The sequence below is a fragment of the Lygodium microphyllum genome, chromosome 10 (genome assembly GCF_053477565.2).
Source record: "Lygodium microphyllum isolate KBCC chromosome 10, Lygodium_microphyllum_v1.1.10, whole genome shotgun sequence".
Taxonomy (NCBI): Eukaryota; Viridiplantae; Streptophyta; class Polypodiopsida; order Schizaeales; family Lygodiaceae; genus Lygodium; species Lygodium microphyllum.
In genome coordinates, this window is record NC_141144.1 from 93,722,894 (window position 1) to 93,867,072 (window position 144,179).

General features: G+C 40.4%; 1 protein-coding gene and 1 pseudogene across 1 annotated transcript; both read left to right on the forward strand.

The window, feature by feature from the left end:
- The first annotated feature begins 16,070 nt into the window (after positions 1–16,070).
- Positions 16,071–113,990, forward strand: LOC148030291 (small ribosomal subunit protein uS2 pseudogene; annotated as a pseudogene).
- Positions 113,991–126,226: 12,236 nt separating this feature from the next.
- On the forward strand, positions 126,227–129,497 carry LOC148030292 (uncharacterized). Its single transcript, XM_087686575.1, has 3 exons — positions 126,227–126,511; positions 126,600–126,742; positions 129,164–129,497. Exons 1-3 carry the CDS (start codon positions 126,301–126,303, stop codon positions 129,401–129,403), a joined length of 594 nt encoding a protein of 197 aa, XP_087542701.1. The 5' UTR covers positions 126,227–126,300; the 3' UTR covers positions 129,404–129,497.
- The last annotated feature ends 14,682 nt before the right edge of the window (positions 129,498–144,179 follow it).

Genomic DNA, 144,179 nt, shown 5'->3' on the forward strand with positions numbered 1-144,179 from the left:
TGTCTCCAACAAGAATCCTATCCTCTCCAAACCTCCCACCTCCTCTAACGTTAGGCATGTGTCCTCAACAACATGACATAAACCAAGACCTTTGCATGAGTGATGCAATTACCCAAGTGGTGTTTATACTCCAAGAATGTGAAACAATAGAAGTAAAAAAAGCATATGAATCCCTCATAATCACCATCAAGGACACCGATAGATGTGAGATAGGTACATTGAACCCAAAAACAAGGTGCAGGTATCCCAACCTATAGTGGAGCACCCTCATGAATCAATATACCAGATCGCTATCTTGATTTCTTCAAAACTCCAAAACATATGACTTTTTATTTTTTTAATCTCCTTCCAATTTCCTACAAAGTATTAGTATCACTCTTTACTTAACAATGCTAATGAAGCTCTTGGCCCAACAACTACCCTTGTCATTTTCTCTTTGTTTGCTATCATTGTTACATACTCAAATTTGTGGCAATTATCATCTAGCACAATGCTAGGGGAAGAAAGCATGGACATTTATGCATGATAAACCTCTACTCTTGAATAGTCCTCTATCTGGCAATCCCAACTTCATTCATCCTACTATGGACCAAGTCAAGGAGCCAATTGGTTGAAGTTGATTTTTCATATTTTGAGAGAAAGTAATTTTTTATTTCTTGCAAGCCCAACCCACTTCTGGTATATCTACCACAAGTGTGCAATAGCATGTGAACTCTTTAATTAATCCATGATGAGGTTTTTTATACCCAATAGCTACTCTCATACTAGAGTGCTTTGTTATCACCATATTTGTTGGTGGGTGGAAGAAATGAACCATTCTCCTCCTAAGGTAAGGACCATGAACTCCCAACACATCAATCAAATCTCCTAACAAGAAAGTCATTTCTTGAGGATTGGCAATTCACTCTCAAATTGCATGATCTTTGCTCCACCATTGCTGCAAACTGTGCTTGCAATTCATCGCTACAACTTTTGAAGTTGCATCTCTCCATATTCTTGTACTCCTCATGAAAATATGGTCTCATATAAAGATTTGTGTTTCACCATGTTTTTCTCCCAATGGAAGGGGCAATATAGATCCTTTTGTGATTGAGTATTTCTATGAAAATAAACAAAACGCATGGCACTCCAATTTCCACTAGATTTGCCTTCCATGAAATCCCTAAACTCTAGTTTCTCACACCTATTATCTAAAAGTACAACTTTCAACATCTTGCAAAATTCTCTTTGAGGATTTTTGTCTTGAACCTTGAATTCACAAGTAATAATCATTAGTAGCTCTTGAACAAAGGGATTGTAAACATGAGCTCCCATTGTTGACCATCCTAGCACACAATACAAATGGTAAAAGTGGACCCAGATATCTTGTAAATTACCACCTGGCTACATTTGATTGACAAGATGCACACCATCACCTAGCCCTAATGTTGACATCTTAAAGACATGAATTTGCATGTTGGAGCTTAAGTGGCTAGGAAAGACAATAGTATGTATGAAAGGGTAACCAATCTAATCTACTACTCTCCAAACCCTACATCCTTTAAATGATATCCTCTCTTCAAAATATTAAACAACTCAGTTAACTATTTCTTTCTACATGATGTATCCTTTGAATGATGCCCTCTCTTCAACATATCAATCACCATCTCTTGGGTGATGGAAAGTTCAACTTAGTTAGGTGTTGATTATGGGCAGCCATAGCTTTTATTCTTCCTTCCATGACACTACCTCTACACATAAGGATGATCATGAAAGCCCATGTGTGTTATACATCTTCTATACCTCTCTTGATCTCTAAGAGCATAGTATTATATCACTAAAGGACATTTTTGGAAAATGATTTAGAGATTTTGATATGATTTAGAACATTGCTACACATGATTTAGAGGTTTGATATGATTTAGATATTTGACATGATTTTGATATGACTTTGATCATTGTTAGACAATATGCGAGCTAGTCCATATCAAACTAGGATTTGTGTACTACTATTGTAGTTGTCGGTTGATAGTGAAGTTGTACTTGGACCATAGTAGCTTGAACTTAGGCTATTGTAGCCTAAAATTGAGAGTGTTAGATCACTAGCTTGAAGTTGGTATTTAGATTGGTTTGGATGAGGATAGTAGAGACTATTGGTTTTCTTTAGAAAAGATAAGCACAATACAACTTTGAAGCCTAGGCTCTAGCAACTTACTTAAAAATAAATGCAAGATAAACATAAGATACATAACACAATGAATCACAAGTATAGAAGATAAATTATCAACTCGAGTAAAATCTAGTCAAAAGATGAAATAAGATAAGTTATAACATGTCCTCTTATCATATAAAGAACTTTAGCTCTTGCAAATATATGATTTCTTCTATCCAACATTAAGTCTGTATTACGATTCCATGAAATCAACCCTTAATTCTCACTTCAAGAAATAAAAATAGAAAGGTTAGGAAAGATTAGTAATAGAAGAGTTTGAGCGGTACATATTAGTGGATATCTTGGTTGTGATCCACCTCCTTGTGATGACAATTGCATGATTATGGCCCCCAATTCAATGTGATTAGAATGGCAATCCACTTTCATATGATCATAAGTGCCCCATAATGGCTATTAGTTTTTATAATGATGATCATGATGATTGTGATCCACCGTTGTGAGTAGCACTTGGTCCATGCCACGATTAGGAGTGACAATTTTACACTATGGCAACAACTAGCCTGGTTGATTTTAACACTTGGCAACATCCACATAAGGACTAAGAGTCCAATGATCATGATTATAGGAACCATCATAAACTCCTTTGATCATGTGGAGCCCATCAACATGATTATGAGAAACTTGAGCTATGCTTGCAAATATAATATTTAAAGCTAATTTAGTGCAATTTTCTCTAAAGTCATGGTCATAGGGTAGCTACTTTAGGGGTGTTCTTTTTTAAAACCATCAAGAGCAAGTTATGGAAATGCTATGTGTTGTCTTTATACCATGTGCTTGAATGGTAGTTCGATGTTTTGATGCTAGCAACCTCAACTTAAAATCTTGATCCAATTAGTAAATTACAAGGAGTACTTAAAAAAGCCTTACAACTAACCTTTTATTTTGAAATTTACCTTTAAAATATAATTAAGAGGTGAGGAAACCATCAAAATTTGAATGAAAATCCTTCAAGTATAGGCATTTGAAGGAAGGAGCATAAGCCTAGCGAGAGGTGGGGGGCCTTGTAACTCCCCTTCCCAAGAGGTCACCCATCCTAGTAGTATTCAGGCCAATGGATGCTTAACCAAAATTTTTCGATAATTGGGCCAGCCATCTAGCCCCCAAAACCTTGAGGTGATGGTGGATGATCTCTTCTATATCCAATTATAGAAATATTCCTCCATTTGGCCTAGGATTTAAACCTAGTCTCAACACATTGCCATCGCATCAATAGTGAGCTAGTTTTCTCTAGCAAGTGTGGATTGCATTTCCAATACCTCCTCTTAAGCCACACCGTGGTTGAGGTCTTAGTGCCACCCAAGCTCAACAACCTGAGCTTTGATACCAAGTTAGAAACTAGGTGGGGGCCCTTATACCTCCCCTTCCCAGGATGTCACCCATCCTAGTATTGTTCACACTAATGCACTCTTAACCAAAAGTTTCCCATAATTGGGCTAGCCATCTAATCCCCAAAACCTTAAGATTATGGATGACCTCTAGTCTATCAAATTATGGAAATATTCCTCCATTTGATCTAGCATTCAAACCTAGCCTCGACACATCACCACTGCACCAATAGTGAGCTAGTTTTCTTTAGCAAGTCTGGCTTGCATTTAAAATAAGTGTCACAATTTTTTATAAGATCATTGATTATGATGACCAATCACTCTAACTGTAGCACAATTACTTGTATTAAAGATACAAAAAACCCATAAATTAAACCCTTTAATAAGGAAAAAATAGTCATCAAGGTTGCCATTCAAAATCATAGAAAAGGAAAGAAAAGAGAATGAGACAGCCGCAAGAGATAAGGGATTCAACAATGAAGAGGAGAAATGCCATCTACTACATCAAGTAGCAATGTTGGCATATCAAGTGGTGCTGTTATTGTACCGACAATTCAAATACTAAAGATTTTTCCACCAACCTTCTGTAAATGAAAGTTAGATGGTATAAACTATACTTTGTGGAAGTTTGAAATTATCCTTTGGTGCTGGGGATTGACCTAGAACTACAATCCACTCCCAACCCATGGAATTCAAGCGTTATGATTTTTCTAAATATAGTTCTTCTATAGGCTTGGAAACAAAGGAATGTAGATGTGTTATGTACCTTAGTTACTAGCTATTCTCACAGTCTTTTGACCTTGATTTAGCATAGAAGCAAGGAATCAAAGGCTTGGAATATACTACTGAGTCAATATGAACTCAAATAAGGATTTAGAACTTGGAGAATCAACTAGTAGTAGATAGAAGTTTACTGAAGGAGAGATAGCTGAAGCATTCATCATTGGATCAAGAATATACTTGACCAGATGGCTAGCGCTTAGATACAAAATACCATTAAGGAGCTAGCTCAAAGGTCTCTTTATATTTGTCCACCAAAGTTTGTGGATCAGTAGTTTTCCTAAACACTCAAGTGAGACCCCAAGCTTTTACATTTGAGGAATTTTGTGTGCTACTAGTGGAGGAGGAGTTAGGACTTAAAGCTCAAGAAGGTAGTAGCAGTGGAGATGCTACATTTTTTTCCAATGTGAAAGGCAAAGGTGGTTTCTCTACTAATGGTGACAAAAAGAAGGGCGGTAAGAAATTTTTTTAAGTAGAGTGCTTCTACTGTGAGAAGAAAGGACATACAATTGTGTATTGCCATGTCAAGAAGGAAAATGAAAAAAATGGCATCGTGAAGATGAAAGGGAAGGAGACAACCAATATGACTAAAATAGAGTTGAAGTCATTCATGGTAACCATTGAGAGAAAATGTGTTTCTTAGTGTAATAAATATCTAACATGACTCATGGATATTTGATAGTGGTGCCTCCTATCACATGACCGACAACAAAGGTTTATATAGTTCTTTGAAGTCTTTGCAAGAATCTATCATTGTGTGACAGTTAAGAATGATGCAAAATGCCATGTTGAGGGCACATGCAATATTTTATTTGTTGTTGCAAATACCATATTAGAGAATTTAAAAATTTTCCAAGTTCCAATTTCAAACAAGTGATAAATATTTGACCACATTGCTAAATCTTGATCCATATTTGAAACTGGGATTTGGGAAGGTAGCTTATATAGTATTTAGGGTGCACTCTACCTTCAAGTTAAACAACAAGATTTGACCATGTGGTCAAATAATAAAGGTATTGAGGGTTCCCAAGGTACATGGAAATTTTCAAATTCCCTAATATAGTGTTTGAAAATTCTGAACTAAACATTTCTTTCAAATGTGATGTATGTTCTAGAGATTGAGAGAAATCCATTATCAATTGCTTTTATAACTTCTCCTTGCCATGAGGTGAGGTTCACCAAGACAGGTGCAAAAATTATCGCTAATGTTGGCAAACTTGTTGGAAAAGGGAAAAGAAGGAACAACCTATATAAGCTAAGTGCTCTTACAACCACCATTTGGTGTGGGCATAAGTAAACTTTGGTATGAAAGATTTGGTTATAATGGTTTTGCAATGTTAAAGGAGATGCATAAGCAAGATATGGTCACTCACCTACTTGTAGGAACTGAAATGAAGGAACCATATAAAGCTTGTATGATGGGCAAGTAATCAAGAAAGGCATTTTCAAAGAAAGCAAGAATAGAGTGAAAATTCCTCTAGAGTTGGTGTATACTAACTTGTGCGATAAAATGCATATACAAGCCTTCGGGAGATCTTCTTATTTTATGTTAATCATTAGGACTATAGTAAGAAGCTTTGGGTGTATTTTCTTCATGATAAGACTCAAGCTTTTGATAAGTTTAAAGGATGGATAAAACTTGTTGAGAATAAGACAAGGTAAAGTGTGAAGAAGTTTAGAACACATGCTGATGGTGAGTTTAACTTAAAGGAGTTTGAAGACTTGTGTAAGAGCAAAGGGATTAAGCATTAATTGATGACATCTTATCCATCTAAGTAGAATGACATTATTGAATACCAAAATTGCACCATTGTGGAAATGGCAAGGTGCATCCTTATTAAGGGCAAGGGATTGCCTAACCAATTTTGGGTAGAAGCTATTAATATTACAATCTACATTCTCAATTAGAGTTACACAAAAGGCTCTTAAGGGAAAAACTCCTCATGAGGCCTATATTGATAAGAAACCATCTATTTTGCACTTTAGAACTTTTGGATGTGAATGTTATGCAAAGTCACAAAGGATAAGAGAAACAAATTTAGTTAAAACTAGAAAGCACAATATGTATCTTCTTGGGTTATAGTGACGAGAGCAAAAGCCTTACAACTTGTATGACCAAGAAGTAAAGAAGATAATAGCAAGCTCTGATGTGGTGTTCAAGGAGCAACCGCATACAATGGAGGAGGAGAATACAAGTTCTTCCTCTTTATCATCTAGCAAAGTAGTCCACTATGAACCTATCCCAAGAGCTATCCTCAACCTCAAGAAGGAGGAAGCATAATCTTCAAATGATGAGGAAAAATTTCACCAAGCTGCAATCATACCATTAAAAAATCCATTGCCGTGATGATGGGTGAAACAGATATATGATTACAATAATCCTATACCAAAAATTGTTGAGGAAAATACAAATGGACCAAGGAGGTCTCAGAGAATAGAGAAGCAAAGAAACGCTTCTGATCACAAAGTCAATATGGCCTTGATGATGACTAAGATCATGAGAGAAGTAAAGGAACAGGTAGACTCAGAAGAAACACTTACTACTCTAGCATGCCAAGTAGCTATGCAAGTTGAGTATGACAACATAATGAAGAGTTACACTTGGGAGAGCTAGTGGATCAGCCAGGAAAGAGAAAGATTATTGGCATCAAGTGGGTCTAGAAGGTAAAGTATAAGGTTGATGGAAGATTACAAAAGTACAAAGCTAAATTATTTGCACAGGGATTTTCATAGATTGAAGGATTTTATTTTCAAAAATAATTCATTCCAACTACTAGAGTGACTACTATTTACATATTACTTGCAATGGCCACTCATAAGAAGTGGCCAACTTATCAAATGGATGTTACAATAACGAATATTTCCACATTGCTTTCTATGGTCACTCATAAGAAGTGGTTAGTTTACCAAGGTGATGTTAAATCAACATTCTTGAATGGTGACATCGAGAAAGAGGTATATGTGGCTCACATCTACTGGAGTTTGATGTCCCCCCATTTTGAGAATAAATTTTGTAAGCTAAATAAGGCATGATATGGACTAAAACAAGACCCTAGAGCATGGTATCAATAGATATATAAATTCTTTTTAGGCCTAAATTTTAAAAGATGTGCCTTAGATGATAACTTGTATATTTATAGGGATGGTGAAAAGTCTATAGTGATTGTCCTATATGTGAATGATCTTCTTATTATAGGTGACTATGAAGATATGATCCATCAGACTCAAAAAACTTTGAGCTCTGAGTTTGAAATGATGGACTTGGGGTTGTGACACTATTGTTTGTGGATTGAAGTCTAGCAAGGCTAGCAAAATCTTTATCTCTCAGAAGAAGTATACATGGAAGATCTTAAAAGCATTTGGCAATGACATGTGTAAGGAGATAGCCACACCTATGGAGGTCAATGTAAAGTTATCCATTGAGGATATATCAGCACCAGCATACATTGGGAGGTATAGGAGGTTGGCTGATAGCCTTATCTATTTGTGCAATACTAGGCTAAATATCCATTTTTTTGTTAGTGTTTTGAGCAGATTCTCAAATGTAATGTACTGTAGGAAACTAGCTTTTAGGGCATGATATTTGTGATTCATCAGGATTATATCCTAAGTGATGCCATCCAACACTCCTTGGAGTGACATGGGGTTGATCTCTTAGGTTCTCCTAAATCTGCACATCACAATGAAAGTGTTCTGGCCAATGAACCCACTAGGATTGACCTCAAATCTAGGCTCCTAAATCAACTAGGGGTTACCTAGAGACTCCCTAGCACCAATCTTTGAGTGTTTGCTTGGCAGAAGTTCACCCAAACCAAAGGGGACTCGTATTGCACTTGGTTCAATGAGAGTGACAAACAAGGGGGAGTTCAACACATTGACCTCTCTACCCATAAGGCATATTCTGTAAGGGAGAGCAGCATGCACTCCCTTCTGCCTATATAAAGGCATGCCCTCTACTCGATTTGGAGGGAGGCACAAGGAGATTCTAAGAGGCTTCTAGAGGGAGGTAGAGAGAGACAGGTAGAAGTATACCCCCCCTAAGTGGCTACGAGAGGGAGCTAGAGAGGGAGAGAGTTAGAGAGAGAGAGAGAGAGAGGGGAGAAGATCCCGAGAGGCTGCGAGAGAGGGAATTAGAGAGAGGGTTAGAGAGGAAAAGAATTAACTCAACCTCCCCTTGTCTCAGTCTTCAACTCGGCAATCTTGTCTCATGCTCTCCCATCCCAAATTCATTCCACCTTCTCTATCTCTCAAACCCACTTGTTTGCGAACGATGGCTCCAAAGCAATGAGGCAAAAAGACCATGATATCCACTGCAACTGGTCAAAGAAAAGGTATTTCCAAACATACGGGAGTGCCCAAGGTATGATGATAAATTGACCAACTAGTCGCTAGGTAGAACCAACTTACATTGTTTTAGGGGGCCGGAATGGGATTTTGCATTATGGGCAGGAGGGTTGATGTACTATACTCCCCTTCATCTCCCATTCTCTTTGAACCAAGTGCAATGGCAAGTCTGCCTCAGTTCGAGTAATCCTGTAGGAAATGGGAACTCAAAATTACTAACGCTAGTTGGCTGTTAGGAGACCCATGTATGATTTTAGGAATCCAAAAATTCAGGTCAATCCTAGTGGGTTCAGCTGGAACTCATTTATTGCGATGTAGACTCAGTAGGGTCTATGGGAAAAACCTCGTGATACTCCAAGGGAGTGCTAGGTGGCGTCATTTGGAAAACCTACTAATGGACTACAAAAAGGTGCACCTCTGAATGAGCCTAGCGGACACCTCACAGTTGGAATTAGAGCACTCGTTAGAATATAATACAATGTAATCTTAAGAAAAAAGAAATGGATTATAAATACAACCTAGGACATGTTTTCTTCTCTTCATTAATGTATGCTTTTGAATTATGGTAGAGTAACGAATCTTGGAAACGATTCTTGATCTTCAAAGTAATATTTATGTTAGCTATGCATTCATCTAGTCTTGCTGGGAGGAATCGGATGATGCAGATATTAGATCAATTGTACAACCCCTCACCTCTATATCATGAAAGATAGTGGATGATTAACAGAGGATACTGCTATATCGATGCAAAACTGTCTAGCTTATCTTCAAAATAATCTGAAAATGGTGAAATGGATGAAAGATCTTAAAGTTGTCAAGATCTATCTATTTTGTGAAGCTAGTGTAAACTCAACCTTGTATACTAGGGGCAAGAAGATCAAACTGAACCCGTATATCTATGGGGAAGTTATAAAGATCCTTCCAGCTGACAAAATAAAAGTCATAGGTCGCTCTAGCCATCGCAACTACAAAAAGGACGGATTTCTTGAACTACCTCAAAAGTATAGATTGCTAGATATCTATCTCCAAAATCCAAATTACTTCATATAGGCTGTATCAAAGTGTCATACTTAGATTGTAGTAGGGAATCCTTTTCTGAAAAAAAAATGAGATGAGCCTGTGAGCTATGTAAATAATGTATTTCTTCCCATTTGATTACCTTTTACATCCATTGTAATAAAGATTGATTGATACTTTATCAAATTAGAGAAATAATGAAACCTTACTTTCCCTTGGAACCTCTGAAATTGTAGTTTAACTTTAGCTATGGGAAAAGAGTTTTATTTGAAATTGTTTCAATAAATTAAGTGAGAAATAATTTGAGTATCAAACTCTAATATTAACACTATATAAATCTTGTAAAGTTTAACTTGGGAATTGTTGAAAATTTCGCAGAATCTCGCACCCACAATAATTCCCAACGAAGCCCAAGAGAAAAGGAATCTTTTGAAGCAAGTCAAACCTCCGAAATTTGACGAGAGATGAGAATGTGGAAGCTCATGCAAAAATTTGGATTGAATCCATGGAAGATTATTTTACTGCTGCTAGAATTGTCCCAACCAACCAAGCCATGATAGCTAAGCTAAAATTAATTGGCAAAGCAGCTCGACTCTGATAGAAGTAGTGGTTACAAGATCAAGGTGTCCTTGAAAATACCATTACTTAGGATTTGATGAAAGAAGCTGGAAAAGGAAGATATTTACCTCTATCTTATCGCACCCAAAAGATGAATGAGTTCTTTAATTTGAAGCAAATGGGATTGACCCTGAAGGCCTATTACTCCAAGTTTGTTTCACTTCTTAAATATGCACCCTCCATGGATACTGCTCAACAAGTGTCCAAGTTATGCAATGGGCTAAATTCTCCTCTAAACACTCGTTTGGAATCAATACACCCAACAAACCTCCAAGATGCTTTGATTCGAGCTGCTCCTATTGTGCGGGAAGTACAATCAAAGCCTAAAAATAATAAGTTCTAGAGCTACAATAACCAAAACAAAGGAGGATTCAAAGATCAAGCAAAAAGAACCCAAGGTCAATTTCACCAAGGTCAGAAGAAAAAGGTAAAATCCAATGCAATTGGAAATTTTGTTCCTACCCAAGGAAACAGGGATGGTCTTAGGTTCTTTCACTATAATGAGCTAGGGCATTTTAGGAGAGATTGTCCAAAGCTGGTGGAAACCATCCCCAAAGGCCAATCTCAAGGTCAAGGCAGAGCTACCCAAGGCTATGGTCAAATAGCTATGGCAAGAGGAAGAACATCAAATATTACCCTTAAAGAGATTAATAGGGAGGAAGACCCTACTATGGAAGAAGATATTGAAAAAGCAACTGTCCATGCTCCATTCCACAAGAAGAGTCCAAATCATCAATATTCGATAATACAGACACGAGCTAGTCACTAAGGTAAATCATTTAAAGTTTTGATTGATTGTGGAGGTACACACTCATTTATTTCACCCAAGTGTGCTAAGAAGTTAGGAATAGATATAGTAAATGCATCAAAACTACTTGGGGAATTAGCAAATGGAAAGGAAGTACTTTCTACACAGTAAACTGCCAAGGTAGAATTTAACCTAGAAGGAAACCTTTCAAGTATGAGGTTTAGAGTAATAAACTTAGGAGCTTATGAGTGTTTACTAGGAATGGATTGGTTGAATCCCAATGATGCTCATATCCATTGTGGAAAAGGTCAAGTCACATTTTAGGATTTGAACGTTGAAATAGCAACTACACAAGGTGAAACAGGGAAACCTAAGGTTCTATTAGCAAAAGCTTCTCAAATTGTGAAAGGCCTGAAGAAATGATTACATGTTTACCTGATCAAGCTTAACAAGGTAAATTAAGATAGTCAGATAGAAGAAGAACTAGTTAAAAGAATACGCTGACGTATTTCCTAAAGAGCTATCTAAGTTACCTCCGAAAAGAGAAGTCAATCATGAGATCAAACTTGTTCTAAGAGCCGCTCCAGTTGCAAAAAGACCATACAAAATGCTTATTTCTGAAGCCATCTAACTAAAATAGTAACTCAAATAACTGCTAGAACAAGGATATATTTGGCCAAGTAGTTCACCATGGGGAGCCCCAATATTATTCCAAAAGAATAAAGATAGAACTCTCCATCTTTGTATTGACTACTACTGAGGGCTAAACCAAGTAACAATGAAGAATAAGTACCCGATTTCAAGGATAGACGAGCTTCTTAATTGTCCTCAAGGAGCAAGGATCTTTTCTAAGATTTATCTTTGGTCAAGATATTATCAAATCAGAATCAAGAATGAAGATATTCCAGCTAGAGACGATGAGAACACACAAGTTGTATGCCAAGAAGAAGAAGTGTGCTTTCTTCAAAAGAATACACTTACACGAAATGATAGCTTTCATCTAGAGAGAGTATTAATATACGCATAAACTGTTAACTGTTACCTATGATTTGTAGTTAGATTAATCGAGATTATAATTCGTGGAATCATGATGGAAATAGTTGCAGGAGGATATTGCACAAAATGAGTAAAGGACTTTATGCGCACTCAAGATTAGTAAAATAACTCAATATATTTATTATCAAACACAACAATGGTTAAGTGTTGAGATTAAAGCATAAAAAGTGAAAGTCTATTTAGAGGTCTTGTAAATAATCTCGTTAAGTTATTCTCACAATATTTTTCTAAGTACCAACTAAAGGAAATTTGCTTATATTGGGTAAGCTAGCCCTAAATAAGAAATTCATGTTTTTCTTAACAAAATTGAAAGATTTGTACTCAACACTTCTTTATGGGGAGGAGAATCCTTGTTAGAATGTAAGGTTACCTTAGGTTAAGGATCTACCTTGGCTATGTGAAGTTGTGAGCTGCACAATGGTGTGATTGTCTTTGCATCATTGATATATGTTTGAAAGGATTGTTTGTGTTTGCTAGAAACTAGATCTCTAATTAAAAACATTGATAAACAGGATAAAAGGAAATATCGTGCTAGGCTACCCCCAAGCTAGATGCGAGATCCTACTCCAAGGGGGTCATGGTTATCACTTCGAGAGGCTTAGACCAGCTCCGTGCAGAAATGTCTGTAAAAGGAAATATTGTGCTAGGCTACCCCCAAGCTAGATGTGAGACCCTACTCCAAGGAGGTCATGGTTATCGCTTCGAGAGGCTTAGACCAGCTCCATGCGGAAATGTCTGTCCATAGGGATAGTCTCAAGCAGTAGGAAATGTGGATGCCAGGGGGGGCTCTGGCCATAAAATCCACATTACTCCTAGTATTTGACAAGCCCCTTCATGACCCATGATGGGATCCTGGAACCCTAATACTAGTTATACAAGGGAGGAATCTTGGTGTGGACAGAATACCCTCGTGGAATTTCATATATCTTCCACAGGATATGAAAGATGAAAATTGTAATAAAAATTTTAGTATAATAAAAGAATTTATTTTGCTCAAGGTTTGTTTGAATCGTATATATGTCCGTAAGATAAAATTACGTGAAGGAACCTGTGATTTAACAAACTAATTGAGGAAGTTGGTTGTATATGTTTCAATAAATGTGCTCTAGGTAATTTAAAAAACTAAAGATAATACTGTCATCAAAGGAAAGCGAGTGGGCATGACCCACGGCAGGTCCGAGTAGGGTGGTCCCGGTTAGCTCTAGGAGCTTTTCTAAATCGGCGATAGATATAGGAAGAATTGACCAACTAGTCACTAGGTAGAACTGACTTGCATTGTTTTAGGGGGCTAGAATGGGATTTTTCCTTATGGGCAGGAGGGTTGACATACCGCACTCCCTTTTATCTCCCATTCTCTTTAAACCAAGTGCAATGGCAAGTCTGCTTTAGTTCAAGTAATCTTGTAGAAAATGGAAACTCAAAATTACTGATGCTAGCTGGCTATTAGGAGACCCGTCTGATTTTAGGAACTCGAAAATTCAGGTCGATCCTAGTGGGTTCGATCGGAACTCTTCCGTTGCAATGTAGACTCAATAGGGTCTAAGTGACAAACCCCATGATACTCCAAGGGAGAGCCGGGCGGCATCATTTGGAAAACCTACTGATGGACTACAAAAAGATGGAGCCTGGAGGACACCTCACATAGTCTCACTCCAGTCCCCTAAAACAACTTGGAGTCGACGAGTCAACGTATCCGTCTAATTAGCATAATTCTTAAAAGAAGCTCCTAGCTAACTAGGACCACCCTACCATAGGACTGCTACCATACTCGTGGGGAGCCAACAAGCCCTCTTGCTTCCCTTGATGGTTATTTTTTGTTACCTTGTTACCTACTACAATTATCTTTGATGAATACTAAAAATCAGCTTCCTTAATTAGCCTTTTGTAAGATAGGGTTTGTTCACGTAACTTAGGGCATAATACAAAAATAAGATCAAACAATCATTGGCAAAAAACTCCTTTGTTACTAACCCAAATATTTGGCATCCTCTAAGATTCTACCCTACCAACTAGTATCAGGGCCCTAAAAAGACCATTTTGGGTCACAAAGGGGTTAGCAAGATGCTAAGAGGTAAGGAATTTACTAGCTAGAGCCCCATAGCACCCTTAGCTCCTTTCACCTAACTAGCGACCCATATAGTGACCTCTTGTAGCAAGATCGTCGGTCCAAGCTTCCCGAAGCAATGTTTCCAACCCCCTTGGAATAGGGTCCCTGCAACTAACCTTGGGGAAGGCCTAGTGCATCCTTCCTTTTATTAACTTGTTTCTAGTTAGATTCAATCAAAATCCTAGCTTTCAATGTTTCTTGATGCATTGGTAGATCATGGCATGCATAACCACAATCTAATTTACCATTTACTCAAAAACCGATTTACCCTAGAAGGAAATCTTTGAGCATCCTTGGGTTACTCTTCCCTTTGGGTTTTATTTGGATTTTCAACCACAAACTGCATCTAATGTACTTACCATTAAGTCACCAATCCTTTTAGGATGGTTGTTCAAATTCTAAGGTTGACTCTCCTAGGATAAATAGTCCATTCTATCATTGTAATAGCTATACATGATCAATTCTAAGTAGCAATCTACTTGAAATATTCAATTATAGTATACAACTTTTTAAACGAAGAAATAACCATAAACTATACATAACTTTTAGGACTTTCTTACATACATGAAGCATTCATCATAAGCAACTATAAGAACACTATCCTGAATATCATAGGTTATAAGTTCTCTAAATGAAAGAATAACCATCGATGGCATGTAATTTTTAGGACTTTCACTTAGATATAAAACATACATCATAATCAACTACATGAACACCCTATCCTAAATGTAACAGACCACAACTTTCCTAAATAAAGGAACATGTGCAAACAAAATGATATTTTCAAGATTAACACATAGATAGGTAGGATACTTTATGAATAAATACATGAGCACACTACTATACTCTAAATATTACAAGTTGCATATTACTTGAATGAAAAATTAGTACAATATGATACTAGATTTTCAAGACTATCACATGGACAAATATCATACATCATGATCAACTAACATGAACACACTATCCTAAATATATTAGGCCACATATTGCTTGAATGAAGACTCATGAACAAATGACATTAGATTATTAGGAAATAGAGTCAGTGTTTCAAGTTGAACCATAAACAACTTTGATAGTGCACTATCCTAAAGTATTTGCCATTTCTATGCGAGATAGATCCCAAATATGCATACTTATTGGGCTATCCATAACATAAGACTTACGATGAACCTAATAGATACACATTTCCTCTTCTTCACCTAAGACTACACATTGGCTACCAATTCTAGCACGCATTCAGTAAGATTATATTAGCTACCATCACTAACCCAATTTGGAACGCAAGCTAACTATCCCATTTGAACAATAGAACAATCTATGCTTTTGCAATTTATAGGGGTTAGAGGAACCTGAGTTTGCATGGTGGGAATTGGAAGATTATCTCCGCTTGTGTTAGCTCCCATAACTCCTTAGCTCCTATGGATTTTGTGACTCCTGAGCTTTTCCTTTTTGGAGCCATGGTGGATGCATGGCTTTTATGGCTTCGACGGACCTGATGAGATTAAACTGAAATGGGAAAAAATATTTTTCTTCTTTATATTTCTCTCTCTTTTCTCTTTGCATGTCTCTATATCTTTCTTTCTCTATCTCTCTCTCAGATCTCCTTATCTCTCTTTTCTTCTCTCTCTCTCTCTCTCTCTCTCTCTCTCTCAGATCTCCTTATCTCTCTTTTCTTCTCACTCACTCTCTCTCTCTCTTCACTATCTCTCTTTTGTTTGGAATAGCATATTAGTTCAGTGTCACCACCCTCTCTTTCTTTGTCCCAAATGTAGCCTTTTATGGCTAAGGGGCATAACCCACCCTCTCTCACTCCATTTCATCTCCCAAAAGTCTCCATTAGTAGGTTTATGGGGAGCTTTCATGGCCTCCATGCAAGGAAAAGAGGCCCATGTAGCCTTCCGTAATCATGATGACAATGATGGGGTTGACATGCAGAAAGAGGACGATGTGGAAGTGGCAACTTGGCAACAGGTAAGCTCTCCATTTTCTTTTTAAACATTAATTTTTTTTTCTAAATTTTAGATTTTTTCATCAAGGTTTAATTCTAGCCCTTTTCTTGTGTAGGGGTGAGGGGTGAAGGAGTTGAAAGTCCCATGGGTCCGTATAGGTCTCCTAGCTTCTAAGTTATCAATTCATGTGACAAGATCTAAAGCATAAACATGTAACGAAGAGAAAATTTGAATTTTTTAGGAGTCTTGATCGATATGTTTCTACGTTTGTATGCACGCATGCATGAGGCAAGCATAGACATGTAAGGGAAGAGAGAATTTGAGGTTTTAATGGGTCTCGATGGATGTGTGTGTGTGTGTGTGTGTGTGTGTGTGTGAGTGACAAGTGAGAAAATATTTTTACAAGTTGACACATTACATCATATTTTCCTTAAAGGAATTGAGATATTCTCATCTTAAAAGAAATTGGGGGTATTACTTAGATAGGACATCCTCATCAATCCAAGTGGCATCTTTCTCAGGATAATCCTTCCATAGGATGAGATATTCTCTAAGGGTTCAACTTCTCAATATCCTTTCTCTTACATCAAGCATATTGAGAGATAGGCATGTGAACCCTATGTATGCAAGGGTGGATAAGCATAGTTGGGTGTGAATGAACTGGAGGGTAGGGAAAAACCCTAATCCTAGCCATCTAGAGGCTATATAAACAACCTAAAGGTCACTCTCACATTAGAGGAGAGTGCACTAGTTGTATTTTTGAACAACTCACTAAGCAAGATCTTCTTCTTGTACTTGAGCTCTCTCTCTTTCCCTCTTGTGCACACTCTCATGCTTCCACTCTAATAGTTGGCCTCCAATTCTTTTGGTACTTTAGGGGTGGTAGGACATTTACTAGTAATGTGCCCTATCTTCTTACATTTGTTGCACTTCATTTGGTTGGGATATTTTTTCTAACAATTACTGACAAGATGTCCCTTCTTATTCCAAAAGGATCATTTGGTGGAGGCAATATGAACTAGAAATTGCTCATGGGTTATTGAGGTAGATCCTCGACTTCTTTTCTCCTCATCTAAACAAAACTGGATGGTGTTTTTCAAAGTTGGATTAGGGATATTGGTAAGAGTAATTACAAGGGTTGGAAAGACCTTCTTATAGCCTTCAAGAGAATTGCAATATCATCTTCATCATGAACTGTAGCTTGAATTGAGGCTAGTTGTGCCATAAGCCCCTTCATGTGAGAAACGAACTTACCTATATCTTCTCATTGTTTATAGTCCAAGCTAAAAAAATTGATTTAGGAAAATTTTGGAGTTCTTCCCTGTAGCACCATAAAGCTTTTGAAGCTCATCACATTTCTCCTTGGCAGTGGAGAGTTGGTCAATATGATGAATTAGGGACTCATCTAGATGAAGCATGATGATGGCTTTGGCTCTTTCATCATCTTCTACGTCAAGTGGGTTTGATGGATCAATAACCTTGGTCCCTAATGGAGGGCCAATAGCCCCGTTCCATCATTTTATACTTCACAAGGACCTGCCATGGATGAAAGTCTTTTCCATCACACTTACAAATTTAAGGCCTAACATCAGCATAAGCCGTGGCCATGATAGAAAGGTCTTACTAATTGGCCTAGGAAATGGCACTGCCTAGTCCTTTACATAATGGCCAATAAGTACGAACCAACTGATAGAAATGATCTATGTGTTTTTAAATGCCACATAGCCTTACACGTGTCTAGACTTAAAACTGCAAGGATGAAAAGGGTTGAAAATTATACATATGTAGTACCTCAAAATAAGATTTTGGTGGTCCTTTCCTTTGGACAACCCTTGGTTTAGGTTTGGTTATCTTCTTGGGCTTTAATAAAGTGAAATTTGATTGAACCTTTGGCTCCTCCCCACCTTGTGGTCTAGTGGATGAATATTTGGTTTTTCAAGGTCAATCGAGAACTTCGACACTTGGACAAGAGTTCGAGAAGATTTCAATTACATCCATGTTCTTGTTTCATCATAAGGCAGTACCAACTAATGACACTAAATACCTTTCAATGCTAAGAAGCACTCATCTCAAGATTAAGGTCTCTTGAGATGTTAAGTATTCATCTTGGAAAGCTTAGCGATGCCCACCAAATGAAGAATCATCATTGACATGAAGACTATAGGTCATTAACTGACTCTACATTCAATGATTTCGTGATTAAAATCATTGTTAATATCAGCAAAAAATGAAAAAAGCAAGAAAGAAAAGCTTTCAAGCTTGTGGCTACTATGGTTGCCACTGTGACCCATAGTTAGGGTTTTGATTGCAACAACAGTAGGAGAGGAATTAACTAAAAACCTTTTAGGGGGAGATGGCCCACTAGGGGGGCTAACAAAGCCCCATGGTAGCCAGGATGCCCAAAGCACCAGGCCACGCCATTGAGCTGAACTGGCCTCAATGAAATCTACGCCAGATTCACAAATTCTGGCAATGGCATCCTCCTAGCTACCCAATGTCTGCGTTTGATGTGCCGTGCTTGAGCATCTTGAGCTGGGGAGCAACTCTCTAGAAGAAAGCTAGGAAAAATATGCTCTCTTTTGTTCACCCCAAGTCCTCCACTGATAGGTGGTCAAGGCTGGCTATGGTAGAGAAGGAGTTAAATGAGAAAGAAAGAGATCTTCTTGTGCACTTAAATTAGGATGTAGCTAAAGGAAGCTTGTTGGATCAAAGATAGCTCTGATGCCATGTTGAAATATCAAAGTGGAAGCATGAGAGTCTGCACAAGAGGGAGAGAGAGAGCTCAAGTACAAGAAGAAAATCTTGCTTAGTGAGTTGTTCAGAAGTACAACCTGTGAGAGTGACCTTTAGGCTATTTATATAGCCTCTAGATGGCTAGGGTTAGGGTTTCCACCTGGCCTCCAGTTCATTCACACCTAACTACCCTTATCCACCCTTGCATACATAGGGTTCACATGCCTATCTCTCAACAAAGCACTCTATCAAGCTAGAACTCAAGGACTCCTTGGCTAGGCATTACAACTTGTTGATCATCAAGTATGATCAGGATTTGCTATGTAAGCTTTCAATAAGCTAACATGAAATAGATTATAAACCTTCAAGTTTTCACAGAGTTGTAGCTTGTTGTATGCATTTGGTCCTAGACACTTGAGAATCTTGTAGGGTCCATAATATCTTGGGGTTAGCTTTTTGAACTCTCCTAATGACAAGGAACTCTTCTTTGGACAAAAACAAATAAAAACCATGTCTCCTTCCTTGAAGTTTCATTCTTGTCCCCTTAAATCAACCTATGCCTTTTGCGCCAATCCTTGGCAACTTGAGTATCTTGCTTGATATCTTTGACTTGATCATCCATTTCTTCTAGGATCTTCCTAGAAGCTTCTACCTTTAGGGTAGGATAAATGAGAGTTGAACTTTAGAGCCGAATTCAAAGCGCAAAAGTGACCCAAGATCCATAAAAGAGGCATTTTTGGCAAAAAATGTGTCAATCACAGATCAAGGAGTTGGAGTTTTCCTAGGTGGATTTTGACATTGGGAATCTAAGGCAAGTTTTCGTTTATCGATCAAAGTCTATTTGACTCCCCATTTAATGGCCACAAGGTTTGGTGTTATGAAGCAGCTACCTAATCTAAAAGTCGAAAAGCAAGTGATAGAGGCTAGATAATAGTTTTTAATGCCACAAGAAGCTGCATGTCCAGTCGGATCATGAATCTGAGGTCATTTGCCCCTCCGTCCTGCCCAAAACCACTTGCGAGATAGTGTGAATGCGCTCGAGTGAACCAGCTTTGTTGTTGCATGTTATAAGCTATAGAAGATTAAAGAAGCATGAAACATAAAAAAACTTGACGAAGGGGAGTGAGGGTATTTTTTTCAATTCCTCTCAATTCCATTCAAGATTTGGATTTTGCACCTGTTGGAATCATGCCTCCCCCTCTTGAGGCTGGGATCTTGTAGTTCTTTGCTTCAAATCGCTCTAGACTGCGCGTGATTTGGTGCATCTTTGAAAAGTTTAGATTTCAGTCTTTCTCTCTCACCATAAATGCTGTTCATATGGGCTGAGAGAGGGGGAATGGGTACCAGATAGTGTGACAAGATGCAAGGAATGAAACAAGTAACTGCCAACAAAGGCATCAGTGAAGCGTCAATAGCTTCTTGTTTTCAAAATACAATGGGTTATGTATGTGAATTATAGTGTAAGTGCCTTTTATTGAATTTTATGATGAATCTTTCATTTTTATTATGAAAAATGATTAAAAATGGTCGAATATGCTTGAATATATCTAAAAATGTAAAATGATAAGGAATTTTTAGCAATTCACGTCATGGAAATCAAAATTGTAAAATCTGCAATGTGGGATTTAGTAGTAAATGATACATTCATGGATTCTTATGGTTCAAGTGGTGTTCCTATGGACTTATATTGAATGTAATGATAAATCACATTCCTCATAAGCTTCATAAATTTGAAAATCATAGGAAACTAGTAATTAATATTAAAATAAATGATAAAAATAATGAAAATAGATTTTTTGATTTAAAAATTGGTTTTCATGCGTATTACCATAAGTTAGGTATATGTGTGTAGATATATAGTGAAGGTAGGGCATGGAGACTTGTCTAAGCCTACCTCTATCTTTATGTAAAAGTGTATGTTTACCACTTTTCTACACGGAAAATTTGACATGAAACATCGTCTTAAACCAATTTATGATTGCAAAACCTAAATGGTAGGGGAAAATGAGTTGTGAAAAGTTAAGTATCAATTAAATTCTGATTTTCATACATATCATGACATATAGGACTTGCTTCATTTAAGTTTAAAGGGACAATAGTAGGAATTAGTTTGGTGTCATTTCTAAGCAACGGAGCACTTTGTTAAAAAGAAAATCATGGAAAGGCTATATTCACACAACACGTAGGAAATTGATTTGTGGTTAATTTGTTTGAGCATTGTATGGCATTACACCTTGCATTTGCATTCTTATATATGGTATCAAGAAAGAGAAAGTCTATTGGATGCATTGCAATTGTGGTTGTTAAAACTATTGATCAACGATGAGAGTGTGAGGATCTCAAAGCTGTGGCCTAGAATGATTTTCTTCAGGAACTCTTAAGTGAGGAAACAAAAATATTCTTGGAATGTGCAACTTGGAAAAAGAGTGGCCACTATTACGATTGTGTTCTATGTTTAGATGGTCCCCAATTCTTGTGGTGTAGGAGAGCGGTAGTAGGAGCCACAACAACGATCGGCAAGGGGGTGCTCTATATGTATGTGCAAGGTGTTAGTCACTTGTATATGTGGTATACTCCCTTTGTTGAAGAATCTTCTTTTTAGTTTACAAAGACTGGAAAAATACCCATGACCACGTTGAGAACTTGGAAAAGGGAAATCATAAGGTTTTGGGGTTACATCCCCGCACATACACTCAATCTAGTTCTATGGGAAGCATAATGAACAAGTTGTCTATAAGGGAGAGACTACCTAAGTTAGGGAGATGGTCACCACTTTGTTGACTATGCAAAAGACATGTGGAAAAAGCCACATTTATTGTAAAATTGACTGCAAAGAGGCTCTTTTGGGGATTTTGGGAACTTGAATGACTCGGTATGTGATTTGTGGAATGTAATTAGGGGTATTGCTATTCACCATATTTGGAGGTTTAGGAATTCTAGGATTTTTTATAAGAAAGGATTCTTTAATGTTAACTTTGCCCTTTGCAAAAGGCAAGAGATGTTAGGAGTCCTTAAGGAGTGGATAAGGAAGAGAGAGGCTAGCTTTAGAGTTTCTCATAAGTTTAAGAGAGCTAGCTTTAGAGTTTTTCATAAGTTTTTGAGCGTAGCCTAATAGATTATTCTCTTTGAATAACCATGCGAATTGGAGAGAACAGCCTTCCGCATCGATGGTGAGGAGGAGGAGGAGGAGTTGAAGAATGGCTGCCATTGCAAGCATTAATCATATCTTTGGGCACCATTAATCAGACCCTGAGAAAGGCCTATCACGTGGTAATTGCTTGAAACAATTCATTATGTTGGCTTGGGAATGTCTCAAACCAAAAACAAGTGTTAATGGCACTTGTTTCCTTGATGATAGACTTGGATTGAAAACTCAATCAAATTGATAAGCAATTACTCAAACCTAGTTTTCCCTAGCACTATAAGGGATTAGGCTCATAGATAGGTCGAACCTTTTGGCGTGTTCTCTTAGTTTTTTTAAAAACTTACAATTGTGACTATAGTCGTGATAAAAAGCCTATCGGAAGGGTTGCATCCAGAATCACACCATATAGACACGTTTTTTTATGACTTTATAAGCACGCTTTTACTGCAATGCAGGGGAAAAGAAACCACGAGCTTCTAGTTGTAGATTACACAAACACACAAACTCCAAAGTAGATAAGACTGCTTCATATTCCCTTTCCCACATCACGCTTCATTACCTAAAGTGTCAGATGAAGTGCTAATCTGATTTTAGCAACGTGGCCATTGTTCCCATGGACATTCCACATTATTTATACAAACCTAACCCACATTGTATTAAAATATACATGCAATATCATTACATGTCATAACAAAATGTTGAAGGACAAGAGATGGATGAAATTGTACCCTTGTTTGCATTATATTAATTGAAATATGAATAAAAATGCTAAGTTTGGCTTGCATATAATATTTGAAAATTGAAAGCTACTAGAGTTTTCAATAAGGTATCCTAACAAGTATGCCTTAGTGGTGCACATGGGGCTCACTCCTCAAGAAGTACTTCCTGTGGATGAGGATTCCAATCTCCTCATGATGATGTACCTATGGTACGTGAAGTGCAATGTTTTGCTCTTCAACATGTGCCTCCTCCTTCACTTATAATGCTTTATTGAATATGTAAGCCATTGCACAAAGTAATATTGCACCTATAATGTCATACACAAGCATATATGCCTCCATTTGTAAAACAATATCAAATAAAATGAAATTAAGTATACTAGATATTAGAATAAAGAGGTATGGATAAAAAACCCTAAACAATATAAAAAATCTGACTTGCATTGTTACATGCTTAATGACATGTTGTTATTGGTCCGCACAACAAAGAGAGTTGTTTTTACATAGAGGTAGTCAAAAAGTAGACCAAGTTCAAGGATCCATATAAAAATGTATTTGCCACATCCTATACTCATCCGCTCTCTTACATACTCATAGACTCACTATTTATCTGAAAAATATATTGAGCTATTTATATAGAAAAAAGGTCAAACATTGGACCATGTTCATAAATGTGTATAAACATGCATTTCTCTACATGTTTGCATATCTTATGTATATTTAGATGTGCAAGCACATGTGCTTCCTACTCCATGCCTCCACACAATCAATGCAAAGAGCTTTTCAAAGCTCATCTTAATTAAAAAAAAAGAACAAACACAAAGAAAACAAATCTAAACTTTGAGAGACTAAAGGAAAAGGCAAAGACGAATTTATCTCTATATGAACTTACCTTATTTGAAATTGAATCATGGAGCTTGCCTTGTCTCCCTTCAAATCAACCACAAGAAGAAAAATAAGAATAGAATGAAGAAGATGAAGAGGGGAAGGGGAAAAACAATAAAATGAACTCACCTTCATGTGTGTGGAGAAGAAAATGAGTGAGGAATCAAATGTCCTTTCCCCATGAAAGCTCTCAACCATGACATCTCCCACATGGGAGTCCATGGCTCTCATCTTGTGTCTTGTCTATCACAAAGTGCTTCATTTGTCCCTCTCTTGCCATGTGCATCTTAAAAGAAGGATTCAAATTTATTTGAAAAGAAGATGGTTTTTAAAAAAGGTTTTTAGGCGCATTTAACTGTGTGTTTTTGCACTCATTCTAATGATCATTTTACATGAATTTAAACACGTCCACATGCCATCATAGCTATATGTGCATTTGATTAGAATTCTAAGACTCAAGTAATACCACAATTTTAAATGAAATATTTCATGGGTTGTCGTAAAAGCATGTTAGGCTCTTGTGTCTCTTCTTCAATTATGTTATAATGTAACCTCTTTTCTCAATAGCTAGACAAGTGATCATATTCAAGCAGAAGCTTGTACAAGAAATAAATTGAGAGCAAGAGCTTGTTAACTATCTCTTAGGGCTATCAACTCTCATGTGGTGACCACTTCACCATCTTGACTGGATCACATGTTCAATTAGAATTAAGAGAGATAGCACATCATGGTCAAATCAATAGATTTCCATTCCACAATACCAAGCAAGTATCCTAGGTAGTATTGTTTGGACTAAATAATGACTTTTCATTGTATTTCACCCCATTATTTGGCATTTTTCTAAATAGTTGGCAAAAAACCAAATAAATCCTTTTGATCGAAAGCTTTTCATCAAACGCTTTTTTATAAAAAATGTTAAAAATCCACATGTATAAAAAGAGTTTTAGAAAGCTTTTCATTTCATTTTGAAAGCTTTTCAATTGTTGTCTTTCTCCACTACTCTTCTTACAAAGTGCCTTTCTCTTGTCTATGATAATTACTTTATAAGTAATATGATATTACTTATTTTAATATTTTAATTCTATTCATTATTTTTATATTTATTTCTTGTTTTTTAACCTCATACTTTGAAAGTATTTTTAAATTTCCTAATTTTATTTATTATTTATATATACTTTTTTTGTGTTGGAGGTTCATCTCACATTTTAAAAGTATATCTTAAACTTTTTTTGTATTAGAGGATTATCTTACACTTCAAAACTAATGTGTTATTTGATCACTCTTTTTGTGTATATTAAAGGCTTACCTCACTTTTCAAAATTGATATATTAGATTTAATTATTTCTATTGTATTGTGTTGGAGGCTTGTAATCATACTCAAAGCACAAACAAAACACTTGCTTGGATATTCTATTGCTAGTATTTGAGACTTATATTCACACTATAATAGTAAGTCCAAGAAATAAGTATTCATTTTTGCATGTGTAGAGGCTTTTCTCACACTCCAAAAATGAAGTTAGACTATGTTACTTGTAGTTGTGTAATATTAGTGTTTTGTACTTATACACATAATACAAATTATAGACTTTTGTATCTTTGTTTTGTGAGTAGACAATGGGGTCCCATCCTTCATGTGGAGATCCATCAACTATTTAAGCCAATACATCTGTGAAGCAGGGCTCTCCTTTGCATAAAGTTCTTGAATCTTTTCCCATAGATTCCATGCACTCTAATCTTCATCTTCAACAACATTATTATGGACCTCTTTAGAGAGTGTTAAAATGATAGTGGACTTGCATATTGCATCTAAATCAGCCCAGTCATCATCATCTATATTATTGGGTTTAATACATTTGTTTCTTAGTGGCTTAATATGCAATTTTTGTACAAAAAATTTCCATATTTGAGATTTTGAGTAGCCATAGTTAGTGCATGTTAACCTTAACACAAGAAGAAAGCAAAAAAAGTGGAAAAGCACAAGTTGGGACCTAAAAGAGGTGGCCCATAAGGAAATTAGACACAATGGAAGAAGTAGGGAGGGAAATGGCCGAAAGTGCAAGGGAGGCCTCAAAAGCTAAGTCAAAGGCAAAAGCGCATTTTTAAATGCAAGGCATCCTTATAACTTTTTGTAAAAGAGGGTCAGGCTCCCTCCTGTGCACATTGTAAAGGTAGATGGACGGTAGAAGGAAAAGCTAGGAAGATAGGAGGATGATGGAAAAGAGGGCCTAGGCCATGTAAAAAGGGGGATAAGGGGATGACCACCCAAAAGGGATTTAGGGTTTTGTATATAAAGTTGAAAAGTGAATGAGGAGCTCATTCTTTGGTGTATGGCTAAAGTGGTCTCTTTTTCTCCTCTTGCCTTCTCTTCTTCTTGCTTGCTTGTGCTTGTGGTTAAGAGAAGGAGTGTGGTCTCTTTTTCTCCTCTTGCCTTCTCTTCTTCTTGCTTGCTTGTGCTTGTGGTTAAGAGAAGGAGTGTGAGAGTGTGAGTGAGTGAGTGAGTGAGGGTGAGGGACCGTGGTGGAGAAGCTCTCTATCTTCTCTTCTCTTCTTCTCTTCTTCTCTTGTCTCATCTCGCGCGCGCGGCTATGGAGGATGGAGCAAGGTGGAGGATTGAGGATGCTTGAGCTTGCATCTCAAGTCATGGAGTTATCGAAGGGCTTGAGGGAGGAGGCTAATCCATCAAGAGGCTATTCCATTAAGCATCAAGGTAAGCTCACTACACTCGTAGGATCGAAGGCGCGTTGGCTAGGTAAGGGATAGCCATTTGTGCTTGCTTGAAACATTTGAAACAATAAGTAGTCTGTGGGTCTTGGAGGTTGAGTGTGAGCTCCCTCTACATTTTGGTTCTATTTTGGGACCAATGGATTCAAGTTTGAGCACTTGTGTGCCCCAAATCGAGCAAGGAAGTAAGGGTTTCATCCCTAAACCGGAGCTTGAGATAGGTAGGAAGTTTTGGGTTTTTAATCTTGGCAACAAGTAAGTATTTTGGTTTTTTGATGATTAGGCAAGTAGGAGGAAGCATTTTAGTTTTTAGTTTTTCATTTTTGTTGCATTTGGAGTAGGATAGGACCAAGAAATTGAAGGAAAAAGCTTTAGGGTTTTTGTTGTCATAACAGGGCAAGAGGGTTTGATTTGTTGCCAATTTGTATTTTGGAGTTTAGTTGCTACTCTAGGTATATACAATCCTTCATTAGGGTCAATTCTTACATTCTAGAAGTTTTTGCGATCCTACATAGCCAAAATCATTAGAATCAAGTTGATTTTTGTCATCCCTGGAAACTCGTCACACGGAATCGGCATGTCTGATTTCTAGAAGGACAATCGACCTGATCGATTGCCTTGGGAAAAAATGGGCCAGACTGATTTGGATGACTGAAAATCGGACAAGGAAATTGGACCATTCGATTGGTGAAATCAACCCACCAAAAATCAATCATCGACCGCCCAAGAGAATCGGCACGTCCGATTTGGCCGGTCCGATTTGAGAATCAGACGAAGATCAGAATCAAACAACCCAAAATCGCTAATAATTGGCCCATCCGATTCTAAGAATCAAACGATTGAGAATCGGCCAAGGCTATATCCCAAAAAAAAAAACAAAAAAAAAACCCACAACTAATTGACCCTGCCAATCAACACATAGATCATAGCCCAATCGAGTAGGATGACACAACAAAAATCCTAGCAGACCCTAGAGACAAGAGAAAACTGCCAAGAATCAAGCCTAGAGCCCCGTTAGGCCTCACTGATCTTAATCTGTGCTTGAACTTCTTAGCCACAACAGATATTCTTGATTGGCTCTTAGAGCCTTGGTTAACTCCTAATCATGCAAGCAACGAGATTGCCATTGTTTCATAGAGCAGTTCGAGCAGGTCTACAAGGCCAATGGTCTCACCGATCTTATTATGTCTTTCGATCTATGATTAGGAGATAAGGGTAGGACCTGGTACATGAGTCTAGACCATGTTGAGCTTGCTAACTTCAACAACCTCAAGAGTCTCTTCATCAAGAGATTCTCTGAGCTTGGGTACTCCGATAACCTTCTAGTGTGGCTAATGAACATCAAGGAGAAAGACAAGGAGGGCATAAGAGACTGCGTCACCCATGTGCGGAGTCTCTTCAAGAGGATCCCAACTAGCAAGTAACCCCCCAAAAGAGCGATCTCCATAGCCTTTATCAATGGGATAAGAAGTGAAGAACACTACAAGGCCTTGGCAGGCAATTCAAGCTTGAACAAGACGTGCTAGCTAGGGTCTTTGACGAGGCTATTAGAGTGAACGACTAGCTAAAAGAGAGAAGCTCCAAGAGCTCGACCTAGAGGAGAGTAATGCTAGAAACTATGAGAGAGTTTCAACACCAAGTGAAAGATAAGGCCCAAGTTCTCAGGATAAAGGAAAGGGCACGAACGCAAGTCAGGAGCTAACAAGGATGGAGGAGTTAGCCAAATTACAAAAAATGATGAGATGACTAACACGCTCTCACATCCAATACGTGTATTGTGGTGGAAATCACCTTCTAGACAAGTGTCAAGACTCCAGGTCCCGACCTTGCACCAATTGTGGTAGGTTCGACCACAATACCCTGCATTGTAGGCTATTGAGGAGACTTTCATATTCACAACCATACAAACAGTCTTACCTAGTGAATAGGCCCCAAAACTTCTTTGGAAGGGGAGCCCCATTGCTTCTCTTGGCACCTAATGATGCCAAACTGGCCATTCCTAGGATGAAGATAAACCCCATAGGCATACCTAGACCACCTGGACTCTACATAACCCATCCACTGAGTGATACTCTAGTCCACTATATGGAGAAGCTGAACGACGAAGAACCTTATGTGCATCTCTACGTGTCGTATGACAAAGAGAGCAATGCAATCCTTATAGATTACCAACCTATACTGATGATTGCATTAGGTAGAGGCAGAGGCAGAGGCTTTGGAGGGTAGACCCAAGAACCAATCTTGTGTTGGACTTGTGGACACTTAGGACATATCTCCTCACACTACCCCAAATGGAAGCATGCTAATTGGGAAAAGGCCGATCTTAGATGCCCAGAGTGTGGGATCAGTCACTTGTTTGCTGAATGCCTAAGACGAAGACCACCCTTTAGTGTGACAAACAAGCCATTTGCACCATTGGGACTGTTTGGAGTTGAGACATTTAACAGAGAGGACACACTCATCCCGTTACATATCATGACCCATGCGCAAACAAAGAATGTCGTTATACCATTGCCAGGGCCCAGCAACTTAGATGCAACCTCAATTGGAAAGAAAAGCCGTAGATCTAGAGGCCAGCTCTCATACTCAACTACTAAGACCCATTGATTGCTTATTGTTTCAAGCATTTCAAGTGAGCACCTATGGCTATCTCTCACCTAGATGACGTGCCTTCAATCCTACCACGGTGTAATGAGCTTACCTTGATGCCCCAATGAGTAGCCTCCTCCCTCGAGCACTCTGGTAGCTCCACGATTCGTGATACAAGCTCAAGCATCATCAAGTCTCTTCCTCCAAGCTCCATCCTCCATAGCCACATGCGAGATGAGATAAGAGAAGAGAGGAGAAGAAGAAGAGAAGAGACGATGGAAAGCTTCACCTCCAAGATCCCTCACCCTCACACACTCACTCTCTAGCTCACTCTCACTCCCTCCCTCAAGCACTCACTAACAAGAAAAGAGAAGAGAAGGAGAGAAGAAGAAGAGTCCACTTTGCTACACACCAAAGAATGAGCTTTTCATTCACTTTTCAACTTTATATACAAAAATCTAAATCCCTTTTGGGAAACCATCCTCTTTTTTACATGGCCGTGGCCGTAGCCTAGTCCCTCTTTCACATAATCCTCTTATCTTCCTAGCTTCCTTTCCACCTCCCATCTACCTTTACAATTTGCATAGGAGGGAACCTAGTGCTCTTTTACAAAAAAATTTAGGGGCATCTTGCGTTTAAGAATGCGCTTCTGCCTTTGACTTAGCTTGCGCTTTTTCACTTTTTTCACTTTCTTTTTGTGCTGAGGCTAACATTACCCCCCTCCTAGTTTAGTGCTAGTCCCATGGCATTGATGGATGGATAGTAGTTGGAAGGTGGGATGGGTGTAGCCAGATGGATTTTTTGAGTTTGTATACGAGCCCTTGCGGGGGATGGTGTCAGGTGGACCAGCCTTGAAATTGAAGATATAGTTGGTGCGGCTTCCCTGACACTGACCTGGAGTGGATTTGTCCCTTGAATATGGTGTTGGATGGATCCCCCTTCTCACCGGCCGAGGGCAATGACAAGAATAGAACCTGGCTTTTCATCCACATTCCCTTCAAGTTGCCTTATCTCTTCAGCTATGTCTGTTTAGAGCTCACCATTTGCACAAGAGGAAACTTGTATTCCTCATAAACTGAATTACATTGTGCCTTGCACTTTCCTTGTGAGGGCCTTCGAAGGTTCTCCTTCATTCTTGAGAGAGCCTTGCTAGAATATTTGGTGCTTACCGTCATCCTTGAGAGAGCATCCTTCATCATTGACAAGGCCTTCCCTATCTTTGAGAGGATCTCGTCAAAGTAGGTGGAGCTCCCTCTTTTTCTGAGCTTGCCTTGTCTCGCACTATTCCAAATGAGCTTCTTCATTCACTTTTTGACTGGGGCTGCTTGGTTTGTATCTATTGTGTTTTGTCTGCATGGTGACATGTCATATAAGATGATCCCCCTCCTAGATGAGTGCTAGTTCCAGGACACTTGTGGTTTGGAGTTGATGAAAGTTTGTTGATTTAAAAGGGTGGTCATGTGAGTCAATGATGATGGGGTATCGGGGCTATTGGTATTGGGAAGAAACTCATCAACTAGTTAAGGTGGTGGAGGCCGGGAGCGTATTGCATGGATGATGGGGCCTCTGACGTCGGTGGGTTGTAGCTTTTGTTTGTACCTGAAAAGAAAGAAGGTGCACTACTTAGGGGCGTGTCCACTTTGCCGTGTGGTGTATTGTGCTTATGCTAGTGGAACTGGAAGTTGGGCAAGCTTGGGTGTTGTCCCCCACTTGAGGAGCTAGTTTGTGCATAAGGGAGGTGCGATGCATGTAGCTTGGGGTGACAAGTCTAAACTATAGGCGAGTGTTACCTCCCTAGGTATGTCTTGCCCTTGATGTGCCCTAAGCGTGAAATGGAAAATCAAAATGAGGCTAGGGGATTAGGGATGGAGCTGGCCGACCAATGCCATCGAGTGCACCTAGCTTGAGAACCCTAGGTGCAATCATTATGGCCTATGTGGTGTAAATTGATGTTCGTGTTGTGATTTCTTTGCTTTTCATATTTGCTTTCTTTTTCTTTCTTTATTTCTTTCTCTTTCATGTTCCTTTTCTTTTTTTTTTCTTTTTTTTTAAATTACTTATGCAGGACGAGAGCTAAGCTTTGTTATCCAAGTGGGGTGGAGAAGGGGGCCTAAGAGACTTATTTAGAAATTGCCAACTCTATAAGTACCCTTTGAGGTTTAGGTGGACTTGCAGAGTGGTGGTAGAGAGAAATGGATGATTGCAACGCATAAAGCAGCTATCATTCATATCTTCTAGAAGGGATTTAAAAAATGAAGGGAAAAGAGTAGCGCACATTATCAGTCTAGCCATGGCACAGCTGTCTATTGTGTTGGGATCAAAGTAAAAGGGTGGAAAGTTGTGTTCTTGTGGAGTGGGATTTTTCCTAAGTAGTATTCTAAGTAGCCTAAGGTAATTACAGGTAGTAATGAATGCAAGGTCGGAGCACAAGGAGAATTCATCTACAAAATGGACTATAGAATCCCCCAGATTTTCCGGGGTGAAGATAAGAGCCTCCTCTGGCGTAGTACAATTTACATTGTAGATCATGGGGAAGTCATACCGGCCATGGACATTGGGTTCAAAATCCACTCCCATTCTTCGAGGGTATAGCATGAATATTGGGTTGTTGCATTTGAATGGGAGGGTGTTGCAGAAAGCCACCCAAGTGTCCATATTTATGTCACAGATGTGCCTTCTCCATGTAGGCTAGCACTCATAGCCAGATACTAATCTCGAGACCTCAAAAACCTTGTCTTGCCAAAATTCTGTATCCTCTGTGCTCCACAAAGAGGGGTTCTGTTCTCTCTTTGCCAACCATTTTTCCCCAAGCCTGCTTCCGATGTTGATTACTTCCTCCACCACCTTGATTGGTAAACCCTGTGCAAATTAGCAAGAAATTGGAAGTTCGGGTCAAAGGTGTTTCTGGAAGTCTCCTATTGTTCCCAAATCACCAAATTAGTGTGGAAGCTCACTGGGAAAGTATCCTGGCTTGGTGGAATAGGTGTAGGTAGCACTTGTATTGGTTTGGCATTCAACCTTCTCCTTACTTCCTCCACCATCTGTTTTCTTTTTTCCTTAAGTGCGGCCCTTCTTTCTTCAGAAGTGTCCACCTATTGTTGGTCTTCTTGCTGTGGTGGGGAAGGAGGCTATGGGGCTATCTCTTCTTCATGAGACCCCATCTCAAATCTTGGGCCAACCTCATCTCCTTTTTGGGCTTCCAATTGGACTCCTTCTGTGAACCCAATTGCATCTATTTCCTATGGAGTCAGATTTGCCAACAGTAGTAGGTATCTCCATTGCTCTTCCAAGGTCAAGGCCCTGCGTACAATCTCTGTAGCTTTTTCTTGATGGTTTCAACGGCCTCCCCTTCTCTGCTTAGCTTTTAGCTAGTACCTTATCTTTTTGAGCCTAAGCCAGATGGCACGCCAAGGCTTTGACTCATCTTTCATTATGCACTGCCTATTCATCAGCCCTTTTTGTCATCTCCTCGAGACTTTCTCCCTGCCTCTGAGCTAGCACTGCTAGCCTCTATTCTTGATCTTCCATTTCTCTTTTCATTCTCTACTACTCTTTCTCTGTTGAGGGCTACCTCTTGTGTCAATTTCTCAACTTCCTTTCATACCTGCATGTTCTTTCCTCCCTCGGTGCCTCTAGTTCCTCTGTGGCTTTAGTGATCTTTTCCATTTTGACTTGCAAATCCTTATAGAGCCCTATGATTTCTTTGTTGTGTCTTCGCAGGTGATTTATGGCTTTAGTTTCTTCGTCCAATCTCGCCCACCATTCGGCTTCCACTTTGTCTCTTTAGCCTAGAGCTGTTCTTTACGCTAATCGATCTCCCTTTGGGCTATGGCTATTTGGTAGGTCTTCTCTAGCTAAAATGTAGTAATGGCCTTCTTTTTTTCTTCTAGATTTTCCACCACTACCATTTGTTTCTCTTCCTTAGCTTTCTCTGGTCGAGAGAGAAGCTCCTTGACATATTCATCATACTCCACAGGCAGCCTCTCTGTTGCAGGGATGGAGGTTGTGGAGGTTGCCACCTTTTGCCCCTTCAAGTCTTGTCTAGACTCGGCATTTGCCTACTGCCGGTATTTTGGTTCCTACTAGAGGGGTCCCTTCTCCTGCTCCTTGGCTCATTTCCTTATTTACAAAGTATTGGACCCATGCCATTAGGTTGCTGGCATCCACCTGGGTCATAGAACTAGGTGTGGATATGGTGGTGGTAGTGGCGGGCACTAGGAGAGTAGAAATGGGAATGATTGGGGCCTTTCTCTTGCCTTCTTGCACTACAGGTGGCATGAGCACCTAGGTACTTGAGCTCAGCCGTTCATCTCTAAGCGGGCTCATGGGCTCAAGATCGTCATCCTGCCTCAATGGACCTACGCATTGCAAGGGCTATGTCTTCCTCCTCCTTTCTTCTCAACTCCTCCTCCTCCTCCTCTTCCTGCTTTATCTTTCTTTCCTCCTCGATTTTTTTGGAATCCCTACGAGCCTTTTGTAAGTGTGCTTTCTCTTTTTCCTCCTCTCCTCTTCTTGCTTTTCTTGTGCAATTTTCTTCTTCGTTTTCTTAGCCTCTCCCCAGATAGATTGCTCTTCATGTTCCCTATTTTCTTCATCCTCACTCAATGTCCTTTTGCTGGACTATGCCTCTTGTTCTTGGTGAGGTGGCGACCTTCTTGGTGTCTCATTTTTTAATGCTGAAATGACTAGATTTTTTGGTTGATTTTTGTTGTTTTTGAAGGTTGAATGGTTTGATTTTTTATTGATTTTGAGTGATGATTAGTTGTTTCGGAAGTGTTTGAGAGTGTTTTGGATGATATTGATTATTTTTTGGAAGCTCATGATGATTTTTAGTAGAAATATGAGGTTCTGTGATATTCTGATAGGTTCTGTTGAGGTTCTGATTGGTTTTAATACCTTTTGTTTAGCTTCTGTTTTGTTCTGATTTTCTTTTGTATGAAGCATGGATTGATGTTTGATGAAGGTTGAGGTGTTTTGAAAGCTTATTGAATAGTTTTTTATAGTTTGGAATGGTTTTAGTATGAGTTATGAGGTTCTGATGTTTTCTGTTGATCTTTTGTAACCCTATGTTGAGCTTCTGTTAAGCCTTTGTTCCTGCTCTATTTCTGTTCTATTCTGTTTTGTAGATATTCTATAAGTGTTCTATTGAATGTATGTGTGATTTTGGGAAAGTCTTCTAGCCTTGGAAAGAGGTGAATGTAAGTTCAAAAGAGCTCAAGGAAGTGAAAGAAGTAGCTGTTGGAGACTCAAAAGCAGACTAGAGTGAAGTGACAGTAGTGAGATATGAAGAGTCATCGTAGTGGCTCTATGACCTTTCATATCAGACACGCTTTTTGGAAGGGGCATCCACGACCTAAGAAGGATTATTATGAGTGATTATTGAGTGTTGTAGTGAGGAGATGATGTACTATTGATTGATTGATTGAGAGAGAGAGAGAGAGAGAGAGAGAGAGAGAGAGAGAGAGAGAGAGAGAGAGAGAGAGAGAGAGAGAGATAGCCAATTCTATGCAAAACAATGTATCTATCAATGAAAGATTGAGAGAGAGAAATTGATGAAGATAATGAAGATGAATCATATGCGATATTTTTCCATTCAAAGTGGTGTTTCTTTTGTGTTCTCTTTTTCTATCAATAAAAAATATGAAGAATATGAAGAGAATGATCAATTTTGTTGAAGACAAAACCGTGGGAGATATCTACTATGATGATGTGTAAAGATTTGGTCTTTTCCTTGTTGTGGTTCTCTAAAGAATGAAACAAAAGCTTGTTGATGTTACAAGATAGATCTTCTTGCAATAGAAACCTCTTTTCCTTGGTGTCTCTCTTGGGGCTCCATGTTTTTGGTGCGTAGTCGGGGAACTCTGTCATCAACAATCATCAGAAGAGGCTGAAAATGAAGGAAATGGCATTGCCAAGAAGAGAAGAATTCAATGGATGTTTGCAAAGTTCCTTTTTCCATTGAAGAATTGGAGATTCTTATTGTCAAAGCCACTTTCCACAATAAGTTCATTCCACAATGGGAGAAACATATTACCATCATGATGCAGGCTCTATGAGGTGGATTATTTCCTCTTTCAGTTGAAGCAACAGAGATGTGCATCTTGGTGACAAATTGTTTGGGAACAAACTGAAGTGCAAAAACAAAGAGAATGACAATCCATGGAAGATTTTTCATTCATCGAGAAGTTTCCAGACATCATCAAGTGGGAGATCATGAAGAAGCTTCAGGAGTCATGGTCAGTGGAGGTTCACGAAAACAAGAAAGAAAATAGTTGGAATTTGTTCGTGGATGCTCAACAGCAAGACAAACAATCTCTTGTTTGTCCAATTAGCAACCCACTGGAAGTTGGTGAATAGAGTATTCTTCACAACATACACTATTGAAACTATCAGAAGCTGGCATTATTATGATGATGGCACAACAACGGTCCTCAAAAGAATGAGTTTTGATACCTTCAGAACAGAATATCTCCCCCTCTGTAGTGGTTTGAAAGCTGAATTCAGAGACATAGAGAAGAAGGAAGTAGAAGAGATGTTGGCCAAAGATTCCTCCAGAGACTAATGCCCCCTTTGATTTTGTTATGTTGAGTACAAACCAACTGGTTGGAGCCAACCCCCTGATGAATGACGCAATCAAGAGGCAAGCACTAGACCGAGTCTAAAGGTACGTGAGAAGAGAGAAAGCAGAAATCAAAGCCAAGAATAAGCTTGCATCAGTAGAAGCTTCCTTTGACGACTTAAAAGCACTCTTTACAAAAGTCCCCATGGCGACTTAAGGTCCGCTTCCTAGTCAGATTCGTCCTGGAAATATTGATGGTAGGCCAGCAAATGTAGTCCCATTGCAAATTTTTAAGGGAGAGTACAATGAAGACCTTGATCTTCATGTAGCAGATTTTATGGTAGCATGTGTGGCTAACAATGCCAGAACCCCCGAGCATTGGTTAGCAATATTCCCCGCCACTTTCAAGGGTGCAACATTTCAGTGGTATGAAAGACAAGCAATAGGAACTTTTGGCACATGGGATGACTTGAAGTTAGCATTCCTCACTAAATTCAGGCGTGAAGGTTTTGAAGAGCGGATGCGAGAGGAGTTCATCCTCTGGAGAAAGAGTAGAAGCTTATGTCTCGCGAATGGAATCCATCTTGAAGAGATGGACCAATCATCATTTGGATAAAGGCATCCAAAAAGGAGTGTTTCTCAGAGGCCTACAGCTAGAAGTTCGCAAGTTCGTGGATTTGAGAAGACCAGTCAATTTGCAAGCTGCAATGGAAGGTGCAAGATTGTATGACAAAGTTGCAGCAAGATTGTCAATGACCCTAGGAAGAGGAGTCTTACCTCTTCCCATGCTGGGAATGGTATACCCACCAAATGTAGTTCCAGGAACAGTTCCCTACCCCTACCCCCAGATGTAAATAGTGCCGCAGTACAATGCACCTAATCCATAGTGGCCGCCGCAATCGATAGTGCCTCAAATGATGGTTCAACCACAACAATAGTGGCCTCAAAAAATTCCTCCAATGGTGACTCAACAATAGTGGAACCCTACCAAACTGGAATCAACAATCCCAAGTCTCAACATGACCTTTAAATTAGAACCAGAACAGAGGATCTCCTGGATCAACCCAACCCGTGTATGTAGTAATTACAAAAGCTTTCCAACACCCTACTACAAGTACTTCAAGAGGTGAAATTTTGAAGGACTACCTGTTCAATTCAGATGGCAAGTATCAAGAAAGAGCTTATGGATGTGATTACAGAGTAGCTACATATGATGAAAGTGAATACCACCAATATATCCACTCTTGTGGGAGATGGGAGAGATGTGATTTGTTCTAATGCATGGTGCAAAAAGTGCCATCAAGCAGGACATTTAGCCATTGAATGTACCCGAAAACCAACCATTCTTGGAGCCTTCTTTTCATACTGTTTGAGAAAGAACCATACAGAGGATATCTGCTCTCTAAAAGAGATGCACAAACAAAGAAAGAAAGATGAAGACACAAGATTCAACTTGTTGGAATCCAAAATGACAACGCAAGACATAGGGACCAAAGCCTAGGGAGTTTGGTCCTAATTTTGGTCCAAGGAGATTTCCCTCTCAAAGTTACAGAGGACAACAGTCTAGTGATGGTTAGAGATCAGAGAGGTGGAGTGTCACAAATGTGGAGAAAAGGGTCATATCTCACCAAATTGTCCAAATCCTAAAAGATCTATGGATTACAAGCCCTTATGTAATCAATGCAAAGGAGAAGGCCACATCGCAAATCCTAAAAGATCTATGGATTACAAGCCCTTATATAATCAATGCAAAGGAGAAGGCCACATTGCAAAAGATTGTCTAAGTCCAGCCCCTGTGAAATCTACTTCTGATACCCAAAAATAAACCAAAGAATCTACTTCCAATTTGGTAGAATTGGAAGTGGCCGCAATAATGCGAGCAAAGAAAGGAGAATTCGTAGTTCCAAAAGAGAGCGTTCCTTCTGCCAAGATTATGAAGTTCAACCTTCCTCAGGAAAATTTGAACAATGCAGTCTAGAAAAATGTATTATAGAGCACTACAGAGACAGTTGCAGAGACAGGACCAGAGGTCCAGGAAATAGAGGGTGTGGAAGTACCTCCTCATGAAGAAGAAGCACAGATGTTGCCATTCCTAGAAGAAAAGGGAAGATAAAAGTGGGCGTGGCCCCATTTCCCAACTGATTGGAAAAGCCTGTGGATCCTATCAAAGAGTATGATTTGTTCAAAGACCTAGACACTTTTAAACCAAATTCAACCTTCTGACAGTTGTTGATGTTGTCTCCCACTTGTCGAAAAACATTCAAAAGCATCTTAACAAGAAGAAGAGGCCTAAGAATTGTTTCCTCCGTGGTGACCAAGTCCAACAGAGCCTCGGATTCTGTAAAATAAGTAGATTATGGCTAACGCCTTCCTGGATCCTGGAACCCCAGAGATTGGCATGTGGATTGAAGGGTGCTTTATTACAGACGCATTGATTGATGGAGGCTCATCAGTAAACATAATGACAGATGTGACAATGAAAGATCTAGGTTTGCAACAAGGAATGCAACCTACACAATGGCTTACCAGATTGGCAGACCAAAGCAGAATCAAACTGTTGGGCATCCTCCCATACGTAAAAACAACCCTTGCAGGAAGAGACTATTGGCTAACATAATTGGTTGTCGAACCAAATTCTTTCGGGACCTCGTACCCTCTGATGTTGGGAAGACCTTGGCTTTTCGAAGCAAGAGCAAGGACGGATTGGTTCAAAGGAACCCTAATCCTCGATAGAGGACCCAATAAAGTGGTGTTGAAGTTGTATGGATCACAAAAAGGCAGTGAATCTATGTCAATCAAAGTCATAACAATAGACTCCTTCAATGAAGTAACAGATGGTACATCAAGAAACAAAGAGGCTATCAAACAGATATTTCCTAAGAAAATAGAGGCACAGTCCCTAATAATGGGCACTATAAGCCAACTATTGAAGGAAGCAAAGTCTTTGTCCATGGGAGAATACCTCCTGCGCCTAAACCCGAATTGACTTCTGAAATCACCTCTGATAGTGAAATAGAAGCATAGATGTATTGTTCTCCCTGTTACAATGGTAGTGGCAGAGTCAAAGACAAAGTTAGAGGCAGGGAGAGAAGCAGAGACAGAAGTAGAGACAGAGATAGAGGCAAAAGCAGAAGCAGAAGACAAAACAAAGAGATTGTTCTTCTCTTACAGAGCTCCCATAGAGATAGAAACAGAATCTAAAGAGGACGAAGGTGATAATGTAGAAGAAGATTATGAAAGTGAGCTAGAAGGATCTATCCTACTTACAAAAGGCAGAGATGAGGAAGAAGTTCATGATGTTCCTAAAGCCTCCGAAGAAGAAGATCCATTTTTGTTTGACAGAATGATTGTGGTACCCTTTCGACTGATCCATGAATCATGTCATACGTAAAGCCTCATACAAGAAATGGATTAAGAAGAATAGGCCTTCCTTCAGCAGTGGCTCTTGTCACCCAAAGTTACCCTTCCTCAAAAAATATGATGAGGATGCACCTTGCCAACAAACCCCAGTCTTGCAATTTAAACAGAACACAAAAGGTTCCTATTATGTGACATTCTTGGATGCATATTCAGAAGACGAGTCCTCGAGCCAAGAAATAATTTATCCCCAACCCAAATATGAAACCTAAATGATACCCTTTCAGCCTCCCAAAGAGCGAGCTAAGCCTCCATTACAAGACAACAGTAGTTCCATTACATCATCAGAAGATGAGATCACTCCCTTGAAGGAGTCGGATCTTTACCCAGAAGCAGTTCGTGGGACATTTATCCATGAAGTGGAAGGTGAAAGGCAATTGACATTCCTAGATGTTGACAGTATTGAACATCACCTCAAAGCGGGTCTAAATCTTCCAGAAGAGGAACTATTGGTCATGCGAGACCTAGTAAAGGAGAACTTAGACGTGTTTGCATGGTCTTATAAATATCTAAAGGGGATTGATCCCACAGTATGCCAACACCACATCGATCTAGAACCTGGTGCCCAACTTGTGAGGCAAAGATAGAGGCGTATGAATCCCAATTATTCGGCTCTAGTAAAGGCCGAATTATTGAAGCTCCTTGAAGCTGAGTTCATTTATCTCGTGGCTAACAATGAATGGATTTTTTCCAGTGTGGTCATACTCAAGAAGAATGGGAAACTTCAAATATGCTTGAACTTCCGAAAGCTGAACTCCAAGACGAAGAAGGATAATTTCCCTATCCCTTTCACCATAGACCAACTATTGGACACAGTGGTAGGCAATGAGATCTATACCCTCTTGGATGGATTCAATAGATATAGCCAAGTCCAAATCGCAAAAGAGGACCAATCCAAAACAACCTTCATAATAGAATGGGAAACCTATGCTTACAGAGTAATGCCGTTTGGGCTTTGTAATGCTCCTGCTACCTTCCAACAAGTAATGATGGTTGCCTTCTAGAACCATCTATATGATTTCATTGAGGTGTATCTCGATGACTTTTGTGTCTATAGCCTAATCCGTGAGCATTGGGGATACCTAGAGCAATGTTTTGATAGATGTCGAGAGTATGAGATTTCTCTCAAACTCGACAAATGTGTTTTTGGCATCTCGTCAAGAGTTCTTCTTGGCCACATTGTCTCTACACAAGGGATAGCAACAGATCTTGCTAAGATTGAGAAGATTGCCACCTTTATAGCCCCAACTAACCTTAAGCAATTGAGGGGATTCCTTGGCTATGTGGGCTATTACAGAAGGTTCATTGTACACTTTGTGACGAAGGCAGCCCCTTTGCATTAACTCCTACGAAAAGATGCTGAGTTTACATGGACCACTAATTGTGATGAGGCATTTAATACCTGAAGCAGTGTTTGATTGAAGCACCCATCCTCCAACCTCCTGATTGGACGAAGGAGTTTCATGTGCACACTTATGTATCAATTGAAGGCCTAGGTGCAGTCTTATGCCAAAAGGGTCCCTCTAAGTTAGATCAACCAATCTATTATGCAAGCCAGAAAGTAACCAATAGAGAACAAAACTACATAGTGACAGAGCTTGAGTGTCTAGCAATGGTGTTTGCTTTGGAGAAGTTTTGACATTATCTGTTGTCGACACATTTCAAATTCTACGTGGACCATGAAGCCCTTTCCTTCCTGATGAACAAGGCCGATGTGAAGGGAAGAACGATGAGATGGCTCCTTCTGTTTCAAGAGTTTGACTTTGAAGTGGTTACCAAACCCGATCGCTCTCATGTCCTGGCTGATTACCTTTCGTGAATCCCTCAAAGTGATGATGAAGAAAAGCAAGATGATCAAAACCTTCTTGATGCTTCCTTGTTTCTAGTTGAAACAGTTACCCCATGGTACCCAGTCATCGCTAACCTACTGGTAACCTAACAGTATCCTCCTGACATCTCTAGTCAAGAAAGGAAGAAGCTTCTATTAGAATCATCCCCCTACACCTTGTTAGGTGGCGCTTTGTACAAGAAAGGAAAGGACGAGGTCTTGCGAAGATGTGTTGCAGGAGAAGAAATCAGCATAGTATTGAAAGCATGCCATGACAAGCCATGTGGAGGCCACTTTGTAAGAGAAGCAACAACCAGAAAGGCCTTACTTGCAAGATATTGGTGGCCAACCCTTCATAAGAATGCCTATGATTATTGCAAATAGTATGATGCTTGTCAGTGAATGGGAAATCCTACCAAATCCAGTGCCATGCCCCTACAACTTGTTCTTTCCCTAAAGCCATTCGAGAAGTGGGGGATTGATTTCGTTGGCCCCATTGATTCACCAACTAGAAGGAAGCAGAATAGATACATCTTGGTCTGTACAGACTACCTAACAAAGTGGTGTGAAGCTAAAGCTCTGAAGCAGGACAATGGTAATAGCGTGGCCTTGTTTTGTATGCGAACATCATTACACATTTTCGCAATCCCCTAGAGCTCGTAAGTGACCAAGGTACGCACTTCCTTAACAAGATTATGGAAGAGTTGGCAGAATTGTATAAGATCTGCCCCATCACAAGTCCACTCCTTATTATCCCAGAGCCAACGGCCAAGTTGAAGCCACCAATCACATCCTTTGCTCGATCCCGACAAGGATGATTTTTGCACATCACCATGATTGGGATGATCGACTTACAGAGGCCCTCTAGGTGTACAGAACCTCCCATAAGGCAGTTACAAGACAAACACCCTTCCAGTTGGTGTATGGAATAGAAGCCGTCTTTCTTGTTGAACTCAAGCTACCCTCTCTGCGCGTGGCCATCAATGAACACTTGGGAGATGTCGAGTTCATGCAATGCTGTCTCTTGCACTTTGAGTGTATTGATGAGATCCGAAGGATGGCCCTACAGTGTATGGAAGCCACACAAGCTCGCAGAAAGGTCTATCATGACAGCTTCATCAAGCAAAAGGAGTTCAAGGAAGGTGACTTAGTTCTCGCTTATGATTCCCGATTTGGTAAGTTTTCAAGAAAGCTTCAACAATGATGGATGGGTCCTTATAAGGTACTTGTCATCAATCCGAATGGCTCAGTCCAAGTCCATATAGTTGATGCCTCTGATGATCACTTCCTGATCAATGGCTATCGCCTGGAAGAAGTACTTCCCTCCCTAGGGATCTTGACAATCACAGTTGATCCACCCTTTCCCTTTTGGGACTTGCACTATCCTTCTCCTTGTGCTACTGATTGCCATTACGCTCTTCTTTATGATGCAGCATCCTTCTACTAGCCCCTCCTAGACACCTCCCATCCTTACTATGTTTTCCTCTCATCTGATCCAGCAGTGGTGGTGAGGATGGTCCTGACACATGGTATTTCTACCATTCTCTTTATTAAAGAACAAAAAAAAGTAGGAAAAAAAGATATATCGGTCGTGGGAGAAAAGGACTTAGGTCCGTGTCATGCCGACCTATTCTTCGAGAAAAGAAGTAGGAAATAAGAGAAAATAAAAGAAAAAAAAACAAACAAACTACTATGGGAGAAAAGGAAGCAATTTCCTGTCATAGCAGGCATCGTTTCGAGAAAAGGTGGAAACACCTTAGACGAGAAGCTGGTTGTGGAAAAGGGTGGTAACACCCCATAGTTCAAGATAACTGACTCACCAGCAGACCTTCTTCAGACACAATTTCAAGCCACCTCCCTTGGTTCATTGTCTCTGCAATTTCATCAGTTCATCAGACACCTTCAACAGAAGATCTCTTTTCCAACCCAATCGAAGTACCACATGTGTTGACTGCCTTCCTGGGTACGACTCATCTTCAACACCCTAATGACAATAATAGACGAAGCGATCTTCATCGACAAACAATTGAGTGATGTGAGATTTCATCCTAACAGGATAGGGATGTGAGTATGGTCTGCCCTCTGTATCTATTAGTGAGTGTGATAGAGATTGCCTATCCTTGCCCTTTACATTTAATAGAGAGGTGCGATGTGTGAATGGAGTGTTGCACGCACGGGTTGGGCCTCTCAATGCACAAAGTACGATTTGTTCCTTTGCACTGCACTATAAGGCTCCCTGGCCTTCCTTCTCGCACTGTATGCCAACATAGAGTGGGATACACTGCTCCAGCACCATCAAATGCGCACAAGGCATACAACCTCTGTACAAGTGACTATGAGGATAACATCAATGGGTTTTAGGAATGGGCCACTCTCTTGTATCTATCAACAGAGTGTGAGATAGAGGGGGGGTTGAGTGTGACTGGTATTTCCTAAATCAATTATTGAGAGGTGAGTATTGAGGGACGTTACGACAATTGGACGTTACAATAATTGGAGTCACCTATGCACCCACGGGATTGGTCTCTGATATCACCACAGGACATGTCATCCTCTTCTGCACACTACACAATAAGGATCCCTAGCCTTCCTGCTTGCACCTATGCCAGATGGGATTGGACGCACTAATGCACCATCAATTGTGCACCCTGGCATACTCCCTCTGTACCATTCCCCCTATCGATTCCTAACGCGGGTGTGAGATTTGGGTTTCAATCATGATTCACTTGAGTGATGTCAGTACTGGGGCGAGTGATTGTTCTTTCATTCCATTTGAGTGACGGTGAGAGCTGAGTGCAATATTCTTTGCCATCGACGGTTTCCTGCGATTCCCTCAACAAAGCTGCCTCCCTCGGTATTGCTACTACGTGGTCCCTATCCCACTAGACGTGTACATGCTGCAAAGACACCTTGGTCTCTCTTGCATTCGACTACGGCACAATATGCGACATCGACAGTCAACCTCGATTCTTTCCAACATGGACCAAGTTTTTCTAACCCTACACATTTTGTTTATTAGTAATGGTCAGGTCTTAAATGTGGGACGTCATCAGTTGGTCTAATGTGTGGTTCTAGGTCCCTAATGTTCAGTTTACCCTTCCCGTTAAGATTTTAAGTGTGGGGATGCGTCCCTGCGCATCTATGATGCATACCCCCTTGCATATGCCTCAATTTGATCATGCATCTATATCATGACCTGCTTTTACCCTGATGGGGTCCCTTCCCCACCCACCCTTTCCCTGTCACTCCACTCCTAGGGTTGTTCCTTCTCTATTTTTCTTTATCCCTCGTTATGTAGTTTTTCATGTAAGCATATCCTATTTTCACCAGAACCCACATCCAAACTTCCAGCCCTATTTGTCCCTTTGAACTAACCAATTTTTCTTTTCCTGTTCTGCCAGACAGTTCTTGAGATATTAATTTTCGAACAATTTTTCGTCAATTGGACGTGTTTCCATGTGAACATATTCTTTTTGCTTTGGAACAACAATCTAACACGATATCCCTTCCCTACACCTTTCATCTACATTTTTTATTTTTACACCTTATCATTCCGATGCACGATTCATTGGTTATTAATTTTTGCGGGTTTTTGGGACATTTTCGTACGTATTTTTTACATTTTTTCATGTGCCCATGCCCTATTTTCACAGGATTTCCAATTGCGATTGACCACCGTAACCAGCTAAACTTTTCCCATAGTTTTCCTTTTTTCGCCACCCTATTTTTCCCGCTGGATTTTTAGTTATTACATTTTTAATGTGTTTTCGGGTGTCTTTTTTGTGTTTTTCACATGTCAACACCTCCTCATTCCCCCAAAAATGAGTTTTGATGTGACAGCCCTGTGTATCCCCTTCCCTTGGACATTTTTTCTTTTTACTACCCTTCGTTTCGATACTCTCTTATTCCCATATTAATTTTCGAGTCCATTTTCGAGTTTGTTTTTTGGGCTTTTCCCATGTGAATGCACCCTATCTCAGTGAGAATCGTGTTTTGACATGATAGGTTTGTCGGGCACATTATTTTGCATATTTTTCCTTCTTTTTGCGCCGCATTTTGGTGTGTGGATTTTATGATATTAATCCCCGTATGTATTTTTGGGCTCGATTTTTGCCTTTTTCCCATGTGAATGCCTGCATTCTCCCTCAACCCCGTATTGCATTTTTCCATTGTCGTCCCCTTGTCTTCCGGCATATTTTTTGTTTTTACAGCATTTCATTCCGATGCACGGTTTGGGTTTTAGTTGTTTTTTTTGTGTTTTTACATGTGTATGCACCTCCCGCGTTGCGCGTGAACATCTGCCCTCCCTACTAAGCCCCCCTTGCCCCTCCATAAAACCACCTCCCCCTAAGCCCCCCTTCCCACCTTTCCACCCTTCAACCCTGCACAATCCCCCTCTTTTCCCTAGCCCCCTTCCCTCTCTCCCCCCTAACTCGCTACCCATCTCGTACTCAACCCCCCTTTAACCCACATGCGGTTAAGGGTGTTCGTGACGTCGTGTACGCGCGTGGGAGTAGTCGTGCCGTGTCCGGGAGTTCCTTGTACCTGTTCACGCGTAGGGACATGCGTCTGATCTTGTCTGTGTGGTGGTGCATGCCCATCCGTTCACACGCAGCCCAAGTACCACCTTTTTTTATTATTTTCCAAAAACCCGTTAAAACCCGAGAAAACACCTAAAAACATTTCAAAAATTCATATAAATCCAATAAAAAACCTTAAAAATAGCTAAAATTTTCTTTCACAACTCAAAAAGTTTTTTGGATTATTTTTTTGGTTGTAATTGCAAAAAATTAATTGTAAAAATTTAACAATATTAAAAATTTATTAAAAATTAAATAAAATCATTTAAATTTTAGAAATAATTATAATTTTTAAAAGAAAATCCCAACAACTCATTTGAATATTTTTGGCATGTTCCATCCGTTGAAAATGCTGTTTCAAATAGACAAAATATTATTTTAAGGCCAAAATGATAAAATTTTTACCTAAATTCATAGAAATTTCATTTTACATTCCAAAAATAAGCTGAAAAAGTCCTCAATTGCTATTAGCTCAATGTGGAGCTAACAGAGTGGGGAAAGCATTTAAGTCTCTAGCATGCATCCATTGGGCCTCTTCAACAGGATGGTTTTTAAACTTGACCAAATATCTAGAATATCTACGGCCAGTTCTAGTGGTCATAAAGTCAGTATCTATGATAGCTTCAGGCTCAAGGATTTTAGTCTCTTCATCTAGCAAAGGTGGGTTTTCATAAACAGGGTGTACAGGTAATTGGCCTCTAAAGGGTCGTAATAAACTAATGTGAAAGGTGTTGTGAATTTTCCAATGTGGTGGTAATTCTAACTTAAATGCATTGTCATTGATTTTATGAATGATCTTGAATGGTCCATAGAATCTAGGTGCTAATTTCACAACTGGGTGTTTATCTACACTTTGTAATCTATGTTTTTTTATTTGTAACCAAACATATAAAAATACAGACACATTGTTGAAACCTAATGGTTCAATTCTCACTTGGGTTGATTGTAAAAGGCTTCTTATTAAATTTTTAATTAAAAACCCATAATAAATTAAAAAATAAAAAAATAAACAAAAAATAAACAATAATAATAATAATAATAACAACAACAACAACACCCAAACAATAATCACAACTAAATAAACTAAATAATACCACACTAATCGTACCTTGATATTTCATTTTTCTAAAATAAGGTGTGTCATTTTTTTCGAGTTAGTGGCTTTTACTTTTTTTTGGACTCATTGCATCTTGGGACTAATCCGTGCGCCCTCAATTTCTTGCATACACACCCTTGCTAGGTATTTATTTTTATATTTCTTGCTTTATTTATTTTTTCTCACTCCATAACCACGGTTAATTGTTAAAATGAACTTTAATCACCCACTTTTCCACACACACTCGCGCCAAACACACATTTTTCTAATAAAATTAAATAAACCATTCGTTCACTCAGCATGCACTTCGTACGCTACAGACACATCTAAGTTTATTTAAAAATAAGCCCACCGTCACAAGTGCACGCACTAAACAAAAAGTGCTAAACATACACTTAAATTTTTAATCAATGAATCTGCATTTAGAGACCTCAGTCTCGGTATTGAAGTCTGGGTTTCGTTTAAAGCACCGCTTTACCCTAATAATTTGTAATTAACATTTTAAGAAGGAGTCACCATTTTCTTTTTAAGATTTAACACCTAATAAAATTTCACCCATTTTTAAATAATTTCTTAAAACAAACCATTCATTTAAACTAATTCCCCTCACTACACTTTTTTCCCTTTTCAATAAATGTGCTTCGTGGAATGGGCACGTGCAGTCTTTCGAGTTGTACTTGCTTACCAAAGTTATGGTCATGTTATGATAGGGTTGTTATTGTATTATGGTTTAGTTGCTATGACACGATTATGGATACAGTCTGTAGTTTTTTTTTTGCTTGATATAGGGATTTAGGATATTTGTTTGTCTTACATTGCATGAAGCTTTCGGTCGCATATGTGTAGAGGTCATGCCAAATTTTTTCTAGGATGTGGATTGTTTGGGGTGGTTAGTCGGTCAGTCATGTCTATGTTTATTTATTTTGGTCGATCTCTTATTTATGGTTATTCTATTGTTTTGTAGGCATTCACTGTGATTGTTTGTGTGTGTGGTGTGTGTGTAATCTATGTGAATGGCGCCTTAAGCTCCTCCTCCAGTTTAGTACATACCCTTGGTATCTCACGATTATTTTTTATTGCTGGAGTCTCAACCTATTGGCAAAGCACGCTTAGCCAAGTTCATCGCACTCTCATTACCACTCATCCCAGATAATAGTGATACTTGTGATCAATTTCTAGCCTCTTATAGTAAGAGATCTGTTCCTGTCAGAGGAATAATTTTCCAATTTGATGCCTAAAAGTTTGGGCAAGGCTCTATCTTTACCCTATCGGGGAGACCCTTTCCCTACTACTAGACAATTGTTCTCGAATGAGGATATCCTTAAATTGTTGCAGAAGCAGACACAAGATGTGTTGGATCCCAAGAAGGTTCTTACCACTTCTAGCATCATTGTCTCCATGATCTTCAATCCTGTGTGGAAGCAACTTTGCCAGTTCCTTTAGGAAAGGTTTATGCTTGCCAAGACACCCTCTAATTACCTTTCAAAGGAGTTTTTTACAGCTTCTATGGTGTTGAAAGTCATAACGATTGATTGGAGTTCCTACCTTCTGTAAAAAATGGATCAACACTTTGTCAAAGCCACAAGGGGTAATGTAACTAATGTTACATTTGGTTTCTACCTTTCTATCTTTTTGGCATATGTTGCCCCTCTGAAGGAAGTTCCTACCTTGATAGTTGATCTACTAGAAGCTCCTTCCCCTACTGAACACTCTGATGTCATCATTGAGGATCTTGATCCTATCCCTCCTGTGGTAGTTCAGAGGAAACGCTTAAAACGAGTGACTGAATCAACCCCAACTCCTCTTGCAGTCTTCGTTCTTAATCAATCTAACAGTCACCTACCAGCTTTCCTCACAACGCCAAATCTTTTTAGAGCACATTGTGAGGGTACTCTGGATATTTTCATCCCTTCAATATAACACTTGGTAGCTGGAGATGCAATTCCCTTCCTATGTCAAGATGTTTAGCATTCTATTGAGCTCTCAGTGACTAGATATATCTAGCAGCTCTATTCCTCTTGCTATGACAAAGTCCAATAAACCAAAGAAGAGCTAACAAAAGCGATTGCAGAGCTAGCTTCTGCTCATGAATGCTTTTCTGATCTTTGAACCCAAATGGAGCAACAGACTAAGATCGTTGACACTCAAAAAATGGACATTTTTAGTTTGCATGCTCAGTTGGCTGACACTAAAACCCAAGTGGTTAATGTGATTGAGGAATGAGGTAGCTTATTGAAGGACTCTCTAGAGCTTCAGGATCTGCTAGCTGCCTAGACAAAGGAGCTTAAGATAGCAAATACTACCTTAGAACAGAGCAAAATCCAAATTCAACAACTTAACGAGCAACTGCTCCAGTCACGTTCTTCTAAACCGAGTCCTGAGCAACCAGTTTCCTCTTTGACCCCTACGAACTTAGCAATTCTGCAATGACAGGCCATGTTGTGTCCGTTGTTCCAAGCTAAAGTGGAAAGTCTGCAGTCCATAATGAACTTATTATGGTCTTCATTTGAGCAATTTCAGGATTATATTCCTCCCGACCATTCCTTTTTTGTCCACCACTATTAGCTGTAGAAGTTGGCCTTCTATATTAAGATCTCAACGATGAATCTACCTCTTCCAGAGGATGGTTGGAGTGGATCCTGGTCTTCTGATTTGCTGATAAAAGTAGTCCGTATGGTCTTTGAAGATTCTGTGACTTTGGATACAATGCTCCTGTCTTATATGTATTTACGAGGTGATCTGTTGATTCCTGAAGATGATGACCTAGCTTGGTATATAGGGGATGTGGTCTTACAAGCTGCCTTGTATGTCAAACATATGGAGTTGAGGATATATGAAATGTTCCAGTGCTATTCTTCTAAAGTGGCTGCTTGCCCTGACACTTTATGGCATACAATGATTGATTCTGTAGTCATGAACCAACGACAGAATAAAGCCTTTACTCATGTGTAGAACACTAACCAACTGAGGGTGTTGGATCTTTTAGCTTATATTTCCAAGAACCATCCCTTTGATTCATCCTTATTTAATGCCTACCATCGACAATCTGCTTTAGGTCCCTCCATTCCTAGCTTATTTTATTATCAACAAATGGCCCATCAATATGATGCTTATTTTTCCCTTTATCAATCCAACTCAGTAGCCATCTTACCTCTCCTTTTCCAACCTTAGGGTGCTCCTCAAATTCCAACCTTTACCTATTGTTCTTTCATTAAAGATCGAGTATTTTCCCCTTCTCCGCCTTGTCCTTCCCCATCTATCCATATTCCTTCCACTTTTCCTGCTTATCAATTAACACCTTTCTTAACTGATTCGCCTAAATTCTCAGCTAATCCTTCTTTAGCTTATTCCTCATTTTATGATTTTTCCTACCTATCTCTTCATCCTCTTTTACCCATTCCTTTTCAATCTCCTACCACTTCTATTTCTCAACCCCCTCAGTTGGTTACTAGGTATGAAGGATTTGATCAGAAGAGTCCAAGAAGAAGAGGATGGAGCTCAACTGATTCTCGTACGAGATCACAGATTAATTGGCCATTAATTCCAGGGGACTGGACAAATGCTAGTCAAGCGTATCAAAATTATCTCAATTTTGCCCAACAATATTCACAATCTCCAAATCCTTCAGTGAGATTGACAGCCAACTTTGCTTGGTATCTAGCATATATGCATAGGCATTTCCATAATGATCAAAAGGCCATTCCAAAGTTATGTATGAATGTCAATGTGAACATTGATTCCCAACAACTGGATGTCCTATATTTTCATGCCCTTTGTTGATCGAGCAAATACCTTGTTTTGCTAGAAAGAATGTGCTGCCTTCAATTCTTTCAGAATCCTCCAAAATCTTTTGTAGATGAATCATTATCCATGGATCGTTTTCGTAATTATCAAGCTTTCAAGAGGGATCATCTTCACTGATACCTCTCGATGTATATTCTATGCTTCTTAATGATATATTTCTCTTTTGGAGGTGCCATTCACATGGTTGTTTTGTGTTTGTGCTGTGCTTATTTCTATGTGATGAGTTCGTGGTGGTTGAATATTGGATTTGTTCGAGAGATATTTTTTTACTATTGACATTGATGGTGATGGTGGATGGAAAGCCTACAATGCAAAGCTGAAGAACCTCTTATATCGTGTATAAATTTGTCATGACTTTCTATTGTTTTTATAAGATGTGTTAATGGATAAAGGTGTTTTCCTTTAGTTGTATTCTTTCTTAGATACAGGTGATAAGTTGGGGTCGTGGTTGGGTGGATTATTAAAGATACTAAAGAAGATCAAGTTGAGCTTTTAATAATGAACTTGTATTACCTCTTTCTTAAGTCACGAGAATGCTTCCTTATTAAGTGTGGGGATATGTTGAATGTTGAAATGACTAGATTTTTTGTTGATTTTTGTTATTTTTGAAGATTGAATGGTTGATTTTTTATGGATTTTGAATGATGATTAGTTGTTTTGGAAGTGTTTAAGAGTGTTTTGGATGATATTGATTATGTTTTGGAAGCTCATGATGTTTTTTAGTAGAAATATGAGGTTCTGTGATGTTATGATAGGTTTTGTTGAGGTTCTGATTGGTTCTGATACCTTCTATTTTGTTCTGATTTTCTTTTGTGTATGAAGCATTGATTGACGATTGATGAAGATTGAGGTCTTTTGAAAGCTTATTGAATATTTTTTTCTAGTTTGTATGAAAGGTGAGAAGGCTCGAAGCTTGCTTGGAAGTGAGCTATGGCGAAGAGCAAGAGCAAGAAGAGAGGGAGACACAAATGGGAACTCCAACAGTCACAATGTGTGACCGGGCCTTCCTTTATTCAAACTGTCACTAAAAGAATAAAGAATAAAGTGACGGTGACGGGCATTCGCCACCTACAGTATGTAGTGGCAGGCACTATCAATGTAGTAATACACGGGCGGCTAAGCAGAGGCATCTTTACCCCCAACAACCTCCCACTTAAAGGTGAATCTACCCCAGTGAGGAGTGAAAATAAAAAGAAAAGATAGTACAATGTACACATGTACAGCAGGATGAGGAAAAATGTCATCTCCTCCAATGCCCATCAATCTTCTGAGGAAGGCAAAGTGCTCAGTAGTGAGGCTTTTCATGAGCAGATCTGCAGGATCTTCATCAATGGAGATCTTGACAAGGTCAACAGACTTGTCCTCCATGATCCCACATATGAAGTGATACCTCACCTCAATGTGTTTCATCTTCGCATGGAAGACCACATTCTTGGCTAGCTGAATAGCACTCATAGAATTCGAACGAAGCGCAGGTATAGTATCAATCCCAAGGTCATGAACCAAACGACCCAACCATATGGCCTCCTTGCAAGCCTTAGTGGCTGCAACATACTCGGCCTCAATGATAGAGAGAACCGTACACTTCTGAACCCTGGACATCCAAGAAACAGCATCGCCAGCATAGGTAACGACATAGCCAAAAGTGGGCTTTCTACTATCTGCATGTCTTGCATAATAGGAGTCTATTTAGCCCACAGCTCCTATATCCTGGATGCCATAGCAAATACACATATTTGTTGTGCCCTTCAGGTATTTCATGATACCCTTTACGACATCCCAATGCTTTTTGCCAGATGTAGCCATATAGCGTACCACAACACCAACTGCAAAGGCAATATCTAGACGAGGGGCTATCATGGCATACATCAAACTACCCACGGCTGATGCATAAGGGATCTTGACCATCTCGACCCTCCACTCATCTGTTTGTGGACAGTCGGCTTGTGAAACCATCACATAAGAAGGTAATGGATAGCCAATAGGCTTTATGTCCTACATGTCGAAATGCTCAAGGACTTTATGAATGTACTCCCTCTATGAGAGGTAGAGTAGTCCCTAATGCCTGTGCTTAATGTGTATACCAAGAATGTGAGAGGCCTATCCCAAATCCTTCATCTCAAAGCTCTTCTTAAGCTGAGATTTAAGAGCATCCAACTCATCATGAGCTTTCCCTACTATTAGCATATCATCCACATAAAGTGCCAAAATAAGCAATGAGCCATCATGGGCTTTCTTCATGTAAAGACACAGATCCATAGCACTTCTGTTGTAGCCCTGTGACTTCATAAAGGCATCAAACTTATGATACCACTCCCTAGGTGCATGCTTCAAGACATAAAGACTTTTCTTCAACTTGCACACTAGGTGCTCCCTGCCAGGTTCTGCAAAGCCCTTAGGCTGCTCTATGTATATCTCATCATGCAAATCCCCATGCAAGAATGTAGTCTTGACATCCATCTGGTACAATTCCAAGTCAAGCTGTGCAACTAAGGCCAAAACCAAGCTTAGGTTGGTCACCTTGACCATAGGAGAAAAGACTTCATCAAAGTCAACTCCATGCTCCTGTTTAAAACCCTTAGCGGCAAGTCTTTCCTTATAAGCCGGCTTGGGGTTTCCAGGGGTGCTTTTCAACTTGTACACCCATTTTCATGGTAAAGTCTTCTTGCCCTGAGGTAGTGCAACCAAATTCCAAGTCATATTCTTGTACAGGGAGTCTATCTCAGATTGCATATCCCTCTCCCAAGAGTGGATGTCACCCCTGCACATAGCCTCATCATAGGTGAGAGGATCTCTTGCATTTGTAACCAATACATAATGCATCGAGGGCTCAAATCTATCAGGTGGATATCTATCTCTAGTAGACTATCTCACGGCAGGCTCCGCGGTCGGTCCAACACCCTGGCCATGTGTACCAACTGCTGAAGTAGGTTGTCCAAATGGCAGTGTAGGAGCTTGTGGCTCCTCATGGAATATAACCCTGCGTATCTCTACCACCTTCTCAGGCTACCTATGCATCTTGTCTTCATGGAAGACTACATCATGGCTGCGGATGACTTTCCGTGCTTGTAGATCCCAGAGGTGGTAACCCATCTCGCCTGCATCCCCATAGCCAAGGAAAATGCATTTGACACTGTTAGGATCCAACTTAGTATGCTTGTCTTTGGGCACATGGTAGAATGCCTCACATCCAAAGACACATAGATGTGCATAAGATGGAGGTTTCCCAGTCCATACCTCCTCTACAACCTGGAAATCTAAACCACTAAAAGGTGATCTATTTATGACATGCATAGTTGTACTGATTGCCTCAGCCCAAAATCTCTGTGGTAAGCTTGCATGGCTAAGCATACTGCGTACACACTCCTGGATGGTTCTATTCATCCGCTCAGCTCTGCCAAACCATTCTGGGGTGGGGTATAGGGGGCGGTCCATTGTCGCTTAATACCCCTCTCGTCACATAGTTGCTCAAAATCACGTGACACATATTATCCCCCATTGTCAATCCTTAGGCATTTCTGCCTATGCCCAGTCTGGTATTCAACAAATGCAAGCCACCTCTGAAATACAGCCAAGACATCGAACTTAAGCTTAATGTGATAAGCCCAGACTTTATGCAAAAAATTATCAATGAACGTCACAAAATACTTTGCACCACCCATAGACTAACAGGGCATGGGCCCACAGACATCCGAATGTACCAATACTAGGGGCTCACTCATGCGTATCCTACTAGACTTCTTATGTGTATTCCTAGTCCGGCTGCCATAAAGACAATGCTTGCATGAATCAAAACATGCATAGTCGAGGGGCAGTAAGTACTGCAAACGAGAAAGCCTTTTCATTTCCTTTAAGGACATATGGCCCAAACGGGCATGCCAAAGAGATACATGTGGGATGGAACCCACTGACAAAACATGGTCAACAAAGGACCCATCAACTACAAGAGGATAGAGGCTGCCAGCTTTGGCACCTCTAACAAGCACAAGTTTGCCATGGGTGATCTTCTAGGCAGAGTCCCCAAAAGAAACATGAAACCCAACAACATCAAGCTACCCTCCTGTAGACATAAGACTGTGTGTAAGCGCAGGTACAAATCTTGTAACAAAAAAGTACTGCCAATAGAGAACTACAGTCGTACATCCCCAATGCCAACAATAGCAAGTGACCTATCATCACCCAAGTGAACTAAACTAGAGACAGTGTGGTAGGAGTGGAACCACTCACGGTATGGTGTAACATGAAATGAAGCACCAGAATTCAAAAGCCAACACTGCACAAACATAGAGTGAACATTGGTCAACGACGTAGCATCACAAGAACTAGTTGCAAGTATGTACTCCTCATCGAAGTCGTCAGTCTGCATGACATTTATCTCCTCGATTTTCACACTGGATTTCGCAAGCATAATGCTACGATTAGAGTAATTTTCATGTACTTTGTCTTTCCCCTTCTCTTTGCGCTTCTAATTGCGTAACTCATGACAGTGTGGGTATATATGACCCTTTTTGCCGCAATGATGACATGTCACATTAGCATTTCTCCCATGAGACTTGCTGCGTGACTTACTACGCGACTTAGACCTAGACTTCTGCGAGTCTCTACCACGGCCATTCCCATGGTCATTCTTGCCATTACAATCTCCGCCTCTAACAATCAAAGCATGCGACACACAAGAGGCATCCAAGTTCTTGTAGTTGATCTCTTCCTATGGAAGAGCACTCTCTATATCAAGCAAGTTCAAAATAGTAGCAGGAGCACATAAGTCAGTGCAGAATACATCCCATGACTCACTTAGAGTCCCAAGCAAAAACAATGGAGTAACCTCATCATTAAAGGTAATACCCTGCAAAGTCAAGTTCTTGAGAATAGCATGGAATTGGCTCAAATGAGCAGACATTGTCATATTCTCCTTCATGCACAGGTCCATAAGCTACTTCAGCCAATACATTTGACTTGCTGGACTTTTCTTGTCATAGAGGTTCTTAATTTTATCCCAAAGTTGCCAAGCACTCTGTGCTTCCTTAACCACATTGTAATGCACTTGTTCAGTGAGAGATAAGATGAGGGTGGACTTGCATAACTCATCAAGCTCATCCCATTCGTCATCAATCATAGTTTTAGGCTGCTCACCATGCATCCTTAGTGGCTTTATTTGCGATTTCTGCACCAATACTTGCCAAACTTGGCTCTTCCAATAGGCATAATTTGTACCATCAAGCTTAGTGATGTTGAAGATAGCATTGTCAGTGGAAAAAGAACCCATAATATAGTCCAAGACAGTATAGACAGTCCAAAAAGTTGATTGTTGTTTTCTGCTGTAAAGAACCAAAATACTACCAAAATCAAGGCAAAATGACCACGAACTGATAGCTAATGATGTTGCCCACCAAGTATCATCAAACGTACATAAAATTAGGATGATTCAGCATGAAAATTCCACATCAGTCCATACATAACTGCTTGCTGTAATAAATTACAGCCAAGTATAATGAGAGTAAATTGTAGGCAAAATCAATGCACCAAGTCAACCATGGACTGTCAAAGCATAACTAGCATCAAGCGGGCATAAATCAGTATATGACTGTCATATAGACATCGAGCAAACACCCAAGCATGTCAAACAAATCCGTCAGTAAGTCGGCACACCCCCTATGTAATAGGGCAAGAGGTGTATGTTCAGGGAGTGTGAAGCCCAAATCAGCCCAAGTACATGTATGCGGACCACGGCATATCAACTATGAAACATCCAAGTGAAGAAGATCCCAGTCTTAGAATACTCAAAGCTCAATAGCATAAACTGCCTACTCAATGTCTATCAAATATCCAACGATGCTCCCACTAGCACAAAAGCCATATGGAGCAAGCTAAGAAGCTCAAGAAGGGCATATGAGAGCACCAGTGAAGAAAGATCCAAGACCAGACATCATGAGCATATAGGCTCTGTAGCCTCCAAATAGAGCATCCATAGACATCAACTATATCCCAAATACAACTCTGGCAAGCCAAGAAATATCCCACGTAAGTTTTGGGAAGCCAGATGCAAGCCAATACAAGACACTAGTAGCAATCGGCTCCAAACAATGTAACTATCATGTAGTAGTGGCATAGGCCGAGCATGTCAAGACCGGTCAGACATAGGTAGCATACATTCCTATGAGGGCCGGGGAGAGGTGGGAGATGAAATCTTACCTCGGGGGAAGAAGCCATCGCTACCATTGAAGCTCCAAGCTCTAGGTCTTCAATCTAGGTTGAAGTAATGCCAAGCCAAGCTCCATGATCAAGCTCTAATCCAAAGATCTGATACCAGTTGAAAGGTGAGAAGGATCGAAGCTTGCTTAGAAGTGAGCTATGGCGGAGAGAAAGAGAAAGAAAAGAGAGAGACACAAATGGGAACTCCAACAGTCACAATGTGTGACCGGGCCTTCCTTTATTCAAGCTGTCACTAAAAGAATAAAGAATAAAGTGACTGTGACGGGCGCCCGCCACCTACAGTATGCAGTGGAGGGTACTGTCAGTGTAGTTATACATGGGTGGCTAGGTAGAGGTGCCTTTACCCCCAATATTGGAATGGTTTTAGTATGAGTTATGAGGTTATGATGTTTTCTGTTGACCTTCTGTAACCCTCAGCTGAGCTTTTGTAGAGCCTATGTTCGTGCTCTATTTTTGTTTTGTTCTGTTCAATAGATCTTCTATAAGTGTTTTGTGGAATGTATGTGTGATTTTGGGAAATTTTTCTAGCCTTGGAAAGAGGTGATGTAAGTTCAAAAGAGCTCAAGGAAGTAGAAGAAGTAGTTGGTGAAGACTCAAAAGAAGATTGGAGTGAAGTGACAGTAGTGAGCTGTGAAGAGTCACTGTAGTGGCTCTAGTGACCTTTCATATCAGACACACCACGACCTAAGAAGGATTATTATGAGTGATTATTGAGTATTGTAGTGAGGAGATGATATACTATTGATTGATTGAGAGAGAGAGAAAGAGAGAGAGAGAGAGAGAGAGAGAGAGAGAGTCAGAGATCGCTAATTCTATGCAAAACAATGTATCTATCAATGAAAGATTGAGAGAGAAAGAAAGAAAGAAAGAAAGTTATATTAACGTCTTCTAAAGACCAAAACTGGCCTATGAGACAAACTGTGATACAACTGATGAGGTCCAGCTATCCAAAAATAAAAGTGCTGAATGAAAAGCTAAAAACTGGAAACTAAAAATATGGTGCTGTGAGTGTGATAAGTGTCATGTATGTGTATGTGCGTATGTAGCTCTGGTACTCCAGATAATGGCTACAAAAGGGGAACAAATGTCGGCTGTGATAGGGGAACAACTATCGGCTGTGATAAAGTGGTGCGATGTGTATATGTAACAGATGTAGGGAGATATACTATCCTGGGATGTAGTAGCAGTTGTTGAAGTCGCTAATAGTAGGTGATCCCTCCTGGATGCAGGATGTGGTACATCGGCGGTGGAGAAAGAGCAAACTAGAGATCTGAGATCCAATGTGTCGAGTGTCGTCAAATCTCAGTCTGCTGTCGATGTAGATCAAGAATCCTCTGGATCTCCTGTCGGTGTGGCTGTGGGGTCCGAAACCCACGGATCCTCGTGCGGCGTCGGGTACGCTGGTCCTCAGCCTGCTGTAGTGTGAGCTCGGAGGTCTGGCTGGAGGCTGGTACAATAGCTCTCACTTTGTCTGTCTGAAAGAACTGTGTAATAGTCGTCTGGGTGGGCCCCTCTCTGACTGGGACCCGCTATGTGCTCTGCTCTCTGATGTGCCATGCCTCTCCCAGAAAACGGCCAAATGATCTCTGATCCATATCAGTCATACATCCCTGAAGTGAGTTGCTCAATGTGTATCTAGATCTCAACTCTGAGTACGCCGGGCATCTAAGAACAAAATGCTCCTCACTCTCCACCTCTGATCTGCAAAGGGGGCATATCCTCTCCTCCCGTGGGATGCCACTGGCTCTGCCACTCTCAATCATAAGCTGATGTGATGATACCCTGAGCTGTCCAATAAGAACTCTCAATCGATGTGGCATATAGATCTGCATATATCTCGGAATCTCTATGAATCCCTGCTCTGATATGCTCAAGAACTGTGTATAATAATGTGCCATCTTCGATGGCAGTGGCTGTGCAGGGCTGACCCATGTCCTTTGTATATAAATATGCCATATCTCCTGTCTGATGACTCTGTTCCTCTCAGAGAGAGAGAGGGTGTAAGTGGGAGCCTGAGTATCATATAGAAGAGGTGGGAGTCTATCAATGTCCAGCCCATGTCTGTCAAACCAAGCTCTAGTCTGTGCATACCATGATGTGGTATCCCCCGCTCAGGCCATCTCCTGAGATGCCATATATGCTTTGTATGCAATGCGATCTCTGTCCATATCCTGAAATCTGTGTAGGAAGCACACTGTCTGAAATAATGCCTCGACTAGCATGGGTGGTGTGGCAAGCTCTGCTTGCACAATGTCATGTGGAAATGAGGCCTTGCTGCGAATCAATCTAGATATCATGATCACTGAGGTCTCTCCATCAATGTCCATACATAATCGGCAAGGCCTAGCCCCCATATAGTTGCTCCATACATCAGTGCTGGAGTGACTAGAGTATCAAAGAGCCACCCCTTGGTGCGGGGCTCCTGGAAATGTGCCTGATGACACTGTCGCTCCATAAGAGCCAATGCTGAGCATCCTCTAGTGAGGCAGTCACGAGCTGCCTGTGTCATCGAGAAAGTCCCTGAAGCTGCTATAAAGGTGACTCCCAAATATACATATGATCCAGTGACCTCAGTACTCCCTCCTGCTGCCATGAAAATACTCTGTCTACGTATCTGAACTGATGTATGGAATATAAGAACCTTGGTTTTACCAAGGTTCACTGTCATGCCTCTCTGTATGCAAAAATCATCCAATGCTAATAAATGCTGCTGTAATCCCTGAGCTGAATCTGAGACCAACACAATGTCATCTGCATATAGTAAGATATGAACTGTGGCTCCACTGAGATCTATACCTCCACCGGCTCGCTGTTGAATAAACTCTGCTATCTCATCAATGTATAGCCCAAATAGAGTCGGTGAGAGTGGGCATCCTTTTTTCACACCAATGGTGCTCACAAGGGGATCTGATATACCTCCCGGACATCTGACTTTGCCCAGTAACCCGCTCATATAGTGCATAAATACCCCACATCATGTCATCATCCACCCCCAGATCAAGTAGGCGTCTGAAAAGCCTCTCTCTCAGAACCATGTCAAAGGCTTTGCGGAAATCCACAAAGCAATAATACAATCTCTGTTTCTTCACTCGTGTCTGGTCGATCAAACAACGGAGAGTGAAGATGTGGTCTATGGTAGAAAATGCATGTCTGTCCGGGTGTGCGCATGCACTCTCTCTCTGCCAGCGTGCTGAGAAAATGATGAAGACAATGAAGATGAATCATATGTGATATGTTTCCATTCAAAGTGGTGTTTCTTTTGTGTTTTCTTTGTCTATCAATGAAAAATATAAAGAATATGAAGAGAATGATCAATTTTGTTGAAGATAAAACCGTGGGAGATATCTACTATGATGTTGCTTGACAATTTGTTCTTTTCCTTGTTGTGGTTCTCTAAACAATGAAACAAAAGCTTGTTGATGTTACAAGATAGATTTTCTTGTAGTAGAAACCCCTTTTCCTTGGTGTCTCTCTTGGGGCTCCACTCATCAACTCTTTCTTCTGCATTCTGCGTGTCCTTTGCTGCTTCCTGGATGAGAGTGATCAAGATTCCCCCATACTCAATGAACGAGGCTTTGGATGATGGTTTCTTCCTCTTAGCTCCCTTTGATGCCAGGGATTCCCCACCCATTGGCTTGCTACCTAGGGCTATGCTTTTGCAGATTGATCAATGGTTTTTTGCACATAGCCATTCCAGTCTATCTCATTCAGCGTGCGAGCTCCCAAGCTCTCCAGCATAGGCACACTGATTATGTGCATAAGGGAGTTGTACCGTTGGCTGGAAAAGAGAGAGTGGATGACTTTTTCTTGCATTCTGATCTCTGGATCGGGGATGTCCTGAATGCTTATGCCGTCATTTGTCAGGACTTTCTCCTTCCTCATGTTCAGCAGCATGGCATATACATCCCGCTTCTATCTCCTTTCCACCTTGGGTTCTAGACCCAACACCTTCTCCATCAAGGTCTTATTAATCTGAATTTGAATTTGATTCACTCCTTCTCCCCTCCCCATAGTCATCGTCCCACATTCCCTATCAAGGTTTTAGGTCCTCAAATAGTCCACACATTTGGTGTGGTCGGGCTCCTATTCAAACTTCTCGATGTACTTGGCTAGGCCGCATTGCTCCACGACCCTTTTTGCAACCTCCTCCTTAGCCACCACCTCTGCAGTGTTATGGATGCTTCAGAACTTCAGCTGGTTTGTAAGCGCAATTTTTTAGGAAAAGGCCATACTTCAATCTTTCCTCCTATGTGAATGGAAGATGCTGGGCATGATCCTATTGTGCTACCATCTTTAGCTCCTGCCATAAGACCATGGTTCACCATTAGCATTTTTAAGACACTTTCTTGCTGGAAGATAAACAAGAGTTGATCATGCTTTTATGGAAAGAAGACATGCTTAAGCATAAAAAGAGAATTTTCCTTCGAGCATTTCTATTCATTTTCCAAAATTTTATGACACTCTTCCTTAATCACGAGTTAATTTTCATCTATTTTGGCATTGATTGAGACTTTAATTTTTCATTGCGTATTTCATTTTCCCTTACATGTTTAACTTCATCTCTTCATTCCATCTGTTGATTTCACCTTACTTTACCTTACTTCTACTTCACCTTTCCCCCTCGCGCCTTGGGAAAGAATGAGAAGAATCCTTCCTAGGATTTAGAGTTCGAGAGGTCAAGGGCCTTCAGTACTTGTGTTTCGAGCTTTTACTTCTGCATGAGTCAAGTATAAAAATTCCAATTGTATTCTAATGGAGCATAGTGATCCATGTCAAATGGATGGATGCTGACTTGAGTGATGTAGGTAAGAACATCTGTGAGGGAGTCACCGGAGTTTACTCAATGGGTGATGTGTAAGTCCTCCTCATTCAGAATTCGATCTAGATATGGGTGGTGTGTCAGGAGGTGCTCTTCTAGAGGTCAATTACAGATGGTGGTCAACACCCTATAGGAGATTGTAGCTACGTAAGTGGGGTCATACTCGGAGGTTTTGATGGCACATCATTGCTTAACATTAGTCATGATTTGGTAGCCCTCTAGCTCCCATTAAAGTTGGAGAGCATACCATTTCCTCTAGAAAGAGGAGTCTATGCTAGGGAGATGTTCTAACTCCTCTATTTCTCTATCTGTGGCAAGGACAGTGCTCTTGTGATAGGATGTGATAAGGCATTGGTTTCATGCGTGTTCTCTAGATATCTCAGTAGCAATTAGCTCATTCACTACTTTGGAAGCCTTAATGAATACAAATTCCGATTCTTCCCAAGAACAAGGGAGTGCACGCTAGGCTCATCTAAAAGACCTAAATCTAGCTTGTCGTAGCTTTTAGCAAGTGTCATAAACGTGGCATCCAGGCATCTAAGGAAAGCAACCAAATCATTCCTCGTGTTCTCAGTGAAGTCCATAGCTAAGGTTAGAATTTACCTCCATTCATAAGAGGGTCTAAGGCATGCAAGTGGCTGTGGGGCTTGACTGAACTAGAGAGTTCAATAGCTAATTGTTGTGGCTCTAGATGCTTATGTAGTTATGGCTTGGTCTTTTATTCAAAAGGTTGAGCTGTGGTTGCTAAGGGTGCTGTTGAGGTTTGAGGGGAACTAGTAGGCCCATGTTGAGACAGTTTGTTAGTAGTGGGCTGCGTGCCTGTTCCTCCTGGCTTCCCTTTTGCATCTTCCACATTGGTCCTATGCTTGGGCTTTTGATCACCTGACTATGTCTCCAGATCTTCTCCTACTGGTGGGTTCTTTCTTGGATTATTTCTGAGTGCATTCCTTGTTAATTATGAGAAATCCTCAATTTACAGTCATTCAGTGCATGTGTATACCCTTTTCCATGCACTATGTGCAATCAGGCTTTCGGATTTTCTTAGGTGTACTTCAAGTGCTAAAAAACAGTACAAGTGCAAAGGCAAAGTGACTACGCAACTCTCGCACTCTCTTTTTACAAATTTGGCCTGATAAGCTGTAAGCCTGATTTTTGGTCGTTCTTATTGGTCATAGATCAAGATCTGTTTGGGGATCTATGACTCAGTCTGGTACTACTGAGTGGCTTGGACTGGTAGCTAGTCGGCTAGAGTCACTTCTAAGTCCACGTTTCACTGATCTACCTATTTATCGTGTATAAATGTATTCTAAGCACATGTATGGACTTTGGGGGTTTGTATGGCAATGGTCTGGGTCAGCTAGGGTTTTCTAGCTCAAAAATTAAAAATTTCTAGGTTTGGCCCAGGAAGTCCGAATTGCAGGGGCCGAATGGTTGATTCGGCCCCCATCTAAGTAGACGGGGGCCGAATGAAGATGGGCTAAATGAAACTGGGCTGAATGTCCAATTCGGACCGTTCGAGTGGGTTGTCTAAGGGTTGAGTGTCAGAATGGCTAAGGGTAGAGCCTAGTGGGCCGAATGTCCAATTTAGACCATCCAAGTGGGTTGTCCTAGGATCGAGTGTCCGAATGGCCAAGGGTGGCCAAGGGTCGAGTCTAGTGGGCTGAATCCCAAGTTGGTCAAAATCGTCGATTCAGATGGGTTGATTCGAACGAGCCGAGGGCCGAATCAAGTGGGCCGAATGGCTAAATACAAGAGGATCAAGGGCTGATTCTAGGACTCAGCCCAGAATCGCCGTCACTCAGACGCGCTAAACACGGCGCAATTTTGATCACGCAACAATAAATGGATCAAATCCCACAATTTACCACATGACCCATAGCAAGCACCGCCAGATCAAAGCTATAGACAAGGGAGAAGAGTTGCGCATACCTGTAATGCGCTAAAAACGCCTGGGTGAGTCAATCAATCCAATGCGAGTAATAGGTCTCTCTCTCTCTCTCTCTGATGCAACAGTTGCAAATGAGCTCTTCCTTGGTCTCTTGGGTAATAAACCCTTCCCACGCTAAGGCTCGACCTCTCCATTTACTCTCTTGACAACATAAACCCCTTTCAACACTCCTTTTTTTCCTTTTTTCCTGATCTATGGTCTGTTTGGGCCTATTTCACAGTAGTAACCCTAAAGCTTTCCCGCTTTAATTTATCGATCCTACCTACTCTAAATGCAACAAAATCAAAAGTAGAGCACTAAAATGATTTCTACTACTTTCCTAATCATCAAAATCTCAAAATACTTGTTTTGAGATTAAACTTCCAAATCTCCTACCTACAAAGAGCACCGGTTTGAGGCGATGATCGATTTGAAGCACGAAAGAGCTCAAGCTTGAATCCATTGGTCCCGGTAATGGAACCAAAATGTGGAGGCGGAGCTCATGCTCAACTGCCAAGACCCATGGACCATTTATTGTTTCAAGCATTTCAAGTGAGCACCTATGGCTATCTCTCACCTAGCTGATGCACCTTCCATCCTATCGGGGTGTAGTGAGCTTACCTTGATGCCCCAATGAGTAGCCTCCTCCCTCGAGCACTCTAGTAGCTCCACGATTCGTGATGCAATCTCAAGCATCCTCAAGCCTCTTCCTCCAAGCTCCATCCTCCATAGCCATAAACAAGATGAGAGAAGAGAAAAGAGGATAAAAAGAACAGAAGAGACGATGGAGAGCTTCACCTCCAAGATCCCTCACCCTCACACACTCACTCCCTCGCTCACTCTCACTCCCTCCCTCAAGCACTCACTAACTAGCACAAAGATAAGAGAAGGAGAGAAGAAGAAGAGTCCACTTTGCCGCACACCAAAGAATGAGCTCTTCATTCACTTTTCAACTTTATATACAAAACCCTAATCCCTTTTGGGTGATCATCCTCCTTTTTACATGGTCGATGACCCTCTTTCCCATAGTCCTCCTATCTTCCTAGCTTCCTTTCCATCGCCCATCTACCTTTACAATTTGAATAGGAGGGAACCTCGCGCTCTTTTGCAAAAAGTTTTAGGGGCACCTTGCCTTTAAGAATGCGCTTCTGCCTTTGACTTAGCTTGCGCTTTTCGACTTTTTTCACTTTCTTTTTTGTACTGAGGTTAATAGTAGGCAAAGGAGAAAGAAAGCTAACACTAAGGATGCTAAAAATTAAGAGTGCTACGACACTACCTACTAGAAAAAGGGTGGCGGCCACAGAAGTAGAAATGTCAGCTCCAAAGATAACCGAGAAGGGGAATGCAAAGGTTGGGGAGTACCCCAACCCAAAGCACCAACTCGAGGCCATTAAAAAGGTCAAGGAGCAGGTAAAAGAAGAAGAGGAGTACCTAAAGGATGTTGAGCCCATATTGGAAGATGAGATCAATGATGTCTCAAGCGTAAGCACACCAGTCTAGCCTCCACAACCGAACTCGAGAGATGCAAATGTGCTACAAGTAGTGCTACTTAAATAGAGTCTACACGCTACGGGCCAGCAAACCAGTCAGGACCGTTGGCCAAGAAATGCATACTTAAGAGAGAGGCAAGCAACTAATGACCTCCTCACCACGTTGGTGGCCACCTCAGTGACTCTAAGCCTCGAAGATCTACTTAGGCAACATTCGACACTATAGCAAGAGCTAAAGCAGTGGGTTGAAGGACCAATGGAGGAAGGGGCAGCTGATCTACACAATCATGATGTGGTAACTTAGATAGCCTAGTGACACTGCACTCGGTGCCCAAGTCATTGCACATCAATGCTTTTTAGGAAGGCATTGAAAGGCATGCAATCTTACCAATCCTAGCCTTAGGAGACACCACAGAAAGGAAATTTTAGATACGAGAGCAGTAGTTAGTGTGTTGAGCCATCTAGTACTCCAGGACTAGGGTAACCTGGCTATTGAGAATGCTAGGTTCAATGTCACCCTAGCCAATGGAATGAAAGTGTGGCCATTTAGAGTGTTAAAGAACTGGCCCTTAAAGATCACAGGAATCTAATTCTCTTTCAACTTTATAGTCATGAAGGGAGTGGACTATGACATCCTGTTAGGCCACCCTAGATGCGCAATGCACAGGTCATAGAAGACTGGGGCAATGGTTTAATCTTCTTGGAAAATTGAACAAAAGCAGTAAGAGTAGAGATGGATACATGGAAGACCATACCAGTCGACTTGGATGCCATCTCCACCATGCTAAAGGGTGACACACAGATTAGAAACTCTTACGGGCCACTCATAAAGTATATCTCTTAACTAGGGGATGAGCGAGATTGGGTGCATATACTTGCTACAATCGATCTACCATTCTCAGATGAGGAAGAGGAGTACAAGCAAGCTGTGGAGAAAGAGAGAGTGCCCAAGAAGGAGCCTACAGTGACACTCTGCATGATGGCCAGAAGCCTTGCAGCCAATCCAAACCCATCACATTCCATGTCCCTAGCAATAGGCCAAAACTCCAAGAGGTCTTGGAGTACCTAACGGGCAAGTTAGCTAGCAACCCTGCTACTAACTTGAAACCTCTCAACAATCTCTTGGATGAACCCAAGTGGCGGTGGACTAAGGTGCACAATGTGAACTTAATATACAATCAGGTCTTAGTCATTGATAAAAAGGAAACACCACATCAAGACTTAGGAGATGAAGAGCAATCGGATGAGGATAGTTCTCAAGACAAATACAAGGACTGCTACTCTTTCAGTGACAAGAGTGAATATGAGGATCACTACTCCTTCAGCACTAAGGACTGCTACCCACTACACAAGCCTCCATTGCTAGAATCTCTTGTCAAGGTATGAGTGGCCACTATCATGGAAATTGAAGATGAAGATGAGGAAGCTGTAGCTCCGGCTTACCTACGCATGACTATCACTGCTAAGCAAACACACCAGCCCTAGTGCCTTCTCCACCAAGGCTTTACTCACTAGACCTACATGTGTTTGGCTCCTTCTCTTTTGATTGTCACAGTTGCAAAATTAAAGCTCCAGATGACCAATTCCTGCGGCCAATCAATGGGGTTGGGGTCCCTTCATAGCGGTACTGGCTCGTCAAAGAATTGTCTTGACAGTGACCGGGCTCTGCATTGTGCATCCTCTCCCAGCTCCTATCTCCTCCTTGTGGCTGCCACAATGCGCTTCGGCATGTGGGCATCTTCAGTCTCGTCTGGTAGGAAGTCTAGTAGAGGGGGACTGGGCGCTTTCCGTAGTTCTTTGTCGCCTCTTGGTCCGAATCCGGGCCTTCCTTGGTATCTTGTTCAGCCACGGCTGGGATTTTTTGCGGTGGTGGTGCGGGTGGCTCCTACTCTTCGAATCCCAAGTCCTTGAGCTCAACAGTGGAGAGACCGGCACTGCGCAAGTAGCTGAATTGTTGTTCCTTGGTGAGTCCCATGCTGGTGGGAAGCTCCCGTTCCTGAAGGCCGTACCTTAGCACCCGGGTAATCAATTCCAGTTTTCTTCTCACCCTTTTCACTGAATCATTGCCCTATGCTTGGGTGACATGTAGCACGGTGCTGAGGATTGCCTTTGTGCGTGGGTGCATACATTGGCTGCTTCAGCTCTAGATTTGGCAAGCACTCTCTCGCACACCCAAGCGCTCCGTTAATTGCCTAATTCTGTCAAAGTTATTTGCTTCCCAAGTGTTGGCCCTTTCATCCATCTTTTGTCTTTCCTCTTCCATCGCACTTGCCAGTGTGGTCATCATCTGTTGTTGTTCATTCATTAAAGCCTAGAGTTGATGCCACTCCCTAGACTTCCGAGCCAGCTGCACTTCGGCGATTTCCTTTGCTTGAGTGGAAATACTGAATTTATGCTTTGTCTCGTCAATTCATTTTGATCTCTCCTGTGCCAGCTACTCATGGCTCTGGATTTCTGCAAGGTGCAGTCTTTGTTGCATGAAGGCCATGGCCATGAGGGCCTCGGTGTTCTCCTTGGCAACTTCCAATGCCCCTTGCAGCCGTTGTACCTCCTATTGTTGTTCTTGCACTTCCATTGCGAGGGTTGTGGGGACCGGCCTTGTGCTAGGAATTCTATCTCTCTTTCTAGCCTATTTTGCTCCTCGAGCTCATACTGAAGCTTTGCCATGGCGTCCCCCTGCCCCTCGCCCGTGTCATTACCCCAGTCAATGTTAGAGTTACGATTTGATTCATTCCTAGCATATCCCAAGAAACAAAACATGTATGCTAGTTTACTGGGCAGATTTAAGGAGATGAAACTTTTTTTTAGAAATAATTAACAACCAACATATTTTCCTCCTTGCTTTCTTTCCTCTTTGAATTTAGTAGAGCGTTGTTAGCCTTCACACTTTTGTTACCTCACTCGGTCAATCCCTTGGTCGTCACTGGCTCTTCCCCCCTCTTTTCTAAGTGGCACGGGGGAGGGAAGGCTTGCATGGGCTGTGTGGGGTGGGCTACTTGGCCATAAGCCAGGTATACAGGTTAGGGTTGTATTCAAACTAGGCATGGCAATCAAGTTTGCCTGGTTGCAGGGAAGCTTGAGTGATGTAGGTTAAGACGTCATGGAATATGTCTCCCGAGTTGAGGCGACTAGCAATGTGCAACTCCTCCTCTGTGAGGAATTGGTTGATGTATGGGTGGGCCAATACCTGATCATCTAAGTGTAAGTTGCATGTAATGGCCAGAACTCTGAATGAAAGAGGTGCCACGTACGTAGGGTCGCATTCAAATGTTTTGATTGCCCTCCTTTGCTCAGCATTAGTCATGATCCGGCGGCCTTTTTTCTCCCATTGGAGTCATAAGGCGTACCATAGTTGCAGGAATGGAGAAGCAGAGCTGGCAAGCTGCACAAGCTCCTCCAATTCACGTTCTGGCATAGAGCAAGTGGGCTTGCGGTATGAGGTGACTAGTCATTTGAGAACAGCTTGTTCCTTCAAGATCTCTCCATTAGCGATTAGCTCAACCGCAATTTTGGGAAACTTTATGGTCATGAACTCGTAGTCCTCCCAAGTGCATGGCAATGAGCAAACATCGAAAGCGAGGGGTTCTTCAAGAAGCCCTAGGTCAAGTCTCTCATAGCTTCTAGCAAATGTAGTGAAGGTGTCGTCCAACTCCTTGATGCACGTCACTACATCATTCCGAGAGGTCTCAACGAGATCCTTGGCCGCTGACAGGAAGGATCGTCTTTCGTATACAAAGGTTTCAAACCCGCTGGTGGCGATGGAGCAATTGGGCTGGAGAGTAGTGACTCCCTTGCAGGGGTCGTTAATGGAATTGTGCACTTTGGATCATTTGGAAACGCTACAGTGGGCTCCCGTGCCCTAGGGAGCTTGCTGCAATTCATTTGAGCGGGCATGGGGATGTGCACCTCCTCTGACTTGGATGGTGCTGGATCATTCGGTTTGGGACACTGAAGGTGTTGGATGGCCTTAACCGTCACCGTTGTTGGTTTGACGTTCCATGCGACTTGTGCTTTGCCTATGCCGGTCTGTCCAGCTGGAGTGGGGCTGCTCAAAGTTGACTCTTTCGGGTGTCTGACCTTAGGCACCCATTTCCAGGGGTTGCCCTCATAGTATCCTTGCGCTCGCAGGAGATCTTTCGGCATCAATCGTGGTGTGGCGGTGCACCCATGTCGATGGCGCCTGGGCTGCCTCTTAGGCCGCGACTAATAATTTTTGCATTTAGGAGCATGTTGATGTGGTCTAGTAGGATGCGGCGCTTGCCGTTTCGGCACCCATATGTGCATGGGCTCCTTGGCCATGTGGACGGCTTGGGTGGGTTTGCCTCTGGCAGTTGGGGTATGGGGTAAGACATCCCTACCCTTTTCCTTAGGCTTGGCTACGAGGGTCTCCATTGGTGGCTCTGCAGTTGTAGAAGGCACAAGATGGCCCTTACTGAAAGTAGTTACTATACGCACACTGCCCATGGTCAGGTGAATGCAGTCTATGTTGTAGTCCACATTGCATCTTGTCTGCTTTTTGAAAGTGCACCCTAGTAGTGATTTATCACCGGCCCCTTTAGTGTTTGGTAACACATAAAAGATGACTGGGATACTCCTAGACTCGATGGAGACAGCCGCTTGGCATTTCCCTAAGAGATGGTAAGTGTTGCCCCCAAATGGGCTAAGTTTCGTGTTCGTGGGCTGTAATTTGGGCTGACCAATGCGTGCCCAATGGTCATGTGTCAAGACATTCCGGTCGGCCCCTTCGTCGATCAAAGCATCGAAAGAATATGTCCGCTCTGCGGTGACCGTGATTCGAAGGTAGGCGGGTGCCACTGCTTCTTCATCATGATCGGTTAGTTCGGTGATTGTGACCACGCAGACAGCGACGAGGGGTTTGCGCATCGGTGGTTCGTGTAGTGGATGGGAAGGGGGATAGTACTTTTTCATGCGACTGCCATTGAAGAAGCCTATTCCTTCCCCTTCGAGTGTCTCCAACTCGACATTGCCCGTTCTGCTAATTGCATGCACCCAGAAAGGCCCCAGCCCTCAAAAATTTCATTTTCTATTTGTGCCCTTTCATCGAGTAGAGTAATAAAAGGTCCCCATGATCAAAGTTGCGTTGGTTGACGTGCTTGTCATACCACAGCTTTCGTCGTGCCTTTTCACAAATTAGAGCGTGGGTGGCTAAAAGCCGAGTTTCTGTGAGACGCTCTAGTTCCTTTAAGCGGTTAGTCCAAGCCTCTCTCCCCTCCCAATGCTCCTGCGCTGCTATTCTCAATCTAGGGACAAAAAATTCTAGAGGTAGAATGGCCTCCGTCCCGTAGGTCAGCCTAAAGGGTGTTTGCCCAAAAATCATCTTATAAGCCATCTGATAAGCCCACAAGGCAGCCATCAGCTTATTATCCCAATCTCTTCGTGATGTGGATACTACCTTAGTGAGCATGTTGACCAGGATTTTATTTGTGGACTCCGCTTGTCCATTTGCCTTTGGGTAGTAGGGGAAAGACCTTCTATGAATGATTAAAAAGGTTGAGAGCAGGTGGGATATTACTTCGTTAACGAAGTGTGCACCTTGATCACTCACTAGTTCGATTGGACAACCAAACCGTGAAAAGACCTATTCCCACAGGAACTTCGCAGTGGTCCTAGCGTCGTTCTTTTTGGTGGCTCGCGCCTCCTCCCACTTCGTCAAGTAGTCTGTTGCCACAATGATGTAGCACGCCTGGGAGTATTGAGCCGCTGGACTAATAGATCCAATGAAGCCAATGGCCCATTTCTTGAAGGGCTGTCGAGCTATTATGGGGGTTAACTCCATCTTATCTTTGCGCATAGGTATCTTAGTCCTCTAGCATTCGTCGTAGTGTTTGACGAACTTAGCAGCGTCACAGAATAGGGTGGGCCACCAGAGTTGGGATTGTAATACCTTACGGGTAGTCATGTCCCCACTAAAGTGCCCGCCAGCTATCCCGCCGTGCGCCTCTCTCAATACATCGTGCATCTCGTGCTCACACACACATCTACGTAACAGCTTGTCCTGTCCCAACCTATAGAGTTGGCCAGCAATTAATTGGTATGGCTGGATTTTTAAGAGTTGGCCAGCAATTAATTGGTATGGCTGGATTTTTAAGATGAGTCTCCTTAGCCTGGCTTTCTCAATAGGTCTCTCTGGCAAGCCGTTTTCTAACACTTGGACAACATTGTCTGCCCCCAGTAGCGTGTCAAATCAGCTCTAAACAAGTCCCCTTCACTAGACAGGCCAAAGATGTACGCGTCTAGTAAATCGTCAGGGATGCCTTGGCTAGCAGCTTTCCTAGTGGGTATGCGGGACATGTGATCCGCCATGTAGTGCTGCTTTCCTTTATGCACAATCACTGAGAAATCAAACTCCAGCAAGAGAAGTAACCACCTTGCTATGCGGCCTGTGGCGCATGTCTTGTTTACGAGATACAGCAGGGCTTGATGGTCCACGTAAAAGATGAAGGGTGTGGCCAACAGGTAATGCCTAAATTTCTTCACAGCAAACACCATGGCTAGCCCTTCCCTTTCTGTAGTGGAGTAGTTCATTTCTGTTTCGGTGAGCTGCCTGCTAGAAAAGCTCATGGGGTAATCAAGACTATGTTCACCAGGCTGGCATAGAATGCTCCGATGGCAAATTTGGAGGCATCTATGTGTACATGGAATGCTACACTCCAGTCTGGGGCTCGCAAGATGGGTGCAGTGGTGAGAGCCTTCTTTAACTGTTCATACGTGCATTGGTATTCCTCAGTCCACTCGAATACAATCAGTAGCTTTTACAATGGTCTAGCAATCTAGTGCGTAGTTAGGTACAAAGCGTAGGTAGTATCCTGTGTGGCCTAAGAAACACTGGACGCCCTTGTAATTGGTGGGCGGTGGGAGGTCGATAATGGCCTTGACTTTTGAGAAGTCAGTGGCAATGCCATTCTGTGACACTACATGCCCTAGGATGCATCCGTGCTTCACCCAAAACTGGCACTTCAAGGGGTTCAGTGAGAGTTTGTATAGTCAGCATTGTTCGAAGACAGCTCCCAGCCTCTCTAAGTGTTCGGCCCAACTGGAGTGTACGCATAGGTCATCCACAAACACCTCCAGCTCGCGTGGTAGCATATCCTTGAAGATCGTGCACATTAATCGTTGGAAGGTTTCAGGAGCATTCATTAGCCCAAAGGGCATAACGATGTAGGCAAAGACACCCCACTCCATGGCGAAGGCAGTCTTGTGCATGTCGTCAAGATGCACTTGCACTTGATTGTAGCCTAAGAATCCATCTAGAAAGCTGTAAGCTTCTTTGCCTGCTACTCTCTCTAGCATGTGCTCGATATATGGCAAAGGGTAGTTGTCTCTCTTCGTAGAGGCATTCACCTTCTTGTAATTCACGCACACTCGAATCTTGCCGTTCTTTTTCATAACTATCACTATGGGTGATACCCAATCTGTGTGCTCAATCTCATGTATAAATCCCACCTTCATGAGCTTATCGATCTCTTCCTTCACTGTATGAGCGTGTTTGGGATTCATAGGATAAGGTCACTGCTTTGTTGGTACCGCTTCTGGGATCATGGGAATGTTATGGGTCACAACCCTAGGATTGACTCCTCTCAGTTCCTCCAAGGATCAGGCGAACACATCGACATACTCCTGCAGGAGAGAAACCAACCTAGCCTCCTCCTCCTTGGTCAAGTCATCAGCAATGAACATGGGTCGTGGTTTCTTGCCCTCCTCTGCCAGGTCGCCTTCCTTGACCCTAGCGGGTCCCTCAATTGGTTCCCTAGCTTGCCCTTGTCTCTTTGCTCCTAGCAGAACCACCACTCTATCACCCTTCTTAAACTTTGTGAAGCGTTTGGGTAGGTCCTATGGTTTCTTTTGCCTCTCTCCTTCTGAGTCTCTAGTTTGCTTCCTAGTCCCCTCCTTAATCCGCTTGTGCCTTAAGTGGACTGGCAAGTCTCCTTTAGTGCGTCTAACATTAGAGGGTTGGGGTATTTCGGGATCACTCTCTGTACTGACTTCAGACTCCAAGTTAAACTCGTATACCTTGCTTGAGAAAGGGGTTTCGCTCAGGGGTTGTAGTTCAGTAGGTGATTCCGTCTTCAGTATTGGGACTACCAGCGATTGTGCTACCCTTGCCTACTCATAATCCATAGCTCCCATCTGCTCCAGGAAAGTCCTATCGCATTCCATCCGCACGACTCCTTTTCCATCCCTTTCCCATTTTGGCCTAGATTCTACCTCAATCTGCTCGATTGCTCTCCCTTCAGTGTCATAATCTATCGTGTTAAACCCTTCCTCGCTCTCGTCCGTCTCAGAGCAATAGTGCTCATACTCCTTATCACTGGAATCTTGCCCCTCCAACTGCTGGTCATCCCCTAGGTTCTCCTCTTCGATCTCCTCTTCGTTGGTGATTAAAGCCTAGTTGTATGATAGGTTGAGATCGTGCACTTTGGTCCATTCCCATTCAAGCCGAGCCAAGAGATCGCTTAGGGGCTTTAGATTAGCCGCTTCGTTGCCTTTCAGTTTAGTGGTTAGGTACCCTACGATTCCCTGAAGCTCAATCTTGTTCGTGGGGGTGTGGAATGGGACTGGTCTCCCTGGATCCTGCGAATTCCCCATCATCATGCAAAGTGGCATAGTGAGCTTCTCTGATGGCATGCTCGGTGACTTAGCCACTTGCTTATACAACTCTTCCTCATCTGAGAATGGCAGGTCAATGGTTGCCAAGACATGCATCCAATCCCTCTCGTCCTCAGGGCAGGGAATATACTTGGTCAACATCCCATAGTGCTTGCGCACCTGGGTATTGCCTTTTAACATGGTTGAGATGGCATCAAGGTCGGTTGGGGTAGTCTTCCATGTGTCCATCTCAACCCTCACCACCTCCGTCCTATTCCCCAAGAATATGAGGTTGTTTCCCCAGTCTTCGACCACTTGTGCATTCCTCATCCATGGCCGGCCTAGCAGTATGTCGTAGTCCACCCCCTTCATGACAATGAAGTTTATGGAAAACTGCACTCCTGCCATCTTCACTGGCCAGTTTTTTAAGACCCCGAATGGTCTGACCTTCATTCCATTGGCCAATGTAACATTGAACCTAGCCACTTCCACAAGTGGGTTTCCCCAAGCCTGTAGAATTGAGTGGCTCAAGACACTGACCCCTGCGCCGGTGTCCACAATTCCTTTCCGTGTTGCGTCCCCTAAGGCTAGGACAGGTAGGACTGCAAGCATCTCCGAGCCTTCCCAGAAAGCTTTGATGTGCAGTGACCTTGGAGCCGAGTGCAGCGTTAGGCTTGGAACTTGTGTGATCCATCCTGCTCATGCAAGTCAGCTGCAGCATGCTCCCCCTTTCCCTCCACACAGTGCCTCAATTATCGCCACAATGGAGGGTGTTGCCGAAGCAGGTCTCCCAAATTACTGGTCACTGGGGTGGTTACTACGGTGGTGAGGAGATTGCTGGGTAGTTGGCTCTCTCCTCGGTCACCATTCTTCGGCCACATGTCGTGGCTAGCTTGTTGATAAGCTTCTTCCTGGTCTTGCCTTTGTGGCATCTCTCATGGTGTTAGCGCATTCCCCGATTGAGGTTGCGATGGTGAATCGGGTGTGCTTGCACTAAAAAGGTCCTCCATCGAATCCTCCAATATGGGTTCTACATCTTTAAGGTGTTCTTTGGGCATCCTTGACCCACTCCTTTACCTTGGCGATAGCCTCGAGTTGCCGCCTAGGATGAGGGTATTCCCCCACTCCTTTACCTTGGCGATAGCCTCGAGTTGCTGCCTAGGATGAGGGTATTCCCCCACCTTGGCACTACCTAGTTCTGCCATCTTGGGGGCGGAGGTCTCTACCTCGGCGTCTGTGACCCCTCTTCCTGCCACTAAGGTTGTATCTTCCTCAGTCTTAAGAGTGATCCTTGCATATGCTCTCTTTCTCCTTCTCCTCTGGCTTTTCTTTCCCAGCAAGGCTGCGTCTAGGTTACTTGGCCCAGGCAGCAGTGAGATGCCTGTTTGTCTTATTTGCGCTCACATCATGACATGCAGCGGGATGGGTGTATCCTCTCCGCCAAAGGTCTCTACGCCAAATAGGCCCAAGGGCACAGAGGGCACGTTGGCCAGATTGGCTGATGGTTTTCGCCTAGGGCAGTCAGGAAACAAGTGCGTGATCCCACATTCGACGCACCTAAGGTCAGCGTTGTCCTGATTTTCATGTTCCCTTTCTGGGCAACGTGATGATATATGGCCTGGATGACTGCAGGTCCAACATGAGATTGGGTCCTGTCTTGGTCCTCCAAAGCCTCTGCCTCTTCCTTTGCCCAGTGCCATCACTGACACCGGTCGATAGTCCATCAGGACTAGATTGCCTTTCTCGTCATAGGAGATGTATGGGTTTACATAGCTTTCTTCTTCACTAGGTTCCTCCACATAATGAACAGGAGCATCACTTGGTGGTTGGGTTACGCAGGGTTCTGGTGGACTGGGTATGCCTGTTGGGTTCATCTCTAGCCTAGGGATGACTGGTCTCATGTCATTTGGTGCTGGGAGTGCCAGCTGGGCTCCCCTGCCAAGGAAGTTAGATGGCATGTTGCCTAGGTAAGGAGGGTTGTATTGCTGCGCATACGAAAACCTCCTGGGCAATCTGCAGTGCAACGCATCATGTCCGAACCTACCACGGTTTGAACACGGTCTAGATCTAGGATCTTGACACTCAGCTGGGAGATGGTTTCCACCACAATGTAGACACTGCACGTGGGCTCGCATAGGCTTCCTTATTTGTTCTTGCAAATGTGCAAGCTCCATTCTCACCTCAGCTAGGTCTTGGCCTTGGTCGACTCCCTTTCCCTTATCCCGTGCACTAGAGCTCTCTCTCTCACCCAACATCGTTGACCGCTCTGAAGCCCTCTCGCCTACACCGTCCCGCAACTGGTGTTCCTCATGCTTCGCTCCCTCAGCTGGTCGTCTACCCTTATTGCTTCATCAAAAACCCTAGCTAGCATGTCTCTGTGTAGTGTGGAGTTGCTAGCCAAGGCCTTGTAGAGTTCCTTGCTATGGATTCCATTATTGAACACTGTAGACACAACCTTTTCGTTAGGTCGCTCATTGGCCGGGATCCTCTTGAAGAGGCTACGTACATGTGTGACGTAGTCTCTTATGTCCTCCTTTTCTCTCTGGCTGACATTCATCACGCGGACGATGAGGTTGTCGGAGTATCCTGCCTCAGAGAACCTCTTGATAAATTGGTCCTTAAGGTGGGCAAAGTTCCAATGCTCAGATGCATCCAGGCTGGTGTACCACACCCTCCCCTTGTCACCTAAGCATAGCCCAAAAGCTTGGGAGCATTGTGCAGGGTCTATGAGGCCGTTTTCTTCACAAACCTGTTCAAATTGCTCCACAAAGCTATATGGGTCGTTGCTAGGTTCATACTTTTCCTGTTGTTTCGCCACTATAGGGATCCTAGATTGCCCCTTGTGTGACCCCTAATCCTGAGAGTAAGGCTGTGGCTAAGGCTGTCGCACCCTGCTCAGTGGACGTGTTGTCCATGAGCTGCCTGGCTACAAGTTCACTTAATGACAAGTCAGCCTCCACTGCCCACTCTCTCTCCGCATGTGGTCCTGCCTTTGCTGCTCCAACCAGGGCCAGCACGCGCCGTGGGCCTCGTACATATCCATGTCTTGTTGGAGTTTCCTAGCCTTTTGCTCGTGGTTATAGGCAATCATGCTCTCTAGCGCCCTTCTGATTGCCTTTCATTCCTCTTCTAGGATCGCTACCACTTCCTCTACTAGCCTACCCTGAACTACCGTCATGGCCAGCAAGTCATACTCATTGACTAACTCCTACACCATGACTGGGAATTCTCCCAAGTCCCCAGTCTGTCCTCTCTTGGTCTGCCTTGGGATCCTGACATTGCTTCCGCTTCCCATTTCATTGGGTCGTCCATCAACTTGACTCGCTCTGGCGGCGTTCGATTCTCTATGTTGCAGTCCTTCGGATCTTCGTGTCCTCTCAGGGCCCTACAGATGGAGTTTCCTAGTAGCCCACTATGCCTTGGGATCCTCTCCTAGTAGTGGGTTCCTTGATATTATTATGTTTCCTGTTAAGCTCCTTATTACTAAAAACCATCGTTAATCTTATCCACAACTTGTGCTTAGTGCTTTCTAGTGCTCAATGTGGAAGCATGCTTTTCCTTTCCTTGTAGTGCTCCCTAGGTGATGAAATAAGAAGGTGAGGTGAGGATGCACTAAATGCCTGATGCAGGCTCCACCCCGCTGCCTACGGTTGTGGCCTGATGTGGCTTTTGGTGCAAGTCCTGGCCACTCTAAAGTCTTACAGAAAGACCCTGCTGGCCGAACGTTGCATCCAATCCCAATTATGTCCGCCCAGTGTCTAGCTATTTGGGGTGAATCTTCAGTCACCTTGTCTGGTATCCAACTTCCAAGATCAAACTGGGTTCCTTGGGGGGGTCAGAGACGTGACCAGGGCACCCAGGACTATGGCCTAGGTGAATCACCTTCTATTCAAGCTCCGGTGCTCTAGTTTGATTCTGGGAATCAGACGGGCTAGTTCAATTCTGGGAATCGGACGGGGCTGGTTCGATTCTGGGAATCGGACGGTCCTGGTCCGATTCTGGGAATCAGACGAGCGGGTCCAGTCTTACTTTGGTCGGGCTTCCCTTAGTTGCACGGGGGTGGTCCGACCACTGCAATGGGTCGAGTGGCTCACGTTTGGGACTCGGACACGTGGCCCGACTTGGTGGGCGATTCTGGGAATCAGATTCAATTGGTCCGATTTTCAACTGGTCTGATTATGAAAATCGAACAGCCCGACTCTCAAAATCAGACGGTCCAATTCTGGGAATCGGACAGGACTGGTCCGACAGCACGGCTGACGGCCTGCAAGTTGTGCACGGCACCTTTAGGTCAATGCCTACTCTATCAAGTCATGCTGCACTTTCCAAATCAATGCAAGCAATAGAGGGAAACATCTAGCATACCTCAAAGCGATGGGGCGCTTGATTGGTCAGCACTTCACGATCTCCCACAGCTCTCTCCCTCTCTCGCTCTCTCCTGGGCTCCCAATCTCACAGTCATCTCAGAAAACAGGGTGTCAAATGTGGGCACCCTAGTCTGCTGTGCCCCTTATTACCGCCCTCAGTCTGTTGTAGACTCAGAGACTAATCTCATACACTCTACCAGCCAGATGTCTGAATCTATGCCCCAACTTCCCTGTCTCCAGTAACAGGAGGACCCTTCTATTCCCTTCTTTTTCATGTCCTACCCTTAACCTATTGCAACAGAAAATAGAAACAGAAATAAAGACAGATGGTCCTACTCTATATTCAACAGCAAATCAAAATACTTACTTGCTCCAGGGATTAAAACCTCCTAATCCTCCTAACTATCTCGAGCACCGGTTCAGGCTGCAAACCCTACTGCCATGCTTGATACGATGTGCGTGACGCTCAAGGCTCGATTCCGTCAGTCCCGGCAATGGAACCAAAATGTAGGGGAGCTACGGAGCTCTACCCCGAGACCTACGGACAGCAAGCGTTTCAAGCCGAGAGGCCATGGCTACCTCTCACATAGCCGACACGCAATGCCTACCTTGTGGGTGTAGTGAGCTTACCTTGATGCTCGATCGAGTTCCCTCCTCTCTCTCTCACTCTGGTAGCTCCACGATCCTTGTGGCAAGCTCAAGAAACCTCAATCCCTCTCCGTCAAGCTACATCCTCCATAGCCGCGCGAGACGAGAGAAGAGAAGAAGGGAAGGAAAGATGAAGAGAGAATATGGGGAGCTTCTTCTCCACGATCCCTCACTCACACACACTCACTCCCTCACTCCCTCACACTCCCTCAATCCCTCACTCAAGCACGAGAAAGAAGGTAAGAAGCAAGAGAAGAGGAAGAAGAAGCTTTAGCCACACCCAAGAATGAACTTCTCATTCACTTTTGAACTTTATATACATGCCCTACTTTTTGGGCGGTCATCCCCACTTTTTACATAGCCGGCCATTAGCCTAGCCATTAGCCTAGGCTCTCTTTTCCTATTTCCCACCATTCTAACTTATCCCGTTCCCACTAATGCATACAATCGGCACAAGAGTGAGCCCGGCGCTCTTTTTACAAGGAGTCGGGAGCTCCTTCATATTTAATGGCGCGCTTTTACTCTTTTCTTTTCTCAAGGCAACACCGTCATTCAGATTTTTAGAGTCTGACCTCCATCCAGGATGCCTTTCCTTCCTTTGTCCTGTGCCTTCTTGGTTGTCTCCTTCTTCCATTTTTCCCGCACTTCTGCTCCATTTTTCGTTCCTCTGTGTTGCGGTAAACACTATCAAATGTAGGGTCAATACATGACCTTACAAACAACCATAGACACTCTGTCCTCAACATACATGTCATAGAATGCATTTCCTATTTGTAACAAGCCAAAACAATGTCAATGCATTTATTTTTAGCTCCAAACTTCAGCTTTCATGAGTATTCAATGCTCATCTTAGTCCTCCAAACATTCACAGCAGACATATGCCATGTCATATATTTGATAGAGTTAACCGATGTTATGTAATGCTTCAAGACCAATGATGCTTGATGTCCACAATTTTATGATAGTTTTTAGACTGTCATACACTCTCAAATCTGAGTGTTTTGTCCAAGAAATTGCAACTCAAATGCATAAGACACAATACATATGCTTCCAGGATGTATAGACACTTCAATGGATCCAAGAATGCATGTTAGATAGCTTCAATGCTTCAACCAAGATCCAATGTATACTGTATATTCACTATTTATAGAAGTTCATGCTCTGTTCCAGGTCTGTGTACCTATGCATAACCTTCAAACTAAGCTTCCATCAATGCATTGCCATGTCAAGACCTTCAAGTACCTTCCACAATGTATCTCCAAGCATTGGATAGCTAGGTTAGTGCTCAATGTCTTCAGTTGCAACAGAGGAGATCCAACAAGAAACAGGTGCAATCATGTGATGCAGTCTAGGGGGATCAGTAGCAGTCCTTCACACCAATGATGGCCAATGCCTTCTTCAAAGTGGTCAAAAAATCCTCCACAATGCTCCAGACAATCTCAGACAACCTCTCCTTCAAGCAAGATGAAATACTTTCAACATGTACCTTGTAAAACAACAATGTCAGGCAACTTGCTATTCACAGGAACCCTTGGCCTTCAGTCTTCAAGTCTTCTTCCAAAATGCTATCCATCACAGAGCCCATTCATGGCTCTAATACCATGTTAAGAGACAGAGAGAAGGGTTGGAGAAATAGAGAGGAGCAATGTGCTCTCATCTCATTTCCTTCATTTATTCCATAACGCATAACTGAAGTGAATACAACACACTAAATGTCTTACAGACCATTCAGACACAGCCTAAAGTCACCAACTTATTTAATGTCCCATACTTGTTGATATAGCTAGACATATGATAGGTGACAGAGTGTTGGTTACACACATAAGAGCTTGAAGTCTTAACAAATACATCCACTAGAAGTACTTGATCTATATCAAACTGCTTTACAAATGACTTGCCCAAATGAGTGCTAGCTGTAAACTGTATTACAGAGGTAAAATAATAGTTAGCTGAGCTCAATTTAGGCCCAAAATTAGCTCAAAAACATCCACTAGAAGTACTTGATCTATATCAAACTTCTTTACAAATGACTTATCCAAATGAGTGCTAGCTGTAAACTGTATTACAGAGGTAGAATAATAGTTAGTTGAGCTCAATTTAGGCCCAAAATTAGCTCAAAAACATCTCAAGACATCAACCCCAACATCCCAGCATCAAAACATGTCCACACGAGCAATAGTAGATGCGTAAAACTCATGCCAACATGCATTGAACCCTTTCATAGTCAATGCAGACAAGAAATCTATAGTAACCAATAGTGAAAAAGTGTGTAACAACTTAGGTATTCTTAGCTCAATAGCACTTTATAGCATCTCAAATATTTTCCATAATATCTGGGAGTCATAGCATATCCATATAAGCATCACTAATTTCATTTTCAACTGTGTATGAAAACAAGTCACTAGCTCACCAAACACATCTAGCCTGAGTTATTATTGTGGCACACAAGATGATGATAGGTAGCTACAGTTGTACAACTAAGTTAGTGTAGATACTGAGCTTGAATCTCAATAAGAGACATGCTACTCTAATCAATCAACATGATTTGGATAACTGCAAATATCAATTTAGCTTATTCCATATGATACAATAGAATTGGAATTGACAAAATGAGTAGGGAGACGATCTTACCACATAGTGACTCACTGTTGACTTACCTTTTACAATGGATTTTAATGTATTTTTGCTATGAATCAATGAATCATTAGCAAGAAATTTATTAGAGTAAGCAATTCAACCAATCAATTGGTTTTTCAACAAATAGGATTGAACGCAATGTTAAAAGACCAAGAATAAGCTTCTAATTCATTGTTTGAATCAAGATAACAATGTAATCTATGAATGGGATGGTTGAAATGTGGTGGGAACTTTTCAATTCTTAAATTTCTCAATCAAGTGAATGAAGCTCAACAAATGGATAGTTGAGAGAGATCAAGAATTGGTTGAGAGTACCTCTTGTTTAGCTTGATGAAGACTTGAATTCTCTGTGATGATTAAACTGTTGAGATTTCCAATCACATCCATGCTGCCTCTCTGTATGCAGCAAGTGGGCAGAGGATATGCACGCTATTTGAAACAACCCATAGGCATAAAGGGGACCACCCACCCTATTCTATATAACATTGTAATTGAATGTCACTTTCATATGTGATGAATGCAATGTCATTGTCTTTTTTTTCTTCAGCTTAATGTCCTTGATTTTATTGTGTTTGTACTTCCAGTCAAGTCTTGATTCTTGGGCAATGTCTAAGTACTCATGAATCTAGTGTTGCTCTATGAGCCACCATAGCTACCATGCTCTAGATCCATGTTTTTACATGGTATCAGAGCCCAGCTGACCATGGCTTAGCATGTTTTAGCTCACCTCTCTACTCCTACAGGTCTCCTCTCACTCCTCTCAGCTCATATCCAACTTGTCTTGAATGCATGAACTCATTTTACACCTCCATCTTCACTTTTCCCTCTTGTCTGCCATAGTTAGACACCACAGTACTCGGCTCACTTGGAGCTCCTGGATCTCTCCATCCAAGCAATATTTCACAAGCTCTCTTATATGGAAACTTTTTTCTACTCCTGGCGTAGCTCTCTGTTGCATCACAGCTTGACATTAGTGAGCCCTAGCTCTAGTATTTCAAAAATTCGTTGTTGCTGTCAAAACCTATGCTGTTGTTTATCATATGCTTTAATGTGGCCCACACAGTACATGGTTTACCCTATGAAGATAGGGCTTTTGAAGCTTACCACATGAGCCTTCTCCCCATCAAATATTGCGTGGAATGATCATGTCTGCACGTTTCCAAGTGGCTTGAAGTCATAGAGTGAACTCATGAAATCATAGAGATGTGTCAGTATCTTACACAAGATTGTGTTTATAAGTCCAAGCTTCCATCTTGGAACCTAATTCACTTATGTAACAATTGGCCTATTCATTGTCCATGTCACTATGAATCTGGTCTTCATCTTCCAACCTCAATACTACCTAAAATCAGGCAACATCAAGCCTGAAATCAAACTAATATCTCCTGATACTAACCTAGTGTTTCTTGGCACTTGTGTTTCTTGACACATCCAAGAACAATTCATTTGTTGGTTTTACTTCAATTCTTGCAATGACAAACATGAAGATTTTTAATGTGGAATGCCCAACTGTTAAATCTCTTGTAAGCTTCAATATCATTGTAAAAGGATAGACATTGCATGAGTACACTCGTGGTAAGACCTCCTTCAAAATGTGTGAACTTGAGAAAATAGCCAAGTTCAATGGAGAAGGCTTTCATGCCTGAAAGGAGAAGACTATGTACCAGCTTATGCAAAAGGACTTGTGGAACGCGTTTGAGGATGATGCAGATAGCAAGAAGGAAGATGATGAAGACGGGTTCATTGAAGAAGGCCAACTCAAGACAAAGGAGTGGAAAAAGATGAACAACAAGGCTCTAGGAATCATTGCTTGGGGACTAAGTGATGATGTGCTACATCATATCTCTAGCATCAGAGATGCTAGAACTGCTTGGGAGGAACTTGACAGGATGTTTGGTACCCAAGCAAAGAATTCAAAGGTAAAATTACTTATGTAGTTTTATAAACTGGATATAAAAGACAATGCTTCCATGACCATACACATTAACAAGTTCAAGAGTCTAGTTTGCAACTCTTAATAAGAATATTGATGAAGATGAAGCAATAGCCGTTGCAAGTGTAAATAAGGATCCATATGAGAATCTTGTGTCCACCCTGAGTAACATTCCAAGTTTCTCACTTAAAGTTATTGAGCACTCTCTTCTTGATGAAGAGAATAAATAGAAGAACATGAATGCAAAAGATGGTGTCCCGTCATCTAGGAAAAATCTCTTATACACCAAAGGAGTTCCTGGATCCAAAGGAAGAGGCTGAGGATTCAATTCTGACAAAGATCGAATGACATGCCATTATTGTTGAGAATCAGCAATCACACTCAAAACAGCCTCTTTGTATGGAGTCTCAGGGTCAAGGACATGCAGGCTAACTTATCCCATATGCACAATGGTGCTTACTACAGTTTCCTACTTTCCTATAAAGCATTGTACTTGCTTCCTTTCTTAATAAAATGATAGTACTCTTTTCATTTCAGTAAAGTGTCAATGTCATTGTCCACATACACAAGATTGTGTTTATGAGTCCAAGTCTCAATCTTGGAACCTAATTCACTTGTGTAACAAACAGTGTCCTTTCCATCATGAGTCTACACTTATTTCTTCATCCTCCATAGCTTCCGTTTTTTGCCATGCTCTAGATCCCGCATTTCTCACATGGTATCAGAGCCCAGTTGGGCATGGCATTGCTTGTCTAGCCTCTCTTGATTCTTTTCAACCTCAATCTAGCTCAATGTCAGCTCATGACTTCATCTCCCAACTCTACTCTCACTGAAGCTTCCATGGCAGCCATAGCCAGCAGCACCCTGTCAGATTGAACTGCTTATATCTCACTCCACAGGTCAAATCTCTTGGAGCTTCCTTCTGGAAAAGTATTCCCCAACTCATAAAGCTTCCTTGTATCACATCAATCCAGGACATTGGACCATCTGGAGCTCAGCATTGTGAAAATCCCCAATCTCTGCTCTGTGTCTGCCATAGCCAGACAGGACCTACCTTGCTTGGAGCTTCCATAACTCTTCAACCAGGCAGAATTTCAACACGATTTCTTCTGGAGAAATGTTCCTTGGCTCAGGGCGCAGCTTCCTGTCACTTTAAACACCAACATTGGTGATCTACAGCTCCAGCATTGCAGAAATTCGATGTCGCTGTCCAGATCTGCGCCGATTCTGTTCGCGGCTCCTGCGTGCTGCATACTGACCACGATGTTGATGATCATGATAGGGCTTTTGTAGCCCATGAAATCAGCTTCCTAGGCATATAAAAAGTTTTGAAAATGATCCACTGTAGCTCCTGCAATCAGCAAAAAACCAGGCCCCTGTCTCAGAAACCCTAATTCCACCATAGCCAAAAGCTTCAAAATCTTGACATTTTTCACTGTTTCTCTCACTGAAGTTATCAACAGTGATTTTAATCACTGAGCAATACTCTCTGAAGTTCGTTAAAGTACTGTCACTCAGATCTGAAGGCATCAGTATCAAATCAAGAAGGGGAAGATCACTAAGATCACTTGGATTTTAAAAGAGTAAAAGACTTTTGCAGATTTGGTATTAATTGACACTCAGTTAGTGTTTTTTTTTAACACTTGTGTCTCTCAATCAATTCTTCTGTTGCTCAAATCCAATAAGTCTGAAGTTGATTTGCTACTGTTCCCGTAAATCTAACATGGGAAAAGACTCTCCAAATGCTCGATTCAAAGGAGTCGGGTTCCACACTTGGCAAACCCGCATCAAGCTCATACTGATGAAGAAGGGTCTCTGGGCCATCACAAATGGCAAAGAGAAGAAACCTCGGGACGCGGACCTTGCAACTACTTGGCAAAAGAATGATGACAGAGCTCAGGCCATTATCAAACTGGAGCTAGACGACAGTTATATCCATCATGTGGATAACTGTGAGACCTCACAGGATACATGGAAAAGACTTGACACCCTGTTCGGTGCACAATCTAAATCATCAAAGTATGGTCTCCTGATTGAGTTCTTCAGGCTTGAAATGAAGTCCAGCACATCACTTGCCACACATCTCAATTACATGGAAGGACTCCTAACTCAACTTGCAGGAATCAACATTAAAATGAATGAAGATGTTTGCATCGGTGTTCTACTTAAGAGTTTGCCCCCTGAATATAATAATGTATCAACAACTTTAATCAACATGCCAAATCCTGAACTTGTTGATATCCAGGCATCACTGTTAGAAGAAGAAAAGAAGCTAAAAACTAAAGAAGAACCAAGTACCTCTAGAGATGAGCATGCATTATATGTTGGCAACAGGTACAAAGGCAAGAAAGATCAGCTCTTTTGTGACTTCTGCAAAAGGACCGGACACACCGAGAAGTTCTGCCACGCAAGAAAGAGATCCCAAAAGGCCTATCTAGTCGCAGTCAAAGAAGAAGAAGAAAATGGAGCAAAGGAAGAAGAAGATGAAGATGAAGACCACCAGGATCGGAAGGACAAGACTCATCAGTCCTTGTACTCTCATAATTCTGATAGACTCTCATAATGCTTCCTGCCATAAGCTTTGTAAACTCCTTATGTAACTTGGCATTACAGTCCCTGTACACTTTGTGAGGCCCCTGTTACAGCCTCTGGATGTCCACCATGTTTATGGTACCCACACTTAGCTTTTTCTGCGACAGCCTCTGGTGTTTTGCCATGTCTGTGGTATGCCCACACTTTGCAGGTGGTTCTCATTACAGCCTCTACACACTTTGTGCCTTTCCGAGTTGTGATTGAGGAGGGGTGTTGAGAATCAGCAATCACACTCAAAACAGCCTCTTTGTATGGAGTCTCAGGGTCAAGGACATGCAGGCTAACTTATCCCATATGCACAATGGTGCTTACTGCAGTTTCCTACTTTCCTATAAAGCATTGTACTTGCTTCCTTTCTTAATAAAATGATAGTACTCTTTTCATTTCAGTAAAGTGTCAATGTCATTGTCCACATACACAAGATTGTGTTTATGAGTCCAAGTCTCAATCTTGTAACCTAATTCACTTGTGTAACAAACAGTGTCCTTTCCATCATGAGTCTACACTTATTTCTTCATCCTCCATAGCTTCCGTTTTTTGCCATGCTCTAGATCCCGCATTTCTCACAATTATTGTGGTAAGACTGCCCATATAGACAATGATTGTTTCCACGGTAAAAGAGCACAACAAATGCAAAATGGTAACCACCAGAATTAGTTCATGAATGAAAGAGAAGAAGAAGAAGAAGATACTTTCACCACCATCAATAACAACTCTGACAAATTGTTTTGAATAAATTATATTTCCCATAGTGGATTTTTTGTTTCCCTTAGTGGATTTGCTTTTTGTAAAACAAAACCCTTACCAAAGATGTAAAGTTTCAAGCTTTAACTTGACTAGGCTGCCTATGAGCTAGTCTCCCAGGCCATGTTATCATGTAGGGGGGGCAAAAGCCAACAAGTGTAGGAACTCATCATTTGAGGGGGGGTGTTGAGAAATGGAAAATTATGTCTGCTCCAGGAAGAGATCTCTTGACTCTCATATGCATAGTGAGAAGAATGAAACAACCCAACTACTATAAAGCATTGTACTTGACTATCACTTTCAGGGTGAGTAATGCAATACCATGATGCTTTGTACTTTTATTTAGTGTCATTTTTATTTTCAGTCGCTTACACAAGATTGTGTTTATGATTCCAAGCTTGCATCTTGGAACCTATTTCTTACTATCCTCATAATACCAATGGCAAGGTGAATGCATTGTGAGTCATAGTCGACATTGCAATGTGCCTACTTCTTGAAAGTGCATCCTAGTAGTAAGTTCTTACCTACGGCCTTAGTGTTAGGTAGCACATAGAAAATCATGGGTGGTAAGCTTTCAATCTTGATAGAGACCGCTACTTTGCATTTTCTTAGAAAAGGGTAGGATTGTCCCCCAAATGGGTTGAACTTAGCATTCATGGGCTGCAATTGGGGTTGACCAATGAGAGTCCAATTCTCATGAGAGTAAGGATATTGAAGTCATCTCCCTCATGAATGAGTGCATCAAAAGTGCATGTCTTCTAAGTAACAATTGTTATTCATAGATAATCAAGTTCTATTGCATTCTCATCGATATCCTCAATTTCTGTGATGGTGACTACTCTCACATTGACAAGCGCATGTAGCATAGGTAGCTCGTGCAATCGATGGATTAGGCATAGTACTTCTTGAGGCAACTGCCATTAAAGAAGCATATGCCCTCTTCCTCTAAGGTTTCCAGCTCCACATTACCTTTTTGACTAATATTGCCGACTTTGAAAGGGCTTAATCCTTTGAATTTCATATTCTACTAATCATGGACCTTCACTGAGTATAGAAATACTAAGTTTCCTTACTCATCACAATGCTTTATGAATTTAGCAGCATCGCGGAATAGGGTGGGCCACCACAGTTGAGATTATAGCACCTTGCAAGGCATAGTATCTCTGCTAAAGTGTTTTCCAACAATTCCACCATGAGCTTCATTCAACACATCTCATGCATTCTTCATGCTCACATACATATCTTTGCAATAGGCCATCTTGCCCTAACCTATAGAGATGGCCGGCAATCCATTGATAGGGTTGAAACTTAAGGATAAGGTGCCTTAGCATAGCCTTCTCAATAGGTCTCTCTAGTAGTCAATGCTCTAGGATCTGGACTATGTCTTCAGCCCAATAAGGCATCAAGTCAGCTCAGGGAAACCCTAAGCAAGATGACAAAGGGACGCAAGTCCTTAACCCTAACATGGAAGGGGGACCTCTAAAACTCGTATAGGGAGTAAAGCTGACGCCAATAAGGGTAAAGAAGTACCAAGGAGAAAGGCAAAAGCTAAGAAGGAAGCACCAAAGCTAGTTCAATGACTAAAAGAGAGAATGGTCTAGTGAGAGAAGAGAGCTCTAGCGAATTATCACGAATTCAATTTGGCAAGCTCTCTTTGTGAAGTTAAACCAGACGTAAATCTCTTGTAGCTGATTAAGCTGTCTCCAACAGTGCGCAAGGAATTTAAAAAGATCCTGCATACTCGGTATATTGTGGAACCTTTGCGCATAGCATGAGTAGGAGATGATTGGTGGGAGCATGCTAAAAAACATTCCCCAAGGGTTGCAACCTACATTGATAGAATACTAGTGGATCATGCTATCGTAGATACAGGATCATTTGTTAACATCGTGAGTTCAGAATTGATGGAGAGGCTGGGTCTAGCAATCCAAAAAGATGCCTCCACAATTTTGCAAATGGCTGATGACAGTTTAAGGAAACCTGAAGGTTGTATTACCAAAGTCCTTGTGACCGTTGCTAGTGTGGAATGCATTGTGGACTTTAGGGTTATTAGGTTTGCAGCACATCCAAGCTATCAAGTATTGTTAGGAAGGCCATGGTGTCAAGATTGTGGGAGAGAAGGAAGGAGTCTCACTTGTAGCTTTCTTGCTTGCACAATGGGGGAATACACACAAAGGTGGAGGCTGAAAACAGTTTTCCTCTTCTTAGTTGTGTAAGCCAAAAGAACTCACTTACAAAGAAATAGGAGAACCCTATATATGGGTCTCAAACCAAACTCAACTAACTAAGGTGGCATACTAACTGAGCCACGAACTAGAGTAGATAAGGATAGCTATCATGTAGCTATTATTCATGGGCGGTGTACCAACCGCGTCTACAACTGACAAGTCGGTGACATAAATACATAACGGTCACCCTGGCGTATCATGAGTGGAGCTCGATATCTCAACACTCCCCCTCGAGCTCAATCCCAATTCCTGCACACCAAGCAGGTCTCTGAACTTGCGCAGCTTCTCTGCGCCCAATGCCCTTGTGAATATGTCAGCTACCTGATCCTCTGTGCTGACATAAACTAGATCAATAAGACCTAGTAAAACCCTCTCTCGCACATAGTGATAATGCACCTCAATGTGCTTTGTTCTAGCATGATAGACTGGGTTATTTGCCAAGTGTATACTACTCATGTTGTCACAATAAATGAAAACTGGCCCATCTGTAGACTGATGCATATCATAAAGTAGCTTATGCAACCAAGCTACCTCACATGCAGCCATTGCTGCACCCCTGTACTCAGCCTCTATGCTCGACAAGGCAACTGTAGGCTGTTTCTTGCTGCTCCAAGTGACTGCAGCACTCCCAAAAGAGAACACATATCCACTGGTAGATCGTCTATCAGAAATACTACCAGCCCAATCAGCATCAATGTATCCATGCAACTGTATCTGAACCCCAGTCTCATAAAATAGTCCATACTGCAATGTGGACTTCACATACCTGAGTATGCGTCTAGCCGCATCCAAATGTGGTTTCCTTGGAGCCTGCATAAACTGACTTACCAATCCAATAGCATAGCTCAAATCTGGCCTGGTAATAGTCATATAAATCAAACTTCCTACTATGCGTCTGTACATAGTAGGGTCTTCTAGAAGCCCACCTGCATCTGTGCTCAGCTTCATATTCTGCTCCAAAGGAACTGAAATAGGCTTACAGCCTGTCATCCCATATTTGGACAGCATGTCCAATCCATACTGCCTCTGCAAGAGCTGTATCCCACTTGGTGATCTAATCACCTCAATGCCCAAGAAATAACGCAGCTCTCCCAAATCCTTCATCTCAAACTTCTGCTTCAATAGCATTTTCACATAAAGGATATCTTCATCACTGTCACCTGTCATAATCAAATCATCAACATAAATGACAAGTAGCATAATACCTTTCTCTGTTTTTCTCACATAAAGTGAGAAATCTGCCTTGGAAATCTGAAAGCCAATAGTGACAAGATACTGTCCTATCTTGTCAGACCATGCTCTAGGTGCTTGCTTCAAGCCATACAAGGCTTTCTTCAACCTGCAAACAAACTCAGGATGAACAGCATGCACATAACCTGGTGGCTGCTCCATATAGACCTCTTCTTGCAAATCACCATGCAAGAAGGCATTCTTTACATCCATCTAATGTAGAGACCATCCCTTTGATGCAGCCATAGCAACGACTGCTCTTACGGTTGCCATCCTTGCAACCGGACTGAATGTTTCTTCATAGTCAATGCCATATGTTTGTGCATACCCCTTGACTACTAATCTTGCCTTGTATCTATTCACAGAATCATCTGCATTGTGCTTCACCTTATAAACCCACTTACAGCCAATTGCATTCTTACCTTTAGGCAAAGGTACCAATTCCCATGTAGCATTTGCTTCCAAGGCATCCATTTCTTCATCCATGGCTTTCTCCCATTTTTCTTTTCCCATGGCTTGCTCAAAAGAAGTGGGTTCTGGTTCTTGTATCACTTTGACTATATATGCATAGTGAATGGCTGTAAATCCATCATATTTCAGCCTATCCACAGGATACCTAGCTCTCGTAGACCTGTGCAAAATAGGTTCACTCCCAGGTGCTCTCAAAACATCCCTGGTCTTCCTTACTCCAGGTGTAACAATAGAAGGAATACCCAACTCATCATCAATGCTCTGTTCTGAGCCACTGGATTCACCATCCACATAAGAGTGACCTGCATTCACATCAAACATGGGCTAATCAACCTTCTCTTTTCCTTTTCATGATACCTACATACCACTATCTGCATTGCTTTGAGAAGATTCTCCTGATCTCAATCTGCCTATCCATGGCAAAGAATGTGAACCACTGCTAGAGGACGCTCCAGGTCCACTAATATTTTGTGACTGCTGCTGTGAATTCTGTGCAGCATTACCACTTTGTGCATCTACATCATCAATCACATTTACTGGTTTATACCAGCTACTCATCTCATCAAAAACAACATCTCTGCTCACTGTAAACTTACGAGTAGAAGGGTTATAGCATCTATACCCTTTTTGCTGCAGAGAGTAACCAATAAAGATGCACTTCTCAGCTTTTGGATCCAACTTGGATCTCAACTCATCTGGCACATGTACATAGGCAATGCAACCAAAAATTTTCAAATGAGAAATATCTGGTTTCCTACCAGTATACCTCTCCTCTGGAGTCATCCCATGTATTGCTGCAGTGGGAGTCCTGTTCATTATGTAGACTGCTGTAGCAACTGCTTCAGCCCAATAAAAATCTGGCATGTCTTTTTCATTGAGCATGGCACGAGATACCTCTCCAATATGCATGTTTTTCCTTTCTGCAATTCCATTTTGTTGTGGGGTATGACTGCATGAATATTGCTGCTTTATGCCATGCTCCTGCAGGAACCTTGCAAACTCATTTGAGAGGTACTCTCCCCCTCCATCTGACCTTAGGCATTTTATTTGTAGGCCTGTTTCTTTTTCAACCATAGCTTTAAGAGTTTTGAAATGCCCAAAAACTTCACTTTTCTTTTTCATAAAATACACCCAAACTTTTCTGCTATAGTCATCAATAAAAGTGACAAAATAATGACAGCCTCCAAGAGATGCAGCTTTAGTAGTCTACACATCAGAGTGGATTAATTCCAATGGCTTCTCACTCTCTTGAACATGTCTAGGAAATGGTTTCCTTGCCTGTTTTCCAAATTGGCAGGCTTCACATACCTTATGCATTTCTGCAACCTTGAATTTAGGCAATCCTGCAACAATATTTTGGGCATGCATTGATTTAAGTTGATGTACATTAACATGACCAATGCGTTTATGCCAGATATCAATATCTGCAACTACACCGGTCCCATGTGCAAACATTGCTGCACTCAATTCAGACATGTTTGCATCCAACGTAAACATTCTGCCCTTCTTCTTTCCTTTTGCTATCAAGCGACCTTTATTTTTCATTTCCTCAACAAAGCATCCATGAGGATTAAATCTGACCTGCAAGCCCTGCTCAACCATTTGACCAACAGAAACCAGATTCTTGGTGATATTTGGGACATGAAATACATCGGACAAGTATTTCTTTTTCCCATCCTGCATAGACAAAGGAATTTTTCCAATCTGCACAATAGGATGTGCAGTATCATCACCAGTCTCCACAAATCCTGGTTTTTCCATTTTCATTGCATCCTCCATCCATTCTGCATGACCTGTCATGTGGTTTGATGCACCCGAGTCAACATACCATACATCATTGCTTTCTTCTGCACTTGTCACAGAATTATTCATGTGCTGCACCATGAACAAATGCTCATTTCTGTCATCACCCTGTCTACTAGAAGATGCATAATTTCCTTGTTGCAGTTTTCCATTCATTATGTCATTCTGCTTTTTATAGCAGTCTTTAGCCATATGACCCATTTTACCACAGTAGTAGCATTCAACATTACTGTTTGCATTTTGGCCTCTTTGCCATTCACCACGACCTCTTTGGCTCCCCCTGCCTCTAGAGTTACCACGTCCTCCTCCATAGGAGTGGTTTTCTTGAGTTTGCTGCATATTCTGATTTCTACCACGGCCTCCAAATCGACCTCCTCTACCTCTGCCTCTACCTCTTCCAGCATTTGAGTAGAAGACAGCTTCTTTTGAAGTTCCACCTGAAGAAGATGCACCACCATTTCTCTGCTCCTTAGAAATTAGAAGAGCAATCAACTCCTCAAAATCAGGAAATCTTTCACGAACTGAAATGGATGTCCGAAACTGTGCATAATCCTTTCCTAGACCATTCAAGGTCACAGAAACTAAATCATCATCTTCCCCTGGCGACCCAATGGAAGCAAGGGCATCTGCAATCTTCTTCACCTTCATGTGGTAGTCATTGATCCTCATATTTTCTCTTTGCACATTATGCAACTCTTGCTTGAGCTGCATTTTCCTGGCTTGCGTATTTGTGCTATACATTTTTGACAGAGTATCCCATGCCTCCTTTGGCGTACTTGCATCCTGAATATGCACAATCAGAGAGTCTGAAATGCTGATAGACAGCCAGTACATAACTTTTCTGGCTCTCTCATGCCATGCTTTAAATGCCTGCATTTGCTGTTGATTGGGAACATCAGGAAGAACTGGTTCTTCTTCATTTCCTGCAACAAATTCCCAATATCCTTCTCCCATAAGGAAATTCGTCATTCTAAACTTCCATGCTTGGAAGTTGTTCTTGTCAAGCTTTTCAGTGACAATCTGTGAGAGAGAATCAGACGCCATTACAGAATACTGCAAAAAATTCTGTCACTGCAGAGAACACAGCTTCAGCCTCACAAAGGCAAATCTGCAAAACTGACGAAAGTGGTATTTGACCACACAGTCACTTCCTAGTGACGATTTTGCATATACAAGAACCAAGGATGATTCTGTAACTCCCAATGTCTCTGCACACGATGCAATATCTGTGGTAACTTTTCACCGACCTGTAGAACAGTGGTCGCACAGCATAAAACAGGGTTGTTTTCTGAGTGCGTGCAGAAAACTTCCGCCTCCGAAACAGGCCCCGAAATGGCCTCAAATCAAAAAAACAGGGTCGCCGAAGGCTAAAGCCCCTGCCCGCAGCATATACTGCCCTCTTGCTTCACCGCGAAGGGCGTCTCAACCTAAGACAATGCACTCTTGCAATTTCTGGCTGTGCTGCCTGCAGAGATCTGCTCCCAAAACAGAAAATGAAAGCAACACTGCTTCTCTTACCAGAACATCACAAGCTTGGCTTGCTTTCTTGAGCTCCTTACCACGAACAAGGCTCTGATACCATGTCAAGATTGTGGGAGAGAAGGAAGGAGTCTCACTTGTAGCTTTCTTGCTTGCACAATGGGGGAATACACACAAAGGTGGAGGCTGAAAACAGTTTTCCTCTTCTTAGTTGTGTAAGCCAAAAGAACTCACTTACAAAGAAATAGGAGAACCCTATATATGGGTCTCAAACCAAACTCAACTAACTAAGGTGGCATACTAACTGAGCCACGAACTAGAGTAGATAAGGATAGCTATCATGTAGCTATTATTCATGGGCGGTGTACCAACCGCGTCTACAACTGACAAGTCGGTGACATAAATACACAACGGTCACCCTGGCGTATCACGAGTGGAGCTCGATATCTCAACACATGGATCTTGTGATCGGACTGTCAAGTGGATATGCATGTTGGTCATTTGATTTTTGGTAGAGATGCCAATCATGTGGTAGTAGATGCATATCCTGAGTCTCCTCATAGCGAGAGAGCTCCTCTATCCTCTACGGAATTAGAGACATTAGAAGATGTATCTACTAGCGAGACGTCATCGAGTGATGAGTCCAAAGAAGGGTCCACTATAGAGGACATCTATAATATAACTCTGAATGAATTGATAGAGCCTCAAGATTGAATAAGAGATGCGGATGTCATTGAGTTGGATCTTGGTACACCAAATGATCGGCGGCCAACTCAATGTGGAAGAAAGGGAGGACTATGTGTCCCTTATCCAAGAGTTTTACGATATCTTTGCCTGGAGTTATGATGAACTGAGATGAATTCCTTCTAGTCTAGCTGCTCATACCATTCCTCTAAAGAAAGAAAGCCATCTTGTGCGTCAGAAAGTAAGGTGTATACCTTTCGAACTGAGGGACAAGTTGTTCGAGGAGTTATAGAAATTGTGACAAGATGGTTTGATCTTTCCTATTTAGCACATTGAATGGTGTTCACTTGTTGTTATCAGAAAGAAGAAAAATGATCAAATCCAGCTTTGCGTAGACTTTAGAGAACTGAATAAGCAGATAGTTAAGGACTACTACCCGTTGCCCTTTATTGACCAGATTTTGGACTAGTTAGTAGGTAGGGAAATATATTCGTTCATGGATTACTTTGCGGGATACAACCAGATGGCAATTACAAAAAAAGATAAGCTAAAAACAACTTTCATTACTGTCTTCTTGGTACCTTTGTGTACCATGTGATGGCCTTTGGTTTATGCAATGCACCTGGTTCATGGCAATGAACATGGTTCATGGCAATGAACAATAGATAAGTCCTTTGGTGACATATCCCTAGAGGAGTCGAAAGTGTTTATTGATGACTTGGGGGCAGCCACCATAAGAGAAAGGCAGTTGATTATTTTAAGGAAGTGTTTTGAGTGTTGTAGACAATTTTACATAGTTCTTAACCCACGGAAGTGCATCTTTGGGGGGTGCCTTATGGGCTATTGTTAGGCCATGTAGTCAGTTCAGTTAGGGATCGCGTCTGACCCTGAAAAGATTAAGGCCATACTCACCATGAGTCCGCCACGCACTTCAAAAGAAGTACACAGCTGTCTATCATCTGTAGGGTACTATCAGAGGTTCATAAATGCCCTAGTAGAAAGAACGTTGCCACTAACGAATCTATTATCTTTTAGCTGTCTATTTGAATGGAGTGACCCTTGTAAGGTAGCTTTTGATTATGTGAAACATGAGCTAGTAAAAGCACCTAAAAGGGGTGAAACATTCCACATATTTTCAGCAAACCACCATGCATAGTATCAGCTGCCGCTTATCCCAAATCTGGGAGAAAAAATGGTATCATCAAATTGCTTTTGCTAGTCGAAAGTTGGGCATATCAGAAATCAAATACACCTACATGGAGAAGTTGTGCCTTGCAATGGTATTTGCGACTAAAAAATTCAAGCACTACATCCTCTATGAGAAGGTAGTTTTCTATACGAAGGTAGAAGGACTTAGATTGCTGATGAACAAGCTATAACCGCCTGATCATTTAGCAAATTAGTTAATCACTTTGTTTGCAGAAATTTGATTGTGAGATCAGGAGTAAGCCACTGAAGCTACAGGGTATTGTGGAATGCCTTGTGGATTTCAGGGAGCCGAAAGAGACTTTAGTTGAAGGAAGTGATATTGAGAAAATGTTTAAAATTGATACGCCTTCAATCCCATCTTGGTATGCTTCTATCAAGCATTATCTATCAATAGGAGAGATGGGAGCCAGTTTATCAAAATCAGAAAAGAGGAAAATTAGACAGCATGCTTTGAAATTTTCCTTGATCCCATGAACACTATATCAGCAAGGGATTGATGATATCTATCGACGATGTGTGATGCCTGATGAGGTTCCATTCATTTTGGAAGAGTGCCATGACTCCGCTTGTGGAGGGCATTTTGTTGGACAACTGGTTGCACAAAAAGATTTAAGAGTCGGCTATTGGTGGCCATCCATTTTCCAAGATGCATTCAAGTATGTTAAGAGATGTGACACTTGTCAACGACATGACAATACAGAGAACCAGAAGTGACCACTTACTCCGATTATGGCTATACCTCCATTTGAGAAGTGGGGCATCGAATTTGTGGGTCCTATTACCCCGTCGTCTTCCATGTAGAAGAGATATATCATAGTAGCAATTGACTATTTTACAAAGTGGTCAAAAGCACAAGAGACGAGCAAGGATGACACAAAAGAGACTACCAATTTCCTAATAGAGCAAATTATATGCCGATTTGGTCCGCCAAAAGAATTAGTATCAGACCGTGGAACCCATTTCCTAAACAACATGATTAAAATCTTGACTGAAGCGTGGAAAATTAAGCACAATAAGAAAACCCCTTATAACCCACAGGTGAATGGGAAAGTTGAAAATACTAACAAGCAACTTGTGGGTATTTTATCGAAAATAGTGTCCGAAAAGAATCGAGATTGGGATAAGAAACTGTATGTGGCAGTGTGGGTGTATAACACGATATTTAAACGATCCACTAGCCACACCTGTTCAAGTTAGTCTATGGGGAGGAGTGTGTTTTGCCCTTAGAGATTGAGTTGCTAACTATAAGATTCGCAATCAATCATTCTTTGGGTGATGAGGATCATAAGAATAGGGAAAAATAAGTCCACAACATTACTGGCTAATCTTGAGGGAGTGGAGTTTAAAAATAAGGTTAATCTTAATAAGATTAAACCTTATTATCTCTAAATGCACTAATGACATAAATGCCTTGCAGCAAGTGAATGCTGGGCTGATTAGGAACCTGCAAGAGAAAATATTGGTTGATGGGATAGCTTATTCTTTATCTAGAACACCCATACTTGAAGCAGCAATATCATCAGGGATAGCTTATCTGGTGGAAAAGGATATAAAGTAATTGAGAAAGAAGACGAATCATTTGTCTGGGAAATCAAAGTCTTTTTTCATCATTGCTTATGAATATAACAAGCATCCCTGTTGTATTCAATGAAGAAGGTGGGAGGAGCCTTCAGTACATCCTCTAAATATGCTAAATTTTGATTATCATAATTATGAGTAGAGGTGACGATGGTTGGCTATGTGAACTCATTGTGGATGTACACAATGTACTTTGATGGAGCGTCCAAGGGTCCCAACAAGAAAGGGAGTATAAGGGTAGTTATTTGAGATCCTCGACGTAGAGTTGTGATGAAGTTAGTTGTTTATCTCAGGGATGGATTTACCAATAACATGGTGGAATACAAAGCTTTAATCATGGGCTTGAATATTGCTAAGAAGTGCGGTATCCGTCAATTGTTAGTAAAGAAAATTTCCCAATTAGTATTGAACCAACTCAATGGGACTTACACAGTATGAAACCCCATTCTTTCTATGTATTATTGCACTGCTATGACCATGCTCGACGGGTCTGAGAGAGAGTCTCTTCAGCTGGTTCCACGTTATTGGAATCAGTTTGTGAACTTGTTAGCAAACTTTGCTTATGAAGAAGACCTTTTCTTCGACTGTGGCCCTAGTTTGGATATCTCTATTAATGATGAGATGGAACCCGGTCGATTGTGGGAGATTTTATTAGAACATGCCCTATATGATAGGCGATGGTGGTTATTATGGGTGATGCAAAGAGTGGCCAAGTCCCATTTTCCTTTGTTATCTTGGACCCATAGTTTGGTCAGAGGACACATTATGCGTACACCTCTTGCTATTTATGCAGGAGGCATGGGTCACAATCTGATGCATTTAGTTTAGGGCAGAATCCCTACTTCCTCCTTGGGATGGAGCATTTTGTCGTATATTAGCAAGATTTCAAAAGAGGGCCTGTATATGAGCTGGTTTGTTTTATTTCATTAGGCCAAGAGGGCCAGTTCTTTTTAGGGTTTCAATGCTTAATTTCATTAGGCCAAGTGGGCCAGTTAGGTTGCAGCAAAATGTTCTATTTCATTAGGCCAAGAGGTGCAGGTATGTTTAATGGTTCTCTGTTTTAGTGATTGCATCACACAGGTTGGACGAAGTCACTAGAGGGAGCCTTTGCTACTGCGGAGGAGCTTCTTGTGGCCATTCCAAGTGGTATCATCCCCTTTCTAAATTTTTCCCTTAAGCAAATAATGTTCTATATGTATGTAGGGGTAAATTTATTTTCGTTTGTTGGGGACCGACAATCAAGGCATGAAGTCCTAGGGTTTGGTTAGGTATATCTGGGGGAGATTTGAGCAGCTATCTATCTCTTACTAGGACATTGTCAAGCGATAAGGACCTATGATACAGGGTAGTCCTAGTGACCCTGTTCTGTTGACCTGCTAGGCGGCTGTTCTAGGAGTCCCTAAGGCAGTTTTAGCGAAGCCTACCAAAATATCAAAAGAAGAGCAAGTTGTTCTGAATCTATCTAAAGAGGTGTGTAAAAAGGGGTTCTAACCCCTTAATAAGACGAGAAAAATGACAAAATTTCTTACAAGTAGTTGCTTATTGCCTTGCGGAGGCTTGGTTAGGTATATATGGGGGATATTTGAGCAGTTGTCTACCTCCTATTAGGACATTGTCAGGCGATAAGGACATGTGATAGAGGGTAGTCCTAGTGACCCTGTTTTGCTGACATGCTAGGTAGCCGTTCTAGGAGTCCTTGCTAGTGCGAGGCAGTTTTAGTGAAGCCTGGTAAAATATCAAAAGAAGGGAAAGTTCTGAATCTATCTAAATATACAAATTACAGAGGTGTGTAAAAAGGGGTTCTAACCCCTCAATAAGACAAGAAAAATGACAAAAATACCTACAATTAGTTGCTTATTGCCTTACGGAGGCTGATGCCTTGTCTTCCTAGGGGTAGCAACTAGCTGAAAAGAATAGAAAGGAAGGTTGGAGTGAACATAAAAGTGAGCATTAGAAAAGGATTAAGTGTTGCCTCACAAGAGCTTGGCAGGTTCTTGGGTACCGAGTCAGGACGACTTGAGACCGATGCCCTATTCTCCTTGGGTCACTCTACTTACAAGATGTTCTCATCTTACAAAAGAAAAAGAAGCTTACTTTGGAGAGAGATTCATAGAGAAAAAGGCTTTGAATAATAATTGAGAAGAGTCTCAAACCTCCACCATTGCGGATGTGGCCTTTGTTTTATGGAATCTTTTGTACACAAATATATAGTTCATTTAATAATAGGCTAGGGAAAGTGAGATGCATGAAAAGAGAAAAATATAAGAGAGAGAGAGAGAGAGAAAAGGGAATCAAATGTATCTACCACATGAAAAAGTTATGAGAATGACCATTTGAGTATTTTTTTAAGATACTCAAAGACATGCATTCCCTTGTCCTTATATTGAATTCCTTGTATGCTTGGCACCCTTTCCTTAAACATGAGGAGACTCTCATGCTAAGCTCCAAGGTCTTTTTAATGTTATATTACCTACCTCCAAGTCCATCCAAGCCCAATGATAGAATTATTTTAGATAAATATTTCCAAAGAGGATTACTTTTAGAAAGGAATTTCCTAAGGGAAAAATACGTCACTCTTATTGGTTAGAAGTGTCCAAGCCTTTACAAACATTGGTTCCTAATATAGGCTTAAATACACACTAAAGCTATGTACAACTTATGGGGCTCTAAGAGGAGGCTCAAATGGAAAAAATAAAAGGTTATGAAGTGCACCCATGAATGAGATACCTAAGATGGCTTGAACATGATGATAATGGATTGAACTTGATGGTTATTACTACATTTCAAGCTCCTTGCATCACTTGGTTCACAGACATGCGATCATATGGTTCACAAACATAATCATGAGCATCACATGCAGATAATCATGCCATAATAGTCATACACCTAAATTAATTGTTGCCCACATGATCATGAAGATAAGCTATGCATGCTTAACCTTCATCCCACACCGTTCAACAACAAAATGGTATCATCATCAATTGCTTGTGATTTGATACTAAAAACTTGAGGGCACAATCATTACAATCATGGAGATCATAGTAATATGGATGTCAATCATTGTTATCATAGCCATTGCAATGGAAAGTGGAATGATTTGGTGGAGGAGATGGTGTCCATCAAGGTTACGATGATGTGACAACCAAGATGGATGGCATTAGAGGCATCTATGCTTGCAATCGTGATGACCATGATTGTAGATGATAATCATGATCATGTTGAGTAATGAAACTCATTCTAATGGCATTGTTGCGCACTAGTGCAATGTGTGCTTAATCCTGATTTTGGAAGATACACTCCATAATCATAGGTAGGTTGTGGCTATGTGTTGCTTATCCAAAGTGCTCGTATTCATTATGATTGTAGTCACACTACTCGTACTCATGTTCTAGAGATACAAATTTGTGTGGGAGCCACAAGCATGTCGAGGATATAGTTGCACTCATGGATGCTACTCTTGCAATCATGGTGCTAAACTTGTATAGTGGATGGTTGCATACTCAAAATCGAGTGCTTTGGTGATGAGAGCTAGGTCAATTGTTAAGTCATGAGCATGTGTCCTTACTCATAGTAAGCATGATAGCTCTGCCTGGCTAATCACCCTTCTGGGTTGATTGACTTACTCACACTTGCAATCATGAGAGGACTATGCATGACTACTAAATAAATCTGTGATCATGCAATGAAAGGACTTTTACCTAAGTACACAAATTAATACGTTGTATGGTTCTAGGTGATGAGGCAGCCAAAGGTCCCATTGAACTCGCCAGGTAGCCAAAGGTCTCATTGAAATCCCCATCAAGTTTGGCTCTAAATAGATACCAAGAAAGTATATTTTCCTTTTAGCGAAATGGGCCTAGAAAAATTTGAAATTGACTTATTGTTGTGATGGATGATCTTGTAACATTTTGTTTAAATGTCATTTGTCATTAAGCCAAATGATCACTAGTTATACATAGTTTATCAATTGTAATTTATTTGAAAGGTATATGGATAGATTTTTGATATATGACATTAGCCTCTCATTTATCGTTGGAAGGTACACATCTCACTTTTTGACATTTTGTATTTAATCACTTGTTATGACCTTTATGAAAGGAAACTTCATAGTAATATAGCTTTTTTAAAAAGAATAATATTTCCAAGTATACAACATTTTTGTGTAAATATATCTTTTTTAAATTTACACATTATGATAGTAGGTATGCATAGCTTATGATAATTCAAATATGAAAATTGAGTGTGTGTGTGTGTATAGATTGTTTTGATACACTACTTACAATAATTTAAAAATGAAAAATAGGTGTAGATTCTAGATACTAGATTAGTAGCATAATTATAATTTTAACAATTGAAAAACATGAAGGGTATATGTTTTTAGGAAAAAAATGCAACATATGCTACTAGGAAAAATACACACCTTGCAAGAGTCAAGGACTAAACTGATGGCATTGGAAAGTTGGTTTCTAGCATCAACACTTAAGCTATGACAAATAATGTGGAAACATTTGAAATATGTATTTATAAAACTATATAATTAGCCTAAAACAATATGTCTGACATTTTCCATGCTAAAAATCCACATCTAGAGTTGGTTTTGCACTTGCACACGCCCATTCACTAGAAGACTAACATATTTCCTTGATATGTATTTGGAGCCATCAAGTCTACCCAAGGTTAAGTGTACTCATGATAGGTATGATCAAGACTTACTTTTTTTGGTGCTCCACAATAATATGTGATGTTGTCACAAAATGGTCAATTGGCTATCAAGTTTACAAGCTCCCAAATGGGAGCTCCTAGAGCAAGGATATTCCCAGATTTCAAGCTCTCTACCCCTACACTTGTAGTACCAGAAAACAAAATAGTCCAAATTAGTCTATGATGGAAAAGATCCATGGGGGAAAAGGTCCATGAGACTTTTCACATTTTACTAGCTTAATAGCTTTGACCTATCATTTTCTCCATGTCAAGTTAAGGTGGATCCCAAATTAGTCTATGACAAAGAAGTTCTATGCAAGTTTTCACATTTTATTAGCTCAACAATGGCCGTTATAACCTTGATGATGGTGGCCATTATTAAGCCTAGCCCTTCGACGATCCCATCACCTTTAATATGTAGACTATTCAAACTTCCACCACTTTTCTTTTTCTTCTTCTTCTTCATCTTTAACTTTTCTTTCATCATCATCATCATCATCATCATCATCATCATCATCATCATCATCATCATCATCTTCTTCTTCTTCTTCTTCTTCTTCTTCTTCTTCTTCTTCTTCTCACAAGCACCATAAGAAGCATGGTCAAAGCCAATAACAATAAAAATCATTTCTCCTAAAAAACTAGGCTATACCTTAGCACATTGCTAATTGGATGCTCTATGACTCATAAGCACAATATATATATGTATATGTATATCTATATATATATATATATATATATAAGGTGGCCACCAATGTAATCTAAACATTAGTGCCCATCTCATTCAAGGTTCTAGTGTCCCATCCAATGTGATCACTAACCAAGGTTCCAATGTGTTCAAAGCTAGGCCCATGTATATTACAATTGTGGTAAGCATCTTTGTGTGGATTACAATCAATGTTGTATAATAAAACCAATATTGACCTTATATTATTAAGCATACTAGCTTTAACCTTAGCCTTAACAAAATATATATGACAACCTTTAACTTTTTCCCTAACACTTCATACCATCTTATGACTGATTCTCCTACACCCACAAACCTAGATTGCTAGTTTTGAAAACCATGTATTTTCTAGCATTTGTAGAGGAGAAGTAGTAATTAAAGCAAATTCTTTGACAACACTGTTCCTAATGTGAACAAAATGGGAGGTTGAAGTTTTTTGTGGGGATTCTAACATGTTTACAGAATGTCTGAAGACTAGTTCTATATAGTTTGCAAGGCATCTCAAAATCTGATATGCAAGCCAATGATGATGTTGGGATGATGAGAAAGTGAATGGACCATGTGTCTCAAGAAGTAAAGGAGATGTGTGGTGAGATTGTCAAATCCTAGAGATCTTTTCTTGGTGCTTCTTGTAATTAGAACAATCCCACATAAATTCTACCTCGAGTCTAAAACCTTGAGTATAAAAGAATATCTTAAGGTCAAATATGTGCATCTTCAATCACACTTTCCGCCTTAAGTTTGATTGTATGTATCAAATAATGAGATTCAAGTCAAGTCTCAATGGTGATTGGTTTAAATATAAGTTTGAGTAGCTCTAGCACTAACTTAGATTGAAACATTATCTTCTAAGGCACACCTTAGACAAGGCTAGAGAGTAGTTAACTCAATTGGAAGGATTGTTATTTAATGATAGACAAGTGATCTTACACTTATAATTGAGCTTTTGTTAAATACCTCAAGCTAAGCATATAACACATCATGCCATTGATTCATTGCTTGGTGCATGAGCTCTCAAGGAAATATTGTACATCCTTACCTCAGTCCCTTATTTAGGCTTAACAAGTGACATTGGCTTAAGCATCCCTGTGCTCAAACCCCTTACAAGCAAAAGATTTCCTTAATTGATAATACATTGAGGTTATCCCAAATTACCTCTTTTTCTTACCTTAATGGATAATACCTTGAGGTTATCCAAAATTACTGAATGCAAGAACTATCATGAATTCACTTATTTGTTATATGCATAACCCTTATACTAAAGCTTCCATACTTTTACCATGACCAACTGGGCTAAAGCTTCCACCCTTTTAGCTTTCATATAGTGCAAAGACCTAGGGAAACATTAACGAGGCATAGAAAGCAATGAGCATGTTGTGTTTCATCCCTTGCATGATATTTAGGAATTTATATTTTGTATATTCCTTTCATGCCAAGCAATGTTTCTGATATTCACATACATGTATGTACATTCTATAATTATATATTGTACTGGCTTAGTTGCAATTGGATCATAGTCTCATGTTAATACATGGGTATTAGATTGATTTGATTATAATTGAGTCCTAACCATGAATAAGTTGTATTTGGACTCGTAAAGTCTCCAACCAATATGAAAATGTTGGGTTTTCATAGAAGTACATGTCATATAAAGTTTGCATAGACTAGCCTTGGATGGCTTGTGGTGGATTATTATATCGATATAAATACCCTTGACTTGGCATTACCCTATAGTGTGTTAGAATCTCACTTACTTGTTTCTTTCATGGCTAACAAGTTCACCAAAAAATCACACCCAAGTAGCTCAACTACCTTTTGTTTTCCCTTTGTGATACATTTTCTACACTTTGTTTACGTGCAACTTGCCACTCCATGGTCTTTCAATAGACCTTCTAGAAGAGGACTCTTTTGGGCCATTTAATATCTAACTATGGATCTATATTTTCAACAACCACCTTTTTATTTACATAATTTGTAATAGTCTATTTTCAATAGTAAACCAACTTCTCATCTCATCCAATCCCAAATCTTTACTCACCCATATCTTGTGTGCAACTAGATAATAACACCTATAACCCTTTTGCTGATAATAGCCAAAAGATACACACTTTTCAACTTTTAGATCCTACTTCTTTCTTAGCTCATTAGAAACATATACATATGCAATGGATCCAAATATGTTAACATGTGACAAATCTAAATTCCTTCTAGTAGCTTTCTCCTCTAATGTCACATCATGCAGTGCAACAATGGGAGTCTTGTTCATAATATACATAGATATAGAGATAGCTTCAATCCATTAATAATGAGACATGTATTTTCAATAATCACGACTCGTGAAATTTTTGTAATGTGTCTATTCTTCATTTTAACAATACCATTTTGTTATAGGGTATACCTGCATGTGAACTACCTTTTTGAATGCCATGTTGTTTCAAAAAAATACTAAATTCATTGGAGAGATACTCTCCCTGTCCATTTGACGCACATGTGTTTCTTTCTTCATTTTAACAATACCATTTTGTTATAGGGTATACCTGCATGTGAACTACCTTTTTGAATGCCATGTTGTTTCAAAAAATTACTAAATTCATTGGAGAGATACTCTCCCCGTCCATTTGACCTCAGGCACTTAATATGCACATGTTGTTTCAAAAAATTACTAAATTCATTAGAGAGATACTCTCCCCGTCCATTTGACTTCAGGCACTTAATATGCACATGTGTTTCTTTCTCAACGTGATTTTTAAAATCCTGAAAGTAAGAGAATACCTCACTTTTCTCCTTCATGAAATACACTTGTACCTTTCTTGTATGATCATCAATAAAGGTTGCATCTAGACATTGATGTACTATTTGTAGGAACCCACACATTGCAATAAAGAATATCAAGTAAATGTCTACTTATTATGAGAAAATGCATGACTTTCCTAGTTTCCAAATTGGCATACTTTACAAACTTTTTGCATATTAACCACTTTGAACTTAGATAAGCATGTCACAATTTCACATGACTACATATTTTTCAATCATTGTATATTTATATGGGCAATATGTTTATGCCAAATGTCAATATCAATCACAATTCCCACACCCTGTGCAAACATAGTAGCCTTCAACTCAGGTATATTTACATAGAAGGTAAGCCTTCTTCCCACATGCTTGCATGGACAACCAATTTACATCCATTCTTGAAATCTTTACAAAGCAACCATTTTGATTGAGATTTAGTTGCAATCCCTACTCAACCATTTTCCCTTAGAAACCATATTCTTTGTAATGTCAGGCACATACAACATATCAACCAAACACTTAATTTTTTCATCCTTGATAACAATGGAATACTCCTAACATAAACAATATGATGTGTTGTAGTGTCACCATTTTCCAAGAAACTAGACATTTTAGCATATTTTATTTTTCTAAACCATTATCCATGAGATGTCATATGATTAAAGGCACTTGAGTCTGTTGAGAAATAGACAAATGATGTATGCTCTAGGAAGAGATGTCTTGAATCCCATATGCACAGTGAGGAGAGTGGAACAACCCAACTCCTATAAAGAATTGTACTTCACTATCACTTTCATAATGATGAATGCAATATCATGATGCTTTCCTCTTTCAGTTAGTGTCATTGTCATTGTCAGTCCAATACAGAAGTTTGTCCTTATGAGTCTAAGCTTCCATCTTGGAACCTAATGCACTTGTGTAACTGTTGTCTACTCATTATCCATGTCAACATGAATTTAGTCTTCATCTTCCAACCTCCATAGCTCTTGCCATGCTCTAGATTTGACATCTTTACATGGTATTAGAGCTCAGCTGAGCATGGCATAACTTCCTTCTCTATTCTCTTAGTCCCTCTTAACCTCAGGTTAGGTCAAGTCGAGCTCATGGTTCCATTTCTAACTTCCATCTCCACTTGACCTTGTGTTTGCCATAGCCAAAACAACACCTAGTTGACTTTGAGATTTTGGATCTCTCAAACCAGAGCATATCTCAACTTGCTTCCTTTTAGGGATTCGTTCTTGACTTAGGGCACTACTCTGTATCACATAAAAGCTTGACATTGGCCACCCCAGAGTTCAACATTGTCATAATTCAAACTTGCTATCCAGAATTGCGCCATTTATTGTCCATACGACGATTTGCCCTTTGCACTGTGTGATTTGCCTTGCAACCATAGGGCTTTCAAAGACCCATACCTAAGCTCTCTCTAGCTTAGAGGGTTTTCCAAATGGCGATCTCTGTAAGTTGCAATAAGTAAAAAACCAGGCCCCTGTCCTGAAACCCTAAAAGGGCAGTCATAGCCAAGTTTCCTCAAGGTCATAAAACCTTTCGTTTTCTTACTCTTCTCAGTCCATTAAAGACTCTATCACTTTGGTCTTACTAAGCACTTAATTTCCAGCAAAGCGTCACACTAAATCAGCAAAAGCAAGAATAAGATCAAGCATCAACATCCGACATTGAGCTCCAAGATAGTATATTTTTAATACTCATGTAGTGTTGTTAAACACTAATCATCTTGTGTCTCTTGAAACATTGAAGTACAACTCCTTTGTTGGTTGATTTGTTGCTGATAAAAAATGGTAGAGCTTGAGAAAATAGCAAAGTTCAATGGAGAAGGCTTCCATGCCTGGAAGGAAAAGACCATGTATCATCATTGAGGAAAGACATCTGGGATCTCTTTGAAGATGATGAAGGTGATGCAAATGGCGGGAAAGAAGATTCAGAAAGCGGGATCCTTGCAGTAGCTCCACCAAAAACCAAAGAATGGAAGAAGACGAATAACAAGGCACTAGGCATCATTCCCTGGGGACTAAGTGATGATGTGCTACATCATATCTTTGGCATCAGAGATGCTAGAACTGATTGGGAGGAACTTGACATGATCTTTGGTACCCAAGCAAAGAATTCAAAGGTAAAATTACTAATGCAGTTTTATAAACTAGATATAAAATATCGTGCTTCCATGACCATACACATTAACAAGTTTAAGAGCCTAAAAACCCAGCTTGCAAATCTTAAGAATAATATTGATGAAGATGAAGCAATAGCCGTACTACTTGCAAGTGTAAATAAGGATCCATATGAGAATCTTGTGTCCACCCCAAGTAATGTTCCAAGTCTCTCACTTAAAGATATTGAGCACTCACTACTTGATGGAGAAAGAAAAGTTAAAAAAAGTAGGGATGCAAAGGAACGCACCACCAAAGAAAGTCTATTGTACACCAAGGGCACTTATGGAGAAAAAGACCATGGTCAATTACTTAACACCAACAACAACAAGGATTAGATTATATGTCATTACTGTGGCAAGACTAGTCATACAACTAGTGAATGTTTCCACAAGAAAAGAGCCCAACAGATGTAGAATGATCACCACCAGAACTAGTTCATGAATGAAGGAGAAGAAAAAGAAGATACTTCCACTACCATCAACAATTTTGACAAATTGTTATAAAGAATTTTCATTGTATCTTTCATATCTTTTTCCCATAGTGGATCTCTATTTTTTTCTTAGTCGATTTTCTTTGTAAAAACCCTTACCAAAGATGTAAAGTTTCAAGCTTTAATTTGACTAGGCTTGCCTATGAGTCCACAACAAAAGCCAGCAAATGTAGGGACTCGTCATTTGGGGGGGGTGTTGAGAAATAGACAAATGATGTATGCTTTAGGAATAGATGTCTTGAATCCCATATGCACAGTGAGGAGAGTGGAACAACCCAACTTCTATAAAGCATTGTACTTGACTATCAATTTCATAATGATGAATGCAATATCATGATGCTTTCCTCTTTTAGTTAGTGTCATTGTCATTGTCAGTCCAATATAGAAGATTGTCTTTATGAGTCCAAGCTTCCATCTTGGAACCTAAATCACTTGTGTAATAGTTGTCTACTCATTATCCATGTTAACATGAATTTAGTCTTCATCTTCCAACCTCCATAGCTCCTGTCATGCTCTAGATCCGACATTTTTACAAAATCCACATACCATTGATTATCACTCATTACTGATGCATCTGCATTCGCTACATTCAACATGTGTTGCATAATAAACAACTTCTCATTATCTACTTGATTAACTAATAGATACATCATTGTTATGATGTCGTCTCCCATTTCTAATGTTTTCATCTCTTCTCTTTTATAGACAATCATATGCAATATGACCTTTGTGACCATAAGCATAGCATTCTCTGTTATTATATGACTTGTGTTTTGTCTACCACATTCTCTATGGCTTCCCATGCCTCAAGACTGGCCTCTACCACCCATATGTAACTACTGCTATGAGTCATTATTTTTCACATAGAAACCAACACCATGGTCTCTACCAACACATAGAAACCAACACCATGGTCTCTACCACCACCATGACCTCTACCTCTACATTTGCTAGAGTAGAGCACATGTTCTAAACTATTCTTCATTTGTGACAAGGATGTAGCAAAACCAAAGTTTTTCTTTTCTAATATCAACATAGGTCCATTCGATTTGCAAAATCCAAAATCGTATCTCTTGTATTGATGGAGGTTCAAAGCTACTTGTACTCCTCACCCAAACCATTTAAACATGTAATTGGTATCATCATCATCAACCTACACTTCAATAGATCTAGGAGCTTCAAAAATGCTCTTAATCTTTGATGCATAGTCATTGATAAATACATTTTTACGCTTGACACTATTTAACTTATATTTTAACTATAACTTTCTTACTTTTTCATTTGTAACAAATAGCTTGACTAGATTATTTTATGTTTCTCTCCAAGATTGCCCACATCTCGTATATGCCCAATCATATTGTCTAAAACATTGATGGAAATCAATATATTACTTTTTGAGCACCTTGGTTCCTCTAAACCTCAGCATTATCTCCTTCGGTGTAGTCCCAATAATCTTTACCCATAAGAAAATGGTCAATGTGAACTTCCAAGCATAAAAGTTATGCTTGTCAAGCTTATCATTGACAATCGAATTAAACCCTTGAGACATTATGTAGCAACACCCAAAATATGTTGTTATCAGTAACATGCTAAGTTAGATAAACTATCACTTGTCCTAATCTCAATATACAAGCACACCTTGAGGAACACCTGTAATATCTAACAATTTATGAATATTGTATTCCATGCCTAATATCTACAACTTGTTTATGAAATGATAAGTTTTGCAGTGTTCTTGAATCTTACCAAATTGGCATATAAATAACATCTAACTCTTCAATGCAAAGGCTAAAATGCACCTAAAATATATGAATTATGACCACACAGGTTTAGACCAAAGATATTCTACACTCACTTAAGTACTCCATACTCACTAAGATGACTCATCAATTGGAGATCATATAAGAGATATCTCCATAGGTGTGCTCCACAACCAGACTTTCTTGTAGACTCTTATTCTTGGGCTTATACCATCTCACGCCTAGACATTTCTCTGATACCATGAAAAGAGATAGGGGAGAGGGAGGGAGCTTGAGCACTTGTAAGACACACAACAAACAGAGAATACACACAATATAGGAAGCTGAAAACTCTAACATTTCTTCATCTTCTCCACTACAAGAGTCTATTAATAATAATGAGAGAGTACAACATACATAGTATATAAGCAATCCATATTTCTAACATGCTAACTAAGAGGACTATATAGATATCTCATAACTCAAGTAGGTGGAGTTAAGTGATGTCCATCTATCAAGTATCATTGGAAGCATATGTCGATGTAGATACCAATCATGCTAGTGATAGGAATGTGAAAAGCTCATCTAGATATGTGAGTGTCTAAAGATCCTAGACTCCACCCTAATTTGTGCTTGAATCCACTCTTGACCATGTACAAAAATCGACAAAGGTATAGGACCCAAGTCTCATTCTATCCTTCTCTTGTATTCCACTACTCTAGCTTTAACTAAGGATCTCTTATTAGCAATGATTTTCTGGACCTTTTCTCTTGTTCCTACTGGTTCATAAACCTCAAATGCATGGGATTACTAAACTTCTCATACACTGGAAAAACAAAATCAATGCATACACTCAACACATCATCATAATAGTCCCCAAAATATTCTAATGCTACCAAGGAATGACTCAAATGGACACCCTCACCCACTCAAACAATGTAATAAAATACTAACTAACTAACTAACTAACTAACCAACTAACTATATATAAATGTAACCAAATATCAAAACAAATATAGCCACTCATACCTTTGATTTTTTCTTCTCTCCTCTTCTCCACCATAGAGCCTGCAATCTATAGCATGGGTAACAAAGATTACATATTAAAGACAATGTGTATCTATCTATAGCAACTGTGTTTACACTCTCATTAGAAATTGCATTAACCATGGACCCTAGACAAATTGTGTGAAACGTAGTCTCTTCATTGTGTAGAAAACATTCATTTCTATGGAAACCCTCGTGACAACAAGCTCATTCTTGGACCATTCACAAAGGAAAAAAGTTTCATAGCACTAACGTAAGAATACTCCATACCTTTGAGATGGACGAAAATGGCTACTTCTTGTTCTCCAAGTGCCCCACAAATCAAAAACTTGAAGGCCTCTGCCTCTCTCTCTCTCTCTCTCTCTCTCTCTCTCTCTCTCTCTCTCTCTCTCTCTCTCTCTCTCTCTCTCTCTCTCTCTCTCTCTCTCTCTCTCTCTCTCTCTCTCTCTCTCTCTCTCTCTCTCTCTCTCTCTCTCTCTCTCTCTCTCTCTCTCTCTCTCTCTCTCTCTCTCTCTCTCTCTCAAGAGTTCACCATGGGCAACTTATGAAATCACGTAAGTGCAAGGTAGGGGAGGTTTTCCAAAAATTACATAATTATATACATTAGGGTTAAGACCCCATTGGCTCCCCCCCTCCAACCGTAAAAGTAAGAGGGGAAGGGGGGTTCAAGATTCTGGGGGTGCGGTTGGGAAAAGAAGGGGGAGGGGGTTCAATACATTCCATAGCCACATGAATTCCATAATAGTAGTATTTTAATCATATCCCCTTAGCCATATACATTCCATAGTTTTAGCAAAGCTCACTCTAAGCGCAGTGATTAAGGTATTTTAGTGTAGCATACACTTTGAAGCATACATTTCATAGTTTTAGTAAAGCTAACTCTAAGCGCATTGATTAAGGTATTTTAGTGTAGCATACACTTTGAAATATGCCTTGAAATGTTGAGTGTATTATCCAAAAATATCAATATGATATTTTGCAACATGTTGTTTTACCTCCTTATTTTCAAAAAGTATATTGGTCTTTATGTGGTAGACTCTTAAAAGTCTAGTCTAGTGTATGGGTGTTGCTCTCTCTCTCTCTCTCTCTCTCTCTCTCTCTCTCTCTCTCTCTCTCTCTCTCTCTCTCTCTCTCTCTCTCTCTCTCTCTCTCTCTCTCTCTCTCTCTCTCTCTCTCTCTCTCTCTCTCTCTCTCTCTCTCTCTCTCTCTCTCTCTCTCTCTCTCTCTCTCTCTCTTTTGGGTGTAATATGTTCTTTTGCCTCCTCATTTACTAAAAACATGTTTATGCTTACTTGCTAGACTCACTACATTTACTCGCTAGACTCTTGAAACTTGAAAGTCTAGTAAAAAATCCCAAACACACTACTAAAAAATTGTATTGTTATCTAGGATTGAAGTTGGCTTAATAATGTTGATTAATTATGCATCCATGCATACAGCTAGCAATGGCATGCTTGATGGCACCTCATAGTGGGGAGATATCACAAGTGAATGTGCCTAGCAACACACACATTTGATTAGGTTTTTTCTAGTATGCCTTGTAAAGATCAAGGTTTTCAACTAGTGAGGTCATAGCCTAATGATTTGAGGTTGGCTCCACACTGAGCTAAATCCCCCACTTGCCCTATATTTTTCTACTTTCATTACACACTAGACATTCCGATCTTAAATACCAAAGGAGTCATGGCCTAGTGATAGTGAAAGCTTAGGCTTTACACTGTTGATAGGGGCTCCAACCTTATCAATCAGCCACAAATATATTTTAAATAATAAAGATATTTTCCTATAGTGATTAGTGATTGAGTGTGGATAAGATCCTAGGTGGGTGAGATCCCCTTCCCTAAAATGTCCACCATCTACTAAAAGTAGACCAAATAAATTCACCACAAGTCAATCCCAATGGACACTTCCATTTTTCCAAAAATTGGGTGTCTATCATTGTGTGTAACTAGCTTGATCATGGGTTAACTATTGTGAGTGCATGAGTTCAAACCTAGAGTTTCACTCCCCTAGTAGCACATGTCTATTTGCATCCAAAGATCAAGGTTTTTTAATCCCTCTATATTGAATTTATATTTTTAACACATGCATTGAAAGATCTCTCTCTCTCTCTCTCTCTCTCTCTCTCTCTCTCTCTCTCTCTCTCTCTCTCTCTCTCTCTCTCTCTCTCTCTCTCTCTCTCTCTCTCTCTCTCTCTCTCTCTCTCTCTCTCTCTCTCTCTCTCTCTCTCTCTCTCTCTCTCTCTCTCTCTCTCTCCCACCTTGACTACTACTTTTAATATTGCCTAAACTGCATGCACCTATTCTTCTCCATCTACTTTACATAGCTACTTTTTCCATAATTGCTTGTTCTTCTTCTCCTTGCATGGACTATTTGTGCTACCTACCCAAGATCTCTATTGTAGTTGCCTACTTGCTTGGACTATCTACACTACCTACTTGGGATCTCTATGTTGTAGCTACCTATTTGCTTGGATTGTCTATGCTACCTACCTGGGATACGAGGCAAACTGTGGCTATGGATGTCACTAGACCATAGGAGAAAAGGTTTTAAGGCTACAACCAAGGGTACATGATGATTGGGGATTCTTTTTATTGTTATGTTTGGACTTTTTTTTGTTAGAAGATACTTTATTTTGTGTTCTTGGATGATGAGGATGTTGATGTCCAAGGTTATGCAAGCTTGGATACAATGGCATCATTCAAATTTGTATATTGTAGGTCATTGTCCCTTTGACAAATCAAGATTCCTAGTAAGCCACTACTACAACTGCCACCATGGTTCACTCACGAGGAATCAAACATACATCTCATGAGTGCCACTGATATGCACCTTGGCACTAAGAATTATGACTTTCAAATGGAACACTACATGTGGAAGATGCGTTATGATGGTATATATATTACCAATGGTATGACTTGGAAAAAGCTTCAACTAGTTTTATACTATGGCTATTGAAAATCCCCACAATAGTATTTTCCAATTTGCAATGCCCTATCATCAAAGAGTGGTATTGGAGTTTGCATATTATACAAAGGCATAGGCTATTGCAGGACGACATACCCTTGGAACATTCACAAACTAGCTGCTATTGCAAACAACCTTTTGTGAGCCATGTTTTCTCATTTTGATTGATCCTCCCATAGATAATCAACTAGTCAAAGAGGCTATCCCTAGAAACATTCCCAACCATTGCCTTTTGTGATAAAAACTCTTTGGTGAAACATGTGGATATTGGAAGTGTAGCAAATAACAAAGGAAAGCACAGTATTGGGTGCCTATTCTAGTTTGTAGCTCACATGATGTTGCAAGTGAGGGGATCAATTCATCCTTGAAAGTAATGGGATGTGATGTTGGACCTCTTCTTTGATTGTGAGCTCGAGGACACCAAGGATCAAGAAGAGAAGGAAGCTGTAGCTCAAGAGTAAGCTCTTGCATAGCTTATTATGCCTCCAATTGCTATTGCAGCTTCTAATCAATGGCCACAAGAAGCACACACACTGCTAGAAATTTGGAACTAGAAGTAGCTTGCTATTGGAGCTCCTATTCAAGAGTGGATAGCTCAAGTTATGGTAGCTGGAGTTTGTGGATGGGATATAGCAGCTATGTTAGTAGTGGGATGTGATGTTGGACTTCTTCTTTTATTGTGAGCATGAGAAGGCCAAGGATTGAGAAGAGGAGGAAGGCTTACTTAAGAGTATGCTTTTACAAAGTTCATTGCACCTCTAATTGCTATTGTAGCTCTTGAAGCAGGCATTGTTGGAAACTGGGAACTAGAAGTAGCTACTCTTGCTTTTGCAACTCCTACTCAAGAGTGGATAGGCTTTATAGTCTTCTGGGTAGGTAGCACTTTCCACCATTATGCTTATGGGATTCACTCTCTTCTCCTAGATTGCTTGCATTTCCCTTTCCCACTACTCCATGCAAAGAGGCATACAAATGGGTGTGATTTCCAAAACTCTCAATAGAGTTTTCGTGATATTTCTTACAAGTATGTAGTGGAGATGCCAAATTTCTATAATGAATCTATCTCAAGCTCATTACATCCTATATGTTGTTGTCATTGTGGGGGTTTGAATGAGTGAAGATTTGATGCTATGGAAAAGATGTATGTAGGCATTGTTGATCCATTTTTTTGTAATAGATAATTTTATTAATTACAAAAGAAAAATGCAAGAGCATTGTTGATTCTCTCTCTCTCTCTCGCTAGAATGTTTCACCTCTCTCCACATGTTTATAAATGATTGCTACAAGACATAATAATTTAGTGGTTGCAAGGCAGGAGGTTACTTCTACCATATTTCTTCATGCTCAAAAAAATTGCATGTTTTGAGATGTTTGTCATATTGAGACTATTTTGCTAGAATCTTTCATCTCTTTATGGAGGTTTATAGAAGATTGCTACAAGACATAATATGATGTAGTGGTTGCAAGGCAAGGCCTAGTGTGCCAGCTTTGGGAAACATCATGGTTAATGTGGAGAAATTATGTGTGTATCCAGTGTAGTCATGGTTGTTGGGAGAAAAGATAGTCATGGTTGATTCTTGGAGCATTGTGAATAGCTTCACTCTCTTCCTCACCAATATGATGATTTACATGGTCATCAGAGTAACTTTCAACATCTAAATGAGGGAAAGAAACTATTTTGCAACCAACTACACATCCAAGGTACTCTAAGGGTCATTCAATGTTTCAAGCAATGATTGGTAAGGGGGAAATAAAATATTTTGCAACCATCTACACATCCAAGGTACTCTAAGGGTCATTCAATGTTTTAAGCAATGATTGGTCAAGTTCCCTATAGTCATGGTATGTTTTGTAATTACTATATTTGTTCTAAGCCTAGATGCAAGGGAATATGTTTGGAAATATGCTATGTCGTTATCGAAAAAAATTTACCTTTAGGAGTTTAAAAATTAACATGTTCAAAGTTCTATTTCTTTATGTCTGGCAAAAAGTATTTGCCAGAACGATTATAAGATTTCTTTGGTTTAGAAAACAAATCGCCTCACTTTCTAAAGTCTAAGCTAAAACTTTCACCACATTTTCTATAACATAGAATTATACATAGGTTCTTAAAGTTATCAATGGTGCTAAGAGATATGCACATATCATCTATTAGTAATGGCTACAAGCATGAAGGCTACTAGTAGAGCAAATACGAGAGTTTGGTATTCTCACAATATCAGTGATGTTCATGTAGTTTGAAGGATTTTAGGTTCCATTGAGGTATTATAAGACTAATGTATGAAGAGGCAAAAAAGACTCACCCATGTTCATCAACACATTCAAATATGGGTCATAAATTGAGATTATAGAGTGGACCTATATGAGGATTCTAAAAAAATAGCCCAACTATATAAACGTAAAAATTGTGACTTGGCCCATAGTTTTTACCATGTTTGAGACTTGATTTTCTGGATAGACTTGTGGCACTGTCAATATTCTCGACTATAATTAAGAATGTTATACTTTGATGGCAAGGTATATAATATATATCTTCAATCTAGATAAATACATAGCTTTGGATACTAGTATTAGGGGATGCCTCTTGGTTTGACTATATGCATTGTTGCTAGCTTCCATAAAAGAGAATTTGTCTAAGAATCAAAATTTGGATAATGAGAGCAAGATTGAGACTCGAGAGACAATTCCTAGCATTGAGAAGTAGAAGACTACTTGATTGAGGTTAGTCTATGAGATTGCATTGATAGCTATGAGGGATTAGCTATTGAGGACCAAAAGAACATCACAAGATACCTAGAAAAAGAGAGGTGTACTGGCAATAACTTTCCATTGAATTGCAAGGTATAAAGGCAAAGTGAGGGCAAAAAATTGAAGTTGTGTTGAGTTGATAATAGTTGTGTCTTAGGGTATTTTGGGTTTGATGCAAGTCACTCTCAAGGTATTCTTATCCGACCAAATCTAAGTCAAGTAAGTCGCCTAAACATTAAGACATCCCACTAAACCAATGATCCTTATTACCTTGACCATGTGAGCTAAAGAGGGTTCCATGTCTTAGTTGAGTGCATGTCAACCCGAGCGCATGTCAACATCCTCGTGGCTTGGCATTGAAGGGACACCATGGATCAGTGTAGTCATGCATCTAACTTAAGTGGTATATAGCTTGTACTTTCTACTTTGTGTTGATGTTCCAAGCCTCACTTGGCATGCAGAGACGCAAGGCTTTCCTTATATCTACACTAAGTATGGTGTCTAGGTCCCACATCCTAGTGGCTTGGCACTAAAGGGACGCCATAGATTAGTGTAGTCATGTATTTGACTTAAGCAGTTTGTACGAGTACTTTTTGTTTTGTGTCAGTATTCTGGGCTCACTTGGCACCTAATGATTAAGGCTTTCCTTATGCTTGCACTAAGCATGGTGGGTCTGGGTTCCATGTCCTTGTGACTTGGAACTCAATGTACATCATGATTAGTGTATGTCAAGAATCGCGTGGTGAGGGGACTTTGCTTGAGTTGATGTGCCAAACACACACTGTATACACAAGAGGAAGCTCACTCAAGAACACAAGAAGAGAGATGGAGGCCAAAACATTTTCTTGCTGATTTTTTCTTCTTCTTCTACACACTATACAATGTACACAAAGTATAGATAAACATAAAGGAAAGTGGCCTTCTAAGTCAAACAGTGCATAACCGACTACACTAATCGATTGGCGCTATATCTTTGCTAGCTATAAGTAGGTGTAACAACCTAAATATAATAAGTGATAAGTCAGCAGCCATGTGAGTGTGATAATGAGCACCAACATGCTAAGTGTAGACGTGCAGACCCATCTAGCTAGGCGGTCCATCATCAATGTCCACACCTGTTGAGCTTGCCATCTCAATAGTGTAGTCATGCATCTAACTTAAGTGGTTTGAAGCTTGTACTTTCCAATTTGTGTAAGTGTCCTAGGCTCACTTGACACACAAAGATAAAAGGATTTCTTGATACATGCACTAATCATGGTGCCTATGTTTCATGTTTTGGTGGCTTGGCATTGAAGGGATACCATGATTAGTGTAGTCATGCACCAAGTCATGATAAGCATAGTCATGTGTCTGAGTTAAGTGATTTGTAGTTTGTACTTTCCGCTTTGTGTCGGTGTCCCAAGATTTGTTGGTACACAAAGATACAAGGCTTTCCTTATGCCTATACTAAGCATAGTGCATGGGTTCCATGTCCTTGTGGCTTGGCACTAAATAATGTACATAATGATTGGCGTAGCGATGTGTCTAGCTTAAGTGATTTGTAGCTTGTACTTTTTGCTTTGTGAAAATTAAAAAAATACTAGATAGATTGAGCTAGTTATACACATGACCACGTACACATGTTAAATAGAATATAAAATCTTATATTTAAAAAAGAGATTATATAATAATTTTTAAATATATCATATAAGTATAAAAAGGGGTGTTGTGTCTCCTTTATAAAGAATGAACCCCCAGGGGTGTGGGTTTGTACAATAAATTTTTAAATATATAATATAAGTATAAAAAGGGGTGTTGTGTCTCCTTTATAAAGAGTGAACCCCTAGTGTGTGTGTGTGCACATATATTTCTTTGTGTTTACTTTCCCTTGTTTGTTAATCCTCTAATGACTAAGGATTAAAATACGAGAATAGCATGTCCATAGGTTTTTTAAAAATGAGCTTAGATATATGCTTATTTAAGTTATAAAAAAGGCAATCATTTCAGCCAAGTAAATACAATAGTGTGTATGCGAGTTAAATAGCTATTTACACTGGCTTTTAAATGTGTTGGTTTTCCCAATATAACCCAACATGGCTCTATACCCTAAGATCTAACTTAAACCCTTACCCACATAATAGTCTAAACTCTCTTCTCTAAAGATAGCCCTATCATATTGACACTAAAAAAATTGTTTTTATGTATCATTCAAATCATTTAGAACCCTAGCCCTAGGCCCACCATATCAACATCTATTCAATGATCAGTAAACCTAGCCAATACTGCAATTCTCTATCTAGAGCATTCAATGAATGCTATCCATTTTGGCTTAGCTAGCTTGGCATCGAAAAACAACCAAAACAATGTACTTTAGCACCTTATCTTAAAATTAATTATTTGTTTAGAATATTCTCTGATGGCACTGGCTAGCTCATTAATCACAAAGATTTGTAGGTTGATTAAAGTCAATAAGAAGTGTACTCAAAGTGTGTTCTACACTCTCATAAATAAGAATCACATCATCCATCTTAACATCCACACAAAAAACATTTTTGCACATAGAATTGCCATCTGAAGGGGATGCAATGGCAGTGGAGAAGGAGAAGAGGAAGATGCGGGGAGAGAAGAGCACACACAATGTAGGTGCTGCCCAACTGAACTGACAGCCTCATTGCACTATCATATTATATATGAATAAAGAATGGGCGGTCACAATATACACGGGTATGCCCAAAGCCCTTTTACCCCAACAACCTCCCACTAAAAGGCCAATGTGGCTAGGGAGTGAAAACAAAGAAAAGAAAAGAAAAAGACAAGGTGAGGAATCATAACATCTCACCCAACGCCCAATCGGAAAGTGAGCTGTGCAAGAAGTGTCGGGAACCTCTGCAGAAGAAGAGTCAAGCATCCCTGAGTCCATGACATCCAGGAGATAAGCGATCCCGCAGCTCCATACAACAGAGCAATCCAAGAATGCTTCTTGTGAAGCAAGCACAACTCATCAGTGCATGATTGTAAAGCATCAGAGTCGCGCATAGCATCATCGTGGCGCATATAAGACAACGGAGAGCAGTCAAAATCTCCAGAGTCAATCACTGAAGGAGGGCCATCATCCTGGACACTCGTCCAATGGGGTCTCAAGACTACATGTGGCCTTAGCGAAGTGGAAGATTGACATATGGCTGGCTGTCTAGCCTGCAAAACTATAAGAAAACGGCTCTCATGAGCCTGCAAGGGGTCTAGCAACTGACCACCAACATCCTGACCCCGATTGCTATGTATAGCTACATCATTTGGGCCAATAAGTGCCTCAATTTTAGCATAAACAGCTTGCTGTAATGGCACTGTAGCTGCTGTAAAATCAGCCATAAAGCGTACTGAACGCTCATCAAGAGGGGCTAAGAGGTATCTGCGTCTCATAAAAGACAGCATGACGGCTGCGTATGACCTGCTGGGCATCCAAATCCCATAATTTGTAGGCCTTAAAGTCACCATCTCCATAACCAAGGAGGATACATCTACGTGACATAGGCTCATGTGGCATATGTACGGATGCTTGGCAACCAAACATCCTCAAGTAATCATAGGAGTGTTGCATGCCACTCCATGCCTCATGGGGTGTAATACCATCCAAGGTCAAGCACGACGTCCTGTTAACCAAATAGATTGCTGTCATAAGGGCCTCAGCCCAAAAGCCATAAGACAACCCAGCTGTGGTAAGCATAGAAGCAACCTTTGCCTGTAAGGTCAGACACATGCCATGAGCAATCCCATAATACTGTGGGCACAAGAAATCAATGCCATACTGCTGACAAGAGGTCCGAAAGCTGGGAGAGAGAGAATGACTCTCATAATCCATCTGCAAGCACCTATAACTGTAGCATCCTCAATCTGCACCAAGGGAAAAGCCCAAACACAATGGGTAGCATGACCGACAAAGGTCACAAAGTATGATGCTCCACCAAGTGACTGGGAAGGCATAGGTCCATATACTACACAATCGACAAGATCTAGAGGAGCATGCCTCATACGATTGCCATAAGCCAAGAGGGCTCTGCAAGGACCAAGAGTACAATCAGGGCAAGCATCAAGATCTGTAAGTGACATAGGAGGCATCAACGAGTTTGAACGAGATAAGATCTCCATCTCTCTGTGGTGCATATGGCCTAGGCAATAATGCCATAGCAATGCATGTGGTATCCGGATAACTGCAACCATAGAATCTCCCACATGAGAGACATGCACTGGGTAATGAGAACCAACTTTGGCCAAAACCAAGCAACCATGACAGATCTTCCATGACCTATCCTGAAGAGAAATAGAGTAACCTGCCTCATGTAACTGACTGACAGAAATCAGACTCTTATTGAGCATGGGAACATGTAGAACATCCCTGAGCATAAGAGAAGTCCCATTAGGAAAAGCTAGGTGTATGTTCCCTGTACCAACAATAGCATAAGTCTGCTCAAGGCCCAGATCAATACATCCATCAACCTCCCTATAAGAAGAGAACCATGCTCTATGAGGGGTAACATGACAAGATGCCATAGAGTTGAAAAGCCAATCAAAGGCATGGGCCTGATCATTGAGCAAGTAAACTGTAGGGAAACTAGATGACAGGAGGACATACTCAACTGCATCATCATGGGTAACTGCATGTACCTCACCACTAGAAAGAGTGGTAATACCTGATGTATCACTGACTCTCTGCTCATGTCGAGTTCGTCTCTGTCTCTGCTGCTCTCTAACCTGTCTAAAGCATTTTCTTTGAACATTCCCAAGCTTCCCACAATGGAAGCAAACAACATCTGAAGTAGAAGAACCTGTAGAAGATGACAAGGAATCCAAGTCATCATGAATAGGGCTATCCATAACATCCACGGAGCTCAAGCAATCGAGGGCTATCCCAACATAGGGAACCTACTCATAAAGACAATCATCTACTAGTACATCAGTGGTAGAAGCATGCTACGAATGCTCATGAAACCTCAATGGATGGGAGGACATAAAGGCATCAATCAAGGATGCAAAAGCTCCCACATGAAGAAGAGTCGTAGCCAACTACATGACATAACCAACCACAGTACAGTAAAGCATAAGACATCTGTTATAAGAGCATATGATATTCAGCCATGAAATCAGCCCATAACATATGCATAGCTCTGCAGTACATCATGCCACCAAGGAACATCCAAGTCAAGTAAAGACCAACAAGTGGCAAAGCATCCTGCAAGAGTCAAGCTCCAGGTGAAGCCCAAAAATCTATACAACAACATCCAAATAAGTGGCTCTGTAAGGTATACAATAGTAGACCATGTTCATAGACAGGTAAGCATACACAACATCTGCTCTCTAACATAGACGGGCAACAGGAGCCCAACTAGCATAGAAGCTAGAAAATAAAGGAGCAAGAAAGCCATAACTGTAAATCCCAAGCACTATCCAAGTCCACTGATCAGTAAGTATCCCGCATATCAAATGAAAATGAGCAATCACAGCTCAATAGGCAACTGCCAAAACAAGGGAGCAGCTCACTGCTCAATACCTGTAAGTGCATCCAAGTAATAGCCAAGATCCATAATCGGAGCATCAAATCCCATATAGCATCCAAGGTCATAACGGAAAAAGCCAAGTCGTAATGGAAAAAGCCAATTCAATGTCCAACTGCTCAAGGGAATACTCAAATAAATGTCGAGACAAGCTCAAACAGCTGCCATCCACAGCCAAAGCATAAAGCATTCACCAAGACATCATAACCCGTACTGGGTAGTAGCCTAGGCATAAACCATGTCATAGATGAAATGCCAGCTGCAAAGAAGTGACAATCAAACCCAAATCGTGCTCTAATATCATCTCAAAAGCATTCCGGAGCATAAACAAGACATGTGGCATAGTCCAAATACATCATGACATCATACCGAGTAGCAGGGAGCACCTCGTGACCAATAGGCATAACCCAACTGTAGCATAAATAGCTTCAGCCCTGAAGTTTCCAGCAGCATATAACCTCTGTAAATTGAGCAAATATATGCTCAATCCAAGCTCAAATCCATAGGCAAACCATAGGCATACATTCCCGTATGTATAGGCACCAATCGGGCATAATCGGGCATCAAATGCCAAGACCTGTAAGCATAAATTGAAGTAACAGGTGGCTGCCCTGTTTTGGATAAATCTGGGATTGTTCAAAACGGTCAATGGCTGAGCTAAATCAGCTCCAAATGCATCTCACATAAGAGGCATAACATCCACAAGTGATCCGGTATCAATAGACATCAGTAGAAGCATCACATAAGCCATAGGCATACAAATACATGCTGTCTCAGACCTGAAATCTGTTGCAAAATATTATGTCATCAGAACTTGGCAAATCCGACATCACCATTGTATTTGAAGCGTGCCAAAACCCCAACTTAGACTCTTACCTTGCCTGAATTGGGTTCCGAATGCCCGAGATATGACAAAAAAAGTGATTTCTGGGCCAGATTTTGAAACACGCGCAAAAAAAACGTGAGCTGGTTGGGGGGGTCTGCTGTCCCACGTGTCAACAATGGGGCCCAAAGGGAGCACAAATGGGGGCCAAAGAAGGCCTACACCAAGCCTCAGCAAGCCTTGATAGGCTGGAAGCAAGATCCAGGTGAAGGAAGCTCCAAGAGATGTGAGCTATGGCTGCCCACAACCTATGAAAACCCTGTTGAGATGAAAACTGAGTGAGAATGAAGATCTCATACCTCGTGTGGAAGGCCGAGATGAGCTCTTGAAGACCCACTTTGATACCAGTTGAAGGGGATGCAATGGCAGTGGAGAAGGAGAAGAGGAAGATGCAGGAGAGAAGAGCACACACAATGTAGGTGCTGTCCAATTGAACTGACAGCCTTATTGCACTATCATATTATATATGAATAAAGAATGGGCAGTCATAGTATACACGGGTAGGCCCAGAGGCCTTTTACCCCAACACCATCATCATCCAAGAAAAGATAACTAATAGACTGACCCCTATCTTTGAAATATTCAGCACATCAAATCCCATGAGGCAGGAGATTATAATATCCTTACTTACAATGCCTAGAAAAGCCTTTTACATGGATTTTCTTAGCTTAACAATAGTTGAGTGGTGTGGTATAATGGCAATTTCATGTTTGCTTTGCCATGGAGTATAATCTTCACATCTGACACTCTACTTCAACATGAATGTCTAGTATGGATCATCCTTCATGATCTTCCTAGTTGGTTGGATGATGATGTTGGGGCTCTAGTAAGTTCATTTGGAAACTATTGTACTTCAACTAATGTTAGTGATTGGTATGCTCAAGATCAAGAGAAAGTTGAGTATTCTTTAGGACCATGGGTTAGATCCCCCATTAGTCCTTAGAGCTTAAAGATACTAACAGCTTGGAGGTTATCTTTCATGTCAACTTTGAGATGTTTCCTCTCACATGTTACCTTGGAAAACAATGTATCCAATTTATGAAGGACTACCCATGAAAGCATAGGAGAATCCTAAACCGTAAACCCTAAACCCTAAATACTAAATATTGAACCCTAAATACTAGAACATAAACCTTAAACTAAGCCCTAAACCCCAAAGCCTAGACCCTAGACCCTAAACCCTAAACTCTAAACACTAGACCCTAAACCCTCTCACATGTTACCTTGGCAAACAATGTATTCACTATGTGAAGGACTGCCCACCATCAAAGCACAAGAGAACACTAATCCCCTAAAACCTAAACCTTGAAAGCTAGACTCTAAAACCAAGCCATAAACTCTAAACAGAGAACCCTAAACACTAAACCATAAATCCTAAATCCTCTTCTGTAAAGATCTAATTGGTGAATTATAAGTGCATAGAGAGTGCCTAACCTCTATTGAGCTCCTTAGCATGATTGTTCTTGGAAGTCTAAGGTCTAGTACCACAACTATATTGCCACATTCTCATGAATAAATGCATTAAAATTGAGTAGCTTACAATTATAAATATATTTATGTCTTAAACTTGTTCTAAGAAGTTTACACATTATAAATGGAATGCTTTACAGATGTATTAACATGCTCCTAAATGCAGGGAGCTGGATGGGGGAGGAAGGGAGGGAGAAAGGGAAGAAGAGACATATTGAAAAGGAGAGAGAGAGAGAGAGAGAGAGAGAGAGAGAGAGAGAGAGAGAGAGAGAGAGAGAGAGAGAGAGAGAGTGTGTGTGTGTGTGTGTGTGTGTGTGTGTGTGTGTGTGTGTGTGTGTGTGTGAATATTGAGAGAAAAAAGAGGGATATATAAGAGAAAATGACATTGTGGAGAGATGGGATATTAAAGTAGAAAGAGAATTGGAAGAGATAGAGAAAATATAAGAGAGGTAATCCTAACATCCCTCAACTCAAATATGCAGGGTAAGAAATGAACTTTTCTTTGTTTACAATGCCATGTTGTAGTAGCTTCACATGATGGTGCAAAGTGGCTTGCCACATGCATAGAACATTACTACTATTTGATAAGCTTGATGATTTAAATACACATGGAAAGAGGAAACTTGAGATGCTTCCTAATAATATGAAATTGGGTTTTGGTTATCAATCATTAATGTTGCGTACCTTTGAGGTTTGTAATATTAAACTTGAGAGTAGCATTTTTTATAATGAGTGGTTATAGAAGCTCCCTTTTTTCAAAGAAGACAATTATTGAATTTTGACAAATTTTCCATGAAAAAGATTCTTGAGTTACGTTGAACAAGGATGTATATTTATGGAAAGAGAAGTGCCTCAATATGCAATAATGTCATGATTGATGTGAGTTTTGAAAGAGAAGGGACACGAAGTATCTCATTTTGTTACTGTATTATCTTGATCTTGCCATGTTGCAACCTTAGAGGGCATTCCTAGTAGGTAAGAGTAGTTGTAAGTACATCTTACAGAAAATTAGTGAATACTTGAATGGAAAGATTCTGAATGATATTTGAAGAAGATTGACTATTTGTACCAAAGAAATTCCTCTCTGCAATGTAGGAAGACTATAAAGCAAGAATATTTTGAAGAAAGAGTGCTTGTTTAGACAATTATAAAGTGAAATTGTGCTAGATCATGTGATGCATTTTTTTGTGCTCTTGTGTACATTTAATTATCTCCATGTAAATATTAAAGTAATGCATGAAAATAGTTAAATAATGGTTTTGTTAACATATTCATGCTATATTAATGGTTAGGAGATGTTGTCTATTCTTGAGGGGAAAGTTACCCTAGCTAACTAGCACTATATAGGTTTCTTGTTTTCTTTTTTCTTGTTCTTTTTGTTTTTTAATTCGAAAAGTTGAGAATAAGAGAAGAAAAAAGCTAGCATAAGGTAATGTGCTAGCAATGATGATCGCTCTAATTATAATTCAGGGTGTCATTAGGGAATTATAGTTTTTATATGATTTGAACAATTACGAGATAGACTTGGGCCCTAATTGTGGTGGGCATATACTAGGAAGCCCATCGGTCATAAGAGTAAGGATGGAGCTTATTACACACAAAGGAAGTAATTTGTGGGGATGGAGGAGAGTAAAACTAAGATAAACCTTTAAAAGCATAGAAGACATGTATATCTATATTGCGGCATGTATGGTCTAGCAAGCTATGGAGTGTCCCTTAGAGATAGGACAAAATTGTAAAGGTGATTGCAACTCCTATTAATTATGTAAATAAGGAGATGCTCTTCAAGATAAGGGTACACTCATTCTTGGTGTGATCTCTTTGCCTTTGTTTCTCATGTGACTGCCTCCCTCCCTCCCTCTCTCTCTCTCTCTCTCTCTCTCTCTCTCTCTCTCTCTCTCTCTCTCTCTCTCTATATATATATATATATATATATATATATATATGTTTACATTTTAAAAACACGATGAAAGGCACGTCTCTATCAAATGGGAATCCAGTAGGAAAACCTACTGCGCTTGCCGCATGGCGAGTAGACGGCGACGGCGTACTGATTGATTATAATTTATCACACGCGAGCTTTCTTCCCTCCTCCTCCTCCTCCTCCTCCTTCTTCTTCTCCTCTGACAGCCATTAATTAACATGGGGCATCACCACCACAGACGCAGTCACACGGCGCACCGCCATGGCGGCCATAGCACAATATCCGGCCGCTTCCTCCCTCCAGCTCCTGCACCAGCCGCTTCCCCTGGCCAATATGAATCGCCTCCTATTGCCTATCCGGCTCCAATCGCGTCTTATAATTTGAATGATCCTGCACAGGCGTACACCTCAGTGAGCCTAATCCCTGCTGGTAATAGCTAGTTCTAGTATCAATGATGCTCAGACTACTTATCATAAGGTCCATATCATAATACTTATAAGGCAAGCGGATCCTGCAGGCCAGCAGGGTATGAGTACGTACACTAACAACTCTGCGGGTGGCGACCTTCTTTATGCGCAAGCAATGGCGGATGTCCGGCGGCACAGCAGGAACGAGCACATCGCTGAAATCGGTGCTGCAGCAGCAGGAGCTTTTGCTATGGTATGTGTCTGATAATTAAGGTCCTAAGGTCTATATCTAGGAATAATGGACGCACTTCGGTGCAGCTGCAACATTCTGATGCAGTTTGATTTGTTCTTCTCTGCGTCTTTGCTCGCAAATTGGGGTCACTGTATGTCTAAGGGTGAAAGCATGGTAAGGTCGTACCGAACTAGGTTGTCCTTGGACAGGCTAGGCTACCTCCTTACTAGCTTGAATTTTAATGTTTATCCCAATATGGTATACCCTATCGCACTATATATCATTGGAAATCTCTTGATGAGAAGAATCTAAACAATATCTCTACATGCCAGCCAAGAACCAATTCAAATCAAGAGCACCTAAAGAAGGGATTCAGATTAGGAACACCTAAGGAAGCATACATGTATATATTGTGTACTACTTTTATGTTGTTATGTATGAATGTATGCATGCGATCTAAATGCTTGTTTGTATATAATTCTGATCATGTTTCACCTACTTTGGTATGACAAAGCATTGTGATACTTCCAACAACCCCAATTGCAGGAGCCACAATGCTAGCCCCGACATATGTTAGAAGGACTAAGTAGTAAGCCTTTGCTCACACACAACTAGTCAAGACATTGCAAGACATGTTAATTTGGATATATGTGTGGCAATCTAATGTCTAGCTCACATGCTAAGATGGTTCCATTTTTAGATACTTGAGGAAAGTTTATAGCTAAATTTCATGTGATCTTAATATTTTATGTTGCCAAGTTGGGCACTCTAGGAATGATATTGCTCATCCATAATCTTTATGAGAATTAAAAATAGCAAAATCTAATATCTTCAATTAGATCTCGCATTACCCCAAGTTTAATGCTAAAAACACCAAAGAATTATCATAATTGTTTAGTCAATTGTACTTTTTTATGAAAATTTATGATCCTACATTTCTAGATCATTTCGTGTTGGTTATGTCCTACCTTCCATCATGCATTTTATCGCTTTTCTTAAAGAGCACATCTTTTGCACCACCTTTCTAAATATAGAGTTCCATGATAGCAATGTTTGTCTCTATAATGTCTCTAGAGGTTGGATGTGTAACATCATCCCAATGTTTGTCTCCCCAATGTCTCAAGAGGATTGTTGTCTCTACAATGTCTCAAGAGGTTAGATGTATGAAATCCTCATGTACTAGTTGTGATCATGGGCTATTTCTAAACACTACTAGTCAAACATAACTCAAGCTTGGATATGCTCCTTATGTTCCTCTTTTTAATATGATTAGTATTCCTCGTAGTAGTATTTTGTATTTCTAGATTTCATATCCTTTTATGTATGTCTATTTTTTTGCAAGTCCAAATATCAATAAAGCCCCTTATCTTAGACTCACATGCTACCTTACATAATTTTCACTATCACACTTACACAAAGTGCTCTAAAGGCATCACTTAACATAAATCATCTAATGTGTTACTTGCCTTCTCCATGGAAATGGATGCCTATTTACTTTAGTCTAACACTCAATTCTATCATGAACAACATGTCTAGTTTCTTACAAAGTCATCCATGTACATACATAGTGGAGGAAAGAATCAAAATACCTTACAATTGTAGTTTTGTGTACTTCACTTGTCAAGAGAGCATAATAGGCTATTCACACTAGGTGTGTATGCATATGTTCATCCACATTGATTATGGCATGTGGAGGAAAGGATCTTTGTATGATAAGATACATATATTCATGTATGCCAATTGTTAATTTGTACCTACTAGAAGCTTTCACAATCAAAGAGCATAATAACTAGTTCCCAAATGAAGTTTAGCTATTCTTACCAATTCTAGCAACATAAACGGTTGAAGCTCTTAATTTTTAACAAAGGGTACTATAGCCATCCTTTTCTAAATCCTTGCATATACAAGATATTCAATGTCTCTATTCTCTTCCTCTATTACCTTTATTACTTACAAAAAATTCAACAACTTGGAGTTGTTGTCCCAATCACAATAACAACTTGATTATGGTATACATTCAAAATAACTTGATTATGGGTATACATCCTGCAACAAGTGCACTACTTTACTACGCTTTATATGAATATCTCTAACATCATTATTTACCATAGTTTTTTTCATTTGATTAATGAATCATGTTTTTGAGTTCTTAATTGGGAAAGTTCTAGATAGTCAGGATTTTTTACTCAAATGTTTTCCTTGGATAGACATTTCATAATGATTCAAAATGTAAATATTAAAGATTATATTTAAAGTGGTCAAAGAGACACATGAATACACATCTAACACATTATATGTAGTAGGTTTCAACTTTTAATGAAGTTTTTAACTTTACACTATCACTAGATGAAAGATGTAAAATATCAAGTTCTCTTTTCACTTTGGAACAAAGATATAAGAACTCACAATATGTATTGGGGTTTTTTAACGCTTCTTGTTTAGTATGAGTTACATGAAGCCAAAGTCGATCCAGCCCATGCTAGAAGACACAAGCTAGAGGCAGAGATTGCAGGAGCTATGGCTTTAGGGTCAGCTGGTTATGCATACCATGAGCACCTTGAAAAGAAGAAGAGCCAGCATCTTGTAGAGAGCTTGACTGGGAGACCTTACAACAACAAAGATGACCACCATAACAAGCATGGCCATTATGATCACAAGAATAAAAAGAAACATTTTTGGTGATCAATCAAGACCTATAGCTACATACATATAAATCATGAAATCGTACAAATCTTGTAAGCTTTATGGAATTTTATTGTTTATCTCATCCTAGTTATATGTTGTGTGAAGATCTATGTATGCTAATTCAATGAAAGATAAGTAGACATTGGTGGCCCTAAATATCAAATGAAAGATAGACAATGGGTAATTGATTCTATCAAAAAGGAGGAAAGAGTTGTAGATAAAGCAATCATGTTGATCTTGTATCTAATGTACATGGAAATCATATCATTGTGTAGTTTGAATTCTAAAGTATGATCTTAAAGGTGTACCACATAGAAATGATTGTTAGAATGACAAAAATGTCTATGATTATGCTGCTCACACTTTTTATAATGGATTCAAAAATAAAATGTACAATTTCAAGCTTTGTTCTATGATTTTGACATGTTCTATAGTAGATGAATGTGTAGAGATAAGTTGCATTTATATACATGCTTTATACCTTCAATATAGGCACATAAAGCGTATAATAACATAGTTACTATATTTTCGATAATCTTTTCTACAAAAGACATACTCTCCCTATATAAGTAGAACTAACAATTTAGAATTCATTTGCACAAAAGAGCTTAACCTAACCACCTACTAAAAAACTTTATTGCTTATAACATCAAATAGCCTACTTCTACATAGTAAAAGATAAATTAAGATGTATTTGTAATATGGTTGTAGAAACTAATTGAAATGAAGAATATAGAAATAATTTAAAAATACAAATTAACATCAGAGATGAGTAAAATTTGGTGTTAGTTTGCTTTCATCCTACACCAATGTGTTTAGGATTACAACCATGCATTAGATATCAATATTTCCTTGGTGCCAATTTACTTGCATCTTACACCAACCTGCTTAGGACTAAGCAGCATGAATATACCTTTTTAATGGGTAACATCTTGGTCCTAGTTTTCTTGCATCATGCACCAACATGATTCGGATTAGGAATGAATATGTGCTAAGATAGTAACACCTTGGTGCTAGTTTGCTTGTGCCATGACAATCATGGTGTAGCATACTTGTGTCCTACAACAACATGCTTGAGGCATAATAATTGTGGTATAGCATGCTTGTGTCATATAAAAACATGCTTAGGCTAGAAGTTTTCAAGGTTTAGAAATAAAGGTCATGAACCTAACATAGGTAGGGTGTAAATTTTAGTACCAATCACATCATATGACTAATGATATAAACACACATATACGTTAGTCATATTGATTCACAATTTGCCTATGTTAACAAATTTAATCTTTAGAATTTTATCAAAATATGGTTATCGAGGAAAAATTAATTAAAATCATTGTAAGTTAAAGTATTTTTGAAAAAATCAAATTTTTATTTATTAAAAATAATTTACTTTTATACCATAATTTTAGATATTTATGGCCACACAAGTAAAAAGCAAAAATAACACTTTGCTCATGGGACTAGAGTGAAAAGCTTTCCTTGGTAGAGTGATCAAGACACAATGAACGAATATGCAGAAAGCGGACTTGGCAATCCATTTTCATACTATAAAAGGTCCCAAAAGATATTAAATCTTTTATTTCAAGTTATTAGAGTAAAAGCCAATGTAGTCAATCTCCTAGCTTACTTACTAACCTTAACTATACATATACATACCTATTCTTTACTGTTTGACTAATAAGGTAGTAAGGCATTGCTCACAAGAAAGATCTTAGAAGTACCGTAAAATATAGCATCTCTTCTGTGTGTGTGTGTGTGTGTGTGTGTGTACAATCTCCATTCTCCTTGTAACTCCATCAACTAATATCAAAGTGGGTTGGAGCCTCTAGCCAATAATGCTTGTAGAAATCTTCACACTCTCCCTTTTAGACGCGATTCAATGTATGCAAAGAGATCGATAAGTTATCCATTTTTGACTTATAAGTACTACACAAATTGTTTTGTCTTTTTTTGCAGTTCTACACAATCTATGAAACATTGTTAAGGCTTATATTCTTCATTGTAGAGATGTTGTATATAAGTTACAAGGCCTTGGTAACCCATGATGGACTTTTAGAAACAAGTAGTTTCAAGTTGTAGGTGGTTTGATAGAGGTTGCAAATTACGAATTTCGCATTAGGTCAAATTCGGACTCACTTTTGGGCCATGTAAGAATTGTCATATCATGGTTCTATTTTAAAAAAGAGGATCCATGGATAACTATATCCATTTTATGTTAAAACTCTATTAGATAATGTCATTGGAAAGATTTCAATGAGATGATCTTGATACACCAACCTTTGATAAATTTGGAGTTTACATGCTCAAGTTATAGCCTCTCGACCAAAAGTTAACCTCAAAAGTTTCATAAGGGTAGCCTCAGTCTCATCAATCCTAATGGAATATTTCTAAGAATCCCAAAGTGCTTAAAATGCCCAAAAGTGAGTCCAAATATCCCCCAATGCAATTATAGAGTTTGTTATTTGTTGCTATAGTGTACAATCTAAATTTCTAGAGTAGAAAATTTGATGTATTTGATATAGCAATTCTTGATGTACGTATAACGACATACTATCCATGCATATTTTATTGTGAATAAGCAAGAATGTTATTCTTTTATATATTGCAATAGTTTTAAGGAGATAGCTATATGACACTTATGAGAAGAAAATAGCCTCTAATAAGGTGTATCTCCTAGAAAAGTTATTTTGGTTATAGATGGAGGACACTATTATTGCCTCCCACCTTAATTAATTCAACGTCATATTCAATCAGATGGAGGCTCAAATATTGAAGTTTGAATATGAGACCAAGGAAATATTTTTGTTACGCTTCTTGTCTACATTATGGGGTACCTTTCAGAAAACCATCGATAATTAAACTCTGGATGGTGAGCTGAAGTTTAATGATGTTATGGTCAATCTATTGATTGAACAAATACACAATAGGAAATCCATGAACAAAGACAAAAATTGTCTGATATTGGCAACTCAAGAAGAAAGAGACAAAATATAGTACAAAGGCAAGAACCAAGATAGTGTGCAGTCATGCAGCAAATCTATATCCAAGAAAGACATTAAATACTTCTATTGTGGTAAAATATATCATATCAAGAAGGTCTATTAAAAATGGAAATAGGATAAAAAGGATAAAAAGAAGGAGGATAAGAATGATGAGAGGAAAGAAAGTAAAGAGAATTTGACAATTGAATAAATAAATAAAGTGACTATGCATAATAATAATGAAGCTGATGTGCTCTTTACTTCTACTTTTCTCATAGAAATATCTCATATATCACACTTATATTCTATGTATGTGTAAAATACAGTAAGATGGTGTAAGGTGACTTAAATGTCAAAAGAGTATCTATCCACTTTAAGAGATACTCATTGTGTTTATGTGAGGGAATGGAAGAATGAAGAAGGAGAAGACAAATTGAGCCCAAATCTAATGCTCATCTCCCTTCCAGTATGCATATATTTTTATTCTTGTTAGTTGCTAACAAAGTAGAAGTGAAGGATTAGATTTAGGCACATGTCAAATGAGGATTACATTGAGTGCAAGCTTTTTTTGTGTGAAAAAATCACGTATAAATCTTCAACTAATCCACCCAAAATGGGTAGGATTCAAGGACCTATTGAGGCTCAGTTTGGGAGCTTTACACAACAATATCTTATTTTAGTTTTCCACTTATCCATTAGCTTTCCAATGACATGGTGTAGATTTCTTATGTAAGATCATGTGCTTTGAGGTAATATCTCTTATGACATCATTGAGAAAATGTTTACCTCTGAATTTATTATCCCAATCAGGCATCCAAACCGCATCATAATTTTAGAGTACAAAAATTATGCCACATTTGCCTCCATGATATCCTTTAAAACTCTTGAATCCACCCACTTAGTATACTAATCTATACAAACCAAAATGTACATTTTCTGACATTGCTAGGCTACTGGTTTGATGGGGCCAACAAAGTCAATTCCCCTTTTTTGGAATGGCTCTAGGGGTAACATTAGATGGTATTCATTCTATCCCTTGGCCTGCGGTTTCCCCTCCTGCATATAGAAATGCACTCTTTGGTATACTAATAAGCATATTTCAACACTACGGGCCACCACAATCCTGGTTGAAGCATTTTCCTCCCTATAATTACACCAAAAAAAGGTCCTCCCACCAAACCTGAATGAGCTCCTTGTAGGATTGCAAGTTATTCATGCTCTAGGACATATCTCCTTAAAACTTGATCAATGCTTGTTCTATATAGAACTCCCATAATCACTTAACCACTCAATTACGCATAGAAATCGTGATTCCGAGGCTCGTATCTCATAGATGGGAGGCTGTTGATGCTTTTTATTTAACGATTACGCACTCTCTCAGCCCGATCTATGTCCTCCATCACTTCAACATCATCATTTGCTCTGGATTCTTTAGTACATCCCTCCCCCTTCTCTTGAATATATGCATACGAACAACAGCAAAGAGGAGAGAGGAGAGAGAAATAACGAATTTTCAGATTTCTTATTCCTCCATGAAAATCAACAAGGTTATAGCCATCTCCTTCCTCTCTCTGCCCTGATTAGGAATCTCTCTCTTTTTCTCTCTAGAATTTCCACGAATGAAGAGGCATAAGAAAGATTTGGAGAGGGCGCAAAAAAATTTGCCCCCCTCCCCCTTGTTGTCAATTTTCTTTTGATTTTTGAGCTTCTTTAAAGTCTAAGGTTAAATTATTAAAATAACTGGTTTAGCTTTTGTGTTCACACTTCTCGGCAAGTCGATATTTCGATTTTGGGTGGGCAAACAGACTCGGATTTTTGAGATCCGTTTGGACAGATGACTTTGTAGCATCGAAATCTATAGACTTGGGCCTTGTTGTGAACTTTTCGGCTCCCGAATCTAGTAGCTTCTTTATAATGCCAAACCTTGTGGGGATTAAATGGGGGGTAAAACGACCTCTGATCGACGAACCAAGACTTGCGTTGGATTCCTGACGTCAAAATACATCTAGGAAAAGTCCAGCTTATTCACCGCCGTTTGATTTTTTATGAAAATTTGGTCTTTAGCACTTTCTGGGCACTTTTTGCTCCAAAAATGGCCTCAAATGCTTCAAGCATGGCTCAAAATTAGCTCCTTAAATCCAACTCTCATTGGCAACCATGGGATAGGGGGACTGAGCTCGTCGAATCCCACGAAAAAATTTACACAGACAACAATCAAAGCAAGCATCAAGCTGCCACAAAAATTATAATCAACAAAGCACAAGAACAGCTCTCACCCTATCCCCTGATAAAATCAACCCATGAAAATCCACAAGGGATAGGCCCTGCATAATCTAATAGAAATCCAGATCGAGTCTCTAACCAATTGCTCTAACACGAACTGGCTAAAAAGCCTATCAAAGAGGTCATCCTAGTGGTGGCCTGAACTACCTGCCTAACTTAGGACAACTAGACGAGGACCTCTGGACGAGGACCTCCTACTAGGCGAGGACTCTTATACAAGAAAATCCCTTTGAGCCTTTCAAGGGGGAATATACATACTTCACTCTATCACTATCTTCATTACATCTATTCTCTTCTTCTCCTTGTCCTTCTCCTTCACCATCCCCAATCCTTCTCCACTCCATCACCCTCTTTTCCCACTTCATCACATACCATCTTCCTCTCCCTCACTCCCCCACCCCTCATCCAACTCCATCACTCTCCTTTTCCCACTTCATTACACCTCCACCCTCTTCCTTTTTCATATACCCTCTCCCTCTCCCTCACTCCCACACCCCTCTCCCAACTCCATCATTCTCTTGCCTCCACTTTATCACACCCTCACTCTTTTCTACCCTTACTCTCATCTCTTCACATCCTCCATCTTTCAATTATCCCCATCCTCCCCATTCCACTGCTCCCAACCCTTGCGTACCATCATCCTCTCCACCCCCTCCTCCTTTTTCTCTTTTTGCATCATCAGTATAATTACCATTTTGGGTTTGGGATGCATTAGTTGTAATCCTTAATATTAGTGTCTCCATTTATTCACTTCATATTGTACTACATCTTCTCTTCTCTTTCTCTTTGCCCCTTTTTAGGTTGAATTTACTAGGAAATTTTTACATTTTTCTCCTAGATGGCCTCTACTAGGTTGGGCGGCACTATTACTGCACCCCCGGGCAATGTCAAATAGGTTGGGTGGCCATTCTATTGGTTGGGCAACACCAAAATAGATGTGTTTTTTGCAAGCTATCCCTAACACATGTAATACAGAACTAGGCCACATTACCTACATTTTTGTGTAGGCATCAATTATATCTTTGTGTTTTGTGCTAGTAGGTTATCAATCCTTCTAGGTAGCATATTTGCAAGGTGGATGGCACCTATTCTTTGCTAGGTGACTTGTGGACATATTTCTTTCTTTGCAACATTCTCATACTAGTTGGTTTTTGTTTATAAGAGTGACTTCTTTTTGGTATTGAGCAACCTCCATTACAGGTCCACATTAGGATGGATTTGCATTTATTGTAGGTACACCATTTCAAGAAACTCTAGTCCTTTATTAAGAGTCCTTGGATTGGCTATGTTTCTAGGTTGAAGCCTTTTTTTTCTCTACATTTACTGCTCCTAGCACTGTGTGTTCCGTTTGGCATCAGATACTCCCCATCTACCTTGCTCCAGTCAGTCTTCTTCTATATTGTGGCATGATGTATCCCAATTATCCCAAGGACACATCTTATTGGTCACCTTTTTCCTAGTGGTAGCATCTTCTTTTGTTTTCTTGCAGGTACTTTATTAAGGACATCTATGGATTGAAGAGCACCCTGCCACGGCACCATGAGAACCACGAACCGGCTAAGAGAGGCTACAAGCACACTTGCTGGCCACAAAAACTTGCAAGAAAACTCTCCTTCTCACCAAGAATCCATGCTCTCCAATCACACAAGAGGAAGGAACACAAGAAATTGGACATTTCTTCCATCCTCACCCTCTTCCTCTTCCTCACTCTCCATTAGATTTGGCAAAGAAACACAAGAGAGGAAAGCAAGAACAAGAAGGCAAGTGTTGTGCCAAAATGAGAGAGAGGGAAATGAAGCGTGAGGGGAGAAGATAAAGGAAGAGAGAGGTTGTAACCACCTCAACCTCCCACCTCCTCAAATCACCCGACCAACCTCCTTCTTTTCTTTTCTTGATATATAAAATTGAATTGCATACATCTTGGCTAAGGTCTAAAAGACCCTTCAATTTTTGGAATGAGACAAAAGGTGTTTTACATTTCCTTTCCTTTCAACATTTTTTTAAATGTGAGCCTTTTGGAGTACACATTTTACATTGCTTCATAAATGCTTTTTGACAAAAATTACATTTATAACGAATCATTTTACAAAATATGTTTCCATGACAAGCACATTTCTTTATTTGCACATATTTTTCGGTCATCATGGATGATTTGCTCATGATTTGTATGCTATGGGGGATCATGTGGTTCTTCAGGATCATTCATACCGATCACCATCTTATTACTCTTTCCCATTATATTCTCATGGGGCTTCTAGTCCCATATCAGCATTGATTGTATCTCCTATGTAGGTGCCTTCTACCCTCTTTGGCCACATCTAACAAGCTGGATGGGACAAATTACCCTCTATGGTCGTGATGCATCTAGTGTCTCCTCAATGACTATGACCTTTGGGATTTTGTTACAGTCCCTATACCTCAACCTACCGTGGATCCTATAATGGTGCTCCGGGGGGGGGGGGTGGTGGGGGGGTCACTCATGAATATATGTATATATAACGTGAGTTCAAAATAAGGTGTTTTTAAAATACCAAATTTACACATTTTTTACATACAGAAGGGTGTCATATAAAGGGGTTACTTACAGATTGAATAGAAAAGGGTTGTGTTTTATTCAAGAAAAATTCACAGATTAGGATATTTATAAATAGGCCATGAACGCACGTTATATAGAGAATATATATATAGTGAACCCCCCGAGTAATTGTGTGACTGTGGATTCAGCACCTTTACTGGATCCATTGAATGCAAGAGCCCACTCTTTCTCTTATTGAGTTGTAAAGACTCTGTGTTCATGCAGGTTAGACATATCCACGCCACTTAGAGATTTGGAGGAGATTGGCATCTCTCTTTCGGATCCAAACATTTGGGCATCACTTATCTCTTGAGTTAAAGCTACAACAACTTTTTTTTGTTTGCACATTTCACTATGATGAGGGATAATATCCAGAAGGTGAAGGAGATTCAATATGAGCTTTCATTCCTTGGTATATGCATTTCTTTGAAGGACCTAGCTGTGACACTTCTCTCACATCATCTGTCATCAATATATGATATGTTCTACACTAGTCTTTTCACTTCTCATAACTAGGAGACTCTCACTTGTTGGGAGGAGCTAGTTCCATTGGTGCTTGAGCAGGATGTGCATCACAATGAGACAAATTATTATGGAGCCCATGCACATGGGCATGCTTATGCTACTTTATCTATAGGTACAGGACAAGCCAAGCAGAAGAAAGGGAAGAGGAAGAAGTTGGAGTCATCTTTTGACTCTCATACAGATTTTGTGGGGAAGCATACAGGATATCCCACATGTCTTCATTGTGGAAAGACCTTGCACCATGAGAAGTGTTGGAGAATATGCCCTCACCTTTTGGAAGTGAAGGGTGGATCTATAGTGGAGCCTTTGTCTATCTCTACTTCATACCCATTGTTACCATTGAGTTTGTGTTTCTACACATTTATTAGGTGGAGGAGCCTTCTTTAACTATCTCATCTTCTGAGCAGCCTTAGCTCTTTGAAAATGGTGCATTGAGTCCTATCTAAGAGGGGGTGTTAGCAGCCATGTGTAGCTTGTGTGGTCATCTCCTACCAGTGACCTCCGTTTGAGTCAGATGAGAACATTAGGAGCTTTGACATTGTATTTGTCTATCACTATATGTGTTTTGGAGACTTTAGATGGAGAAAACATTAGTGCATTTCTTTTTGTGCACTTTTGACCACTTTTTAGGGGTTTGACCACATTTAGGGCTTTTTCTCTTTTTTGCCTATATATAGGTAGTGTGCCCTCCCACTTTTATTATCCATTATCCATCATCCATGAGTGATTGATCTTTAATGATTAGCCAACCCTCCTTATTCTCTCATCTTCTTGCTACCATCTAGCTCCCACACTTACACGTAGTAGGGCTATATGTTGGGACAATTACCATTGCAGCCTTGTACCTTTAGCCATTACAGTCACATTGTTCCTTCTCTCTCTTATGTTCTCTTTGTCTCCTTTTTCCTCCTTTTTCACTTTCCTCTTTCCATTGTGCACTCTCACAAAGACTTGGAGATATGAGTATGTAACAGTGATGCATTTATGGTTCATAGGTGGATCATAAGGGGTAGTTTTTTCTTACACCCACCATCAACCTCTACCATAAGCCTAGTGTAGTTTCAACTGATACTAACTTAAGATCAAACTTACATTCTAGCTTTTCCCAAATGTTAGGCCTAGCATGGGTTCTAGCTTAATCTAGTGTAGCATGAATTTTTCTTACACCTATCATAAGTTTTGCTTGATCCCACCTAGGCCAAAGCTTCAACTTGTGTATATAAAGATGATGATTTATGAGGATTCGACGACATGTAAAGAAGGACTTAAATTTTCATGTGGAACTGGGTTTGTAGCCTTAAGATACCACCATTCTAGAGGAAAAATATATTCTTGATATAGCATAACATGCCAAATAAGGTTGGTACTTCAAGGACCACCTCCTACATTGGAAAGTCAATAATGAAATTATCCATTTGTGCAATAGGGTGGGATTGTATGTCTTTCTATTGTACAATGGAGAAATAATCAAGCTTCAATGGCTAAACTAGAAGATGAGCTAATGATCATTTTGTAGAAGAGATGAGCCACATGGTAGACTTAGAGGAATCCAACATATATAGGCCCTATCTCCCTCTACATACTTGTTATTTTGTGAGGTATGGAGTTATTCGAAACAACCATAGAATATACCATACTTGAAAAAATCATTCTATAAGAGGAGGTGAATGTTGCTAGTAGAGTGGGGCAAGGAATGCTACCACTTTCCATTGCATAATACTTATCTTTACTAGTAAAGTTGCCATGACTCCTTGATGCTTGTGCCACACTTGAGTATAATTTTGACTTTTAGAGTTACTGGCTTTTACCACCTCAGAGTGACATGGAACCATAACATGTGAATGTGTACATAAATAAATTATGCATTTCTATAAATATACATAAATAAAATATTAAGCAAGAAAAACCCCATAGAGAACATTCAAGCAATGCTATCAAGCTACTACAACAAGAACCAAAAACAACCCAACTCAATCCAAATAAGTGGCAGTTTTTATTGTTGGAACTCTTTTTTCTTTACTCAAAATGAATCAATTGCATGTACTCTCAAGCCTTTATCAATTGAATGACGATGAAATATGTTGCTAAATCAATGGATCAAGGCTCCCCATCAAGTGCCACTGCTCCCCTTGAAGACCTACTAGCTACTACAACACCAACAAGAGATTGACTAAGTATAAGATGCAACTGTGGAAAAGAGTTCCAAGATCACAATTTGTCAGCAGGCCATCCTCCTAATGCAAGTTATCTTGTACAAGCATGTATATTTTCTACTCTTTCTTCACACAAGGAATGCCCAACTCTAATGTGAAGATAGGCATTCATTAACAACAAAGGTTTCCCTCAATGAGACCAAGGGTGTCTTGCATAAAGTTCCAAGGACTACCAAATTGATACCTTTTTTCCATAAATTTGAGTTATTATTCCTAAAGGGCCCCCTTACCCTTACAATTCTATTACCTTTATAGAGACTGAAAGCACTCTTATATGCCATTATAGCTCCAAAAGAAAAGAAAAATAAAAATAAAAACATGCACCCACAAATACAACACCACACCTAGGGGTCCTCAAGTTAGGTATGCTTGGTTGCCTTGTTTGGCCCCCTCTATCCCCCTAGTCCCATTTTTTAATTTCCCCCACACAAATTCAGGGCACATCAAGGGCATCCTCAAGTTAGGTATGCTTGGTTGCCTTGTTTGGCCCCCTCTATCCCCCTAGTTCCATTTTTAAATTTTCCCCACAAATTCAGGCCACATCAAGGGCATGCATACCTAGGGAGTCTTGGCTAGACTTGTGATGTTTTAGGTTCCCCACCCCACCCCATTTGTGAATGGGGATCGGGGATTAAAAGAAAAATTAAAGATTTACTTTGTAAAGATTAGCTTTTTTGAAACATCACCTTTATGAACTACCATTATGCCACCACAACATACTTGCCACCTCTATTGCCATGCAAAGTGCCATCAACTAACTCACCCTTGCCTCCACCTCTCGACTCCCCCAACTCACTACAAATCAACAAAAGCCTCCCAACCATGCAGCCGCAAACATCAAAACAACCTCAATGATTAACAAGGAGAGGAAGGAGGGTACCCCCCCTTTCTAAGGTTATATAAAGCCTTAATATTAAGGTTTTGGCATTGATTGTATTGGAGTCGTAACATTGTTGTGTGTGTGTGTGTGTGTGTGTGTGTGCGTGTGCGTGTGCGTGTGCGTGTGCGTGTGCGTGTGCGTGCGCGTGCGCGTGCGCGTGCGCGTGCGCGTGCGCGTGCGCGTGCGCGTGCGCGTGCGTGCGTGCGTGCGTGCGTGTGTGTGTGTGTGGAGAAAGAGTGTATATCTCTTCAAAGCCTCAAAGGAGCAAATATCATGGCACCAAAGAGGACTACATATAGAGTAGGCCAAAAAGGTACATACCTCGTACCTTTTTGTTAGGCTAAAGAAAATAATATTAGAGCAAACAATGTTTGTATCATTTTTAGATAAACTTACTCAAAGCATGAGTTGATAATTTTAGGCCCACCATTTATTAGTGTGCACTCAAAGGGTAATACCCAATAGGATCTAGCTATTGACCCTCATGAAAATATTGCACTCTTGAGACGAGAGTTATGATTTGAAATGCCCCTTATAGAAGCATGGTTGGATTGCTTGGCAAGGGTTATTGAGCTATATCTTAACTATTGCTCCAAATGGATAAAAATGACTAAAGTTAAAAAGCATAGTTTTGAAGACAATGAACTATATATTATAGGATGAGACTACAAGGAATTTGGAATCCTAGGATGAAATAAGGGAAAATGAGAATCACTAGATGACTATGTACTATATTATGATAGAATATTCAATATATATGAGTAGAACTTATGACTTCTTTTGGAGAGGGACTTATGATCTTAATTTTCCCAAATAAAGGAACATTGGAACGCGCAACCGCAGGAGGATCGTCTCCTAACATCCACGTGGACATCTCACCACAAGTCCAGGTTTTTCTTCCTAATTTTTATTTTATGTTGTTATAATTCAATTGTGTGTGGATGATTTTTGGAGATAGGATGCATTTTTCATCTTAAATACTTTGGTTAATTTAAAAGAATTAGCTCACGACGGAAGAGTTTGGCCATTAGTATTTCCAATAAAACAAACAAAATAAAGTGAGCAGAAGATTGATATGCATTTCTAGCAAGTAGTTTTTGTGCATTGCAGTGAATTGAAATTAGATTAATGTCCATATTTAGAAAACGGAATTATGAAAGTACACTCCGATTAAACATGAAAGGAATAAACCGCATATTGCATTATTGAATATCTCTTTTTGAAATGATTCCTAAAGAAAGTTATTAACAATCATAGGAAATTGATAGGACTACATGAAGAAGATTTAACTAGGCAAGTGGTCTAAAAACTTAATTTAACGGAAGGGTGTGTAAGTTCTACATACGACAAATTCATTTGAAAATGAAAGTAGTAAAAGGCTGCATGTTTTAGCATGAATCTTGTTCACATGTTATAGGATGACTAATGGAAATTAGGCTATAACCTAACCTATGCTTGATCTTAAACCGAAAAGTTAGGGTTTGAAAATCAACTTACGTGTAGACAATGAGTCATGTGGTTATGGAAATGATAGCGTAATTATCTTCAAGAATAGACAGGTTAAATTGGCATAAACCTAAACACCTAAAACTGTGAAGTACTCATTTTGAAAAGGGTTAATTCAATGCAATGTATCCCAAGGAGCTGACTAGGGTTAGCACGGTGAAGACATTTACCTAGTCGCACGTATTGCCAAAATTGAAACTCTTATACCCTAAATATTTGCACACATTCACGGAATGTAGGGATAGTAGGACATACTTGCGAGAACAGATCTAGGATTTTTTCCTATGAATCTCTTGCTAAAAATATGAAACTCGGAACCCTAGGACCGACAATGTCGGCCTAATGCAATCAGGAACTGATTGTTATATCTAATCATGACACCGTGATTAGAAGACACTGTTGATGGATAGAATAGTCCCATAGTTGATGCGACACTTGTGCAATAAGTTGCAGAGTCGCATGATCTTGTGATTGGATCACAAGGGAATGGCCAATTCCTCGGAATGAGGTTGGCAAATTCTTACGCAAATTATCTTGCAAGAGGCTGAATAATCGTCCTAATATAGTTTCTTTCTTGGGTAAAGATAATTGCTTGGAAGCAAAAGACGAACCAATAAATTGGAATAACATATGAACTTAAAGTAATGGCCAAGTCGGGTTAATAGGGTATGCCCTAACCCAGGATATAGGAATCTTGCCAAGTCAAAATTAATCCCGGATCGAGTGCTGGATGCATTCGGAAAGAAGGATTCACTCCTTAGCAGTTGGCCAACAATAATGACCAATGGAAATGATTGTGCTTGTTACAAATTTAAGAGTATTGTTTTGCTTTGTTTGATCAAAGAATTAAAGGATAAATGGATATCTAATGCTTCAGGTTGAAGGCCTGAAGGGAGAGGCAGCTTCAGTTACCCCCGACCCCTGCCTGACCCTAACCAAGTGGGTTGTTAATCGCGCCACGAAGGTGGACCGAATCCGCCGCGAGAGGTCTCTTCGTTGAGCACTACTTGGAGCAGGAGTAGGCTTGGGTGCCATGGGGGCTCTGGCCGTAAATCCCTCGCCTTTCGGGCCCTGCACAAGAGGCTAACGTGACTCGAGATTGGATCTCGAGGCCCGCATACTAGTCTACGGGCAAAATCCTGGATTAGTGATCCTTGTGGATTGCTGGATAGCCTTCGGGCGGATTGTGGATAAGCCTACGAGCTAGACTTTATGTATTTCAAAGATAAATATGATAACCTGTTAAAAAGGAACTTGTTTGACATTGCTTTTCTATGTTAAGTGCTATGATTACGTGAAGGAACCAGTGCCTAACGGGCTAATTAAGAAAGCTGATCCAACTAAATGTGTTAGGTAATTAAATAACTAAAACAACCTGAGGAAAGTGCGGTGGATGTGGCCATAGGTCCGTCCTACAGATGGGTGGTCCCAGTTGTCCGGAAACATTTCGCAATCAAGATGGACAGCAAGAAGATTGTTCAAAGAACAGAACAACAAGAGCGTTGACCTAGAGTTATAACTGATCCCGATTTACGCTGTTTTAGGGGAACGAAATGGGGCTATGCCTTATGGCAAAGAGGTTGAGCTTCGCATCCCTTTCGTTTCCCATTCTCCTTGAACCAAGTGCAGCGTGAATCCACTTCGGACCTGGTGTTTCTGTGTAAAGTAGTTCACTTGGGTTCGACGCCAGTTGCCATTAAGAAATGACCAATAGGAAAAACCCTAATTCAGGTCTGTCCTAAGTGGGAATGGCCGAAATACTTCCGCTACGTGGCAGATGCGGAGAGTCCTAGATCGCAACCCCCGTAAC

What these genes read in the sequence shown, in the direction of transcription:
- LOC148030292 (XM_087686575.1), top strand. Translation starts at nt 126,301, where the DNA reads ATGGGGCATCACCACCACAGACGCAGTCACACGGCGCACCGCCATGGC. An exon ending in AGTGAGCCTAATCCCTGCTG is followed by an intron (nt 126,512 to 126,599) that starts GTAATAGCTAGT and finishes CGGATCCTGCAG; the next exon opens with GCCAGCAGGGTATGAGTACG. An exon ending in CAGCAGGAGCTTTTGCTATG is followed by an intron (nt 126,743 to 129,163) that starts GTATGTGTCTGA and finishes CTTCTTGTTTAG; the next exon opens with TATGAGTTACATGAAGCCAA.